General features: G+C 45.9%; 7 protein-coding genes and 1 long non-coding RNA gene across 8 annotated transcripts; 7 read left to right on the top strand and 1 right to left on the bottom strand.

The window, feature by feature from the left end:
• Positions 1-32,535: 32,535 nt before the first annotated feature.
• LOC116577713 (olfactory receptor 4D1) lies at positions 32,536-33,477 on the top strand. Its single transcript, XM_032321331.1, has one exon. It carries the CDS (start codon positions 32,542-32,544, stop codon positions 33,475-33,477), a length of 936 nt encoding a protein of 311 aa, XP_032177222.1. The 5' UTR covers positions 32,536-32,541.
• Positions 33,478-41,564: 8,087 nt separating this feature from the next.
• On the top strand, positions 41,565-42,656 carry LOC116577711 (olfactory receptor 4D1-like). Its single transcript, XM_032321330.1, has one exon. It carries the CDS (start codon positions 41,721-41,723, stop codon positions 42,654-42,656), a length of 936 nt encoding a protein of 311 aa, XP_032177221.1. The 5' UTR covers positions 41,565-41,720.
• Positions 42,657-53,128: 10,472 nt separating this feature from the next.
• Positions 53,129-54,247, top strand: LOC116578191 (olfactory receptor 4D2-like). The gene has a single exon (XM_032322231.1). It carries the CDS (start codon positions 53,303-53,305, stop codon positions 54,245-54,247), a length of 945 nt encoding a protein of 314 aa, XP_032178122.1. The 5' UTR covers positions 53,129-53,302.
• Positions 54,248-67,545: 13,298 nt separating this feature from the next.
• On the top strand, positions 67,546-68,522 carry LOC116578216 (olfactory receptor 4D2). Its single transcript, XM_032322277.1, has one exon. The coding sequence runs from the start codon at positions 67,549-67,551 to the stop codon at positions 68,491-68,493; it is 945 nt and encodes a 314-aa protein (XP_032178168.1). The 5' UTR covers positions 67,546-67,548; the 3' UTR covers positions 68,494-68,522.
• A 13,545-nt stretch (positions 68,523-82,067) lies between these two features.
• Positions 82,068-91,998, top strand: EPX (eosinophil peroxidase). Its single transcript, XM_032321685.1, has 13 exons — positions 82,068-82,288; positions 82,399-82,492; positions 82,692-82,867; positions 83,026-83,143; positions 83,264-83,393; positions 84,160-84,366; positions 85,492-85,810; positions 86,466-86,626; positions 87,011-87,266; positions 87,699-87,869; positions 90,054-90,291; positions 90,822-91,034; positions 91,304-91,998. Exons 1-12 carry the CDS (start codon positions 82,162-82,164, stop codon positions 91,021-91,023), a joined length of 2,199 nt encoding a protein of 732 aa, XP_032177576.1. The 5' UTR covers positions 82,068-82,161; the 3' UTR covers positions 91,024-91,034; positions 91,304-91,998.
• MKS1 (MKS transition zone complex subunit 1) lies at positions 91,940-103,692 on the bottom strand. The gene is made up of 18 exons (XM_032321686.1): positions 103,580-103,692; positions 103,072-103,181; positions 101,706-101,776; positions 100,855-101,010; positions 99,520-99,617; positions 99,213-99,341; positions 98,841-98,945; positions 98,071-98,179; positions 97,478-97,534; positions 96,948-96,990; positions 96,627-96,692; positions 94,932-95,002; positions 94,530-94,599; positions 94,333-94,440; positions 93,506-93,639; positions 92,922-93,004; positions 92,739-92,836; positions 91,940-92,637 (listed from the first exon to the last, which is right to left on the bottom strand). Exons 1-18 carry the CDS (start codon positions 103,657-103,659, stop codon positions 92,546-92,548), a joined length of 1,680 nt encoding a protein of 559 aa, XP_032177577.1. The 5' UTR covers positions 103,660-103,692; the 3' UTR covers positions 91,940-92,545.
• Positions 103,693-103,796: 104 nt separating this feature from the next.
• Positions 103,797-113,635, top strand: LOC116578449. Its single transcript, XR_004280884.1, has 3 exons — positions 103,797-104,450; positions 110,371-110,519; positions 113,264-113,635. It is a non-coding gene; the product is annotated as an uncharacterized LOC116578449 (long non-coding RNA).
• A 2,703-nt stretch (positions 113,636-116,338) lies between these two features.
• On the top strand, positions 116,339-141,006 carry LPO (lactoperoxidase). Its single transcript, XM_032321838.1, has 14 exons — positions 116,339-116,415; positions 117,042-117,380; positions 121,390-121,467; positions 122,630-122,717; positions 127,099-127,259; positions 129,412-129,529; positions 129,917-130,046; positions 130,828-131,034; positions 132,726-133,050; positions 135,292-135,452; positions 137,549-137,801; positions 138,875-139,048; positions 139,949-140,186; positions 140,354-141,006. The coding sequence occupies exons 3-14, from the start codon at positions 121,392-121,394 to the stop codon at positions 140,559-140,561; spliced, it is 2,139 nt and encodes a 712-aa protein (XP_032177729.1). The 5' UTR covers positions 116,339-116,415; positions 117,042-117,380; positions 121,390-121,391; the 3' UTR covers positions 140,562-141,006.
• Positions 141,007-141,795: the final 789 nt, after the last annotated feature.

The following is a 141,795-nucleotide window of genomic DNA, read 5'->3' as shown; positions in this document are numbered from 1 at the left end:
ACCAAAAGGATTTTTTTGAAGTTGATCCCCACTCTACATTTGATCAAAATATAAGCTCAGTTTTAATAAAATTCTCAGAAGAGAAATAAATTGAAATAGATCTGAAGGAAATGCAGTACTTTCAATATTTTTCCCACCACAGGAAATATTAATTACTAAAATATCCCCCCAAGGTTAAGGAAAAGTGATTAGGAAAACCATAAAACCATAAAAAGGTTACGGTCATTGATTTTCCAAACCTCACATTTCAATTCGAGGCAGTATTGATTGATTCTTTGCTATAAAAGGTGCTGTGGTCGGAGCAGTTACACTTCCTCTCTTTATCAATCTCCCAATTTTGTTACTTCTGTGACTTTTCCTTTCATCAAGGTTTATATTATTCAGTCTGTTCTGTAATTTTAATTTACAGATTATATAATTAACTGTACCTAAAGCTGACTGCCTAGTCTTTTTACATTAGCTTCTCCCTTCTTAAATTCTTCTGGCTTTGTAATTACTTCTTTTCAAAGTAATACATGCACATAGTTTAAAAAGTCAAATTTTACCACTTGGCTCTAAACGAAAGATGGCATTTCTCTGCTCCTTGTCCTTACCCACCCAGGTCTCCCTGATCTGAGGGAGTAATCCCCATCTCCTGTAATGATGTCCTTTGCTATCACATTCATAGCCCAAAGTACTGACTTCCTGCTATGGCAGTTGAAGCTCTAGATAATTTCCTAGGCCCTCTCCCTCGCACACATGCATACACTCAACCTCTTCCCATCCTCCAAATATAATTATCACCACTTTCCATTGAATCAATATCCTGTACAGAGACATACACCAGGATTGGTTCATTTTTCTGATACCTCCTCCTCTATATGACAACTTGATTTTCAGGAATAATTATGAAATAAAATAAGTAATAATAAGGGCTAGAAAAAAAGCAAAGAATAAAAATTTTCTCTTACTGAACCTCCTATATATTATGCCAGTAAAAAAAAAATTTGTTTACTGTACAGAAAAGGAAAAAGTAATCGTTTGCTAATGTTGTGTTGTTTCCAGCAAAGTGCTTTGGATGTACCAACTTGCATTTCTTCAGATTTTTTCATTAACTTTACGTAATGTTGAAGGTATCATAGGTTTCAAAATGGATCCATACATGGCATTTTCACATTTTCCTTGTTGAACTTCACTCGATTAATATTGCCTCATATTAGCGTGGATACTGCCCTTCAAGTTTCTTTCTTTTCTTTTCTTTTTAAGATTTTATTTATTTATTTGACAGACAGAGATCACAAGTAGGCAGAGAGGCAGGCAGTGAGAGAGAGGAAGCAGGCTCCCTGCTGAGCAGAGAGCCTGATGTGGGTCTCCATCCCCGGACCCCGGGATCATGACCTGAGCTGAAGGCAGAAGCTTTAACCCACTGAGCCACCCAGGCCCCCCAATGCAATTAAGATTGATAGACAAGCCATTTACTGTATTATAATTATATTTCTACTCTTTATATTTCCTTGGGTTTATAATTGCCTCCTTTTTGTTTGCTTGGGTTTCTATACACTAATTCATTCTGAAAACTCACCAGAACTGAAAATCTTTTTTGAGCTTATGTCCAGGCTTGCTAAATGATAAATTGATGGCAATCCTCCAAGAGCTATATGTTCTCTTACTATCCTTACTACAAACTGGACAAGTTGCTTCTTAGACCTGCTGCACAACTGTCTTCTTAGTACTTCTATTTAACATCGCTCAGGAAGTTTACATTATTTTTTGCTTGCATTGTTTCTCAGGTTGTCTGGATACCATGTCTTCCTCTTGCTTAATCTTTTCATCATGATATCATGAAAGCACATCATTCAGTAGCTTTTGGAGGAAGGGTATATGGGGGGTAAATTTTTAAAACCTGAACATCTGAAAATATCTTTATACTCACATGTGAGAATGCGAGAAAAGGGGAACCCTCTTACACTGTTGGTGGGAATGCAAGTTGGTGCAGCCACTTTGGAAAACAGTGTAGAGATTCCTCAAAAAATTAAAAATAGTACTACCCTGTGACCCTCCAATTGCATTACTGGGTATTTACCCCAAAGATACAGATGTAGTGAAAAGAAGGGGCACATGCACCCCAATGTTTATAGCAGCAATGTCCACTATAGCCAAACTGTGGAAAGAGCCAAGATGCCCTTCAAAAGATGAATGGATAAAGAAGATTTGGTCCATATATACAATGGAATATTATGTAGCCATCAGAAAGGATGAATACCCAACTATTGCATCAACATTGATTGGACTGAAGGAGACTATGATGAGTGAAATAAGTCAAGCAGAGAAAGTCAATTATCATATGGTTTCACTTACTTGTGGAACATAAGGAATAACATGGAGGACATTAGGAGAAGGAAAGGAAGAGTGAATAGGGAGAAATTGGAGGGGGAGATGAACCATAGGAGACTGTGGACTCTGAGAAGCAAACTGAAGGTTTTAGAGGGGAGAGGGGTGGGGGGATGGGTGGGCCTGGTGGTAGGTATTGGAAAGGGTATGTATTGCATGGAGCACTGGGTGTTGTACAGAAACAATGAATCTTGGAACACTGGATCAAAAATTAATGATGTATTTTATGGTGCCTAACATAACACAATAAAAAAAATAGAGTAAACATCAAATTAAAGCAATTAAATTTTAATTTTAAATTACATATAGGGGGCGCCTGGGTGGCTCAGTGGGTTAAGCCGCTGCCTTCGGCTCAGGTCATGATCTCGGGGTCCTGGGATCGAGTCCCGCATCGGGCTCTCTGCTCAGCAGGGAGCCTGCTTCCCTCTCTCACTCTCTGCCTGCCTCTCTGCCTACTTGTGATCTCTGTCTGTCAAATAAATAAATAAAATCTTTAAAAAAAAATTACATATAGGAAAGTTGGCTTTTTTGGTATACAGTTCTATGAATTTTAACATGTTGATATAGAACAAGTTAACACAGGATATAGAACAATTTTATCACCTCCAAAAACTCCCTGATGTTACCCCTTGTAGTTACACTCTCCCCCAACCCCTAAACCCTGACAATCACTGATATAATCTTTATCACTATGTTTTTATCTTTTTCAGAATGTTGTCTAATGAAATCACACAGTATGTAATCTGAGACTGGCTTTTTTCACTCAGCCTAGTGCCTTTGAGATTCAGCCAAGTAGTTGCACATATCGGTAGTTCATACTCACTGAGCAGTATTTTATCATATGGATGTACTGCATATGCTTATCTATTCACCCAACTGAAGCACATTTTAAAGAAGATTTATTCATTCATTTAAGAGAGAGAACATGTGCACAAGCTGGGGGAGGGGCAGTAGGAGAAGGAGAAAAACAGACTCTCTATTGAGCAATGTCAGCAGAGGTACTGAGCAGTATCCCACGACACTGAGACAATGACCTGAGCCAAAATCAAGACTCAGATTCTCCACCAACTGAGCGACTCAGGCTCCCTATTTCTAGCTCTTTTCTATTCCAAATGGAGTTTCTATAAATCTTCATTTATAGATTTTTGTATTAAACTAGGTTCAATCTTAGGAGTTGAATTGCCAAGTTATGTAGTAAGTATATGCTTAACTTTTTAAGACTGCTAAACTGTTATTCAGAGTGGCAATGTCATTTTGTATTCCCATCAGTAATGTTTGAGCAGCACATCCTTGCCAACACTTGGTATTTTCAGGTTGTTGTTGTTGTTGTTATTATTATTATTATTATTAGCTTTTCTAATAGGTGGTAGTAGTATCTCATTGTGATTTATTTTGCATTTCTTTAATGGTTAATAATGTTGAGCATTTTTTCATGAGCTTATTGACCATCTGTAAATCCTCTTTGGTGAAATGTCTTTTGCTTATCTTAAACTTGGATTGTTTTCTTACTATTGCGTTTTGTAAGTTTGTTATATTTACTACAAATCTGTTTTTGGACATGTGATTTACAAGTAGTATCTCCCTGTGTGAGATCTTTTCATTTTCTTACTGGTGTCTTTCACAGGGCAAAATTTTAGTTTTGATAAAGGTCAACTTACAGTTTTTTTTTCTTATGTGTATCATGCTTTTTGTGTCATCTCTAAAAACTCTTTGTTTAATCCCATGTCGTAAAGATTTTCTTCTTTGTTTCCTTCTAAAAGATTTGTAATTTTACATTTAGATTTATAAATCATTTTGAATACATTTCTGTATAAGATGTGAAGTTTAGGGCTAAGTTCATCTACCTGTATACGGATGTCCAATTGTTCCAACACCATTTGTTTAAAGGAATATCCTTCCCCCTGAACTGTCTTTGCATTTTTGTCAAGAATCAATTGGCCAGAGGGAGGAGCAAGATGGCGGAGGAGTTGGAGACCTAAATTTTGTCTGGTCCCAGGAATTCAGCTAGATAGTTATCAAACCATTCTGAACACCTATAAACTCCACAGGAGATTGAAGAAAAGAATAGCAGCAACTCTATGAACAGAAAAGTGACCACTTTCTGGAAGGTAGGATGTGGAGAGAAGTGAATCCAAGGTGACAGACTGTGGATGGGTGCGGGGTTGGGAGAGCCTCTGTCAGCTGGCTCCCGGCAAGTGGTAGAGCCCCGGAGCACAAAATTGGAACTTTTAGAAGTCTGCTCTGTGGAGGGACATCTCCCCAGTGGCTAAGTGGGGGGGGGGAGACCCTCATGGGGACACTGTGGTGTCAGGACCCGTGGGGTCACAGAAGGATTGAAGGTGTCTGAGTGTGCAGAACTCCAAAGTATCAGAGCCAGGAAGCCAGCTACAGAGATGGAGCTGAGGAGGCGGCTCTCAGCTCGGGGTTGCCATAAACTGTGATCCACAGCACAGTCAGGCCTCTGCTCTTGGAGCAGGGATCCCACAAGTGGCAGATCCAGGGAGACTCACCTTTCTCCCCTGGAAAGAGAGGCACGGGAATGGGTGGCAGGAACCTGATGGGTTTGGAGACTTTAAACCTGGCCATACGCTAGAAATAGAAATGCTCAGTCACAGGCCTGGTGAGCACGGAGTGTGCTGGAGACCAGGGAGATGGGAGGGATTGACTGCTTTTCTCTGAGGCTGCACTGAGGAGTGGGGCCCCTGAGCCCTCGGCTCCTCTGGGCCAGAGATTGGGAGGCTGCCATGTTCATTCTCCTCCTCCAAAGCAGTACGGAAAGCATTCAGGGAACAAAAGCTCTGAGAGCGAACCTGAGAAGATTACTTAGCCTGGCTTCTGGCAAGGGTGGTGCAATTCTGCTTCAGGCAAAGACTTTTGAGAATCACTGCAACAAGTGCCTCCCCCAGAAGATCAGCAAGAACATCCAGCCAAGACCAATTTCATTGATCAGTGAGAACTGAGGAACTCCAGAGCTAGGGGAAAGCAATGCATAGAATTCATGGCTCTTTCCCCATGATTCTTTAGTCTTTCAAAGTTAAATTTATTTAATTTTATTTTTTTCTTATTCTATTTTTTTTGGTTTTTTTCTCTTTCCTATTTTAACCTTTTTAACTATTTTATCTTATCAATACCTTTTAAAAAATCTTTTAAAATTTTTATTGTTATTGTTATACTCATATTCTAACCCTTCATTGTATTTAACCTTATTTTTTGTTACATATAGGTTTTTCTTTCTTTAACATTCTGGGATATGGTTTCTTCTAACAGATCAAAATATATCCTAAATCTACCACATGGCTTTGTTCTAGTCTACTGCCTGACTACATTCTCTCTCTCTCTTTTAAAAATTTTTTCTCTCACTTTTTTCAACAAACTTCTTATCAATTCCTTTTTAAAAATATTTTTTGATTTTTCATTTTTATAGTCATATTCCAACCCTTCATTATATTTACCCTTATTTGTGTGTGTGTGTGTGTGTATATATATATATAAGTTTTTTTTTTCTTAAAATTTTGAAGGCGGTTTTTCTAACAGACCAAAATACACCCAAGATCTAGGGTGTAGCTCTCTTCTATTCACCAGCCTGATTATATTCTTTTTTCTTTTTTCTTTTTCCCTCTTCCTGCCCCCCTCCCCACCCCCCAGTTTTGGGTCTCTTCTGATTTGTTTAGTGTATATTTTTTTGGAGTCATTTTTACCCTTTTAGCATTTTTTTCTTTCATTCTTCTATTCTTCTCTGGACAAAATGACAAAGTGGGAAAACTCACCTCAAAAAACAAGCAAACAAACAAACAAAACCAAGAGGCAGTACTGATTGCCAGGGACCTAATCAATATAAACATTAGCAAGATGTCAAAACTAGAGTTCAGAATGATGATTATAAAGATACTAGATGGGCTTGAAAAAGCATGGATGATACTAGAGAATCTCTTTCTGGAGAAATAAAAGAACTAAAATGCAACCAAATTGAAATAAAAAACACTATTAATGAGCTGCAATAAAAAGTGGAGGTTCTAACTGCTGGGATAAATGAGGGTGAAGAGAGAATTAGTGATATAGAAGGACAAATGATGGAGAATAAAGAAGCTCAGAAAAAGAGAGATAAACAGCTACTGGATCATGAGGGGAGAATTTAAGAGATAAAGTGATACCATAAGATTAAACAATATTAGAATAATTGGGATTGAGAAGAAGAAGAAAAAGAGGGCAGCAGAAGGTATATTGGGGCAAACTATAGTGGAGAACTTCCCTGATTTGGGGAAGGAAGCAAGCATCAAAATCCAGGAGGCACAGAGAACCCCCCCCTCAACACCAATAAATATAGGTCAATACCCCGTCATCTAATAGTAAAACTTACAAATCTCAGATACAAGGAGAAAATCCTGAAAGCAGCTCAGGACAAGAAGTCTGTAACCTACAAAGATAAAAACATTAGATTGGCAGCAGACCTATCGACAGGGACCTGGCAGGCCAGAAAGGACTGGCATGATATATTCAGAGCACTAAATGAGAAAAATATGCAGCCAAGAATACTATATCCAGCTAGGCTGTCATTGAAAATATAAGAGATAAAAAGCTTCCAGGACAAACAAAAACTAAAAGAATTTGCAAACACCAAACCAGCCCTACAGGAAATACTGAAAGGGGTCCTCTAAGCAAGGAGAAAGCCTAAAAATAACATAGACCTAAAAGGAACAGAGACAATATAGAGTAATAGTCATCTTATATAATGGCACTAAATTAATATCTTTCAATAGTTACCCTGAATGTAAACAGGCTAAATGGCCCAATCAAAAGACACAGGGTATCAGAATGGATTAAAAAAAAAAAACCCAAAACAATCAGTATGATGTTTTTAAGAGACTCATTTTAGACCCAAAGACACCTCCAGATTTAAAGTGAGGGGGTGGAAAATGATTTACCATGCTAATGGACATCAAAAGAAAGCTGGGTGGCAATCCTTATAACAGACAAATTAGACTTTAAACCAAAAACTATAATAAGAGATGAGGAAGGACACTTTATCATACTTAAAGGGTCTATCCAACAGGAAGAGCTACCAATTTTAAGAATCTATGCTCCTAATGTGGGAGCAGCCAATTATATAAGCCAATTAATAACAAAATCAAAGAAATACATAAACAATAATATAATAATAGTAGGGGGCTTTAACACCCCCCTCACTGAAATGGACAGGTCATCTAAGCAAAAGATCAACAAGGAAATAAAGGCTTTAAATGATACACTGGACTAGATGGACTTCACAGATATATTCAAAACATTCCATTCCAAAGCAACAGAATACACATTCTTCTCTAGTGCACATGGAACATTCTCCAGAAGAGATTACATCCTGGGTCACAAATTAGGTCTCAACTGGTACCAAAAGACTGGGATCATTTCCTGCATATTTTCAGACCACAATGCTTTGAAGCTAGAACTCAATCACAAGAGGAAATTTGGAAAGAACCCAAATTCATGAAGGCTAAAGAGCATCCTACTAAAGAATGAATAGGTCAACCAGGAAATTAAAGAAGAGTTGAAAAAATTCATGAAAACAAAGGAAAATGAAAACACAACTGTTTAAAATCAAAGGTGGTTCTGAGAGGAAATTATATAACAATACAAGCCTTTCTCAAGAACAAGAAATGTCTCAAGTACACAACCCAAACCTACACCCAAAGGAGGTGCAGGAAGAGCAACAAAGAAAGGCTAAACCCAGCAGGAGAAGAGAAATAATAAAGATCAGAGCAAAAATCAATGAAATGTTAACCAATTTCCATTGGTAAATGAATTTGGTATCCAAAGCTTTTTTTTTTTAAAGATTCTATTTATTTATTTGACAGACAGAGATCACAAGTAGGCAGAGAGGCAGGCAGAGAGAGAGAAAGAGGAGGGAGCAGGCTCCCCACTGAGCAGAGAGCCCGACGCGGGGCTCGATCCCAGGACCCTGGGATCATGACCTGAGCTGAAGGCAGAGGCCTCAACCCACTGAGCCACCCATGTGCCCCAGGATCTGGTTCTTTAAAAGAATTAATAAGATTGATAAACCTCTGGCCAGACTTAAAAAAGAAAAGAGGAAGGACCCAAATTAATAAAATCATGAATGAAAGAGGAGAGATCACAACTAACACCAAAGAAATACAAACAATTATAAATACATATTATGAGCAACTATATGTCAGCAAATTTGACAATCTGGGAGAAATGGATGCATTCCTATAGACATATAAACTACCAAAACTGAACCAGGAAGAAATAGAAAACCTGAACAGACCCATAACCAGTAAGGACATTGAAGCAGTGGTCAAAAATCTCCCCAAAAATACCAAGAGCCCAGGTTCAGATGGCTTCCCAGGGGAATTCTACCAAACATTTTTTAAAAAATTTATTTATTTGTTCCAGAATTCATTGTTTATGCACCACACCCAATGCTCCATCCAATACATGCCCTCCATAATACCCACCACCAGGCTCACCCAACCTCACACCTCCCTTCCCTTCAAAACCCTAAGTTTGTTTCTCAGAGTCCACAGTCTCTCATGGTTCATATCCCCCTCCGATTTCCCCAAAACATTTAAAGAATAATTAATATCTATTCTCCTGAAACTGTTCCAAAAAATTGAAATGAAAGGAAAACTTTCAAACTCATTCTATGAGGCAAGCATTACCTTGATACCCAAATCAGAAAAAAACCCCATCAAAAAGGAGAATTACAGACCAATAAATATCTCTGATGAACATGGATGCAAAAATTCTCACCAAAATACTAGCCAATAGGATCCAACAGTACATTAAAAGGATTTTTCACCACGACCAAGTGGGATTTATTCCTGGGATGCAAGGTTGGTCAACATCCACAAATCAATCAATGTGATACAATACATTAGTAAAAGAAAGAACAAGAATTATATGATACTCTCAATAGATGCAGAAAAAGCATTTGACAAAGTACAGCATCCTTTCTTGTTCAAAACTCCACAGTGTAGGGATAGAGGATGCCTACCTTAATATCATCAAAGCCATCTATGAAAAACCCTCAGCGAATATCATCCTCAGTGAAAAACTGAGAGCTTTCCCCCTAAGGTCAGGGACAGGGCAGAGATATCTACTATCACCACTTCTATTCAACATAGTACTAAAAGTCCTAGCCTCAGCAATCAGACAACAAAAAGAAATAAAAGGCATCCAAATTAGCAAAGAAGAAGTCAACACTCACTCTCTGGAGATGATATGATATTTAATGTGGAAAACCCAAAAAACTCTACCCCAAAACTGCTAGAACTCATATAGAAATTCAGTAAAGTGTCAGGATATAAAATCAATGCACAGAAATCATTTGCATTTTTATACACCAAGAACAAGACAGAAGAAAGAGAAATTAAGGAGTTGATCCCATTTACAGTTGCACCCAAAACTGTAAGATACCTAGGAATAAACCTAACCAAAGAGGCAAAGAATCTGTACTCAGAAAACTATAAAGTGCTCCTGAAATAAATTGAGGAAAACACAAAGAAATGGAAAAACATTCCATATTCATGGATTGGAGTAATATTATGAAAATGTCTATGCTATCTAGAGCAATCTACACATTTAATGCAATCCTTATCAAAATACCATCAAGTTTTTTCAAAGAAATGGAACAAATAATCCTAAAATTTGTATGAAACCAGATAAGACCCCGAATAGCCAGAGGAATGTTGAAAAAGAAAACCAAAGCTGGTGGCATCACAATTCCAGACCTCAAGCTATATTACAAAGCTGTAACCATCAAGACAGTATGGTACTGGCACAAAAACAGATACATAAATCAATAGAACAGAATAGAGAGCAGAAATGGACCTTCAACTCTATTGTCAATTAATCTTTGACAAAGTAGGAAAGAATGTCCAATGGGGAAAAGATAGTCTCTTCAACAAGTGATGTTGGGAAAATTGGACAGCAACATGCAGAAGAATGAAACTGGACCATTTCCTTACACCATACACAAAAGTAGACTCTAAATGGATGAAAGACCTAAATGTGAGGGAGGAATCCATCAAAATCCTTGAGGAGAAGAGAGGCAGCAACCTCTTCCACCTCAGCTGCAGCAAATTCTTCCTAGAAACATTGCCAAAGGCAAGGGAAGCAAGAGCAAAAATGAACTATTGGGACTTTATTAAGATCAAAAGCTTTTGCGCAGCAAAGGAAACAGTCAACAAAACCCAAAGACAACTGACAGAATTAGAGAAGATATTTGCAAATGAAGTGTCAGATAAAGGGCTATAAAGAACTTATCAAACTCAAAACCCAAAGAATAAATAATCCAATCAAAAAATAGGCAGAAGACATGAATAGATATTTCTACAAAGAAGACATCCAAATGGCCAACAGGCACATGAAAAAGTGCTCCACATCACTCAGCATCAGGGAAATACAAATCAAAACCACAGTGAGATACTACCTCACACCAGTCAGAATGGCTAAAATTAACAAGACAGGAATTGACACATGTTGGCAAGGATGTGAAGAAAGGGGAACCCTCCTACACTGTTGGTGGGAATGCAAGCTGGTGCAACCACTCTGGAAAACAGTATGGAGGTTCCTTAAAAAGTTGAAAACAGAGCTACCCTGTGACCCAACAATTGCACTACTGGTTATTTACCCAAAGATACAAATGTAGTGATCTGAAGGAGCACGTGCACCTGAATGTTTATAGCAGCAATGTCCACAATAGCCAAACTATGGAAAGTGCCTAGATGTCCATTAGCAGATGAATGGATAAAGAAAAGGTGGTGTGTGAATATTATGCAGCCATCAAAAAACCTGAAATCTTGCTGTTTGCAATGACATGGATGGAACTAGAGGGTATTATGTTAAGTGAAAGAAGTCAATTAGAGAAAGACAATTATCATATGATCTCACTGATATAAGGAATTTGAGAAACAAGACAGAGGATCATAGGGGAAGGGAGGGGAAAATGAAACAAGATGAAACCAGAGAGGGAGACAAACCAGAAGAGACTCTTAATCTCAGGAAACAAAATGAGGGTTGCTGGAGTGGGGGGTGGGAGGGATGAGGTGGCTGGGTGATGGACACTGGGGAGGGTACATGCTATGGTGAGTGCTGTGAATTGTGCAAGACTGATGAATCACAGACCTGTACCCCTAAAACAAATAATGCATTATATGTTTAAAAAAAGAGAATCAATTGGTCATATTTATTTCTAGGCTCTATTCTATTTCATTAAACTCTGTGCCTCTCCTTTTATCAACACACACTATTTTGATTATCTTGACTTTATAGTAAGTCTTAAAATCAGGTAGTGTGATTCCTCCAACCATATTCTTTTCAAAATTGTTTTGGCTATTCTGGATATTTCGGCTTTCTGTGTATGTTTTAAAGTCACCTTGTCAATATCTACTAAAAAACCTGCTGGGATTTTGATTCTGTTTACACTGAATGTATACATCAGTTGGGGGATGATAAATGTAACAATACTGAATCTTTTGGTCTATGAACACTATATGTTTCTCCATTCTTTTTTAGGTCTTTGGTTTTTTTTTTTTTTATCAATGTTTTGTAGTTTTCAGCATACAAATTCTGTACATATTTTGTTAGATTTATACCTGAGTCCTTCATTTTCAGAGATGTTTTAAATGTTTTTCTTTATATTTTGGTTTTCAATTGTTCATTGGCGATATACTGCCATCTTGCTAAACTCATTTATTAATTTTAGGATGACTTTCATTGATTCCTTGGACCTTCTATTGTGTACCTTGCACAATCATGTTTTCTGAGAATAGGGATGATCTGGGTGATTTTTCAGTTTCTTTCTATTGCTTTAATTTTCTGGCAGTGACTTCCAGTGTGATGTTGAATAGGAGTAGTGGAAATGAGCATTCTTACTCTTTTCAATTTCCACAGCATCTTACACACAAATGCCTAGGCAGGGAGTGTTAAACATTTGAGGAAAGGGGCAACAAGAGTCTTCCTTAGTCAGTTTGGGCTGTTATAACAGAATACCATAGACCTGATGGTTTCTAAACAACAGAATTTTATTTCTCACATTTCTGGAGGCTGGGCAGGCTAAGATCAAGATGCTAGCAGATTTTGTGTTTGGTGAGGTCCACTTCTTTGTGTGTAGATGGCTATCTTCTCACTGTGCCCTTACATGATGGAAAGAGGGTGAGAGAGCTCTCTGGGGTCCCTTTTGTCAGGGTATTAATCCCATTCATGAGGGCTCCATCCTCATAACCTAATTACCTCCCAAAGGCCCTACCTCCTAATACCATGATGTTGGTACAAATGAATTTTGGGGTAGCTCAAACTTTCAGTTCATTGCAGAATCCTTCAATGAATCCTTCACACTTAATTGCTGTTTTGGCTGAGATGGAATTGTAGATTGAAAATAATCTCCCCCATCCCTGAATGTTGAAGATATTCTTTGATTTTCCTCCAGCATCCAGCTTGCTCTGAGGAATCTGAAACTGTTCTGTTTTTTGTTTTTTGTGGTAGCCCATTCCTTACCTCCTATTCTTACCCTTTTAAAACGTCTCTTTTTTGTCTTCAGTGTTCTGAAATTTTACAAGGAAGTGTTTAGTGTGGGTTTTATTTCTTCTACTGGTAGTGCTGCGCCTTTGCAATTTGGAAAATTTCTTGTATTATTTCTTCCATAGTTTTTTCCACTTCTGTAATTGCCATTGTTTGGGGGGAATTCCTACTAAATAAATTTCTAAGCCTCTTATATAGTCTCTCCAGTTCTTTACTATTTTAGTAAAAAACTAAATGACCATGTGGTTTTTTATTCTACATTCAGAGGTAATTTCAATTTTATCTTCTATGTCTTCTGTTGAAGTTTCTACATCTGTAATGATACTTGAATTTTTAAGAGCTATTTCTTGTTTTCCACCTTTTCCTATTCTTATTTTTAAAAGACTTTATTTTATTTATTTATTTAAGAAAGAAAGAGAGAGGGGAGAGAGAGAATGAGAGCATGGGAAGGACAGAAGCAGAGGGAGAGGGACGAGCAGACTTTCTGCGCTGAGCATGGACCCCAATGTGGGGCTCGATCCCATGACCCAGAGATCATGACCCGAGCTAAAATCAAGAGTCAGACACTCAATTGACTGAGCCACCCAGGTGCCCTTTTCCTATTTTTATTTTATAGGTGTTATATCCTGTTGCTCCTGTTTAAGGATTCTAATTATATGAACCAGAGACTTTTTCAAAAAAGGTTTCTTGTGTTCCCTGCATCATTTTGTTTACCTCTCATTTGTTTTTCTATTTATTTTGTCTTGGGGACTTCTATTTATTTTGTCTATCTATTTTGTCTTGGAACAGGTTAAATGTCTGTTGATCCTTGATTGTCTATATCCACTTACAAGTAAGACACTGAAATGTTGGTTGAGACCTCTCTATATAGGTGGAGATTTTATACTGATAGACTTCACTTTAGGGGATCTAGTGGGAAATCACTAATTCACTAGAGGACCTCCAAGTACCAGTATGTTGAGGCTTTCATTTCTAGGGTTGTTGCTTCTCCAAAAAAAAAATTTTTTCTTTACCTTTTAGTTAGATGTAAGAGCTTTGCACTGGGCTAAGGAGTAAGACAAAAGTAAGTTTTCTTTTATTCAGGGAAGTTCCCACTCACATTCTCTCATTTACGTTACCTACATTTGGGTTTGTGACCATGGTACTGTCAGAATTTTTCGGTACAGGGTTGACTTTGTGCCACTCTCAAAATTCCCTTACTTTTGGCCCAACCATGCTCATTTTCATTCCCAGGTACTTCACAACAACAAGGCAGATGCTGCAAGTTGCCTACTCAGAAGCCATTCCAAATGCCTTTTCCCTTGCCTGACTCCTACCAAAGTAACTGAAAAAGCTAGATATTTATGTTCCCAGACCACTTTGCAGCCTGGAGTAGTCATGTGATTAATGTAGTAATGACCAATAAGACATAGGGCTATGCCTGGGGGAGTTTTGGGGAAAGATTTTTTCCTCCATGATCAAAGGCAAGAAATATAGGAGGAGAAAGAACTGCCCCATACCCTTTTGCTCACCTCCAGCCTTTGAAGGGAGTGTATGAGGACTGGAGCCATGGAGGCCCTCTGGTCTCATGATGGAAAGGCCAAGAGTATCACAGAGTCAGTGAAGGAATGTCTGGATATCACTGGGCCATGGGTCCAGCCAGCTCATTGGCTTTGACTCCTTGGTTTTTCTGAATTACCTTTTTATCCTCCTCTTTCTTTTCTTATGTGCCTTTTCCTTGCCATTCTCCTCTCTTCTCTCCACACTCCCACATCTTTAAGGGTTTGTGAAGCTGGGATGGGATGGGTCAAGGACGGGCAAAGTTACAGGCCCTCAACTGCCCTCATTAAGTCTCTTTTTCTGAAACAAGATGGGGTGTGAAGAAACAAAGGAGCAGCTGGCTCCCCCTCTGTCTTTTCTCTCTAACCTTCTATCTCCCCTCCTCCTGTGGCCAGGAAAGCCTTCCTCTGTAGGTCACTCTCCTGCTCATCTCCTCCACTGGCTTCTCATGTCCTGTAAGATAAAATAAAAATTCGTTAACCTGGTTTCTCAAAGCTCTCCAGAGTCTGATCTCTGCCTCATCCCCCACTGCCTTCCCTGTGCCCTGACCTTGCTGAGGCACTTGGGGTTCCCGGAGTGTATGCTGTGCCATTTCACCTCTGGGCCTCTATTCTTTCTGCCAGAAACACACCTCTGCCCACAGACATGAACTGCCCCATTGTTCAAATATCACCTCCTCTGGGAAGCTTTCCCCTCTCTCCCAGGTATGGCTAGGGGCTCAGCCCTTTAACCTTTGAGCTTTCCCCTGATAGAGCTGTTCGCTGTTTGAAGTGAGTGCATTTATGTGTTTCTGGGTCTGTTTTCCCTGCTAGACTGTGAGTTGGTTGAAAGCAAAATGTGTGTCTTATTTTGGTATCCCCAGCACTAAGCATAGAGGTGGACCCAGACATATTCTCTTGCTGTTTTTAACTCTTCAAGACATTTCATTTCAAATTATGTTATCCATACTTAACAAAAGTTTGCTGAATGCTCACAACAGACCAGGTATAATATACAAAATAATCACATTGTAATCAATTTGTAAAATAGAGAAAGGAAGAGGATTAACCATCCACAGCCCCACATGCCCTTAACACATTTGTTGTTGGGATTTGGGTATTTAATGCAGCTATTTTTGAACAAACCAACTTTTAAAGTGGTTCCAGTGAGCCTTATTAGCTGCAGTGGCCGTGGATCTCTGCCCGGTGCTTCCATTAAAAGTTTACAGGCCCCAGGAGAGGTGGACGAGCCGGCTTAGCCCTCCCTTGGGTTATGACCTTCCACTGGGGCCCAGCGGTGAGTCATTTTCCAGTGGGGATTGTCAATAAGGTTGATAAACGATCATTTGAATACACTTTCTATTTTCCATATTCGCACAGCAGCGGTAGTTCATTTATTCTCATCCATAAGCCTCACTGTGCTCATGAGGAAATGGAGGCACTCAGGGAGGGGTGATGGAAAGAGCGTCGGTATAATAGTACTGTTTGTAAGAACTACTGTGCTATTAACCAATCACCTGACTTTGAGTAGGTTATATCCTGTCTCTGGGCCTCTGTTTCTGCATTTGTGAAGGGCGAATGTTAGATTAGATGACCTCTCAAGGCTTCATGGAGCTTCAGAATTGAAGCTGAATTTATACATAACCTTGAATAACACTTGGGGTGCTATTCAAGGTTATGTGGGGGCCAAGGGCAGGCTTCCCCAAAATACGCCACTGTGGCATATTGATTATTTTAAATAAAAGTTAGTCAAGAGATTGCTTGTGCAAGAAGGACACGCAGATCCTCCTCTGTCCCTCTGAGAGCAGAAAATCAGTCTCCTATGTGATAGGGACCTTCCCTGCACCAGGAGGTAGAGACATCCTTACGACCAGAGGTAAGAAATTTAAAGCCAAAGAGGCAGCATAAGGAAGGCTTGTTACCTTTACTAATTTCCTACCCCTGCCCAAATTCTGTTTAGAATTCCTTACTAATTGAAGCTCACAAAATTATTTTCTTTGTCCTGTTAATGCCTCACAGACTTATTGTCTTTTTGTCTAACAATTATAAAAACTGTCTGCCTTGGTTATTTCTTTAGGTCTCAATTTCATAGTTGGGCTTCCGTGTGCACATAATAAAACCTCGTTTTTTCCCCCTCCTGTTAATTGTCTCGTGTTAATTTAATTCTTAGTCCTGCTGGAAGACCTTGAAAGGTAGAGAAAAACTTTTTCCTTCCCTACTCTTAGGTATATGGCTTGTTGGTGGCAGAACCATGGCAATAATGCAGGTTTTTTGGCTTCTGGTCCAGTGCTTACCCAATCACTCCACAAAATCATTTAAGTTTCTCCATGAGAATTTCTTCCAGAATGAGTGGATGCTGTGGCTTCTAGTCGGGGACCACCTCCAGCCGGGAAAGTCCCCGCCATTACAAGATGGCGCTTGGCTCACTGCCAGCAAAATACGCTGCAAGTAAACAACAAACGTTCTGGTGAAGCCCGCCTAAAGGAGGACATAATCATTGGCTGTTTCAAATTTAATCAGCATAGTAACAGGACTCTCATTGGCTCTCCCTATTGCTTGGCCCCTTATTGGTCACCCTGCCGCATATAAGCTAAGGAAGTTGACGAAATAAACGGGATGAAGCATTAACACCATACCAGGCTGATTGTCGTTCTTGCGGGCCGAGGGCGACAGCTTCTATCCTCCTTCTTCTCCATCCACTGTTAGAAAAGAAGGATTTGGCTGGAGGAAAGGAACAGGGCTGGGTGAGCTGGGAGGATAAATGAAGTAAAGAAAGAACGAAGAGCTTAAATCTGGGCTATAAGGAAGAACAATTCAAGGTATAAGTAGTGGAAATCTTAGGGAAAGTGCTCAAGCCACTTTTTGGGAACCTTTTGAAGAGGAAAGGAGGGAAACTTAGTCACATATCCTCACCCTTGAGTAAGGCTGCTTTAAAAATAGTGAGGTAAAAATAAATCTGATTCCAGGGGACCTGGCTGGCTCAGTCCGTGGAGCATGCAACTCTTGATCTCAGGGTCATGATTTCGAATCCTACCTCGGGGTAGAGTTTACTTAAAAAAAAAAAAAAGTCTTGGGTATTTACCCTAAAGATACAAACGTAGTGATCCAAAGGGGCACGTGCACCCGAATGTTTATAGCAGCAATGTCCACAATAGCCAAACTATGGAAAGAACCTAGATTTCCATCAACAGATGAATGGATAAAGAAGATGTGGTATATATACACAATGGAATACTATGCAGCCATCAAAAGAAATGAAATCTTGCCATTTGCGACAACATGGATGGAACTAGAGCGTATCATGCTTAGCGAAATAAGTCAAGCAGAGAAAGACAACTATCATATGATCTCCCTGATATGAGGAAGTGGTGATGCAACATGGGGGCTAAAGTGGGTAGGAGAAGAATAAATGAAACAAGATGGGATTGGGAGGGAGACAAACCATAAGTGACTCTTAATCTCACAAAACAAACTGAGGGTTGCTCAGAGAGCAAGGGGAGAAGGGGGGTGGGATTATTGATATTAGAGAGGGTATGTGCTTTGGTGAATGCTGTGAAGTGTGTAAACCTGGCGATTCACAGACCTGTACCCCTGGGGATAAAAATATATGTTTATAAAAAATAAAAAAATTTAAAAAAAAGCCTGATTCCATAAGCAGAGATACCTCTGAAAGGTAACTTATGGCAGGAGACAGGAGAGGCACCTAACCAAGGGCAGATGTGGAGGTTTTGAGAATCTGTAAAATAGCCTCAAGGTCAAAGCAGGGGTGAACTGAGCCTTTGGATAAGGAAAACTCATCCAGGGCAATTGTCCAGGAAAACAAAGAGCCCTTGAGCTGCTGTTAACTCCCTTTCACTTGAGCACAGGGTGACTTTTTTTTTTTTTTAAAGATTTTATTTATTTATTTGAGAGAGAAACAGTGAGAGAGAGCATGAGCAAGGAGAAGGTCAGAGAGCGAAGCAGACTCCCCATGGAGCTGGGAGCCTGATGCGGGACTCGATCCCAGGACTCCGGGATCATGACCTGAGCCGAAGGCAGTCGTCCAACCAACTGAGCCACCCAGGCGTCCCACAGGGTGACTTTTAAAGCAGAAAGGGCCCAGGAACATAAAAGCATGCACATGGAAGTGAGACCCTGGAAACTTAGGAAGACGTTAAGTCCAGATCATCAGGACCAGACAAGCCCGCCTCTCAGGCAAACTCCAACTGCATGTGAACTTAGCCATGCTTGTGATCTTTTTTCAGACACAATAATGTCCATTGCACTATCTTCAAGTTCATATCCCATTGTAATCTCCATTGAGGCCCTTCAGTGAATATTTTATTTCTGTTGTATTTTTTAGTTCTAAAATTTCCATTTGGTTCTTTTTCTACAGCTGTCATTTCTTAGTAGGAAACTGCTATCTTTCCATGTGTTTCAAGGGTGTTCACTTTTTCTTCACGGAACATGGTGATAACAGCTACTTTAAAGTTGGCGTTTGATAATTTCACACTGGCATCATGGTAGGGTTGGTGTCTATGGTCTTTTCCTTGCAAGTTGTAGAGAGTTGCCTTGTTTTCTTTTTCTTTCTTTTAATGTTGAGTAATTTTGGATTGTATCTTGGAAATATTACATTGTGAGACCCTAACTCTGTCAACATCTTTTGGAGAATGTTGAATTTGTTTTTTTTGTGTGTTTAGCTGTCAGTGAACCCTTTTGTCCTGACCTGTCTTGTGTGAGGTGTGCTTCCAATGTCAGCAGACTTCCAAACCTTTATAGTGCTATTATGGGTGGCACAATGTCTATGCCACCTAGGAGCCAGTCTGGGACCATTTCGGTGGTGGACATTATATCTCAGTTCCTAAAGCTTTTGTTACACTAACTCACATCAGTGCTGCCTATGCACAGATTAGAGGATACTTTTCTCTCCATCATTTATGCCATCGGGTTCCCAGGGACCCTTTTTCCTGGTGCTCTGGCTACAAAGCCAGGATTTTCACATCCTTGTGTTGTTGTGAAATTCCTATGACTAAATCTGCCTTGGAACAAAGTGGTGAAAATTGAGACAGAGAGAGAAAAAATCATGGAATGCCCCGCTCTCCATTATTTGGACGCTATGAGTCTGTTTATCCAGGCTTTCTGGCAAGAGAGGGGTTTGGTCAGAGTTTTAAGTGTCTGTGCAGTTGCTGTTGGATTGTAGTTTTATGACAGTGCTTTACTTGGGGTAGGGCCAGGAGAAGAAAAAGAGAAAGGGGGGATAAAGGAGATTTCCCCATATATTCTTAGTTCTGCAGTGGTCCCTTTCCCAGTCCTCTGACTATAAAGAGAGGGCTTTTCTTAGATTTTTTTTTTTTTTCTTGGTATACATCCACTGAACACTTCTGGGATTCTAGAATCTAAGACAATTGCTACGGAAGGAAAAAAACAAATCAGGGAACCAGCTACCCTATTAATCGATATTCAAGTTTTTACTCCCCTTCCCAAATTGCCTGCTATGCTTTCTGTTTGGTGTCCTCAGATTTTAGTTTTTATCTCTAATAAGTGGGAGAAGTTGGACTGTGTCTTAGAACCTCTACATTGTACTTTTGGTTTGTTTGGTGGACATGTCCTTCTGGTGTAATCACATTGTCCCTGGGCTATTATGCTCTTCCTTTAGTCTTTGGGTTTTTTTTTTTTTTTCTCTTATTTTTAAAAAATTTCTTACAAGAAATTAAAGTACGGGATTTTCCCTTGATTTTTTTCTATGGCTCATTTTTATGTGAAAGTAGTTTTGCTGAACTTTTGGAAGAGGGCCTGATTCATTCATCCTCTCTTCTGTCGTTTTCATGTAGTCTTCAACAATGTGGTTTCTTGCTTTCTGAGATCTACTAGCTCTGTCCTCCCCACCATTTTTGTCTGTACCTTCTATTTCCTTTGTCTCATCTGCAGTCAAATACTCTACCACTCCTTTGTCTCATCTGGATCCGTTTTGATCTCGCTTCCAGCAGCTTCTCTTCCATGTGGGGTGTGTGCTGGAAAGAAGCTCTGGTTTCTCAGTTCTCAGAGATTTGACTCAAGGTTTCTTACATTCACCCTCTACTGGATTTGGAAAAACCGCTCTCTTTTAACTGCTATTATTGAACTGGCCTGCCGTACTTTCCAGAGAATACCTGTTGGCTATTTTTATTTTCTTCTTTGCAGGTCTGTTAAGCATCCTGTTGCCTCCCTCTGCTTCCTCCTTCACAGATGATGCTGAGACCACGCAGCCCTTGTACAGGGATTTTTCTCACTTGCTTGTTGGGGTCTGTAAACCTTGTTATCTGGTTTTATTATAAATGTTGTCCATGGATATTGACTTTGCAATCTATTGCTCTGCTGGGTTTTTTTTTTTCTGATTCTTTTATTTTTGGAGATTTGGAATAGAAGTTGAGAGTTTAAGTGACACTCCAAAGGACATATTGTTAATTTGTAATAGAGCTGATACTGTAGCATATGTCTTCTGAATTCTGGTTCAGTGTTTTGTTGTTGTTAACTAAAATCATTGTAGATTGACTTGCAGCTGTAAGAAATAATAGAGATTTCTTGTACATTTTCTACAATTTCTTCCAGTGGTAAAGCTCTATACAGTGCAGGATCTCATCCAGGATATTGCTGGATATTTTAAAAGATTGAAATCATACAAAGTATCTTCTCTGACAATAATGGGAAGAGGCTAGAAATTAATAAAAGGAAAACTGGAAAATTTTCAAATACGTGGAAATTAAACTAGATTCTTAACAAATGGGTAGAAGAAGAAATCAGTAGGGAAATTAGAACATACTTTGAGAGGAATGAAAACAAAAACACAACATACCAAAACTTATGGGATGCAGTAAAAGCAGTACTCGGAAGGAAGTTTATAGCATGCATGCCTACATTAAAAAAGAAGAGGGGTACTGGACTGGTTCAGTCAGCAGAGTGTGTGATCTCAAGATTGTGGGTTCAAGCCCCACATTGGGTGTAGAGACTACTTTAAAAAAATCTAAAATAAGAAGAAAAATCTAAAATCAACAATCTAACTTTATACTTTAGGGAACTAGAGAAAAAAAAAAAAAGCAAACTAAACCCCAAGCCAGCAGAAGGAAGGAAGTAATAAATATTAGAGTAAGATAAATGAAACAAAGAATATGAAAAGAATAGAAAGAATCAACAAAACCAAAAGTTGATTCTTTGAAAAGATGAACAAGATTTTGAAATCTTTAGCTAAACTAAGGAAAAAAAGAAAGAAGATGGGTGCCTGGGTGGCTCAGTCAGTTAAGTGTCTGCCTTTGGCTCAGGTCATGATCTCAGGGTCCTGGGATCAAGACCCACATTGGGCTCTCTGCTCAGTGGGGAGCCTGCTCCTCCCTCTCCCTCGACCTGCTGCTCTGCCAACTTGTGTTCTTTCTTACTCTCTCTGTCAAATAAATAAATAAATAAAATATTTAAATAAAAGAGAGAGGGAGAGAAGATGCAAATTAATAAAAGAATAAAGAAACCAACCTTATGGAAGGAAATTGCTAGAACAGAACATATTACCAACCTTATAGAAATGAAAAGGATTAAATAGAATACTATGAGCAGTTATACACAAACAAACTAGATAATCCATATTAAATGGACAAATTTTTGGAAACATACAAATTAAAAAGGTATTACTCAAGAAGAAATAGAAAATCTCAACAGACCTCTACAAGAATGAATTAGTATTAAAAAACCTCCTAACAAAGAAAATTCCAGGAGAAGATGGCTTCACTGAAGTTTACCAAACGTTTAAAGGAGAATTAATGACAATACTACTCAAATGTTTCAAAAAAATTAAAGAAAAAGAAACACTTTCAAGGGCATTATATAAAGTCATGATTACCCTGATAACAAAGTGAAAAGTAACACAAGAAACTAAAACTATAGACCAATATTCTTTATAGATATGGAAGCAAAAATCCTCAGTGTAATTCTAGCAAACCAAATCCAGCAGTACGTTAAAAAGATTATACACCATGACCATGTGGGATTTATGCCAGGAATGCAAAGATAGTTCACTACAAGAAAATCAATCAGTGTAATATGCCACATTAATAAAATGAAGAACCCCCCCATAATAATATCAATAGATGCATTAAATAACTTTTTTATGATAAAAATTTTACAAAATTAGCAATAAAATAAGATTTTATTTATTTATTTATTTGAGAGAGAGAGAGAGAGAGGAGAAGCAGGGGGAGAGGGACAAGCAGACTCCTCAAGGGTGCAGGGCTCAGTGTGGAGCTCAATCCCATGACCATGAGATCATGTCCTGAGCCAAAACCAAAGTCAGACATCTAACCAAGTGAGCCACCTAGGAGCCCCAAGAAGCTGGGCATTTATGAAAGTCACAGCTAACATCATAGTCAATGGTGAAAACCTGAAAGCCTTCAAGAAAAAGATGCCCGCTTTCACCACTGCTCTTTTCAATACTGTATTGGAAATTTTACCCAGAGCAAATAGGCAAGAAAGAGAAATAAAAGGCAGGACAAAAAGAAGGAAGAACTAAAACTAACTCTGTTTGCAGAAGACATGGCTCTCTATATAGAAAATCCCATAGAATCCACAAAAACTATTAGAACTAATAAAAAAAATTCAACAAAGTTGCATTGTGCAAGATCAAAATATACATTTTATTTGTGTTTCTCTAAAACCAATTAGAAAAGGAAAAGAAAATTCCATTAACAATAGCATCTGAAAGAATAAAATACTTAAGAAAAATTGAACTTAGGATGTGAAAGACTTGCACACTGAAAAATGAAAAATATTTCTGACAAAAATTAATAAGAATTTAAATAAATAAAAAGTCATCCCATGTTCATAGATTGGAAGGCTCAATGTTGTTAAGATGGTAATATCCTCCAAGGTTATCTACAGAATCAATGCAATTCCCATCAAGATTCTGATGGGCTTTTTTTTGCAGGAATTGAATGCACAATCTTCAAATTCATACGCAACCTACAAGGAGCCTCAAATAGCTAAAACAACATTGAAAAAGAAAAGCAAAGGACTCAAAATTCTTAATTTCAAAACTCACTACAAAGCTACAGTAATCAAAACGTCTGGCATAAGGATAAGGTCTGGCATAAGGTACTGGCATAAGGATAGACATCTAGGCCAACTGAAGAGAATTGAGTGTCCACATGAAAAAGTGCTAAACATCATTTGGCATCAGGGAAATACAAATCAGAATCACAATGAGACACCACCTCACATGAATCAGAATGGCTAAAATTAACAAGTCGGGAAACAACACATGTTGGTGAGGATGCAGAGGAAGCAGAGCCTTCCTACACTGTTGGTGGGAATGCAAGCCAGTGTAGCCACTCTGCAAAATAGTATGGAAGTTCCTCAAAAAGTTGAAAATAGATCTACTCTATGACCCAGCAAGTGCTACTGGGTATTTACCCCATAGATACAAATGTAGTGATCCAAAGGGACACCTGCACCCCAATGTTTATAGCAGTAATGACCACAATAGCCAAACTATGGAAAGAGCCTAGATGTCCATTGACAGATGAATGGGTAAAGAAGATGTGGTATCTATATACAATGGAATATTATGTGGTTATCAAAATTTGAAATTTTGCCATTTGCAACTATATGGATGGAGCTAGAGGGTATTATGCTAAGTGAAATAAGCGAATCAGAGAAAGACAATTATCATGTAATCTCAGTGATATGTGGAATTTGAGAAACAAGACAGAGGATCATAGGGGAAATGAGGGAAAAATGAAACAAGATGAAACCAGAGAGAGAGACAAACCATAAGAAACTTAATCTCAGGAAACAAAACTGAGGGTTGCTGGAGTGGAAGGAGGTGGGTAGAATGGGATGGCTGGGTAATGGACATTGGGGAGGGTGTGTGTTGTGGTGAGTGCTGTGTATTGTGAAAGACTAATGAATCACAGACCTATACCCCTGAAATAAATAATACATTATATGTTAATAATTTTAAAAAAGAAGAGAATTGAGTGTCCAGAAATAAACCATCATATCTATGGTCAATAGATATTCAATGGAAAAAGAGTCTTTTCAAAAGATGGAGTTGGGACAACTGGGTAACTATATGCAAAACAATAAAGTTTGACTCCTACTTCACTCCACACATAAAAATGAACTCAACATGAATCAACTAGAAAAGAAGCTAAATAGAAAAGAGCTAAAAGTATAAAACTATTAAACAAAAACACAAGATAAAGTTTATGACCTCAAATTTGGCAATGGATTTTAAAATTTGACACTAAACACAACTTAAGAAATAATAGATGTATTAGACTTCACAAAAATTAAAATCTTTTGTGCATCAAACATTATAAAAATATGACAAAATAACCTACAGAAAAGGAGATGCTACTTGCATATCACACATCTTATAAGGGTTTAATATCTAGAACACACTAAGCATCTTTATAACTCAAAAAAAGAAGATAACTCAATTAAAAAAAGACAAAGAGTTTGAATAGACATTTCTCCAAAGAAGATATACAAATGGCCAATTAGCACATGAAAAGATATTCAACATCACCGATCATTAGGAAATGCAAATCAAAACCACAGTGAGAGGAATAAGACAAGGATATCCACTCTCACCACTTTTATTCAACATAGTACTGGAAGTCCTAACCACAGCAATTAGACAATGAAAAGAAGTAAAAGACATCCAGACTGGTAAGGGGGAAGTAAATTTTCGTTATTTGCAGATGACATGATACTATACTATCCTTTAGAAGACCCTAAGTACTCCACCAAAAAAACTACCAAAACTGATAAATGAACTCAGTAAGGTCACAAAATACAAAATCAATGTGCAGAAATCTTTTGCATTTCTATACACTAATGATGAGGCAGCAGAAAGAGAAATTAATAAAACAGTTCTATTTATGATTGTGCCAAAAGTAAAGAACACCTAGGGATAGTACTAACCAAAGGGGTGAAAGACCTGTACTCTAAAAACTGTAAAAAATTGATGAAAGAAATTGATGATGATACAAAGAAATGGAAAGATACTCCATGTTAATGGACTGGAAGAAAAAATATTGTTAAAATGTCTATACTACCCAAAGCAATCTACTAATCTAATACAATCTCTACCAAAATACCAACAGCATCTTCCACAGAATTAGAACAAAAGATCCTAAAATTTATATGGAACCACAGAAGATTCTGAGTAGCCAAAAGAATTTTGAAAAAGAAAAGCAAAATCGGAGATACCACAATTCTAGACTTCAAGTTATATTACAAAGCTCAAGTAATCAAAACAGTATGGTACTGGCACAAAAATAGACACATACACCAATGGACTCTGAAAGAAAACCCAGGAATAAACCCACAATTATGTGATAATTATATTAATCTTCGACAAAGCAGGAAAGAATACCCAATGGGAAAAAGAAAGTCACTTTAACAAATGATGTTGGGAAAAGTAGACAGCAACAAGAATGAAGCTGGACCACTTTCTTACACTATATACAAAAACAAACTTGAAATGGATTAAAGATCTAAATGTGAGACCTGAAACCATAAAAATCCTAGAAGAGAGTGCAGGGAGTAATGTCTCTGACATTGGCCAAAGCCACATTTTTGTAGATATGTCTCTGGAGGCAAGGGAAATAAAGGCAAAAATAAACTATGGGACTATATTTAAAAAAAAAAAGGGTTTCTGTACAGCGAAGGAAATAATCAATGACACTAAAAAATGACCTACTGAACGGGAGAAGACTTTTGCAAACAACATACCCAACAAAGGGTTAGTATCCAAAAGATACAAAGAACTTCTACAGCTCAACAGCAGAAAAGCAAATAATCCAATTTAAAAATGGGCAGAAGACATGAACACACATTTCTCCAAAGAAGACATCCAGATGGACAACAGACACATGAAAAGAAACTCAACATCACTCATCACCAGGGAAATGTGAATCAAAACCACAATGAGACATCACCTCACAAGTGTCAGTATGGCTGAAAAATAAAATTACAAGAAACAGCAAATGCTGGCGAGGATGTGGAAAAAAGGATCCCTCATGCACTTTGGTGGGAATGCAAACTGGTGCAGCCACTGTGGAAAACAGTACGAGTTTCCTCAAAAATTAAAAATAGAGCTATCCTATAATCCAGTAATCACACTACTGGATTCACCCAAAGAAAAGGAGACACTAATTCAAAGGGATACATGCACCCTTATGTTTAAGCAGCATTATTTGTAATAGCCAAATTGTGGAAACAGCCCAAATGTCCATTGGTAGATGACTGGATAAAGAAGATGTGGTATATATATATATGTGGTGTGTATATATATATATATATATATATATATATATATATATATATAGTCCAGCCATATAAAGGAATGAAATCTTGCCATTTGCAACAACATGAATGGAGCTAGAGAGTATAATGCTAAGTGAAATAAGTCAGTAAGAGAAAGACAAATACTCTTTGATTTCACTCATATGTGGAATTTAAGAAACAAAACAATTGAGCAAAGGGAAAAAAGAGAGAAAGAAGACAAGGAACAGACTCTTAGGGCACCTTATGGCTCAGTCGGCAGGGCAGGTGAGTCTTGATCTTGGGGTTGTAAGTTCAAGCCCCATGTTGGGTGCAGAGATTACTTTAAAATAAATCTTTAAAAAGAGAAAGAAATAGACTCTTGACTATAGAGAACAAAATGGTGGTTACCAGAGGGGAGGTAGGTGGGGGGTGGGTGAGATAGGTGATGGGGATTAAGGAGGGTACCTGTTGTGATAAGCACAGAGTGATGTATGGAATAGTTGAATCACTGTGTTGTACACCTAAAACGAATGCAACATTGTATGTTAACTACACTGCAATAAAAATTAAAACAGAACCACTATGAAATACTTCACTCCCACTAGGATAGTTACAATAAAAAGATAGATAATAAGTGTTGGAGAAATTGCCACTGCTCAGATGCTGCTGGTGGGAATATAAATGGTGCAGCTGCTGGAAAATAGATTGGCAGTTCCTTAAAAGGCTAAACATAGAGTTATCACATGACCCAGTATTTCACCTCCCAGGGATATATTCAAGATAACTGAAAACATATGTCCACACAAAAACACGTGTGCATATATTATAGCAAGATTATTCATAATAGCCAAAAAGTAGAAACAAGCCAATTGCCCAAGAATGGAATAATAGTAAACAAACTGGTATATCCGCACAATGGAATATTACTCAGGCGTGAAGAGGAATGTGGTACTAACTAATGGAAGAACCTTGGAAACATTATGCTTGGAGAAAGAAGAAAGAAGACTATATGTCTTATGACTCCATGTGTATGAAGTGTCCTGAATGGGCAAATCCACGGGAACAAAAAGTAGATTAGTGATTAGTGGTTGCCAGAGCCTGGGGATAGAACAGACTGGAGAGTCAACTGCTAGAGAACAGAAGGTTGCTCTCAGGGAGTAGAGCATGCTCTGGAGTTAGGCAGTGGCTGGTGATGACTACACAGACCTGTGAATGTAGGAAAACTCACCTTAAAACTGTGTACCTTTAAAAATGGTGAATTGGGGGCACCTGGGTGGCTCAGTGGGTTAAAGCCTCTGCCTTCGGCTCAGGTCATGGGCCCAGGGTCCTGGGATCAAGCCCCACATCGGTTCTCTGCTCCGTGGGGAGCTTGCTTTCTCCTCTCTCTCTGCCTGCCTCTCTGCCTAATTGTGATCTCTGTCAAATAAATAAATAAAATGTTTTTTTAAAAATGGTGAATTTTATGGTATGTGAGTTGTATCTTGAGGGTAAACTTAGCCAATTTGTACTGAGAAGGTCATGCCAGCTGTGAGGAGAGCAGATCAGAAGTGGGGGTGAGAGATGCCTTAACAAATGGACATGTGAAAAGGCTTTGGAGTTTATAGAGGTCATGACTTTGACCATGTCATAGGATAGAGCTTACTTTTTCAACTACAGTGATGGAAGCAGAGGGTGGAGGCCTTGCACTGACCATGATGCTAACCTCCAAGGATTTGGTTCTTGTAAACCTCCCCAGGAATTCATTTCCCATAAGCATTCTTCTTCTTCTTCTTTGTCTTGGTCCTATGATCAGTGCCCCCGGAGCACTGGGACCCAAGGTGGTTTCTCAATGATAATGTGCATCTGATGCAACAGCTCACACACTTTTTTAATAACTCCCATTGCTCCTGCCCTCAGCAGCCTCAGCCCAGCTTCATTGCATGAATTAAGCCTAAGTTTTGTTCCCTGAGGAGTGTCCTTTCCCTTCAGGCCAGTCTTCTGTGTTCTTGGTCTGACAGAGGCCAGCAAAAGAATGGAGCTGCCAGAGAAGGGTGGTCTGGAGGGTGGAGGTTCCAAGTCTCCTTGGCCACTTTGGGCCAGAGGTAGGTGATAGCTACTGTGTCCTTCCCATGGACAAGTCAGCATTGAAAAGGCTCCTGCAAAGCCTATTGTAAGACCAGCATGGGGTGGAGAGAGGGTATGGGAAAGTCACTGGGCAAGGATGCTGGGGGACGGGGCTTGGGAGAACAGTTAATTTTATCTGGAACTAAGACTTTTGTCCATACTGGCTTATGTGTTGTGTGGAATTCAGGACAGAGGGTGGGAGGGAGAGCAGAAGAGACACAGCTGGTTTCTCCCCCATCTCCCACACACATACTCCAGCTTCTTCCCACACCTAGAAGAAAACACACCAGGTCTTTCTCTCACACTTCCCGCCCTCTACTGTTTCCCTTTTAATCCTCTGTTCTTCTCCTCCTCCTGCCCGCTGCTCTCCCACTCTGAGTCTCCATTCCTTCTCTACTGCTATGTCTCCATCCTCCCTTCCTCAAGATCTTGTCTTAATAAGACCTGTTAATACTTCCAAGATGACCACAGACTAGATTCAGCCCCCACTTTTTAAATTTTTTTAAAAGATTTTATTTTATTTATTTGACAGACAGATCACAAGTAGGCAGAGAGGCAGGCAGAGAGAGAGGAGGAAGCAGGCTCCCCGCCGAGCAGAGAGCCCGACACGGGGCTCGATCCCAGGACCCTGGAATCATGACCCGAGCCGAAGGCAGAGGCTTTAACCCTCTGAGCCACCCAGGCGCCCCTCACCCCCCATTTTTGGAATCACGTGTCCCCCCCCCCACCCTCCTTAGTCCTGCATGGACGAATTTCACAAGAGTATGGTGGATGGGAAACAAGGTTGAGCAACAAAAGAAAAGGGTCTGGAATCCTTCTCTTTCCCTATTCATATCCATGACCCTCAGTATGTCACTTTATTTTGCCTTCCCATCTAAATCTATTCTTTTTGCACGTAGGCGGAAGAATCATCTCAAAGATTCTTACAAGTTCGTGAAAAGCATGCTGGCCATGCTAAGAGGACGCTTTTAGGTTTGTAACTCTGGTGATAGTGGGAATTATAATTTGGAGTTCCCTTTAACTTCCCTTGAACTGAACTTTCATTCGTTGGCGACTTGCTCTCTTTTCATCTCTCACCGTGGTCTGGCCCATCCCAACACATCAAGCCATCAAGCATCCTTTTAGGAATTATCTATGAGAAAGGCTATGTGTGCCCCCAGGAACTTGGGATACTTGGGATTGGGTGTAGCACTCAACATATCAGACTTGCAGGAACTTGGGGTACTTGGGGTTGAGTGTAGCACTCAACATATCAGACTTGCATTGAAATTACAAACACAAGTGAGGAGACATCCTTATGGAAAAATACTAGTCCGTGGTAATGTTAGAGAATAGTTCATTATTCTCAGGCCTTGAAGGAGGGGTAGGATTCAGATAGATGAGCAGGATGGGAAGGCAATCCAGGTGGGGTACTGGACTGATGAAAGGTCCTGACGCCTAAGGAACTGAGGAGGGGATCAGTTTGGTTGGAGTCAAGGGTTCTCAGCAGGGAGCAAGTAAGAAGAGAATAGTGCTTAGGAGTGCAGAATATGGGACTCATCAGACCTGGGTCAGAGTTCCAGCTCTGCTACTCACTCTCAGTGTGACGTGAGACAAATTATTTAACCTTTTTAAGCCTCCGTTTATTTGTTTGTAAAGTGGGGATAATTAACAGTATTTACTATATTTTATAAGGATGCAAATACTATATGAGAATTAAACAGGTTAATGTTTATAAACTGTTTAGCGTAGTGCCAACACCTAGCGAACACTCAGTAAATGTCTGCTACTACAATGACAGCAATTCCTGTCACCACTACAAGAAATGTTGACTACTTCAGCTACTGCTAAGTGGCAGACGGGTCTGCAAAGAAAGGTAGGAGCCCTTGAAAAGCCATCTAAGTGTGAATTCTTTCTTATAGTCATTGAAGAACCATGGAAAATCTTGAAAGTTTTGATGTAGATGGAAAACGTCTTTTAGGAAGTTAACGTTACAGACTGTGCATCTCTGACTAATGAAGACATAGAGACGTGTGTGACAGTTGTAATTTTTATAGGGATAAAGGTAAAAATAGGGATACTAGAGCTCTGTTGTTGGCATTTTAGGAATCCATAATTAGGTGGGAGGGTTGGGGTTGGGGGGAAAGGGTTAGAGGTCGGGCGCTTTCTCAGAGAGGCCAAACCAGGCCATTTAAGATGCTGCCCACCCAGTCTAATCTTGACAGCATGTGGTAGAGCAAGGGCACAAAGCTGGAGACAGAGATGTATTACCCTCTGTTAGAGTTCTGACAATGCCCCTTGAGTGTCTGCTCCACTGCCGCCTGTCTTGCGGCTTTCCACCCCAGTGTGCCGGGGTAAGCCTTCTTTAACCCTGTCTCATCACATCATTTCCCACCCAAAGGCTTACAGGGGTTCTCAGTTGTCCATGGGATGCTTTTCATACAGTCTTACGCTGACAGTTGGTGGAGTCACAGGATTAAAAAAAAAAAAATGCATCTTCTTGGTACACCATTTTTACACACCTATTGGGGTTGAATGTGAATTCTAGGGATAAAATAAAGATGACAATATTTTGAGTCTTGGAACACCTCACAGATAATTTCAGAGATAATTCTGTTTCATAATTGTAGATAGAAGTCTTTTTATACTTATTCATCCAATTCCCTATAAAAAACATATCATGGCAATTGCTGTTTTCTTCTCATATGTCAGGTAGGAAGCAGGGCGGAGAAATCCTTTTAGGCTCTATTGTCTTCACAGGGTGGAGCCTCAGGACAAGTTTTCCTGAACGATTAGAGAAAATTTTAGAAAGGTGTAACTTGAGGGAATGAATTTTAACATTAAAGAACTAAGTTTATTTTTCAAGGGAATGCCTGCTAGAACTTCCACTTACTGAACTAATGAAATCTGTTTCTTCTTTATTCTGTATTTTCTGTAACTCCTTGATCTTAGCAATCAAAGTTTATAAGCCACAATACTTAAATTAAAAAAAAAACCCTCAAAGATTGTCTAGACATATGCCTATAATAGAAAGTTCCAATAGTTTTTAAAATATAAAGCTTGAGAGTTCAAGGAAATTTTGCATTTGTCCTGGGATGTTCTGAGATATCTCTACAGATGGCCTCATGGCAACAATGCCATTAGAGAAGTATTTATATGGAAAAGGCTGAGAAGTCCTAATCATCCCAGATTTAGCCAAGATCATCTGCTTGTTTGCTTTACATTTGGTTCCAAATTAGGGCATGAAAATTTCTTCTAATCCACACCTCTCTTCCTCGGCAATGAATCATACGCAGCTCAAACTGCCATGACGAAGCATCTATTTGTTTATCTAAAATCATTAGTCTCTGTATCCTTTCAAGATTTTTGCAGCCAGGATGATGATATTTGCCATCACCTGTACTTGCTGACATGTTTGTTCATTTTTTTCATTGATTCAACCATGTTTGTGGAGCCTGTAGTTCACATGGCACTATGTTGGGCACATTAGGTATGAATCAACAAGAAACATGTGGGACACGGACAGAGTGATACAAAGCGGGGAAAGACCCATAAAAGCCTGGGATATGATGTAGGGTGTGGTTAAGGAGATAAGTCTGTGAGGGCCTTGAAAATGTATTTATCTCCATGGAAGGCTCTCCTAAATTCCATCTTAGAATATATTCAACAATGACTTTGATCAACTTATTCTGACTCTCCTAAGGTAAATGATGGAATTTTCATGATTTTTTGCATGGTTTTTCTTTAGGCATGTGGGGAAGATCCCATGGAAGCACAGAATATCACACAGGTGTCAGAGTTTGTCCTCATGGCATTCTCACAGACCCACGAGCTCCAGAAATTTCTGTTCCTGGTGTTCCTGTTTGTCTATATCACCACTGTTGTGGGAAACATCCTTATCATGGTCACAGTGACTTCTGACTCCCGACTCCACAGCCCCATGTATTTTCTGCTCCGAAATCTGGCTGTCATAGACCTTTGCTATTCCACAGTGACTTCTCCAAAGATGCTGGTGGACTTCTTTCATGAGGTCAAGACCATCTCCTACCAGGGCTGCATGGCCCAGATCTTCTTCTTCCACCTCCTGGGAGGTGGGACCGTCTTCTTCCTTTCAGTAATGGCCTATGACCGCTACATAGCCATTTCCCGGCCCCTCCACTATGTCACCATCATGAACACTCGATTGTGTGTGTGCTTGGTGGTGGCTGCTTGGGTAGGGGGATTTGTTCACTCCATTGTCCAGCTGGCTCTGATGCTCCCATTGCCTTTTTGTGGCCCCAACATTCTGGATAACTTCTACTGTGATGTCCCCCAAGTGCTGAGACTTGCCTGCACGGACACCTCCCTCCTGGAGTTCCTCATGATCTCCAACAGTGGAATGCTGGTCCTCATCTGGTTCCTTCTCCTTCTGATATCTTACACGGTCATCCTGGTGATGCTGAGGTCCCACTCAGGGCAGGCGAGGAAGAAGGCAGCTTCCACCTGCACCACCCACATCATTGTAGTGTCTATGATCTTCATTCCCTGTATCTATATCTACTCCCGGCCCTTCACCCCCTTCCCCATGGACAAGGCTGTGTCCATCAGCTACACGGTTATGACCCCCATGCTCAACCCCATGATCTACACACTGAGGAATCAGGAGATGCAGGCAGCCATGAAGAGATTAGGCAAGCGCCTTGTAATATGTAACAAGGAATGAATATAAAAAAATTTTGAGTTTAAATGACAAGTCTTCCCTCCGAACTTTTATTTTCCCACGTGAAAAGTGGAGGGAAATCTTTATAGACTGTGACATTTGAGATGAAATCAGTGCTTCTCTGAATCTACTCCTGTGTCAGGTATTGTGTTAGACATTTTCTCACTTTGATCTCAGCCTTATAAAATGGACAGTTTCATATTAAACTATTAATCCATATTAAACAATATGGATTGTTTCATATTAAACACTTTAACAAATGAGAGAACTCAGAGAGAAGTAACTTGCTCAATGGTGAACCACAAGTAAGTTGCTGGAAGAGCTTGGCCAGGACTTGGTTCTTCTGACTCCAATTTTAGAGGCAAGGCTGTGGGTGGGATGTGAAATTCAAGGTTTCCCACAAACACAAGCGAAAACCTGAAGAGTTCCTCAGCTGTGGATGAATATCTGTGATGACTGGTGAACAGTCTCATCTTAATTCTGGAATAATCACAATCTTTTCTGCTCCCGCTTTTACTCTTCTTTCTTTATCTATGGAGTTCTGTAACTTTACTCAGCTAGGTATTTGCATCCACTGATAGTTGTCAATATTCTTTTACCCATTCAATCTATTGGTTCCATTTGTAAATAACCAGAAGTCACTTACTGGTTCAATTTTTTTTTTTAAGATTTTATTTATTTATTTGACAGACAGAGATCACAAGTAGGCAGAGAGGCAGGCAGAGAGAGAGGAAGGGAAGCAGGCTCCCCTGCTGAGCAGAGAGCCCGATGTGGGACTCAGTCCCAGGATCCTGAGATCATGACCTGAGCTGGAGGCAGAGGCTTTAACCCAACAAGCCACCCAGGCGCCCCCTGGTTCAATTTTTTAAATAGTTATCTTGGGTCTCTTTCTTAATTTATGAAAAATTTGCTTTTCTGTGATCCAGAATTCAATTCTAAGGATGGTAGGAAGCAAAGAAGTGTTAATTATAATCTATAACATTGACCTAAAGGAGAGAAATGGGAGACATTTCCTCAGATGTACTTACACATGATCTCACAACATGAGATACTCACTTTTGAACTGAATTTGTTGAAAAAAACCTCTTTTAGATGAACACAGCTATATCCTTGAGAATTTAAGACATCTCTTACTGAAGCTATACTATGTTTATGATATAAATGTTATTTGGACGTAAATTTATTAGCCCTAAATGGGTTGGTGCAATGTCTTTCAACTATAAACACTGTACAGAAAAAAATTTAAAAGTTGTTCATGGGCTGCATGGGTAACTCAGTTGGTTGCGTGACCTACTTTTGGTTTTGGCTGGGGACACAATCTCATGTGTCCTGTGATTTGCCCCAAGTCAGGCTCCACACTCAGCAGGGAGTCTTCTTGAAGATTCACTCTTTCTGTTCATGTCCCCTACTCATGCGCATGCTTTCTCTCTAAAGTAAATAAATAAATCTTTAAAAAATAAGTTGTTCATAAAATGGCTTAAATTAAAAACATTTCCCATGTTCTGATGCTGTCTTAAATTGTATAGTGAGACACTAACGGGAATTGTAGCCAAGGCACTCTATCTGCGCTCTAACTCCTGCTGGTTGTGTGTCCTTTGGACATCATTGAATCTCTACTTCTTTAGCTATAAAATTTCCATAATTGCTCACAGTGTTGTGTGGGTCAGTGGGTGAACGGAAAAATTCCAACACAGGTCTTGGCATATTGTAGGCATTCAATTAATGTTAGTTCCTCCACCATTCCCATTTCCAATTGTTTTTTGACTTCTCATCAATACTTTTTCTCCAATTTTAATTCCAGAATAGTTAATGTACAGTGTTAAATTAGTTTCGGGTATACAATATAGTGATTCAACAATTCCAACTATTACTCAGTGCTCATCAAAATAGGTGTCCTCCTAATCTCCTTCACCTATTTCACCCATCCCGCCACCCACCTCCCCTCTGTTGGCTCTCTGTAGTTGAAAGTCTATTTTTTGGTTTGTCTCTTTTTTCCCCTTTGTTCATTTGTTTTGTTTCTTAAATTCTACATATGAGTACATATGATATTTGTCTTTCTCTTACTGATTTATATCACTTAGCATTATACTGTCTAGACCCATCTATGTTGTTGAAAATGGCAAGATTTCATTCCTTTATATGGCTGAATAATATTCCATTATACAGACACACACATACACACATATAAACCATATCTTCTTTATCTTGTCATCTGTTGATAGACACTTGGGCTGTTTCCACAATTTGGCTATTGTAAATAATGCCTCAGTAAACATACAGGTGCACATATCCTTTCATATAGGAGTTTTCCTAGGCTTTGGGTAAATATGGAATAGTGCAATACTAGAGTAGTTTTATTATTAATTTTTTGAGGAACCTCCGTATTGTTTTCCACAGTGGCTGTACCAGTGCATGAGGGATCCTTTTTCTCCATATCCTCGCCAGCACTTGTTGTTTCTTGTGTTTTTTATTTCAGCCATTCTGATAGGTAAGAGGTAACGTCTCATTGCGGTTTTGGTTTACATTTCCCTGATGATGAGTGATGTTGAGTGTCTTTTCATGTGTCTGTTGTCCATCTGGATGTCTTCTTTGGAGAAATGTGTGTTCATGTCTTCTGCCCATTTTTAAATTGGATTATTTGTTTTTCTGCTGTTGAATTGTAGAAGTTCTTTACTTTTTTGAACACTAATTCCTTTTATGGATACATCATTTGCACATATCTTTTCCCATTCAATATGTTGTCTTTCAGTGTTGTTGATTGCTTCCTTCATTGTGCAGAAGCTTTTTATTTTATTGTAGGCTCAACAGTTTATTTTTGCTCTTATTTCCCTTGCCTCAGAAGACATCTACAAAAATATTGCTTTGTCTGATGTCATAGACATTACTGACTGTCCTCTCTTCTAGGATTTTATGGTTTTAGGTCTTACATTCAGGTTTTTAATGCATTTCGAGTTTGCTTTTGCATATGGAGTAAGAAAGTGGTCCATCTTCACTCTTTTTCATGCAGCTGTTCAGTTTTCCCAGCACCATTTGTTGAAAAGACTTCTTTTCCCCACTGGGTGCTCTTTCCTGCTTTGTTGAAGATTAATTGACTTCTGGGTTTTCTATTCTGTTCCATTGGTGTATGTGTCTATTTTTGTGCCAGTACCATGTTGTTTTGATTGCTTGAGCTTTGTTGTATAAGTTGCAACCTTCCCACCGATACTCTTAAATTACACCAAGAGAGTCATTTGGTTCTTTAGGGTCTAAACAATCAGGTCTACTGAAGTAATGCTCTATTGTCATTTTGTTTATATAGGATTAGTGAAAACAGCTCTCTTAGAAGTTGTTGATGGAAGGCTGTAAATTATTTCAGTTTTAGCAGATTGAAACAATTTTGTTAATATAACTCTACTCAACTGACACACAATGGTACATTACTTTCAGGTGTACCTCTGGGTGATTCAGCTTCTCTATCTGGTATGCTCAATCATAGTTTGATCCTGGCTCAGAGAATACTTCATGTCTCAGCCTTATGAATCTGTTGATCTTGCCATTCCAGTTCTATTTTTTAAAAGATTTTATTTACTTATTTGAGAGAGTGAGCAAGAGAGAATACATGAGCAGGGGCAGAGGAAGAAGGAGAAGCAGAATCCCCTGCTGAGCCAGGAGCTTGATGTGGGATCTTGGGATCATAACCTAACTGACTGAGCTACCCAGGCGCCCCTCCAGTTGGATTTTTTTTCTTTAAAGATTTTATTTATTTATTTGACAGACAGATCACAAGTAGGCAGAGAGGCAGGCAGGGGGAGAGGAAGGGAAGCAGGCTCCCCGCTGAGCAGAGATCCTGATTCAGGGCTTGATCCCAGGACCCTGAGATCATGACCTGAGCCGAAGGCAGTGGCTTTAACCCATTAAGACACCCAGGCGCCCCACCTCCAGTTGGATTTTTAATCAAGTTCAGGGATGATTGAGGTATGAGGAGGAAAAGACCTCATTCAACCTTGCCTAAATGTTCACTTTACATTGGATGCATGAAAGGTGGTGTATCTGTCCGAGTTCCACCAGAGCAATAAGACCAGTTGGATATAGATGACATGTCTAATAAGAGATTTGTTGCAAGGAGTTGGCTTGTATGACTGTGAGACTGACCCGCAGCCCAGTAGAAATGCACAGGATGGGCAGGTGGGGACTTTGCATGAGCTGAAGCCACAGTCCAGAATGTCACCTTCTTCAAGGAAACCTCAGGCCTGCCCTCAAGGCTTTTTAACTCATTGAATCAGGCACATCCAGTTTATCTAGGAAATTCTCTTCCGCTTAAAATCAACTGATTGTAGACAGCAATCACATCTGTGAAGTACTTTCACAGCAACACCTAGATTAGTGTTGGATCGAATAACTGGGAACTATAGACCAGTCAAGGTGACATAGAAAACCGACCATCGTAACGGGAGAATTATTGATTATCAGTGATGCTGGGCACCCTCAATGGGAATCTAAATGAAGTTGCTTCTGGATGTATCCATTTAAGTTTGAAGTGGTAACAATAGTTAAGTGTGACAAATATTTCTTTTCTTAGATAATGCTACATGGGGAAATCATTTTCTCAGTTCATTTTCCATGACTGGGTCTTTAGTATGATTCCTCTCTCCCTGCCATTCTGGTCTTTGGAATTCATTATATTGCCAGTGGATGCAGTGAACAGAAGAGGTCTGGTGGACATTCTACAAACCCATATGTGCCTTGACAGGGGAAATACATGAACTGAAACATATTCGTTTTCTCTTAGTGAAAGCTAAGTCAGAATCAGAACTCAAAGTCACCCATGTGATAGTCAATGAAATATACAAGTCCTGTTCCCTTCCCCAGAATCAATCCAGGCTAATTGGCTCCAAGTGATTAAATTTTGAAATGGACTGAAGCTCTAAATAAGAGTCAGTGGTCAGTTTGCTTTTTAATCTACGTCTCTTGTATGTGGGAGATCTTCACATTACATTCTTATCTGCCAGAGGCAGAAACTATTTGGCCAAGTGTAAACATGTACAACGAGAGAATTTAGACTAACCTGGAAATACTGTGTAGATCAGAGAGATCTAAGAAATCGGGTTTTACAACACATCAAGCTTACAATGGCAGTCCATTTTTGGTTTTGATCACTTTCTCATAGTGAGAAATTATAGGAGTTTCTTGCAGCAGCTCTTGTGTTAAAAACAGTAGTAATTCACATGTAAAAAATTTTTTAGCATTTTATAGATAATGTTAGTAGACCTGGATATGGATGGTAAATCAACACTGGCGGGTCTGGTTGGTAAAATAAAGGAAAAGATTTTTTAAAGTATTGATTATATTGTAGAAATGTTTTCCCATGGATGACTTTCTCTAAAAAAAAGATAAAGTTTAAAGAAGAAAAGGAGAAAGAGAAGAAGGAAGAGAAGGCATAGAAAGAAAGTAATCAAACCAGCAAGCTTGATGATTCTGCACACTCTCAGAAAGAGAAAGAAAGAGAAAAAGAGAGAGTAAGAGAGAGAACAGATGGTGGTGTGGCCCAGAACCGGGAGCGTCAGCATTATCTGAGAACTTGTTGCAGATGCAGATTCTTGGCACTATTACTAACCAGGTGGATGAGAAAGTCAGGGACTTGGTACACACTACTCGGTCTTCACAAGCTCTCCAGGTGATTCTATTAAGGGTAAGAATCCCTGGCCCATAAATGGATTTGTCTAAAACTCCCAGAAACTGTTTCTTTGGAAGAGACTCTTACCCTTTTAGATCATGGCTTGACAATCCCACATCCTCCAAATCTCTAAAGTTTTCAGTGTCCTTGGTACTTTGGTTCCTATGGAAGACCTCTCAGAAAGCTAAATGTTTTTGAGAACTTTTAGAAACTTTTTAACAACTCCCATTGTTCCCTTTTCTCCAGTGGGAATCAGGGGCAGTGTGTGTGTTTGGTGGGGGGGTGGGGAGAATCAGCCCAGCTCTGTTTCTAGAGCTGAGCCCAGTCCAATAGTGTGTCCCTGAGGATATGCCCTCTCTCCCTAGGGTCACCCCCGCTGTCATAGGTGATGTGTGGGCAGTGGCCAAGGAACTGATGTTGCAGGAAGGAGCTCTCCAAGGTGAACAGTCAGTGGAGCTGAGTGTGTGGCTCAGAACCGGGAGCGTCAGCATTATCTGAGAACTTGTTGCAGATGCAGATTCTTGGCACTATTACTAACCAGAAAGTCAGGGACTTGGTACACACTACTCGGTCTTCACAAGCTCTCCAGGTGATTCTATTAAGGGTAAGAATCCCTGGCCCATAAATGGATTTGTCTAAAACTCCCAGAAACTGTTTCTTTGGAAGAGACTCTTACCCTTTTAGATCATGGCTTGACAATCCCACATCCTCCAAATCTCTAAAGTTTTCAGTGTCCTTGGTACTTTGGTTCCCATGGAAGACCTCTCAGAAAGCTAAATGTTTTTGAGAACTTTTAGAAACTTTTTAACAACTCCCATTGTTCCCTTGTCTCCAGTGGGAATCAGGGGCAGTGTGTGCGTTTGGTGGGGGGTGGGGAGAATCAGCCCAGCTGTTTCTAGAGCTGAGCCCAGTCCAATAGTGTGTCCCTGAGGATATGCCCTCTCTCCCTAGGGTCACCCCCGCTGTCATAGGTGATGTGTGGGCAGTGGCCAGGGAACTGATGTTGCAGGAAGGAGCTCTCCAAGATGAACAGTCAGTGGAGCTGAGTGTGTGGCTCAGAACCGGGAGCGTCAGCATTATCTGAGAACTCGTTCCAGATGCAGATTCTTGGCCCTATTACTGACCAGCTGAATGAGGAAGTCTGGAGCTGGGGACACACTACTCGGTCTTCAAAAGCTCCCCAGGTGGTTCTTTTTTTTCTTTTTAAGAAAAGAAAATTTATTTATTAGAAAAACAGAGAGAGAAAAGGAATGATGGAGATGGTGAGAGAGAGAGTGTGAGACTCCCCCCTGAACAGGAGAAATGTGATCAGACATGAGCTTAGAAAGGTCTCACTGACGTTCTTTTAGAACTGGCTTGTGGCAGAAGCAAATGGAAGAGAAAGAATGAGATGAACTTGACCATTGATCTCTGATGGACTGCTGTAGGCACATGGGAGAGGATGGGACTGAGAATGGGCAGGAGGAGTGGGGAGGCCCCCACCCTAACACGTCTCCCTCTATATCTCCCCCTCACCCCCTTCTCCAGCTTTGCCCTGGTCCCTCCTCCCCCCCACCTTCCCTTTCCCTTTCCTTCACCTGCTCTCTTCCTCCATCTCCCTTCCCCTTCCTCCCCAGCTTGATTCCTTTGTCTGCTTCCATGCTCTTGTTTCAACATCTTCCTCCATCTTCTCCCCTTGTATCAGTAACATCTTCTAAACTTCTTGTTCCTTTCAGCAGAGTTCTGAGAGTCTCCGTCATGCAATATTCATCACCTATTCCTTAAACCAGAGACTCTCTCTCATCTTGGCCTCTCTCGTCTCAGCACACACTCCATTTCTTTCCAGGTAAGGAGATGCACCCCACAGCTCTTCACGAACCCGGCATCAACCCCACGTAACTTGGGAGCATTGACTGTCACCAAGATGGGCATGGTGGGGCACAAATAAAGATCCGTGTCTCTGCCTCTGGGAACTTCAGTTAAACTGTGGAAGAAAACGATAGTCACAGGAAAAGCCCATTAACATGACGATCTGGCAAATGTTGCATGAAAAGTCATTCCTAGAAAAGTGTATTTGAGACCCGAGGAAGGGAGGATGTCTTAGTGGAGGAGAATACCCAGAAGAAGTGATTGCCAGAGTGATTCGTTTCCAGACACTTTCTAAGGAACTTGATGGGTTATTCTATTTCATACCCTAGACAATTCTCTAAAGAAGAGGTCTTTATTCCTGTCTTACAGATGTGGAAACTGAGACTCAGAGAGATTAAGTAACATAATCAAGGTCAAATCTCAAGTGACTAGAAGCCCTGAATTTGATGGCGGGTGTGTTGGACTCCAACTGTGTCCCCAGACTGGATCCCATGGAATCTTTGAAAGGCAGGTTGCATATGTCTCTGGATGGCTTTAAGATATCTCACCAATTTATATGACAGCACTAGCTTGTCAGCTGTCCACTGACAAGCCCATTAATAATAGCACATGGCGATATGGTCTGCACGTGAGGCTCCATCCTCTGGACCCACACAACTCAGCTGGAGCCCCGAATGAGCACTTAAAGTGACTCCATGCATCTGTATCTATGATTCCTTTTCTTTAGGAGGATGGAGAGGGTGCCATGGAGCCAGGGAACCTCACGTGGGTATCAGAGTTTGTCTTTCTGGGGTTCTCAGAGACTCGAGAGCTCCAGCTCTTCCTGTTCCTGGTTTTCCTGTTTGTCTACACCACCACTGTTGTGGGAAACCTCCTCATCATGGTCATGGTGACCTCGGACATCCGGCTCCACACTCCCATGTATTTTCTGCTCCGAAATCTGGCTGTCTTAGACCTCTGTTTCTCCTCTGTCACTGCCCCAAAGATGCTGGTAGACTTCCTCTCTGACAAGAAGACCATCTCCTACCAGGGCTGCATGGCCCAGATTTTTTTTGTTCACCTTTTTGGTGGCGGGACTGTCTTCTTCCTCTCAGTGATGGCCTTTGACCGCTACATAGCCATCTCCCGACCCCTCCACTATGTCACCATCATGAACACTCAGCTCTGTGTGGGCTTGGTGTTGGCTACTTGGGTAGGGGGATTTGTTCACTCCATTGTCCAGCTGGCTCTGATGCTCCCATTGCCTTTTTGTGGTCCCAACGTCCTGGATAACTTCTACTGTGATGTCCCCCAAGTGCTGAGACTTGCCTGCACGGACACCTCCCTCCTGGAGTTCCTCATGATCTCCAACAGTGGAATGCTGGTCCTCATCTGGTTCCTTCTCCTTCTGATATCTTACACGGTCATCCTGGTGATGCTGAGGTCCCACTCAGGGCAGGCGAGGAAGAAGGCAGCTTCCACCTGCACCACCCACATCATTGTAGTGTCTATGATCTTCATTCCCTGTATCTCTGTCTACTCCCGGCCTTTCAGTACCTTTTCCTTGGATAAGACTTTATCCATCAGCTACACGGTTATGACCCCCATGCTCAACCCCATGATATACACTCTGAGGAATCAGGAGATGCAGGCAGCCATGAAGAGATTACGCAAGCACCTCATGATATGTAATAGGAAGTGAGCTTAGAGTGTCTTGACTACGGGCACATGGGCAGTTCAGTCGTTTAGGTGTCCAACTTTTGATAACAGCTCTGGTCTTGATCTCAGGAAGTGAGTTCAAGCCCTATGTGCAGCCTAATTAAAGAAATAATCTTGGCTTTAAAAGACAACTTTTCCATATGAACATTTGTTCTACCATGTGAAAAATAGAGGAAAGTCTTTATGGAGTGTGACATTTGACATTAAATCAATATTTCTGTGTACGTACTCTTATGTTTGGTATTATTTTAGGCACTTTCTCACTTTTTAAAAAAAAATTATTTATTTATTTGAGAGAGAGAGAGAGACTGTGTCCAGAGAAGGGACAGAGGGAGATGGAGAGGGAGAATCTCAAGCCAGACTCCCTGCTGAGGAGGACCCCAAGATCATAACCAGACCTGAAATCAAAGGACCAGATCCTCGAATGACTGAACCACCCAGGTGCTCTGGCACGTTCTCACTTTAATCTCTTCCTCATAAGATGGACAGTGGATATATTATTATTATATTAAACATTTTAACAATGAGAGAACTCAGGGAGAGGTGACTCAGTGGTGAATAGCAAGTGAGTGGCAGAGCTTGGCCAGGACTAGGTTCTTCTGACTCCAAGTTTAGAGACAAGGCTGTAGGTGGGACGTGAAATTCAAGGTTTCCCACAGACACAAGCGAAAACCTGGAGAGTTCCTCAGCTGTGGATGAATATCTGTGATGACTGGTGAACAGTCTCATCTTAATTCTGGAATAATCACAATCTTTTCTGCTCCCTGCTTTTACTCTTCTTTCTTTATCTATGGAGTTCTGTAACTTTACTCAGCTAGGTATTTGCATTCACTGATGGTTGTCAGTTTTTCTGTGTCCTTTCAATCTATTGATTCAATTTAAAATGATCAGAAGTAATTTACTGCTTCAATTTTTTAAAAGGTATCTTAAGTTTGAGAGGTTCTTTATAGATCTTGGCTATCATCCCTTTGTCTATAGTGTCATTAGCGAATGTCTTCTCCCATTCCTTGGGTTGCCTCTTTGTTTTGTTGACTGTTTCCTTTGTGTGCACAAGCTTTTTATCATGATGAAGTCCCAAAAGTTCATTTTCACTTTTGTTTCCCTTGCCTTTGGAGACGTGTCTTGAAAGAAGTTGCTATGGCTGATGTTGAAGATGTTAATGCCTAAGTTCTCCTCTAGGATTTTGATGGATTCCTGTCTCACGTTGAGGTCTTTCATCCATTTTGAGTTTATCTTTGTGTATGGTATAAGAAAATGGTCAAGTTTCATTCTTCTATACATAGCTGTCCAGTTTTCCTGGCACCATTTATTGAAGAATGCCTTTTTTTCCACTGGATATTTTTTCCTGCTTTGTTGAAGATTATTTGACCATAGTGTTGAGGGTCCATATCTGGGCTCTCTACTCTGTTCCGTTGGTCTATGTGTCTGTTTTTGTGCCAGTACCATGCTATCTTGGTGATCACAGCTTTGTAATAATGCTTGAAATTGGGCAATGTGATGCCTCCAGCTTTGTTTTTCTTTTTCAACATTTCCTTGGCAATCCGGGGTCTTTTCTGGTTCCATATTAATTTTGGGATTGTTTGTTCCAACACTTTGAAAAATGCCATTGGTGTTTTGATCAGGATGGCACTGAAAGATTGCTCTGGGCAGCATAGACATGTGTGAGCCTGATGGTGAGTATTAAGGAGGGCACGTATTGCATGGAGCACTGGGTGTTATATATAAACAATGAATCTTGAAACACTACATCAAAAACCAATGATGTATCATATGGTGACTAACATAACACAATTTAAAAAGTTATCTTGGGGGCGCCTGGGTGGCTCAGTGGGTTAAAGCCTCTGCCTTCGGCTCAGGTCATGGTCCCAGGGTCCTGGAATTGAGCCCCGCGTCGGGCTCTCTGCTCAGCAGGGAGCCTGCTTCCTCCTCTCTCTCTGCCTGCCTCTCTGCCTGCTTGTGATCTCTGTCTATCAAATAAATAAATAAAATCTTAAAAAAAAAAGTTATCTTGGGGCGCCTGGGTGGCTCAGTGGATTAAAGCCTTTGCCTTCGGCTCAGGTCATGATCCCAGCATCCTGGGATCAAGTCCTGCATCAGGTTCTCTACTCAGCAGGTAGCCTGCTTCCTCCTCTCTCTCTCTGCCTGCCTCTCTGCCTAATTGTGATCTCTGTTTGTCAAAGAAATAAATACAATCTTTTAAAAAATAAAATAAAAGAAATAAAAAGTTATCTGAGTTCCTTTCTTAATTTATGAAAATTTTACTTTTACATGATCCAGAATTCAATTCTAAGGATAGTAGGAAGCATAGAAATTCTTCCTATTATAATTTATATTTTATAATTATAAATCATATTTTTAATTAAACTATTTTAATTAAATTATAAATTAAATTTGTAATTATAAATTATAATTTATAACATTGACCTAAAGGAGAGAAATGGGATATATTTCCTCAGATGTATCTTACATGTGATCATTCCCCAAGATGAGATACTCAGTTTTGAACTGAATTTGTTGAGCGATACCCCCTTTTGATGAACACAGCTATATGCATGAGAGTTTTTTAAATTTAAATATCCATGAGAATTTAAGACAACTCTTATTGAAGCTTGTTATGTTTATGATGTAAATGTGACTCATACCTGAATATATTAACCCTATGGGGCGTCTGAGTTTCTGTGGATTGAGTGTCTGCCTCTGATTTCCACTCAGGTCATGATTCTCAGTGTGGTAAGATCAAGCCCACAACTGAGCTCTGTACTGGGAGTGGAGCCTGCTTAAGATCGTCTCGCCTCCTCTCTCCCTCCCTACCAGCTCAAGCTCTCTCTCTATCACAATAAATAAAAAAATAAAAAATAAAAAAGATTATGAAACCTTAGTGGATTGGTGCAATGTCTTTCATAAAGATGGTAGAGAAAAAATTTAAAAGAAATTGTTCATAAAATGGTCTAAATTAAAAATATTTCTCAAGTTCTGATGCTGCCTTAAATAATATAGTGAGACATTGACAGGATTTGCAGCCAAGGTGTTTTATCTGGGCTCTAACTCTTGCTGGTTGTGTTCCTTTTGGACATCATTGAATCTCTACTTCTTTAGCTATAAAATTTCCATAACAGCTCACAGTGTTGTGTGGGTCAGTGGGGCAAATGGAAAAATTCCAGCACAGGTCTTAACATATTGTAGGCATTCAGTTAATGTTAGTTCCTCCCATTTACAATAGTTTTTTGACTTCTCATTAATATTTTTTCTTCAATTTAATTCCTGTATAGTCAATGTACAGTGTTAAATTAGCTTATAGTGATTTATAGTTTATAGTGATTCAACAATATACAGTATATAATTTAGAGTGATTCAACAATTCCATCTATTACTCAGTGCTCATCAAGCTGTCCTCCTAATCTCCTTCACCTGTTTCACCCATCCCGCCACGCACCTCCCCTCTGTTGGCCTTCTATAGTTAAAAGTCTATTTTTTGGTTTGTCTCTTTTTCCCCTTTGTTCATTTGTTTTGTTTCTTAAATTCTACATATGAGTGAAATAATATTTTGTCTTTCTCTTACTGATTTATATCATTTAGCATTATATTGTCTAGACCCACCCAAGTTGTTGGAAATGGCAAGATTTCATTCCTTTATATGGCTGAATAATATTCCTTTGTTTATATATATATGTGTATGAATATATTCACATATGTGTATGTGTATGAAAATATATATATATATATATACACACACACATACCCAGACACCACATCTTCTTTATCCATTCATCTGTCGATGGACACATGGGCTGTTTCCATAATTTGGCTATTGTAAATAATGTTGCAGGAAACATATAGGCACATATCCTTTTAAATTACTGTTTTCATGTTCTTTGGGTAAATAACCAGTAGTGTGATTACTAGTTGGTAGGATAGTTCTTTTTTTTTTATTCTTTGAGGAAATTCCATACTGTTTTCCACAGTGGCTGCACCAGTTTGCATTCCCACCAAAGTGCATGAGGGATCCTTTTTCTCCACAGCCCCACCAGCATTTGTTTCTTGCGTTTTTGATTTCTGAAAGGTATGAGGTGATGTCTCATTGTGGTTTTGATTTGCATTTCCCTGGTGATGAGTGATGTTGAGTGTCTTTTCATGTATCTGTTGTCCATCTGGGTGTCTTCTTTGGAGAAATGTGTGTTCATGTCTTCTGCCCATTTTTAACTTGGATTGTTTTTCTGCTGTTGAGTTGTAGAAGTTCCTTATATCTTTCGGATACTAACACTTTGTTGGACATGTCGTTTGGAAAAATCTTCTCCTTGGGGCGCCTGGGTGGGTCAGTGGGTTAGGCCTCTGCCTTCGGCTCCAGTCTTGATCTCAGGGTCCTGGGATCGAGCCCCACATGGGGCCCTCTGCTCAGTGGGGAGCCTGCTTCCCACTCTCTCTGCCTGCCTCTCTGCCTACTTGTAATCTCTGTCAAATAAATAAATAAAATCTTCAAATAAATCAATAAATAAGCAGTATTATTTAAAAAAAAAAAAAGAAAAATCTTCTCCCATTCAGTAGGTCATCTTTTGGTGTTTTTGATTGTTTTCTTCACTGTACAGAAACTTTTTTTTTTGTACAGAAACCTTTTATTTTGATATAGTCCCATAGCTTATTTTTGCTTTTATTTCCCTTGCCTCCAGAGACATATCTACAGAAATGTTGCTTTGGCTGATGTTAGAGACATCACTGCCTATACTCTCTTCTAGGAATTTTGTAGTTTCAAGTATCACATTTAGGTCTTTAATCCATTTTATTTTATTTTTGTATATGAAGTGAGACCTTGGTTCCGTTCATTTTTTTTTTTTATGGGCTGTCCAATTTTCCCAGCAGCATTTGTTGAAAAGACTGTCTTTTTATTGGCTATTTTTTCCTGCTTTGTCAAAGATTAATTGACTATATAATTGTGGATTTACTTCTGGGATTTTTATTCTGTTCTATCGGTGTATGTGTCTATTTATGTGTCAGTACCATACTGTTTTGATTACTTGAGCTTTGTAGTATAATTTGATATCTTCACCTTAATATCTTTATTTCTCATTATTTTAAGACTTTGTTTTTAAATAATCTTTCTACCCAATGTGGGCCTCAAACTTACAACCCCAAAATCAAGAGTCTATACTTTACCGACTGAGCCAGCCAGGCACTTCTCCATCAGTACTTTCAAATTAAACCAAGGTAATTAGTGAACTGGTTCGTTAGGGTCTAAACAATCAGGTCTACTGAAGTAATGCTCTATTGTCATTTTGTTTATATAGTATTAGTGAAAACAGCTCTCTTAGAAGTTGTTGATGGAAGGCTGTAAATTATTTCAGTTTTAGCAGATTGAAACAATTTTGTTAATTTAACTCTACTCAACTGACACACGATGGTACATTACTTTCAGGTGTACCTCTGGGTGATTCAGCTTCTCTATCTGGTATGCTCAATCATAGTTTGATCCTGGCTCAGAGAATACTTCACGTCAGCCTTATGAATCTGTTGATCTTGCCATTCCAGTTCTATTTTTTTCAAGATTTTATTTATTTATTTCACAGACAGAGATCACAAGTAGGCAGAGAGAGAGAGAGAGAGAGAGAGAGAGAGAAGCAGACTCCCTGCTGAGCAGAGAACCTGATGTGGGACTCGATCTCAGGACCCTAAGATCACGACCTGAGCCAAAGGCAGCAGCTTAACCTACTGAGCCATCCAGGCACCCTCCAGTTCGATTTTTTAAAAGATTTTATTTACGTATTTGAAAGAGTGAGCAAGAGAGAGTACATGAGCAGGGACAGAGGGAGAAGGAGAAGCAGATTCCCCTGCTGAGCGAGGAGCCTGATGTGGGGCTTTATCCCAGGACCCTGGGATCATGACCCAAGCTGAAGGCAGATGCCCAACTGACTGAGCCACCCAGGTACCCCTCCAGTTGGATTTTTAATCAAGTTCAGGGATGATTGAGGTGTGAGGAGGAAAAGACCTCATTCAACCTTGCCTAAATGTTCACTTTACATTGGATCCATGAAAGGTGGTGTATCTGTCCGAGTTCCACCAGAGCAACAAGACCAGTTGGATATAGATGACATGTCTAATAAGAGATTTGTTGCAAGGAGTTGGCTTATATGATTGTGAGACTGACCTGCAGCCCAGTAGAAATGCACAGGATGGGCAGGTGGGGACTTTGCATGAGCTGAAGCCACAGTCCAGAATGTCACCTTCTTCAAGGAAACCTCAGGCCTGCCCTCAAGGCTTTTTAACTCATTGAATCAGGCACATCCAGTTTATCTAGGAAATTCTCTTCCGCTTAAAATCAACTGATTGTAGACAGCAATCACATCTGTGAAGTACCTTCACAGCAATACCTAGATTAGTGTTGGATCGAATAACTGGGAACTATAGACCAGTCAAGGTGACATAGAAAACCGACCATCGTAACGGGAGAATTATTGATTATCAGTGATGCTGGGCACCCTCAATGGGAATCTAAATGAAGTTGCTTCTGGATGTATCCATTTAAGTTTGAAGTGGTAACAATAGTTAAGTGTGACAAATATTTCTTTTCTTAGATAATGCTACATGGGGAAATCATTTTCTCAGTTCATTTTCCATGACTGGGTCTTTAGTGTGATTCCTCTCTCCCTGCCATTCTGGTCTTTGGAATTCATTATATTGCCTAGTGGATGCAGTGAACAGAAGAGGTCTGGTGAACATTCTACAAGCCCATATGTGCCTTGACAGGGGAAATACATGAACTGAAACATATTCGTTTTCTCTTAGTGAAAGCTAAGTCAGAATCAGAACTCAAAGTCACCCACGTGATAGTCAATGAAATATACAAGTCCTGTTCCCTTCCCCAGAATCAATCCAGGCTAACTGGTTTCAAGTGATTAAATTTTGAAATAGACTGAAGTTCTAAATAAGAATCAGTAGTGGTTTGGTTGGTTGGTTTTTTAAGATTTTACTTATTTACTTGAGAGAGAGAGAGACAGTGACTGAGCCTGAGCAGGGAGGCTGGAGGGTCAGAGGGAGAGGGAGAATCCAATTCCCCACCGAGCAGGGAAGCCTGATGTGGCCTCCATCCCAGGACCCTGAGATTATGACTCAGCACTTAAAAAGACTGAGCCACTCTGGCACCCAGGTTGGTTTGTTTTTTCATCTACATCTCTTGTATGTGGAAGATCTTCACATTGTATTCTTATTTGCCAGAGACAGAACTTTATTTGGCCAACTGTCAACATTTGCTGTGGCTCAGCCTGGAAATGCTGTGTAGATCAGAGAAGTCTAAGAAATCAGGTTTTACATCACATCAAGCTTACAAGGACAGTCAATTCCTGTTTTGATCAGGTTCTTATCATGAGAAATTATAGGAATTTCTTGTAGGAATCCATGTGTTAGAAGCAGTAATAATTCATGTGTAAAAACTCTAGCACTTTATATACAATGGAATATTACTCAGACATGAAAAAATTGAAATCTTACCATTTACAAGGTCATGGACAGAACTAGAGAGTATTATCCTAAGTGAAATAAGTCAGTCAGAGAAAGATAGTTAACGTATGATCTCATTCATATGTGGAGTTTAAGAAACAAAAAAGATGATCATAGGAGCGGGAGGCAAAAATAAAATAAAATGAAATCACAGAGTGAGACGAACCATAAGAGACTCTTGACTACAGGAAACAAAATGAGGGTTGCCGAAGGGGACGTGGGTGGGGGATGGGGAAACTGGATGATGGGCATTAAGGAGGGCATATGATGTGATGAGCACTGGCTGTTATATGCAACTGATAAATCACTAAACTCTATTTTTGAAACTCATAATACATTGTATTATAATGAATGGAATTTCAAGAAAAAATTTAAAAATTCTAGAATTTTATAGATAATGTGAGTAAACCTGGAATATGGATAGTAAATCAATCAGAGGGTCTAGTAGGTAAAATAAGGGACAAGATTTTTCATAAGTTTCCACTGTAGTATAGAAACATTTTCCATTTTCCCACCTATGAATTTCTCTAAATAAAGATCGATTAAGTTTATATGGAAAAGGAAAAAAAAGAAAAAGAAAAAGTAGGGGGAGAAGAAGAAAGAATGAAACCAAACCTATTAGCTTGATAATTCTGAGTGCACCTACCCGAGAAAGAACAGTCAGTCGAGCTGAGCATGTGGCTCAGAACCGGGAGCGTCAGCATTATCGGAGAACTCGTTCCAGATGCAACTTTGGCCCTATTATTGCTGAATGAGAAAGTCTGGAGCTGGGGACACTACTCGTTCTTCAAAAGCTCTCCAGGTGGTTCTTTTTTTCTTTTTAAGATTTTATTTATTTGTTTATTAGAAAAAGAGAGAGAGAAAAGGAGTGATGAAGAGGGGGAGAGAGTGAGAGAGTGAGAGGCAGACTCCACCCCCCCAACGCCCCGCCCCATGAGCAGGAAGCCTGATGCGGGGCTCGATCTCAGGGCCCAGAGATAGCGGCCTGAGTGGAAAGCAGACCCTCAACCTACGGAGCCACGCAGGAGCCCCCAGGTGCTTCTTTTAAGGGTAAGAATCCCTGATCTAACAAGTGGGTTTGTCGAAGAAAACTCCGAGAGTCTCTTTTAGATCATGGGCTGAGAATCCCATATCCTGCAAATCTCTAAAGTTTTCATTGTCCTTGGTACTTGGGTCCCTAAGGAAGATCTCTCAGAGAGTAAGTGGTTTTGAGACCTTTAGAAATTTTTTAACAACCCCCTCTGTTCCCTTGCCTCCAGAGAAAATGGTGGTGGTGAGGCGGGAATCAGCTCAGCTCTGCTCCTAGAGCCGAGCCCAGTTCAATACTGTGTCCCTGAGGATATGTCCTCTCTCCCTAGGGTCACCCTTCCTGTCATAGGTGATGTGTGGGCAGTGGCCAGGGAACTGACGTTGCAGGAAGGAAATCTCCAAGATGATGTGAGACCTGAAGCCATTCTCCCATCCTGGGCTGGAGGAAGGTGAGACACCCAGGTTTTCTCCTTTGTAGATAAGTCAGCTGCGAGAAGGAACCAGAAACACTTACTGGAACATGGGGAGATTAAACAAGTGACATAGACTAGATGCTAGTATGTTTAAAGTGTGAGGAGAGTCTTGGGAAGGAATTCAGGGGAAATATGTTGAAAACAGATGCCTCAGGTCACATGTGAAAACCAAGGCTTTTAACTACCAAGCAGGGATAGAGGGTGCTGGGAGCAGAGCATGAGGAAACGCACCACAAAATCCCTGGAAGTCCACCAAGCATGTTAGGCAGCTTTGAAGAGTTTGAGTTATAAACCAGAGGCACTAGAGATTCATTGGAAGATTATAATGAGAGAGAAGTGTGAATCAGACATGAGCTTAGAAAGGTCTCACTGACGGTCTTTTAGAACTGGCTTACGGTGGAAGCAAATGGAAGACAAAGAATGAGATGAACTTGACCATTGATCTCTGATGGACTGCTGTAGGCACATGGGAGAGGATGGGACTGAGAATGGGCAGGAGGAGTGGGGAGGCCCCCACCCTAACACGTCTCCCTCTATATCTCCCCCTCACCCCCTTCTCCAGCTTTGCCCTGGTCCCTCCTCCCCCCCACCTTCCCTTTCCCTTTCCTTCACCTGCTCTCTTCCTCCATCTCCCTTCCTCTTCCTCCCCAGCTTGATTCCTTTGTCTGCTTCCATGCTCTTGTTTCAACATCTTCCTCCATCTTCTCCCCTTGTATCAGTAACATCTTCTAAACTTCTTGTTCCTTTCAGCAGAGTTCTCGGAGACCCCGTCATGCAATATCCATCACCTATTTCTTAAACCAAAGAATCTCTCTCACCTTGGCCTCTCTCGTCTCAGCACACACTCCATTTCTTTCCAGGCCTCACCAGGTAAGGGAATGCACCCCATGGCTCTTCACGAACCCAGCATCAACCCCACCTGACCTGGGAGCATTGACTGTCTACTGAGATGGGCACTGTGGGGCACAAAGAAAGATTCGTGTCTTTCTGCTTCTGGGAGCTTTCAATTGAACTGTGGAAGAAAACCATAGTCACAGGAAAAGTCCATTAACATGACGATCTGGTAAATGTTGCATGAAAAGTCATTCCTAGAAAAGTGTATTTGAGACCCAAAGAAGGAAGGATGTCTTAGTGGAGGAGAATACCCAGAAGAAGTGATTGCCAGAGTGATTTGTTTCCAGACACTTTCTAAGGAACTTGATGGGTTATTCTATTTCATGCCCTAGACAATTCTCTAAAGAAGATGTCTTTATTCCTGTCTTACAGATGTGGAAACTGAGACTCAGAGAGATTAAGTAACATAATCAAGGTCAAATCTCAAGTGACTAGAAGTCTTGAATTTGACAGCGGGTGTGTTGGACTCCAACTGTGTCCCCAGACTGGATCCCATGGAATCTTTGAAAGGCAGGTTGCATATGTCTCTGGATGGCTTTAAGATATCTCACCAATTTATATGACAGCACTAGCTTGTCAGCTGTCCACTGACAAGCCCATTAATAATAGCACGTGGCGATATGGTCTGCACGTGAGGCTCCATCCTCTGGACCCACACAACTCAGCTGGAGCCCCGAATGAGCACTTAAAGTGACTCCATGCATCTGTATCTATGATTCCTTTTCTTTAGGAGGATGGAGAGGGTGCCATGGAGCCAGGGAACCTCACGTGGGTATCAGAGTTTGTCTTTCTGGGGTTCTCAGAGACTCGAGAGCTCCAGCTCTTCCTGTTCCTGGTTTTCCTGTTTGTCTACACCACCACTGTTGTGGGAAACCTCCTCATCATGGTCACGGTGACCTCGGACACCCGGCTCCACACTCCCATGTATTTTCTGCTCCGAAATCTGGCTGTCATAGACCTTTGTTTCTCCTCTGTCACTGCCCCAAAGATGCTGGTGGACTTCCTCTCTGACAAGAAGACCATCTCCTACCAGGGCTGCATGGCCCAGATCTTCTTCTTCCACTTTCTGGGAGGTGCCATGGTCTTCTTCCTCTCAGTCATGGCCTATGACCGCCTTGTTGCCATCTCCCGGCCCCTCCACTACATCACCATCATGAACACTCAGCTCTGTGTGGGCTTGGTGGTGTCAGCCTGGATGGTAGGATTTGTCCATTCCATTTACCAACTGGCTCTGATGCTCCCATTGCCTTTCTGTGGCCCCAATGTCCTGGATAACTTCTACTGTGATGTCCCCCAAGTGCTGAAACTTGCCTGCACAGACACCTCTCTCCTGGAGTCCCTCATGATATTCAACAGCGGAATGCTGGATGTCATTTGGTTCCTTCTCCTTCTGGTATCTTACACGGTCATCCTGGTGATGTTGAGGTCTCACTCAGGGCAGGCGAGGAGGAAGGCAGCTTCCACCTGCACCACCCACATCGTCGTCGTGTCTATGGTTTTCATTCCCAGCATTTACCTCTATGCCCGGCCCTTCACTGCCTTCTCCATGGACAAGGCTGTGTCCATCGGCCACACGGTCATGACCCCCATGCTCAACCCCATGATCTACACCCTGAGGAACCAGGAGGTGCAGGCAGCAGTGAGGAGATTAGGGAGGCGCCAGCTGGTTTGTAAGAGGAGCAACAATGAGTAGGTCCCTTCTCCTTGGCTTTGTTTTCCATTTGTTACACGGAGAGAAATCTACTGTGTCTTCTGTCTTCAGAGCTTGTGGATATGGTGTGGAGGTCCTCCTAGGAGGGTGAGTTTTAAAACTAAGCAACTGACTCAGCTTTTTAGGAAGAAGGAAAAAGTCATCTTTGGTGGCTAAGGTTTATGCTGGAGTTATGAGAAGTGTTCTCATGGTTCTGGAAAGCCACACCCTTCTTTTCCTCTTCTTGGTGGATGGCTTCCTCTAATGAGGGGCTATTTCCCCAGTGAGAGCGGTTCTCGTTCACATGTTTTCCTAGCCCTTTTGGGTTGGTGTCCAGAGTGTTAGAGAAAACACAGGCCTTGAAGCTTTATGTTGGGAGCCCCTGACCCATTTCTTCCCAGACTGGTGACCTTGGAGCAGCATTCTGGCTTCTCTTGAGCTCACTGATACTTCCTCACCGCACGGGCATAGAGCAGTATCTGTCCCAGTAAGCTCCTAGATTTTTTGTAAGAGTCCAAAACGTGTAGAAGATTTTATAAACCTTACCTAGAACCTAGCAAGGACTATTGTCATTGTTATCCTTCTCCCTGACATTTCTTTCATCAGATGGGTAGAGTTTTGGAAGTGTTTGGTGGCCATTCCTCTCTGCAGGAAGGGAGGCCTGGAGAGGGTTGGGGCTGAGCTCCAGAGGGCCCCACAACATGCCCAAGAGTGAAACTGAGAGTAGAAAGTGCACCTCAGTTTGGGGACATGTCTGCAAGAAAATATTCTTATTTTCATTTGTGGTGGATGGCTTGAACTGTTATGATTCTATTACAAGTGTAGTCTCGTGAAAACATTCTGGAAAGCCACACTTTCGTTTCTGCCTTCTTGGTGGACAGTTTCCACCAAATGTTGGTACCATTTCTCCATAAGAGGTATCTACTGTCTGTATTTTGACTTCTTTTTCCAATACTCTGTTTTTGTGTGAGCCTGGCTGTTGGAAACAGCACAAGATTTCAAGGTTAATCTTTAAATGAGACACCCCTAACCTACCACTTACCAAACAGGTGATTGACCTGGGATGGTTCACGTGACTCTCTTGGCCTCATGACATCTTGTTCAATAAACTTGCTTAAAGTAATATCTGATCTCCAAACTCCACATTTATCGTAAGAATCAAATAAAAAAATTGTGTGAGATAACATTGGGTAAACCATGTAACTATTTTTTTCCAGTCTTTTTCCAATGCTTTTATTTTATTTTCAAATTGGAAAATATCATTGATGTTCAGAGTATTTCCTCTTTACATTTTCAGTGTAGGGTAATAATTGTTACAAACAAAAGATTGTGTAAAATACATAAAAGAATATGTAAAATACATGTAAGTTATAAAATATTATAGCATTATGAAAGCTCCCGTAAAGACTACTTGATTCAAGAAATAGAAGTTACCAGTAACTAATACTCAGAGGGTATTCACTCACTCCTCCCCAAAATAAACCATCTTAAATTTTGCATTTGCCATCATATTGCTTATAAAAACATTTTTATCACAGTTTTACATATTCAGTATATTGCTTTGTTTTGCTTATTTTGGGCATTATGAAAATATCCTACTATACATAATATTCTGGAATTTGGGTTCTTTTTTACTCAACATTATATTTTTAAGCTTATTTGGGGTTTTTTCAGGTTTATTGGGGTTTTTTTGTTTGTTTTTTGGTTTTTTTGCTATTGCCGACATTGCTATTTTCAATATTCCTCTGTCTCCAAGTGCCTTTGTGGAGGAGCTATGGGTTATATATCTTGTAATGGGATTGCTAAATTTTGAGATCTCCAAACATACAACTTTAAAAAATAGTGCCAAATTGTTTCCAAAAATTGTTGTGCCCATTACATGTTCATAAGTAGTGTCTAAGTGTTCCCATCAGTTCACATTCTTCTAACAGTTGATATTGTCAGACCTCTTAATTTCTGCAAGTTTGGTGGGTAAAAAGTATTTCTCTGTAGTCTGTAGAAATTGGTACTTCTCTCCTCCCTAATGTTTCTTTCTATGTTTTTATTGCATTCACTTTTCCCATGAAAGCCCTTTGTTAATCTTTCTCTTGACTTTTTCTAGTCAATGTAGGAATTCTCCTATCACTGGGTTACTGCTCTATTTTCAGTTACAGCATTGCAATATCTTCTTGCATCTTGTGGTCTGTCTTTTCTATATGGGGTGTTGATTTTAATGTAGTCCAGTGTATCAGTCCTTTTGTTTTAGTATTAACTCTTAATGATACCTATTTTGATATTAACTCTTACTGATATCTTATATTAACACTTACTGATATCTCATATAGAGGACAGAAAGATATTTTACATATTTCTTTTACTTTAACTTAAACATTTTCTTAACTTTAAAAATTAGGGGTGGCCTGGTTGGCTCAGTTGGCTAAGCAATTGATTATTGATATTAAAAAAATTTTTTTAACTTCTTGAAAAATCTCAAACTTAGAGAAAAGTTGCCAGTGTAGTATATAGGACTTTATTTTTGGAGGCTTGAGAGTAAGTAGCCAACCTGATGCCCACCATTCCATAATACTTAAACATGCATTTTCTGCAGACATTTTCTTACAGAACTGCCATACCATCATTAACATTAATGCCGTAATAATACATTGCTAGAATCCAATCTTCAGCTTCTATTCAAGTTTTGCCAAATGTCAAAGTTGTACGGAAAGCTGTATGGAAAGAGAATCTGGTTCAAAACTGCAATTTGTATTTCGTTGTCATGTCTTTTTAGGCTCCTTGAATCTGGAAGAGCTTCTCCTTGAATTTAGTTATCTTGCCACTTTCAAAGATTACAGGCTAGTGATTTTGTAGAATGTCCCTTGATTTAGATTTTTCTGATGTTTCACGGTGATTAGACTCGGGTGATGCATTTCAGTGACTTTTTCAGGGACATCCCATAAATCATGCTGTGTTCTTATTACATCTTAAGTAGTGCAAGTGATTTCGCTTTGTCCCATTACTGCTGTCCCATCACTTTGATTACCTGTTAGGCTTCTCACCTATTTTTTTTTAAATTAAATTTTTTTTCAGTGTTCCAAAATTCACAGTTTATCCACCATACCCAGTGCTCCATGCAAACGTGCCCTCCTTAATCACCACCACCAGGCTCACCCAACCCCCCAACCCCCTCCCATCCAAAACCCTCAGTTTGTTTCTCAGAGTCCACAGTCTCTCATGGTTTGTCTCCCCCTCCGATTTCCCCCAACTCACTTCTCCTCCCCATCTCCCAGGGTCCTCCGTGTTATTCCTTATGCTCCACAAGTAAGTGAAGCCATATGATAATTGACTCTGCTTGACTTATTTCACTCAGCATAATCTCCTCCAGTCCCGTCCATGTTGATACAAAAGTTGGGTATTCATCCTTTCTGATGGAGGCATAATACTCCATTACATATGGACCATATCTTTTTTATCCATTCGTCCATTGAAGGGCATCTTGGTTCTTTCCACAGCTTGGCGACTGTGGCCATTGTTGCTCTGAATATTGGGGTACAGGTGGCCCTTCTTTTCACTACATGTGTATCTTTGGGGTAAATACCTATTCTCCTGAAGCTTTTTCAAAAGGTAGAAACAGAATGAAAACTTCTAGACTCTTTATGAAGCCAGCATTACCCTGATCCCCAAACCAGGAAAAGACCCCACCAAAAAGGAGAATTTCAGACCAATATCCATGATGAATACAGATGCTGAGATTCTCAACAAGATCCTAGTTAATGGGACCCAACAGTACCTTAAAAAGATTATCCACCATGACCAGGTGGTAGTTATCCATGGGATGCAAGGGTGGTCCAACATTTGCAAATCAACCAATGTGAAAGAACAAATCAATAAGAGAAGAGAGAAGAACCACATGGTCCTCTCAATTGATGCAGAAAAAGAATTTGATAAGATACAGCATCTGTTCCTGATTAAAATGATTCAAAGTATAGGGATAGAGGGAACATTCCTCAACTTCAAAAAAATCTATCTATGAAAAACCCACAGCAAATATCATCCTCAATGGAGAAAAGCTGACAGCCTTCCCTTTGAGATTAGGAACATGACAAGGATGTCCATTCTTGCCACGGTTGTTCAACATGTACTAGAATTCCTAGCAACAGTAATCAGACAACAAAAAGAAAGAAAAGGTATTCAAACTGGCAAAGAAGAAGTCAAACTCTCTCTCTTTGCAGATGATATGATACTTTATGTGGAAAACCCAAAAGACTCCACCTTCAGACCACTAGACCTCATACGGCAATTCAGTAATGTGGCAGGATACAAAATCAATGTACAGAAATCAGTTGCTTTCTTTCATACACTAACAGCAAAAAAATAGAAAGAGAAATTAGAGAATCAATTCCATTTACTATAGCTCCAAGAACCATAAGATACCTGGGAATAAACCTAACCCAAGAGGTAAAGGATCTGTACTCAAAGAACATGCATAAAAAAAATTGAAGAAGACACAAAAAGATGGAAGAGCATTCCATGCTCTTGCATCAGAAGAATAAACATTGTTAAAATGTCTGTACTGCCCAGAGAAATCTATACTTTCAATGCCATCCCGATCAAAATTCCAATGGCATTTTTCAAAGAGCTGGAACGAACAATCCCAAAATTTGTATGGAACCAGAAGAGACCCTGAATGGCTTCTCATCTTTGTTATCATTTTCTCTTGAAAAATAGTAAATAGGGGCACCTGGGCGGCTGAGTGGGTTAAAGCCTCTGCCTCTGGGTCGGGTCGTGGTCTCAGGGTCCTGGGATCGAGCCCCACATCGGGCTCTCTGTTCAGCAGGGAGCCTGCTTCCTCCTCTCTCTCTGCCTGCCTCTCCGCCTACTTGTAATCTCTGCCTGTCAAATAAATAAATAAAGTCTTAAAAAAAAAAAAAGAAAAATAGTAAATATTTTGTGGGCAGGTACTTTGATACTGTCGACATATGGTTCCTTAACAAACTTCCAATTTATTCTTTTATTTATATCTATGTGGACTTGTGTTTTCCTTTTTAAAATCAATTGAGTTCTGATCTATTACTAATTTCCCCCCTATTTGGGTGGTTAGAGTCTTTCCTAGCTGGCTTCTGTGTTCTTTTTCTTCTTTGAACACATCCTTACTTTCTGGCCCAGTGATATGCCCACGCTTACCTTGTACTTCCCTGTTCCAACTCTGGAATCAAGCATTGCCTTAAAGAGTAGGGAAATACCTCCTACTCTGCTTCCTTTTGCTGAGGAATGGCCCTTAGGAGTCACTCTTTGGCTGCTTGACTTGCTCATTCCTATATCCCCAGTCATGAAGATTTACTCCAGTTTTCTTCTAAGAGTTTTGTAGCTTTAACTCTTACATTTAGGTATTTGATCTGTTGGGTCCATGGTCAAAGGAGTGAGACTGATACAAAGAGAAGGTCAAAAAAAGCTTTATTTCGCGCCAAGCACTGAGAATCAAACTGATCGGCCAGAAACATCTCTTGCAAAGAGGCGACCCCTCCCTGCCTTACAGACTAACTTTTATAGAGCAAAGGCCATGTGGTTGGGCCTGGCCACACACAAGTGGCCAATGAGATTGTAACACACAGTAGAAAGCTGCACAGTCATGCTAGGTTCCACACGGGTGGCCAATTGAATTATAATTCACCCCATAGTAACTACTTGAACTAGCCTATCACCTTGGTCAGAATTGGCACCCAAAAGGCACCCAAAGGGCGGGGTCCATACTCCTTGGTAGCTAGGGAGACAGTATGCACCCCCACCGATTGAACACCTTCACCTGGCCTAACCCACACTTGTATTTGGGCTTTGTTACCTGGAACTAGTTTTAAGTTAAGTCCCCTGGGGGAAGGGACAGGGTCAATTTAAGTTTTACTGCATAAACAACAAAATGGCTGTTCAACCGAGGTGGGGCCACTCTGGCTGAATAGGCCCTTAGAGATCCATTTCGAGTTAATTTTTGTATATGGTCTGAGGTGGTCGTCCAGCTTTTTTCTTTCATGCGGATATCTACTTGTCCCAACACCATTAGTTGAAGAGATTATTTTGCCCCCACTGAAAAGTCTTTTAAAAATCAATTGACTGTAAATGTATGGATTTATTCCTGGAGTCTTTAATTCTATTCTTTGGCATATATATCTTTTCAGTGTTTCTGTGGAGGGACAGGCCCTTGGAGTTCTCCACTCGCCATTTCCTCTGACATCACTGTATCCTTAATTTGCTAACTTATTTAATTCATCTCCCTCTATACAACCAATCTCCCATACTAGTTCCATTTCCTCACTCCACTGCAGGCCAACCCAATTTTCTTAGCCTACTCGTGCTCTCCAAAACCTCACATCCCAACATCCTGTGTGGACACCCTCCTCGCCCTGCTTGGTCTCCAACACCTGCTGTTGGACTGCACTGCTGCATGAACACGCTTCCCATCCCTTTGAAGACATGACCTTCCACATTGAGTGGTTTCCCTCTGGGGACGCTCTTGCTTGAATGCCCACAAAGGGCAGCTGCCAGGAAGACTCTGACAGCCCACACTGGGCCCATCTGCGGACACCCTATTCAGACTGCGTTTCTAGTCTACATTCAGAAGCAATTCTCTCAACTCTATTTTCCAGTTCCTCCATTATAGTTTTCATGTCTGTCAACATATTTTAATTTCTGAGAATTCTTTTTTGTTCTGTGATTTTTCATCTATCCCATCCTGTTCTTATTTTATGGCTATTATATCTTCTTGCTTCTCTCAGAGGATGCTGATTATATAAAAAGGAGATTTTTTAAAAGCTTTCTTCTGGGACATCCGGGTGGCTCAGTTGTTAAGCGCCTGCCTTTGGCTCAGGTCATGATCCCGGGGTCCTCGGATTGAGTCCCACATTGGGCTCCTTGCTTAGCAGGGAGCCTGCTTCTCCCTTCGCCTGCTGCTCCTCCTGCTTGTGCTTTCTCTCTCTTTCCCTGATAAATAAATAAATAAATAAATAAAGTCTTAAAAAAAAAAAAAAAAAGAAAGAAAAGAAAAAAGAAGTTACCCTTTAAAAAAAAGTTTCCTTCTCTTTCCCAGGCCATTTCTGTTTTCCTGTCTTTCATTTTTCTATTTATTTTATATTTGCTCTTTGCATTGGTGGTCTTCCTTAAATCCTGGTGATCTTTTTTTATCTGCATTTAAGAGTAAGACAATATAATGCTAGTTGCTACTTCCATGTATAAGTAAAGCTTTTAAATTTTGCTCAGGGATTCAGGTGGGAAGCAGCTATTTGCTGAAGGACCTTTAAGTGTTAACACATAAAGGATTACTTTTCTGAATTCTTTTCTCTAAAGAAAAATAATCTTGATTTCCTGTCTTTGGCTCATATGCTGGAATTTTGTACTGGATGGAGATGGGTGATGCATCTCAGGACTTCTTTGGAGAGAGAGATTCCTACCTGACCTCCCTCTCTCATTTACATTACTTGCATTTGAGCTGGTGACTTCTCCTATTATGAATTTTCTTTTTTAAGAGAAACTTTGCATCATTGTCATGAGTCTCTTGCTTCTGGCCCATTATGTTCATTCCTGCTCCCAGGTGCTTTATAAGACCATAACAGTCATTCCCAACTCCTTTCTCCTTGCTTGTTCCCTAATATAGGTGTTCACTTTGCCAGAACACTTAAAAGCTAAGAGTGCTCATATGTTCAAGTGATCCAGAAATGACAAATACAACAAAGGATGTGTTTGTTTGCTGGGGAGATTTTCAGAAAGATTTTTCCTCTGTGATTCAAGGCAAGTGATGCAGGAGGAGAAGGAAACTGTCCCCACCATTTTCCTCACCTCCAGCCTTTGAATGGCGTGTATGAGGATTGGAGCCATAGAGACCATCTTGGCTCATTATGGAAAGGCCAAGAGTATCACAGAGTCACTGAGGAAGTGTCTTAATATCATTTGGCCATGGGTCCCAGCTGGCTCATTGGCTTTGACTCCTTGGTTTTTCTGAATTACCTTTTTATTCTCCTCTTTCTTGTCTTATCTCTCCCCTCCCCTCCCCTCCCCTCCTCTTCTTTTCTCTTCACCTTCCTCACATCTTCAAGAGTTTTTGAACCTGGAATGGGATGGGTCAAGGCCACAGGCAAAGTTACAGCCCCTTAATGGCCCTCAGGCTTCGTTAAGTTTTTTCTGAAACAAGATGGGGTGTGAAGGAACAAAGGAGCAGGTCCCCCTCTGTCTAGTCTCCCCAACCTTCTATCTCCCCCATTCCTGTGGCCAGGAAGGCCTTCCTCTGTAGGTCACTCTCCTGCTCATCTTCTCCACTGGCTTCTCATGTCCTGTAGGATAAAATCTAAATTCATTAACCTGATTTCTCAAAGCTCTCCAGAGTCTGACCCCTGCCTCCTCTCCACCCTCATCCCCCACCCCTTCCCTGTGCACTGGCCTTGCTGAGGCACTTGGGGTTCCCGGAGTGTATGCTGTGCCATTTCACCTCTGGGCCTCTGTTCTTCCTGCCAGAAACAAACTTCTGCCCACAGACATGAACTGCCCCGTTGTTCAAATATCACCTCCTCTGGGAAGCTTTCCCCTCTCTCCCAGGCATGGCTGGTGGCTTAGCCCTTTAACCTTTGAGTGTTCCCCTGATAGAGCTGTTTCATCTTTGAAGTGAGTGCATTTATATGTTTCTGGGTCTGTTTTCCCCACTAGACTGGGCGTTGGTTGAGAGCAAAATGTGTGTCTTATTTTGGTATCCCCAGCACTGAGCATAGAGGTGGACTCAGACATGCTCTCTGGGCTTTCCTGCTCTTTAAGGAAGATAACTTCCACTCACACTAACAAACATTTGCTGAATTTTCACAGTGGGCCAGCTACAATACCTCAAAACAATAAGCCACAGTGGAATCAATTTTTAAAACAGATAAATCACCCACCATCTCACACTGAGGAATCAACTTTGGGGTTGAGAGGTGGTATAGCAGACATTCTACGGACACTTGTGTGCCTTGAGAGGAGACATATATCAACTAGAACACACATGGGTTTTCTAATTGAGAACTAAATCAGAATCATAAGGAATTAGCTAGATAATTAAATTACAGTTAATAATGTTATAATTAGTGACATCTGATAGTCAATGAGATTGGTAAAAGCCTATTGCCTTCCCCAGCATTAACACAGGCTATTTTTACAAGTGGCTGGATTTTTTTTTTTTAAGATTAATTATTTATTTGACAGAGAGAGATCGCAAGTAGGCAGAGGGGCAAGCAGAGAGAGAGAGAGAGAGGAGGAAGCAGGCTCCCCGCCCAGCAGAGAGCCTGATGCGGGACTTGATCCCAGGACCCTGAGATCATGACCTGAGCTGAAGGCAGAGGCTTAACCCACTGAGCCACCCAGGCAGCCCCAAGCGGCTGGATTTTATCATTTCATTTTTTAAAAAAGATTTTATTTATGCATTTGTCAAAGAGAGAGAGTACACACAAGCAGAGGGAATGACAGGCAGAAGAAGCAGGCTCCCTGCTAGCGCAAGGAACCCGATGCAGGACTCGATCCCAGGACCCTAGGATCAAGACCTGAGCTGAGGGCAGTCGCTTAAAAGACTGAGCCACCCAGGGGTCCCACAAGTGGGTGGATTTTAAAATGGATTCAAATGCTAAATATTGGGAAGTATTAGCTTTTTAAATCTATAGCTCTTGCATGTGGGAGAAACCAAAGTTCGAATAGAGTTTTTATATGCCAGAGGGACCTCATGTTGCTAAGTATAAATATTTGCACTGAAAGAACTCAAACCAACCTAGAAATCTCATGTAGACAGAGCAGTCTAAGAAATCATAGTTTTGATAGTACACCAAAGTTATAAAGCCAGGTAATTCCAATTATCACCAGTTCAGCATAATAAGAAAATATATGTACTTCCTATACTAGTCCTTGTACGAAAGGAAAGATCTTACTGAGTTATGCTCATATATATGGAGTATTAGGATTTTATAGATGGTCCAGTAGAATTGGATTATGGATGAGGAATCAACTCTGTGGTCTGGTTGGCAGAAAAGAGACAAAGTTTACACAATTTTGGTTTCCAAGGTCATATACAAATTTTTCCCCACCTATGACTTGCCCAAGTCAAGATCAGTTAAAACTATTTTTTGAGATAGCCAACCAGTGGTGTTGGGGATGTCGGGAGAGAACTGTTCACATGCTGGGCTGACGACCTTGAAGTGGTTCTCAAACTGTGGCCCCAGGGAAGCAGCAGCAGCAGCATCTTCTGAAAACTTGTTAGAAATTCAAGTTCTCAGGTGCCACTGGAGTCTTACTCAACGAAAATTCCACGTGGGGCTTTCTGAGTGTCAACACACCCTGCTTGCTTCTCAGGCATTCTCACGTGCGCGAACCACTGCTCTATGAAATGAGTCTTTCTGAAAATCTCAGAAAGTTGACTTCTTTTGAAGAGACTCTGTTTTTCTCATCTTGGTCTCCTAATCCTCTATTTCAGGAATCTCTACAATTTCCAACATCCTCAGTAGGGTTTCTGTTTGTTTTTTGCCCTCAAGGCAGACCTCGCAAATAGTGTTTTGAGAGACTTAGCAACTTTTTAACAACTCCCATTGTTCCCTTGCCCCTAGTGGGAATCATTCCCGCTCAGGTTCCTGAGCTCAACTGATGGTTTCTCCCTGAGAACATGCCCTCTTCCCCAGGGTCATGCCCTCTTCCCCAGGGTCATGCCCATGAGGATGCGTGTGAGGCGGCTGAGGGTTTCCTCACCTGCCGATAGGTCAGCAATAATTGGGTTCCTGAAAACACTTGTTGGAGGGTGGGCAGAATAAATAGGTGATAGACTTGACTGTGAGGTCAGCCTTGGGAAGTAATTCAGGGGGAATGTGCTGTTAAAACGGCCGCTTTCTGTTACATGTAAAACCCAGTAATGTTAGCAACTGGACATAGAACCAGCCTTTTGAGTTAGGGGCAGGGGACAAGCAACATTATTCAGAAACTCTCCACAAAATCAATTACCTAATTCTTAAAAGATTTTATTTACTTATTTGACAGAGAGGGAGGGAGAGAGCACAAGCAGAGGGAGCAGCAGGCAGACGGAGAAGCAGGCTCCCCATTGAGCAGGGAGGCCGACAGGGGGCTCGACCCCAAGACCCAGGGATCACCTGAGTTGAAGGCAGACGCTGAACCTCCTGAGCTACCCAGGCATCCCTCAGTTACCTAATTGCCACATTAATTTGACAATATTTATTGAGCATGTACACGTCAGAGCTGCTGTTCCAAGTTCTGAGGCTACTAAGATATGGAAATTACAGTGTAGTTGGTTGATGGGAGAAGATGGAACAAATAAATGATGACAGACCCACAACCGAGGGGGATTCTTAAAATATTACAAGAAGCCCAAGACATGGGAATTAATTCCGCAGGGGAGAATGGGTGAAACGGGTGCCAGAGAGGGAGAGGTCCGAGTGAGTATTGTCTAAGGCAGAGAAGCTAACGAACAGAATTCTAGGACACAAACGAGGAAAGACAAAGGAGGAAAGGAACAAAGAGGTGGCAGGTTTAAGAAGCCACAATCCATTAAAGAGCCCGTGGTCCTCGGAGGAGGAGATCCTGATTAGAAAGGCAGGCAGAGGCTTTGTTTTGACAGCCCAGAGCCCACTGGACCCGCTGCGTGGATGCTGTTTGCACAGATGCAGGTAGGTGTTTCCCCAGTGATGGGATCTACGAGGTGCTGGGCTCCGGACCAGCGCTAGTGAGCGCGGCGCCGCCAGAACATGAGCTCGGCTTGGAGTCGCGCTGAGAAGGGTCTCCAGGACGGCTGCGCAGAAGGTGGACCGGAGGGAAGGGGCATGGGTGTGGGAGGTAAGAACAGAAAGATCTCGGGGCACCTGGGTGGCTCAGTGGGTTAAGCCTCCGCCTTCGGCTCAGGTCCTGATCTCAGGATCCTGGGGTGGAGCCCCGCATTGGGCTCTCTGCTCAGCAGGGAGTCTGCTTCTCCCCCCGCTCTGCTGCTCCCCCCACTTGTGCTCTCTCTCCTTCTCTCCCTCTCTGTCAAAGAAATAAATTCTTAAAAAAAAAAAAAAGAACAGAAAGATCTCTAGTAGATAGTGGGCTGCACAGGCAGGTGGGAGAGGATGGGTACTGCGGCCAGCACACCCCCCCCCCCCGGGGCCCCTCTATCTCTCCTCCTCCGTCACCTCCTTCTCCAGCTTTGGCCCATTTCCTCCCCCCACCCTCTACCCACCATCTTCCCATTTCCCCTTCCTTCACCTGCTCTGTTCCTTCTTCTCCCTCCCTCTTTATCTTCCTTCTTTAGTCCTTCATTAATCTCCACTTCTATCCCTTTCTCCTCTGCCCTGGGATTCAGTACCGTCTTCTGAAATGGTGGTTCCTTGGAAAGAGCAAAGTGTTCTTCGAACATTATATTCATTCTGTTACTTCATGTAATGTAAGTCCCCGATGCCTCTGCTTCTCGTGTCAGGTACATTCTGGGGAATCTCACCAAGTAAAGGAACATTAGGAACACTAAGGCATGGGGAAGGAACACTAGGGCATGGGGAAGAATTCATATCCCAGGCATCCAACCATGTCCAGGGGCTCCTCTGCGCCCACCTGCATGCCCTGTAGCCATTCACCCATCTGGCACTCAACACCAGGTGCTTAACCAAGTACCATCTGTAAGCGAGGATGGGCACGAGGGACACAAATGCGTTGTGAAATTGAGACCATGTGTCTGTAGGATTCTGTTGGGTTGTGTTGCGGAGGGAAAACAGAACATAAAAAGTTCATTCACATTACGATGTGTTAAACATTGTGTGAAAAGTGACTCGGAGAAAAATTTATTTGAGACTAGAAGAAGGAAGGATGTCTTTAGAGGAGGAGATGACCCAGAGAGGGATTATCACTTATTTCCAGGCACTTTCTAGAAACTTTGCAAGTGTCATTCTACTTAAATCCTCAGAAAATGCCATAAAGTATTTTTATTCCTAACTTTTGGATAATGAGACAAACCAAGGAGATTAAGTAAACTTAATCAAGGTCAAATCTTAAGGAAATGGGACACCTGAAGTTTGACTGATGTTCTGTTGGACTCCATGTGTCTCCCCACAACTATATCACACAGAGTCTCTAAAAAGCGGGTTGCTTTAAGATATCTCATGAATGTATGTTACAGCACCAACTTGTAAACTCTCCACAAAGTCATTTAATCAGCATCTCATGTTATGGTCTACACCTAGAACGCCCACCATATAGACCTGGACAACTCAGTTCTGAGCTCCAGACACTAAAAAGGCATGTAGTCACTCCAGGCATCTATGCCTGTGGTTCGGTTTCTTTAGGTGTTTGGAGAAGGTGCTATGGAGCCAGGGAACCTCACGTGGACGTCAGAGTTTGTCTTCCTGGGACTCTCCCAGACTCCAGAGCTCCAGCTCCTCCTGTTCCTGGTGTTCCTATTTGTCTACACCACCACTGTTGTGGGAAATCTCCTCATCATGGTCACGGTGACCTCGGACACCCGGCTCCACACTCCCATGTACTTTCTGCTCCGAAATCTGGCTGTCATAGACCTTTGTTTCTCCTCTGTCACTGCCCCAAAGATGCTGGTGGACTTCCTCTCTGACAAGAAGACCATCTCCTACCAGGGCTGCATGACCCAGATCTTCTTCTTCCACTTTCTGGGAGGTGCCATGGTCTTCTTCCTCTCAGTCATGGCCTATGATCGCCTTGTTGCCATCTCCCGGCCCCTCCACTACATCACCATCATGAACACTCAACTCTGTGTGGGCTTGGTGGTGGCTAGCTGGGTAGGAGGCTTTGTCCATTCCATTTCCCAACTGGCTCTAATGCTCCCATTGCCTTTCTGTGGCCCCAACGTCCTGGATAACTTCTACTGTGATGTCCCCCAAGTGCTGAGACTTGCCTGCACGGATACCTCCTTCCTGGAGTTCCTCATTATCTCCAACAGTGGAATGCTGGATGTCATCTGGTTCCTTCTCCTCCTGACCTCCTACTCCATCATCCTAGTGATGCTAAGGTCCCATTCTGGGCAGGCAAGGAGGAAGGCAGCTTCCACCTGCACCACCCACATCGTCGTCGTGTCTATGGTTTTCATTCCCAGCATTTACCTCTATGCCCGGCCCTTCACTGCCTTCTCCATGGACAAGGCTGTGTCCATCGGCCACACGGTCATGACCCCCATGCTCAACCCCATGATCTACACCCTGAGGAACCAGGAGGTGCAGGCAGCAGTGAGGAGACTAGGGAGGCGCCGGCTGATTTGTAAGGGGAGCAACAATGAGTAGGTTCCTTCTCCTTGGCTTTGTTTTCCATTTGTTACACGGAGGGAAATCTACTGTGTCTTCTGTCTTCAGTGCTTGTGGATATGGTATGGAGGTCCTCCTAGGAGGGTGAGTTTTAAAACTAAGCAACTGGCTCAGCTTTTTAGGAAGAAGGGAAAAGTCATCTTTGGTGTCTAAGGTTTATGCTGGAGTTATGAGAAGTGTTCTCATGGTTCTGGAAAGCCACACCCTTCTTTTCTTCTTCTTGGTGGATGGCTTCCTCTAATGAGGGGCTATTTCCCCAGTGAGAGCGGTTCTCGTTCACATGTTTTCCCAGCCCTTTTGGGTTGGTGTCCAGAGTGTTAGAGAAAGCACAGGCCTTGAAGCTTTATGTTGGGAGCCCCTGACCCATTTCTTCCCAGACTGGTGACCTTGGAGCAGCATTCTGGCTTCTCTTGAGCTCACGGATTCTTCCTCACTGCACTGGCATAGAGCAGTATCTGTCCCAATAAGCTCCCAGGTTTCTTGTAAGAGTCCAAAATGTGTAGAAGATTTTATAAGCCTTACCCCTTACCCAGAACCTAGGCAAGGATTATTGTCGTTGTTATCCTTCTCCTGACATTTCTTCTCTCATCGGATGGGTAGTGTTTTGGAAATGTTTGGTGGCCATTCCTCCATGTAGGGAGGGAGACCTGGAGAGGGTGGTGGCTGAGCTCCGGAGGGCCCTGTGACATGCCTGAGAGTGAAACTAAGAGCAGAGGGTGAGCCTCAGTTCAGGGGCATGTCTGCAGGGCTCTGACAGCTTACTGCTCTCCCCTCCGCCCTCACCCCCATTTTTAGACTCCACACTTCTTGCAAATAGGATTGGGAAGATCTTTCCATGCGTTCATGCATTCATTTTTGGGAACACGCATTCAGGGCCTGTTGCAGTACTTGTGTGTAGACAACTCCTCAGCTCTGTGCTGACTCTCATTTCCCTTACCCACACCCCTTCCCCGCCTCTCCCCTGCATTGGTTTCTGCAAGTTCAGTCTTCATGTCCAAAAGCGCCCTCCCCCCACCTCCAGTTCTCCGGTGTCCCTCTCTTCCTGGACCTCATTGCTACACAACCATTGCATGTTTCCTTCACTCTCACCCTGGGCCTTTGGGGTCAGGTTGTTCTGCAGAGTTGAAGAGAAGTAGGTTTTGGTTACAGTTACAAGGGGCTACAACCCCAGCCACTTTTAATAAAAAGAGGAGGTTTAAAATTCTCCCTGAAGTTGTATATTGTGGGGCTATGAAGCTGTCAGGAGAGACACAGCTGGTGTCTCCTCCTTCCTGCCCTCTCTCTGTCCTTACCCAGTCACCATGTGTATGGCTCAGATGGGAGCCTCAACCCAAAAACCGGACCTTCCCATTCTGCTTTCTGCTTTCAGCTCAGGGTCTCTGGTTCCAATTCCAAAGCCCTATGAGAATAATGTGATGGGCTGAGATCGGGTCACATGTCCCATGTGGCTGAGGGGATGTGCAGGTCAGGTGACTTAAGCATGGCCGTCAAAGTCCATCCCTCCAGCCGGAATTGTGGGTGAGGGTTGTTCCCAGAGAATGAGCATGTGGGTGGACAGACTCCCTCCCAGGTGTGTCTGCCATGAAAGGCACAAGCAGGGTACTCCTTAAATGACACCATCCAAGGAACTTATAATTATTTATGTCTAGGCATTCCTGTTTTTATTCATCCACTAAACACCATTGAACAGCTACTTCCAATTTTGTTTTTCTGTCCTACTTGTCCTCTTTACCCCTAGGTTCTTAGGGAAACTGACTTTGTTTTGGCTGACCCAAGGGAAGAAAGGGCAGGACCCTGTGGAAGAAGGGAATCCTGTGAAGACCCATGTTCCCACAGCAGTGGCTAATCCAGTAGGAACCATTAGCAGTTGCTGAGGGAGCTGGGATGGGGAGGGAGCCGAAAGAAGGAGAAGCAGCAGCTGGGGCACCAAGGGCAATGATGCCTCCCAGAGAACCCCCCCACAGCCATGTCTCCTACACCTCATGGATGCAGGGGCGTGCAAGAAAAGGGCAGAGCCTGCCTATAAGGCCATTAGAGGTTCTCTCCGTGGAGAATTTAAAACCATAAGACTGACTGAAGGTGCTTCAATAACTGCCATGCCTGGGCAACTCTGAACAGTATCAGAGCTAAAATTCTCCCTGCCAAGTGGGTTTTCTCCACCACCCTGCCCTTCATGAACTGGAGTGTGTGTGTGTGTGTGTGTGTGTGTGTGTAGTGTGGTGTACATGAGATCTAGGGGGGACCCTGAGAAAGTGGGGGAAAGAATTAGAACTAGAGAGGGGAGAAGACCAGAGGCTTAAGATGGAGAAGAGTGTGAGCAGTGGAAAGAGAGGACCTCATGCTCTCTCTGATTCTGTGCAAATGTCAATAAAACAGCAAGGCTATGGGGTGACCGCTGAGGTGAAAGGCCGAGGGGGGAGAGAGGAGGCTCTGTCACCTATGACAGGGAATGTGCACAGGAGGCCCCTTGAGACTCTCCCAAGAATGTGGAAATGGGGCCCCCAGGCTCCTGGGCTTGCCCTACAGTGTGAATTGACAGAAAAGCAACAAAGACCAGGAGACCCATTGCCTTGCAGTGAGAACTCTCATAAGGAAAAGACACATCATTTCGTCCTCCCCACAGGTGGTGATGGAAAGAGGAAGGAAGAAGTGTGAGGAGACAGATAAGTCATAGATGGACACATAAATGATTTCATGAATAAAAGCTATGAAGGGAATGCATGGGGCAATGTGACTAGTAAGATGGGCTGTGTTACAAGATGAGATTGGGGAAGGAATTTCTGAGGAGGGGATATTTGGGCAAAGATCTGGATGGCGAGGAGTCAGGCAGACCAAGATCTGGGTGATGGGCAAGCATTCCGGATAGAAGAAAGAGCAAGTGCAAAGGTCCTGGGCTAAGAATGAACTTGGTGGTCAAAGGGAAAAGAAAAGAGAGTGTAACCAGAGTGTGGTGAACGAAGAGGATCTTGGTAGAAGGTGAGCTTTAAGATGTTGTATGAGTTACCTTCCACTGCATAACCAATCAACCCTAAACCTAGCAGCTTGAAACAAGTTGTCCTATATAATCTCTCACAAGGTCCACGGATCAGGAGTTCTGGCAGGCCATGGCAGAGACAACCTATCTCTGCTTCTTGGGCCTCCACTGGAAGACTTGAAAGTCAGTCAAGAGCACATGAGTTTCACTAGCTTATGTGTCTGGCTGTTGATGTTGGTGTCAGCTAGGAACCTAGGTGGGGCAGTTGACTGGTCTACCACAACCTGGTAGCCTGGTTCTGAGGACACGTGTCCTGGGACAGAGAGCCAGGTGGAAGCTGTGGCCTTTCTACTACTCAGTTTCGGAAGTCACAGAGCATCCCTTCTACCACATTCTCTAAGAAAGAAGTGATCCACCGAGTGTAGCCCACATTCAAAGGAGGGAATTAAACTCCATCTTTTGGATGAGGAATGTCAAAGAATTTGTGGATATATTTTTAAGTTACTATGGGTATGTAGATAAGAGCCATTTGAGGAGAGAGTTTGGATTTTATTCTAAATGCAATGAATCTTTGGAAGACTTGACTGGAGGTTGGGGTGATAGCATGATCTAATTTGTACTTCAGAAAGGACATGGTGGCTACTGGGCAGAGAATGAGTTAAAGAGGTCAGACCCAGTAGAGGGAGCTAAAAATCTGACATGGAGAAAAGAGACTTGGATTCAAGTTCAAGTTCTTGCCTTAACTGGCTGTTACCTTGGCCAAGTCTCCTAACACGAGGCTATAGGAATACCCTTTCCCATTTATATGGGATGTACCTAGGGCTTTTCCTCCCTCAGACCTGCAGGGGACAATGTTTGTTTCATGTCTCTCCTCCGTAAGATGCCCGCTCTTACTCACCTCCATAAATCCAGTGCCTCCCACAGGACCTAGAATTTGAAGGCTCTCCAGAAGTATTTGTTGAAAGAATAAAGGAACCAATACTATTGTAAATACTGGTCCTTGACACCACTTGGTGCTTTAGGGCACCAAGGGCAATGATGCCTCCCAGAGAGCCCCCCACAGCCATGTCTCCTACATCTCATGGAAGCACCCATCTCTCTGACCTTCCAGTTCTGGAGTGTATCCACCAGCCCAGCAAGCCTTCAGTGATAGGGCTGTGTCAGGAGGAGCACTGAGGGAGCATCTGTCTCCATCTCTTCTGGAATGTTCCCATGCGCATTGTGTATTGGAGTCTACAAGGCCTGACTGTAGTCAGAACTGTCATCGCTGCCTAGATGGGACATAACAAAGGCTAAGACCTGTCCTTGCCCAGAGTCCAACACCAGCGGCCAACTCAGAACAGCCCACTCTGGGGCTCCGAGGGCTGAAGGAGGCAGCAAATAGTAGCACCTTCGTGCTTGGCTACTGCTCCTTGAGGGAATGAGTGTCACTCTTTCCATGATGATATCAGAAGATTGTACCGTGGGTAGGACAGGAAGAGTGAAGAGAGAGAGCGACCCTCACCTACCACAAAGGGCCCGGCTAGTAGGCTTTCTGCCCAGGACACTGGGCGCTGGTTCCAGCCACTTGCCGTGCTGCCGAGGGGCTGGGGCCACCCCCAAACTCATCCTCCCCACCAGAGATGCTGGGGAGGCTGTGACTGGGAAGGTAGGGGGAAGATCTGCACAATCTTTCAAATCGTTGTTTGCCTTTTTAAAACCCATTTTTTTAATAGTCTCTACATCCAATGTGGGGCTTGAACTCATGACCCCAAGATCAAGAGTCGGATGCTCTACCACTGAGTCAGCCTGGAACCACTCAAGTCATTGTTCACATTTTTTTTTAAGATTTTATTTATTTATTTATTTGACAGACAGAGATCACAAGTAGGCAGAGAGGCAGGCAGAGAGAGAGGGGGGAGCAGGCTCCCTGCTGAGCAGAGAGCCCGATGCAGGACTCAATCCCAGGACCCTGGAATCATGACCTGAGCCGAAGGCAGAGGCTTAACTCACTGAGCCACCCAGGCGCCCCAATTGTTCACATTTTTAAAACTCCTAAATTGTATGTGTCCCAGGCAAGAGACTATTGTGTTCAACAGAATGTGTAAATTTCTACAGCATTCAGGCATTTATTCTTTCTAGATGTATTGAGATGCCAGGAGGCAAAAATGGATCTGTGTGGGCCCTCTCTTGTGGAGACTGTTGGAGGTTTTGATTGAGCGTGTGAAGACAAGGGGGATGAGGGAGGGTGCAGCTCTCCCTCTCAGGCTCTGGGACCCAGCCTCTACCCCTTCGTGCTCCTCTCTATCTCCCCTTGCCCGTAGTGGCTTCCATCCCCCTCCCCCACAGCTGGACAGCCTCACCCAGCAGGGAGCCTGGAGTACAGTGGCCTCCAGGGTGGTTTGGCAGACTGCCCTTAAGTCCAACTAAGGGGCCACCAGGCCTGTGGGCTCAGGCCCAGGTCACCTTCCCAATCTGTCACACCTGCTTGGTGTGGGTGCTTGGGAGAGAAGTGCTTGGAGGAGAAGGAAACAGCTTGTTGAGTAAGTAAGGGTTGACATCCCCCTCCCTGGCTCCAAGACCATGACAAGTTTGCACTCTACCTTGACCATAAAACTGAGGTCTCAGGTGGCAGCACCTGCCTCATAGGGTTGCAGTGAGGACTCAGGTGAGCAGAGTAAAGCACAGAGCCCAGGCTGGCAAATGACAAGGACAGCTGAGTCCTTGACTGACTGAGCCACTGCCTGGCCACAGTTTCCCCACAAGCATCAGGGTCCTGTGGGTCATATGTCCCACTGAGCCCCTCTCACTCACTATGTTGCTGCTTCGTCTGCAAGTCCACAACCCTCCTTCCCCTGCCCCCAGTCCCTGCCCCTGGGAGTTTCCAGTCCAATGGAAGAGGCGAGGTACAGCTCTCACAGAATGCCAAGGCAGGAAGGAGGAGAAGGGAAGGGCGCTTGCCCTCAGCGGACCCCCCAGTTTGGACCTTTGCATCTCTCAGGTGCTCACCAGAGAGTGCTCCTGCCTTCTGAACATCCCCCCTCATTGCTAACTAGCAGATCAGAGAGGTTAAGCCCTTACCCGAGGTCACAGAGCCAGCATGGTACAGGGCTTCCAGACCAGCTCTCCAAGGACCCACAGTAGGTTTCTTCCAGCCTGCTCAGGAGAGTCTTCAGCTCTAGAGCACACCCGTGCACACCCGTGCACACACTCCTGGCCCACTCTGGCCTCTGGCACAGTGCCCAGTCCCCGCATTTTGAGCCAAGCACCTACTTCCTGCAGACCTCAGTGTTCCTATCATGCGAATAGGGCCAAAGACCCCATTCCCAGACAGCCCGGGAACAGGAGCAGGCTCAGCAGGCCCTAAGCCCTGCCCCACTGCAGCTGTCTCCATGGGGGCCGTTGGAGCCAAGCAGATAAAGAGATCCAATCAGGCCAGCAGCTCCACCGTGGCTGGGGGACGGTTCTTATGTAAGTGGTTGCAGAATCTTGAGGTTTTGAGATAGCCAGGGGAGGGTGGGCGGGAAGGTTCTAGGGTACTGCAGTGAAAAGAAGCCAGGAGCCAGGGAGGGAAGGCTCCCTTATGGTCCAGGGTCTGGGCCTCAACCTGGCAGGGCCAGGCCTACAATAGCATTCCCTAACCCAGAGCCGGCCCAGCCCAGGGAGATAATGTCGCCGACCAGGGACACCGGGTCCTAAATGAGGAAAAGGCACAAACGCCCTCCCGGACCCAAGAGCTGGGATGGGCAAGGTCACAGCAGATGCCACCATTCCACAAACCCTTGTTAAGGCTTTACCAGGCCTCGGGTGAGCAATAGAACAGACACATACAGACCTACTGGGGGATGGAGCTTCATCGGATCCAACCACAGAAATACGTGTACAGTTACAAGCATGTTAGGTTCTATGAAAGGAGCTGTAAGCAGCAAACAAGAAAACCCGGCCATTTGAGTTCTGGCTGGTGGGGCTGGGGCAGGCGAGACTCAGGTGGGGCCTGGAGGGAGGGTAGGAGTCACCAGGCACAAAAGGAGAAGGGCCGTCATGGTTGAAACCCACAGTAGGTGGACATAGGCCTGTTGCAGGAGCTGAAAGCCAGCGGGTTTAGAGGACAAGGAATAGAGAGAGGAGATAGGGTTCTGGGGCAGGGGGGAGGGGGCTGGAACCTGACTGTGTGAGCCCCCGGGGCTCCTTCCTTAGGAGACACTGTATGGAGAGCCAAGATGAGTCAGCAGAGGGGACAGAATGCTTGTGGGACCAGTGGTGCCACGTCCTCCAGGGCCTCATACTCGATGACCACCAGCGAGCGAGGGAGAGCAGTTGAGGGGCTGACCCTCAGGGCACCCCTACCTTGCTCTGGCCCCCTTATTCTCAGTCTCCACCAGCCCTGTCTCCTCCTGTCATCCAGGCTGTCTTTTCGGTGGGGTTAGACAAATCCTTCTCTCCTGTATGGCTCAGGCTTGGACTCTCATTTTGCCCATTTCCCTTTCAGAGGAGGGGCTCTCCTGCTCAATCCCCAGCCTCTGAGGTCCAGGCGGGCCATAGCCTGTAAAGAGCCTGGCCCATCCCCAGCCGCAAGTTCTGGACTCCACATATGGAGGGAAGAACTCACCTGCTCCTGGCAAGGAGCCAAGCTTTCCAAACACCCAACCCTGGGGGGGCATCCCACTCTGATGTCCTCAGCAAGGGACCTCCGTGCTCAATTGACTGTCCCGTCCTCATGTCCTTCAGGCAGTACCCACTCCAGCTGCCCCCAGCACAGCCTCCTGGCCTCTCAGCCTTACACTGAGGATAGTCATGGGGCTCACCTAGTGCCCACCTCAAGGCTCCATGTGGTCACCATGGTGTCTCCCCAACCCTGCCGCACCCTGCCTACCTGGCCTCTCAGGATCAAGATCCTGGGAGTCCCAGACTGCCACCTGGGGAAGGGAGAAGAGATCCCAGCTGGGTAGGGGAAGGGACATGTCCTCCTTCCCAGGGTGGAAGAGGGTATGCTGACTCCCTGAGTTAAGTCGGGACACAGCACAGTTCACTCATGTTCCACAAACATTTCTGAGCACTGTCCATGGGCCCAGCCAGTACAAGGTGCTAGGTACATGGCTGTAAACAAGATCAGGCCTGGGGTCCCCAAAGGACTCAGAGGCCAGTCCGGGAGATGGACATAGTGACAGTGTGCCTTTGATACAGCCTGATATGTGCTGAGAAAAGCATCAGAGCTCTGCTGATGTAACCCAGACTGTGTTGGGGGGTGAAAAAGAAAGGGATGAAGGAAAGCTTCCTGGAGGAGGTGATTTCTCAGCTGGGTTGTGCAGTTGAGCAGAAGTTCATCGGGAACATTACAGGGACCTGGAGGTGAGGGAGAACATAGTGCTTCCAGAAAGCATCAGGGAATTCAAGGCTGGAGTGTGGTGAGCAGGTGGGGAGGAATGAGTGGAGGCTGGAGAGATCCTGCGGGGCCTAGAAACATGCAAGGATTCGGGGTTCCCTGGGCTGCTGTGCAGGCTCTCAGAGACCATGATGCTGCCCATTAGAATCCTGGTAGGGGCTAGGCTCACTCCCAGCATAACTCCTAAGCAGCCCTCTCCTCAGCCCCAGGCGTTCAGAGCCCCGTGCTCCCCCTCTGTCCTCTCCCAGGCACCCAAAGTTGGAGTGTGTGAGGAGGGACTTGAAAACCTCCTGACTTGTCTTTTATCAAGGGCAAGTGGAAGGGGCAAAGCACCAGTACCAACGGCAGGGCAGAGGAGGCGGTCACCTCTGTGCAGAAAAGAAGGGGCGCACTGTCTGAAGGAAATGTAAGCGTCCTCATACCCCAGACGAAAGGTGGGGCCGCTCCTGATGATCATGTAGGCAATGCCAGGCAGTGTCAGTGATAAACACTCCTTCCCAAAGATGTCTTCTGTCGATCTCCGCTCTGCAATGACTGTTGCCTTAATAATAATACGCGTAAGCTTCAAATGAACGCGTCCTTCTTACTCATCCTTTAACAGCACCATATTCTCCCCGGAAGTCATGTAGGAGAATTCTGGCTCAGCGTGGCTCCCTGGGCTGCGTGCATGCATTCATCTGGAAGGTTTGGTCTTGGGGCTGGCTTTGGCTGCCCTTGGTGCCTTCCATCCCCCCTTGCGCTGCACAGTCTTGCTTTTAAATAGTGGGATTGTGGGGGCACCTGGGTGTCTCAGTGGGTTAAGCCTCTGCCTTCGGCTCAGGTCATGATCTCGGGGTCCTGGGATTGAGCCCTGCATCGGGTTCTCTGCTCAGTGGGGAACCTGCTTCCCCCCCGCCCCCGCCTCCCTGCCTACTTGTGGTCTCTGTCTGTCAAATGGATAAATAAAATCTTTTAAAAAAATAAAAATAGGGCGCCTGGGTGGCTCAGTGGGTTAAGCCGCTGCCTTCGGCTCAGGTCATGATCTCAGGGTCCTGGGATCGAGTCCCGCATTGGGCTCTCTGCTTATTTTTATAAAAATAAAAATAAAAATAAATAAATAAATAAATAGTGGGTTTGTGGGGGCACCTGAGTGGCTCAGTCGTTAAGCGTCTGCCTTCGGCGCAAGTCATGATCCCAGGGTCCTGGGTCGAGCCCCACATCGGGCTCCCTGCTCTGCGTGAAGCCTGCTTCTCCCTCTTCTACTCCCCCTGCTTGTGCTCCCTCTCTCGCTGTGTCTCTCTCTGTCAAATAAATAATAAATGAAATCTTAAAAAAAGGGGGGGGGGCACCTGGGTGGCTCAGTGGGTTAAGCCTCTGCCTTCAGCTCTTGTCATGATCTCGGGTCCTGCATCAGGCTCTCTGCTCAGCGGGGAGCCTGCTTCCCCCTCTCCCTCTCTGCCTGCCTCTCTCTGCCTACTTGTGATCTCTGTCTGTCAAATAAATAAATAAAATCTTTTAAAAAAATAGTGGGTTTGGGGCACCTGGGTGGCTTAGTGGGTTAAGCCTTTGCCTTCGGCTCAGGTCATGATCCCAGGGTCCTGGGATCGAGCCCCGCATCAGGCTCTCTGCTGTCGAGGAGCCTGCTTCCCACCCCCCCTGCCTGCCTCTCTGCCTACTTGTGATCTCTCTCTCTGTCAAATAAATAAAATCTTTTTAAAAAAATGTGGTTTGATACAACAGTGAGAACATAGTGATTGCAAAGATAGAGAAGCAGAACTTGATTTCCTTCAAGTCTGTCACTTTCTGTGACCATTTGGAGTTATAATTTGTGTTTAAAATTTGCAACAGTGAAATAGTGTAAACTGCTAGTTTACTGAGCTCTCTGCTCAGCGGGCAGCCTGCTTCCCCTTCTCTCTCTGCCTGCCTCTCTGCCTACTTGTGATCTCTCTCTGTGACAAATAAATAAATAAAATCTTTAAAAAAATTTTTTTCAAGTTGTTTATTTTAAAACTGAAAAATGAATCAAGAAAACAGAAACTGCAATAACATGTTAACTATTATATTAAAACCATCAATATGTGGGTAGCTTTCCCCCTTTATTTAAAACACAGTCACATAATTTAAAAGTATTAATCCAATACTCTTTACCTTTTTATCTTTTACTATTTTATTTTTATTTCTTTACTGGTATGATTCCACGTACAAAATTGAATATGAGAACACGCACACATTTCTTTTCTAACCATTATCATTACTTGTTTCATGTCATGAGTATTACTGGAAATAATTTTGTTATGTAAAGGAGAGGCTATCAAAAAAACAGTCTGCTCCCAGTATCAGATACTCTAGATACCACTGGGCAACACTTAGCCCCAAAGAAAATCTGAAATCCCTCCTGGGAAGCCCCAGTGGGCACTGGCTTGTGGCCCCAGCCCATATCCCTCTTCTGGCCTCCGGGTGTATTCCACCTTGACCACAGAAAACAGCACACATCAAAGCAAACCATTGTGTGACCTGGCAAGGACCCCACGGGGACCGGCCGGCCTCCCAGTGAAGGTCCCCAAACTGGGGAGCCTCTGGATGGCTTCTCCCTCCATCCCTGTCAGTCCGCTGGGTTTCCCGTGGCCCCGGTGTGACAGCTGGAATGCCCACTCTGATGGAGCAGGAGGGCGGGCACAGAGAGCCCAAGTCTGAACAAACCTAACTTAAAGGGGCCTGCCTTACTCCTTCCCTCACTCTCTTCCTTTCAGGTGCCCCGGCCTGGACGGGCCCCAAAGCCCTTATATTCATCGACCCCTGCCTTCACCCTGAGGGTGGTCGCTCTCCTCCCAGCACAGCCCGGAGTGAGCTCGATAAAGGAAGCAACCCGAGGCCGGACAGCAAGACCTACTCAGCATTACTGAGCGCCTGCTGTGTGCCAGGCACGGCAGTGGCATTTTACATGGGTTCCCATAGGGTGGACACAGCAATGACCTCCATCTGACAGTGGAGAAGCCAGCTCAGGGGCTGAGCAGCTGACCCGAGTGGGTGCTGGTCAGTGAGCTCCGGAGTGCGCAGGCTGTGGTCCTCAGAGGGAGCCTTCCTACCGAACCAGAGAGGCCTGGAAGCAGGGGACAGGGGTGCGGGGGACGTTGTCCATGTAGGGTCAGGCGTCTGGAGCTTAGAGGCAGGGTCCTGCCGGAGGGCAGCAGAAAGCAGGCCGAAGGGACAGGAGAAGCCCAGGGTAGACCTATCTTAGGTCTCCTTGCCAGAAGTTCTGCCCATCAGCCCAGCCCTGGCTGTAACCCCTGGGAAACTGCCCCCCATGAGCTGCTTGTACAGGGCCCCTAGGTGGTCACTTACTTTCTTTCTTTCTTTCTTTCTTTCTTTCTTTCTTCCTTTCTTTCTTTAAGATTTTATTTATTTATTAGACAGAGATCACAAGTAGGCAGAGAGGCAGGCAGAGAGAGAGGAAGGGAAGCAGGTTCCCCGCTGAGCAGAGAGCCCGATGTGGGGCTCCATCCCAGGACCCTGGGATCACGACCTGAGCTGAAGACAGAGGCTTTAAGCCACTGAGCCACCCAGGTGCCCCAAGGCAGTCCCTTTCTATCTGCTTGCCTCTCGTCACCATCTCCAGCAGTCAATGGGTCAACTGCCCCAGAGACCAGCCAACAGGGCTGGGTCTAGAGTCCAGGTTCTGTTCCAAGCTTCTCCAGGGAACCCACGGCAGCCCATGGCTATGGCAGACCCCACAATTCATGACTGCTGGAGAGCTAAAGACCTCTCTGGTGGGAGAGCGGAACTCACTCCTAGTCCTCTTTAGGGGGATCCTGGAGAGAGGGCAACCTGGGTGACCTCCAGCCTACCCTGGCTGCCAGTCTCCTATGGCTGCTGACTTCAGTCTCCTGTGGCCGCTGGCTCCCTGCATGCAGGGAGGTGAGGCGCGTTTGAGGAGCACTCTGTGACTTTGCGATTTACCCCAGGCCATGCAGGGGCTCAGCACCAGCAATGCCATGTGCTTTTAGCCACTATACTGTGACTTTCCTTCTAGGCTGCCTTGTCACAGGAGAGGAGCACCTGCTGAAGAAAGGGAGATAAGATCAGTAGAGCCCAGACCTTCAACGGGAGCTTGTGAAAGACATTGCTGAAGGGGTGTCTCAAGGGCAACGGCCGCTGCGGCCGGGGGCTCTGAGGTGGGACGGGGGCCGTGGAGGGCGGGTGACATGGGGCCTCGGAGCAGGTGAGGAAGGGGCCGCTCTGGAGCAGGAGCAAGGACAGGCAGGCTGTGGGGCGTCGGGGGAGGGCTGGGCTGGGCTGGGGTGAGGATTCTGGAGCTCAGCAGCCTTGGGTGGGCTGGGATGTGTTGGAGCCAAGGCCCAGAGGGGAGGCCGCCCAGGGAACAAAGGCAAGGGTATGAGAAGGCACCGCCCTTGAGGGCCTTCTACCCTTCCCACATGGAAATGGAGGCCCAGCCAGAGTCACACAGGTAGTGCCTGAGCCAGTCCAGACCCAGGCCCACTTCTCGGGTACAAGCCTGTCAGGGAGGCTCACTGAGGAAACCTGGGCAGCAGCGTGAAGCCCTGGACCACCCTCTGCCTGCGTGGAGTCCCGCTAGCATCGCTCTGCTGGCACTTTCCCTGTGACAGTTCACCGCGTCCCACGGGGGGCCCCTGATGCAGTACCTTAGTTTTCACGGCTCAGCCCTGCCTCCACCATTGCCTGGTCCTCTCCTGCATCTTAGAGAGACCTGGCAGGGAAGGGGAGTAAGGGGGAGGGCTAGAATCACTGATCGGACACCATTCGTGCATTCAATAAACATTTATTGAGCATTTACTGAACACCCGGCCTAGTGCTGAGGACTCTCGGGAGATACAAGAGCAAGACAGACCCATTTCTGCCCAGTTAGGGCGATGAGAGAAGCCTTTCCAACCATGAGGTCCAAGTATCATTTAAGGATGTGGGCTGGAGAGGGGAAGTGACTTGCCCAAGGCCATACAACTAGTTCGTAGCAGGTTCAGACCCAGGCTCCTTCTGAGGCATGCTGCTCCTCAATCTTCCAGCAAATTCTCACTGAGCAACACCTGTGTTCCAGGCCCTGCCCTGAGCTTCGGGGAAATACATCTGTGAGCCCAGTTGTAAGGAGGGTGGGGGTGGGGTGCTTCAGTCTCGTGCTTCCCCTGAAAATGAGAGGGAAGTTCCAGGGCCCCACCTCAGGAGGCTGGACTTCCCCTCTCTCACCCTCAGACAGGATATAAAAGTCCCTTCCTAGCTCCTTGCAGAAAAGAGGAGGTGAGAGGTGTCAGCTCGCAGACCTCCAGGTGAGAGGCGTGCAGGGGACCTGCTTGTGGGCAGGATGCAGGTGTCGATCCCTTGCCCCGCTGTCGCCGGGGGTCTCATTGCAGAGAAGAAGCTGTTCCTTGCCCTGGCAGGGGTCCTGGCCACACTCATCTTTGTCCTGCCCTGTGAGAGCACTGGCTCAGGTAATAGCCCTTTGGGCAGCCAAGGAGGAGGGCAAAGGAGGGAGGAGGTGTCCAGGTCTGGGTGGAGCCCATGGGTCCCCTGGACCCTGAGTCCCCTTCCCTCTGAACAGCCTCCCCTGCGACCGTGGAGACCTCGGTCCTTCGGGACTGCATTACAGAGGCCAAGCTGCTGGTGGATTCTGCCTACAATCAGACTCAGAGGAGGTGGGTCTGGGAGGGTCAGTGCAGTGGGTGGGCTCCAGCCATGGTCATGTCAGCCATCACCCTGCCCCTGGGCACTTGGGACAGTGACATGTCGGTAGAGAGTCTCCCTTCCGTCCATCCTGTCGGTTCACACTGCCCAGGCTGGGGCTCTGCTGGGGGCTCTGCTTCCTTTCTCCAGCCCTTGCTCTTCCCCCCGCAGAATCACAGAGCGCCTCCGCAGTGGCCTGGCCAGCCCCATGGACCTCCTGTCCTACTTCAAACAACCGTTAGCAACCACCAGGACAGTGGTCCAAGCTGCTGACTACATGCACGTAGCCTTGGAGCTGCTGGAGGGGAAGTTACAACTCCAGGGATCCAGTTCCCTCAATGTCACTGGTACTGTGCTCCCTACTGAGCCCCAGGGCCTGCCCTGGCCTGGGAAAGGAGGGTACACAGCCTGGACTGTTTGGAGGGAAGAGGCTCCGGGGATGGGAGGTATGAAACAGACCAGCTCAGGAAGGAGCCAAGACCCTGCCCCCTTGTCCCACCCCCAGATGTACTGACAGAACCCCAGCTTCGGCTGCTGTCCCAGGCCAGTGGCTGTGTTCTCCGGGACCAGGAGGAGAAGTGCAGCAACAAGTACCGAACCATCACCGGGAGATGCAACAACAGGTGGGTGCAGGGGCCACACCTGACCGAGGAGGCCTCTCTCCCCTCTGCCGCCCCTCACCCCATGGTGAGTGCTCTCCAGGCCCAGAACTCCTGCCAACTAGAGCCAACTCTCTGCTGCAGGAGAAGACCCTTACTGGGGTCCTCCAACCAGGCCCTGGCCCGCTGGCTGCCAGCTGAGTACGAGGACAGGCTGTCTCTCCCCTTCGGCTGGACACCCAACAGGAAGCGCAATGGTTTCCTCCTCCCTCTTGTGAGTAGGGGCTGCGGGTCCGGGTCCAGAGGGCACTCCGACGCTTTGAAACAATAACAGCACAGCCCCCAGCCAACTGGAATCCTGGCTCTGCCACTGGCCAGCTCCGACTCTGAGCAACTCCTACAGCTGAGTCTCAGTCTCCCCATCTGTAAAATGGCAATATAATCCACTTCGTGTCTCTGGTGTGTGAATTATAAGGTCTCTAGTATGAACATCTACATAGGACGTGATCTAGTAATGCCAGCCAGTATAGGGCCAAAAGAATTTGTATCAAAGTATCTATCCAAGTAAAAGAGTGGCATGTCCTACTCTAAGTCTATTGATTGAAATGATTTCACATTTATCAGTTTATCAATTTTCTATTCATATGTCAATATGACTCCTCCATTAACATCTGTGTATTAATTCTTCCATCTGTCTGTCCAATTCCTTCTGTATTTGTTATCCATCACCTACCAACTGGCCCATGCATCTCTCAGTCACTTCTGTCATCTCATTGGTCTATAAACTGATCTATCCATTCGATCGGTTTACCTCTTTGGAAGAGCTGGTCAGGTCTCAGCCAGCCAACCTGGCCTCTGCCTTTTTCTACTCCTGGAATCCTCAGGAGCCACACCTGAGGCCATGAGCACCCCACAGTGGGTGGGACAAAGTGCAGTTGGGGAGGGAAGGGCAAGAGAGGAGGAGAGACCGTGTTCACGCCAGCAAGGGCAATCTGCAGAGCTGGCCTGGGATGCCTCACACTGACCTCTCTTCCCACCAGGTCCGAGCCGTCTCCAACCAGATCGTGCGCTTTCCCAGTGAGAGGCTGACGTCCGACCGGGGCAGGGCCCTTATGTTCATGCAGTGGGGCCAATTCATTGACCACGACTTGGACTTCACCCCTGAGTCCCCAGCCAGAGTGGCCTTCACTGCGGGTGTGGACTGCGAGAAGAGCTGTGCCCAGCTGCCCCCCTGCTTCCCCATCAAGGTACCTCCGATGGGCTCCGGCCAAGAGCTGGGGGTGGGGGTGTGTAAGGCAAAGCTCCCAATTTAAGGAGCTGTCTGTGGTGCTGAAGTGTTGGACAAAGGTAAGGAGCTAGACCCTGTACATAACCCCAGGTTCTGTGTTTGTTTGGAAGATGAGGATGGGGGCGGGGCACTCTGCCAGCAGGTTTAGTGCAGGTTTCACAGAGGAGGAAGCACTGGAGACTAGCCCTGACCCATGGGTCTGATCCCAACAGGGGAAGCCTCCGGACTGCTGCTTTTGAGAGCCTTTAGGGACTCTTGGCTCTTGCCCTTCTTTCCTTCCTGAAGAGGTCCAAGGGCCCTGCAGCTCTCACCAGTTCCTGGGGTGCTGTTGTGAGCAGGGTGCTATCATTCAGGCTGAGAGGCAAGGACGGTGTAGAGCACTGGGGAAGGAAAGCTGGGCTCCAGGGAGCAGAGCCTCTTTGGGGATATGGGCCCAGGGAGGCGGGGGACACACGTGCATACACTCCCACATTCATTCACCCCAGCAGGTAGGGTGACATTCATGGGGCAACCTTACCCATTCCTCAAGCTCTGGTTCAAGGGCAGCTCCTTGGAGGACTCTTCATATATCTTGCTAGCACACCTTTTGTTTTTGTCTTTTAGATCAAGCATAGCAAATAACGCCTCAATTTAGAGTCACATTCCCTATTTGTGCACCTGTTTTCACTGAACTCCAGCTTCCTGCAACCTGTGCTGGGTTGTACTGACCTTTGTTGGTTTCCAAAGCGCCCAGCATAGAAGGGTGCTTAGGAAATGTCTGTAGAATTAAATGGAATGAGAGCAACACAATCCCAAATGTCAGGAGAACTAGGTCATAATCCTTCCTCTCCTGCTAATGAGTTGTCACTTCCTTTCTCTGAGCCTCAGTTTCTCCATTTGTAAAATGAGGGTCCTTTCGTGACTCTCTGATACAAAGCATTAAGGATGCTCAGATTGACCTGCTGAGCAGCATGAGTCTGGGTGAGTCAAGGAGGGCTTCCTAGAGAAGAGTTTCAAGAAATGTTTTGAAGCAGGTGAGGAATGATCCAGAGGAGTGAGCTTGCTCTTGAGGGCCCCCCTTGTCACGGCTCTTTTTCCACCTCAGATCCCACCCAATGACCCCCGCATCAGGAACCAGCGTGATTGCATCCCCTTCTTCCGCTCGGCACCCGCATGCCCCCAAAACAGGAACAAAGTCCGAAACCAGCTCAACTCGCTCACCTCCTTCTTGGATGCCAGCATGGTGTATGGCAGCGAGGTCTCCCTTGCCCTGCGGCTTCGCAACCACACCAATTTCCTGGGGCTGCTGGCTGTCAACACCCGCTTCACCGACAACGGCCGGGCCCTGCTGCCCTTTGACAACCTTCGTGATGACCCCTGCCTCCTCACCAACCGCGAAGCACGCATCCCCTGCTTCCTAGCAGGTCAGCCCCCAGTGGTCGCCTGAATAAGAGGTTAAATAAGACCTGGTACAAAAGGGTTTTGTTCAAAGCCAGCAAGTGACTGTAAAACCCAGGAGTTTGCTTTCCTTCCGGGCCTCCAGGAGAAGCTTTGGCTATAGGAATAGGCTCTGTGCAACCCTCTTTCTCTTTCCCCTGGGCTCCTGGGGAAAGCAGTCTGCTCCGAAGTCCACAGCTGGGTAAAGTTCTAGCTCTTGGTGGAGAGTGTGCTGATGGCTTAAGTTCACCGGACAGGTGGGCTCGAAGTCCCAAAGTCAAGGTTCCTAGGGTCATCTGTGTCCCTCCACCAGCTGTAGGCCTGGTCACTGGTAGAATAGAATCATGGCCAAGCCCAGCAGTTGCTCTGTGCTTTCCCGCTTGCGTGAACCTGTTTCAATAAATTTGGGACCTGAGACCCCACTGTCTCCCCTGTCCTGACCTGTTGTGTGGGGTGGCAGGTGGCAGTCAGTGAGGAGCCCCATTGCCCAGCTGAGGAGATGGAGGTCCAGTGAGGACCGGGAACTTGGCCCGGGTCATAACATGCTACCACTTCCTTCTGGTCCCCAGAGCTCTGTCTGCCTTAGCAGAAAGACATTTCTCTGGGGAGGGTTGTGTTGACTCTGAACCTGGGGTTTTCAAGGTGACTCCCGATCATCGGAAACCCCAAAACTGGCGGCTATGCACACCCTCTTTATGCGGGAGCACAACCGGCTGGCTACGGAGCTAAAGCGTCTGAATCCTCGGTGGACAGGAGACAAGCTGTACCAGGAGGCCCGGAAGATCGTGGGCGCCATGGTACAGGTAGGGAGTCCTGGGCCCAGCACTCTCAGAAGACAATCTGGCATGAGACACCATTTGGTAGAGTGGCTCCCACTTCCCTTAATACATCCTTTGGGGCTGTGCCTCAAATCAGCTGGGTCTGGATAATGGGGAGTGTACCTGAGATCTGACCTGTGTGGCAAGCTCTGCCACTAACTTGCTGTGTGACACTGTCCTTGTCACCCCGCTCTCTATGCTTTGGGACCTTCATCGACCAATGGGAAATGCATATTTCCACATTTGACATGATGGCAGTAAAGAATTGGTATGTCTGAGGGGCCCTTCAGAAAGCAAAAGTTTTGTCCAAAGGCAAAGGAATGGGGTGGGCGGCTGCTAAGGTGATGTTCCTCCTGCCATCTCTTGTAGATCATCACCTACCGAGACTTTCTGCCCCTGGTTCTGGGCAAGGCCCGGGCTAGGAGAACGCTAGGACCCTACCATGGGTATTGCTCCAAAGTGGACCCTCGTGTGGCCAATGTCTTCACCCTGGCCTTCCGCTTCGGCCACACCATGCTCCAGCCCTTCATGTTCCGCTTGGACAGCCAGTACCGGGCCTCAGCTCCCAATTCGTGTGTCCCGCTTAGCACGAGCTTCTTTGCCAGCTGGCGAATCGTGCATGAAGGTGACCAGGTCTTAAAAGCAGATGGAAATGGGGGTGGGGCCAAGCTTTGTGCCAGGAGGCCGGGCTGCTGCTCAGGCCACTGCTAACCATCTCCTCAGGGCAGTACAAGGCAGTTGCACCAAGACCCTCAGCCTGGGCCTCCCACCCTCTCGGGGATCAGAGGATTTCCAAAGGGAAGGAGACTCATGTCAGATGGGCTTGTGGGCCGGGTAGGAGGTTGTCTTCTGCTCCTTCTTCAAGAAGTAGGGGTAACTTCTTTCCCTGCCAGCCTCAGCTCCCTTCAAGTCTACCCAAGGCCTTTGTTTCCTGATACAAACATTACGGAATGTAAGCCACTGACTTGTCCCCCTCTGAGCTAGTTTGGTCTCCTAATGACCCAGGGTCTCCCCAGAGGCCGGTCTGGTCCTTGCTGCTCACATTTCCCGCCACCAGGTGGCATCGACCCCATCATCCGAGGCCTCATGGCCACCCCTGCCAAGCTGAACCGTCAGGATTCCATATTGGTGGACGAGCTTCGAGACCGGCTGTTTCAGCAGGTGCGAAGGATCGGACTGGACTTGGCGGCTCTCAACATGCAGCGCAGCCGGGACCATGGCCTTCCAGGTGAGGGCCCTGCCTGGGGCTGCCGCTGGGTGCGGGGGCAGGTTTCAGAGGAGACCCTTGGGGCATCCTTTCTGGCAGCAACCATGTACCCCGTGCGCTGTGGTTCAGAAGCACATAAGGCCGAGCTTGGGAAAGGAAAGGAAAGTGTCCCTGGGACCACCTTTTGCCATCCTGCCACATCTTTGCCCCCTGCTGTAGGTCCTCTAGCTGTAGGTGCATAGCACGGCCACGATCTGCTTGTGGACAAAGCAGATTAGGACATCCTGGGTGGAGAAAACAGTAGGTTCAAAGGGCAGGGAAGAAGTGCCCCGTTCCCCACTACCCTGGCGAGTTCCAAGGAGAAAGATTCTAGTTCTGGGGACATAGGAACTGGCTCCTGGCAGAAAGGCAAAGAGCCCAAGAGGCAGGAACCCAGGTAGAGTAAACTTAAGACGGCCTTGGCTATTTCCTGAGGACAAAAAAATCGCAGGAAAGAAGAAAAGTGTATCCCAGGAAAGAAGGCAACTTAAGCACTTTGCCAGGAATTTTCATGGCTACTAATCATTTTGTTCTGCCAATGACCCTGAGAAGCAATTATTACGGCCGTTTTAATGGATGAGGAAATAAGTTCAGAGACAGCTAGTCATCCTCTCGAAGCCACATAACTAGGAAGCAGTAAAATTTGAATCAGGTTCAGAATGTCTCCTTCCTCCCTTCTGTGCAAGTCATAATGTTAGGGGAAGGCTTTGTTCACCATCTTGTCCCCTTTCCCCCTCCCCTATTTTCCTGTCTACTACCTGAATCACCATCCGCCTCGGCTCATCTGTGGCTCTGTGTAATGGGATGGGGACAGTCTCCACTGCATCTACCACAGCACCTGGTAGGCTCACAGCTGGTACTCAAGAACCTGTTCTTGCCTCCTTACACAGGGGGAGGGGGTGGGGGCAGTTTCCCACCACTAAAGAGCCGTGGGCGCCCCCTGCTGGAGAACTGAGATTGCCAGTTACTCAGGTGCCACACCTTGCCCTCCAAGCTGTCCCAGAAATACTGTCCAGACACTAGCTCTCACAGACTCCTCCAATCCCTTCCCAAGTTCAACACCAAATTTAGAATTGGAAGAGCTTGTATGAAATTCACTTACTCATGGGGTGACCTGAAGAAAGTCACAGTTGCTCAAGCTGGGCAAAGACCCATTGATACAATGGAGATTACAAAGTGCCTCACAGAGGTGCTGTGAGGACCCTAAGAGATGATCACCACCGGTGCTTAGTGAGGTAAAGCATTATATCGTCTTCCTTTGCTCACCCTGAGGATGGGGTTTGTGAGGTATAGTTCAATGGACAATATTGGGCAGGTGTTTCTTCAAGGTTAGGGCAAATCTGTCTCCTATCTTCATGGTCCCTGCCCCATCCTCTGGCTTGTTCCTGGGTGGGATCCTAATAGCAGAGAAATCAGAAGACTGGCCTTGGTAGTGAAAAAAAAAATGTTCAAATGGCTTTGTTGGGATATAATTAGCATATTGTAAAATTCTTCCATATAAAGTATACGATTCTATAACTTCAGTATATCTAGAGTTGTGCATCTATCGCTCTTTTTGCGGGGTGGGCATCTGTTAAGGTCTTCGGCCCACTGATCACCACTGCTAACGTCAGAACATTTTCCTCACTCACAAAAGAAACCTTACAATAACGGTCACTGCCTGTCCCCACCCCAGCCCTTGACAATCACTGATCTTTCTATGTCTACGTGGTTGCCTGTTCTGGACCTTTCATGTAGATGGAATCACACAGCATGTGGTCCTTTTCTGAGTAAACTTTAACCACGCTCTTCATTTGTTTGTTTGTTCACCTATGTATTTGTTCATTCTTTCCTTCTCCAGATCTGAGTAAGAGTCTTTTATGTTCTGTGTCTGTCTCATTTGTACCTAAGTGATGCACTTGAGCCCAAGAGCCCTGGGGTATTAGGTGTTGTATTAGGACACACTCCTCAGTTTGGTGCAAACAAAGCATGGTTGTCTACTCACTTTGGAAACTAGAGGGCAGTGGTTTGATCTTTGGAAGGTTCAGTCTCTTCTGTCAGCAGGGATCTTGCTCTGCCTGGCATTTCCTGACCCCAGAGCTCTCTCGCAAGAAACCGTGGAGAAGCAGAAGCTAAGGGGAAGTCAGCAGGGTGAGACTGACCTTCCTCCACCCCCTTTCCCTACAGGGTACAATGCCTGGAGGCGCTTCTGTGGGCTCTCCCAGCCCCGGAACCTGGCACAGCTCAGCCGGGTGCTGCGAAACCAGGGTTTGGCGAGGAAGTTCCTGAATCTGTACGGGACACCTGACAACATTGACATCTGGATTGGGGCCATTGCCGAGCCTCTTTTGCCAGGGGCCCGAGTGGGGCCTCTTCTGGCTTGTCTTTTTGAAAACCAGTTCAGGAGAGCCCGAGATGGGGACAGGTAAGGGGCCCTCCCCTGAAGACACCAGCCCCAGAGACAGGGCAGAAAAGCACTAGCATGTCAAGACTCAGCAAGGGGGAAAGCGCCCTTTTTAGATTCGTTTCTTCTGAGCTCACAGGGTCTGAGACCAGGAGGCTCTTCTGCGGAGAGCCTGGTCAGCGTGAGAGAGACCATGGGCTGGGCAAGGCTGATGGTGCCTGAGCTGTTTGGCCAGTAGGTCCCAGAAAACATAGGCAGAAAGGACTAAATCTGGTTTCCTTCCAATAAAGCTTATCATTTACGACCCGAGCCCAGGTTCAAATCCAGCCCTGGCCGCTTAAATTACTACGCCCTTAATACTGAGCAATTTCCTTGACCACTGTACTTGCTTCTTCATTTATAAATTCATTTGTGAATTTCTTCATTTATAAGTTTTTGCAGGAATTCTGGAGAAATGAGTGAAATAATGTGACGTTCAGGGCATACCGCAGGTGCTGGTTATGTTCATTCCTCCCTGACCTTCACCTCCATCTCTTGACTTGTCTTGGTAGGTTCTGGTGGGAAAAACGGGGTGTTTTCACCAAGAGACAGCGCAAGGCCCTGCGCAAGATTTCCTTGTCTCGAATTGTGTGTGACAATACCGGTATCACCACCGTTTCAAGGGACATCTTCAGGGCCAACACCTACCCGCGGGGCTTTGTGAGCTGCACCTCCATCCCGAAGCTAAACCTGTCAGCCTGGCGGGGCACATGAGGCCTCTACAGGTAAGGGGCGGCCCTCCTCCAACATCCTTCCCTGACCAGATGGCTGAGTCCTTTTAGACTTCCAAGCAGAGACAACCAAACTTGTCACCAGAGGCAGGGTAGTCTTCCCTGCTGGCTTCCGGTATGCTAGCTTCTGGACAGAGTTAATCCAAGGCCTAGGACTTTGGGGGGCAATTGGGAAGCCTTAGCTTAGTCATTAGCATCCTAAAGCAGCCCTGTATCTGCACCTCCAGCAAGTTCCTCACTTGCCCATGTCTGCTGTTCCATAGGAGCCCACCCCAAGCCTCCGGCCACAGGCACAAGGGAACCCGGGGAAGACCACAAGGAGGCCTCCTCCCCTGGAGCAACCGCACCTGCTGACGCTTTTGCTGGCTCTGGCTCATGGCTGGTTCTGTGGCTGGGAGCGGCAGCCAGGGCTCCTGGCAGCAGTGAACCTGCCCACCTTGGGAGCCTCGTAGGTCTTAGGTCTATTGGCTCTGGATGCAAGAAGGTCTTGAGGCCCAGGCAAGAAGAGTCATCTGGTTGGTCTCTGACCTTTTTGCTATTTCCCAGCCTGTCCCCATCCCCCGGCCATGACTGCAGCCCACACCACACCCGGACCCAGCCACCCCACCACCCTCTGCTGAGCCTGCAGGCCGGGCGGTGAGCTCCGCTTGTACCAATAAAAGACTGCTTCGGGCAAGAGCTGGTTTCTGCGTTAGGCTGGGGAGGGCACAGCCTCAGCCTCGTGCTTTGCTCCAAACATTTGAGAGGAGCACTGCCAGGGCCCCACTGGGACTAACCCTTAAGCCTCTCTTGTGGGCTGACTCCAGGCACTCTTGAGTGGGGAAGGGCAGAAAAGGGAAGGTTCAGGAGAATACCCTGGCCACGCCCGCAACCTGAGCAGAAAAACGGCCAACACGTTAGTCAGTACAAAAAGTTTTTATGTACAAAAAACACAATAAAAGATACTACCCGGCTAGCAGAAAGGACTGGGCACTGCCTTCAGCCTTCATTTCCTTGTATCTCAAATCCAACAAGCCCCGGGTGGCAGGAGGAGGCTACCCTGGAAAGAGGAGGCCGAGGCTCCCAGGCCAGGCATTCCAGATCTTCTCCTCTGCCTTTCTTGAGCCTCCGCTTGTAACGCAGGCTGTGAGGCAGGAGGCGCCTGCAGCTCTCTGCTCTCAAGACAGCGAGACAAGCCAGAAAAGAGGCTGTGTGAGGAAGGACTAATGGTGGGGTCACCCCACACTGGGCTAACCCAGCAAGCCTGCCCTGGCATGACAGCCGCTCGCAGGAACTGAAATATGCAGAGAGGGATCGCAGGTCTCCAGCGGTACCGCCCCCCGGGCAGAGGGAGGCCCTGCCGAAGACTAGGCAGAGGCACCAGCCTGGGACTCTCTGCTCTTCTGGGTCTCAGCAGGCTGGTGGGGTCACTGGGGAGAAAGATGAAGAGGCAGGACGACACCAGCCTCAAACATCACCCGTCTTATCCTCTTGCACAGGGGGAAGGGGGACAGGGCCGCTGTGAGCTAGGAAACCATGGTCCCCGAGGGGCTCACGAGGTCCTGGGGAAGGCTTTCTCGGGCCTCCTGCATGCGGCGCCGGGCACGACGAAAGGCCTCTGTGAGGGGAGCAAGTGGAGTGGTCAGCCACCGAGGTGTGGGGAGGGGTGGGGCTTGTGCCAATGCAGGGTGGCCGGCTAAGGGGTGGAGGGAAACCTACCCAGCACATTGTGAACGGAACTCTGCTGGCTGAACCCTTCCAGACGGTCCAGCACGCTCCGCATCCTTTTCCGGAGGGAACTTGACTCCATGAAGGCCCTGCACAGAAGCCCAGCACACGGTCAGGGCTGCTGCCCAGCCCATGGGGTAAGGTTCCCCGAGGCAGAGGGCCGGGGTCACTCACCTGGACTGCTGTAGGCAGTGCAAGCGGAAGGTGACGCTGCCAGTGGTCTCGGTGCGGAAACCAAAGCGGCTCAGACGCTCCCCCTGAGGCATGCAGTTAAGACAGTGTCAGGTTTCTGGGGGTTCTAGACTCCAAGCACTGTGCAGACCCATTCTTACTCCCACTCTTGGAAAAGAGATCCACTGGGGGGGACCTCCTCCCAGCACCCAGACTCCATCACCTCAAGGTTAATGTGGGGCTCCCAACTGTACATCAGGGGATGCCCCAACCTCAGCTGAGAATAAGCAGTCTGAGAAGAGGTCCACCACCTTTGGTGACTGAAGCCTCAGTGAAGGTCTGGAAGGAGTGGCCAGTCACTCTGACAGGACTTTAAATCTACTCATTTCCCAAGATCTCCCAGGATAGCAGTGTAGATGTCTGCACCTGGTTTAAGATGTGGCCATGACCTCCAGCTGAAGCCACGGGAAAGAAGGGACTAAGTAATAATGAGGCAACAAAGGGGCCTTAACCCTGATCCCACCTTCTGCAGAAGAGATAGGAACCTAAGCTCCCAAAGTGAAGTCTGCCCTGAGAAAAAAAGGTACCTTGAAGGTTCCTGGTATCCGCACGTAGGAGAGGTCCTCCAGTTCCAGAGAGCCGCCGATGAAAAACCTCCTCAGCTCAGCCAGCGTGCCGAGCTCCATGGGCCTCCACGTGGTGACTGTCAGGGTGTGCGAGCCTGTGCCAGGAGAGTGGGGCCTCAGCCAGAGAGGGCATGCGGTCCCTCACTGGACTCCCAGCAGTGACACAAGCCTAGCCACCACTGGAACACCTTGTCTGGGGACGACCTGACCTCTGAGGAGGGGATCCTGGTGGTCTGGGGTACCTGTTTGGAAATCAGTCAGCTAGAAATTCACACCTCAGCTCTGCCAGTTATTACCTGTGTACCCAGCAGGAGTTTCTTCACTCCTCCGATCCCCGTGCCCCTCACTAGTAAAAGGGCAATGGTAATGCCTCTACCTCGCAGAGTGGCTGGTGGGATTACCCAGGAAGCCCGTACACAATGCCCAGCACACAGGACACAGCAGCTCTTAATTCAAAATGAATGCCAATCCATTCAATGCACGGATGCCAAGAGCCCACCCTGCCTGAGCGTCTCCCTCTAGGCTGAGAGTCAAAACAGAGGCGCTCAGAGCAGATGCCACAGATGCCCGGGCTGCTCGGCTTCCGAGTCAGCCGCAGGCTCACTCAGCTGTCTCTCAGGGAGCAGGGAGAAGGCCTCAAAGGAGCAAGGAATCCAGCAAATTCAATGCTTCTAATTCTAAATTGTGCCTCCTCCTCCCTGGTAGGGGCCAAATGTTTGAGAAGTGTTAGTGTCAGTCCTCGGAGCTGGGGCATGTGGGCCACGTGGAGGGCAGGGACGAGACGTCACCTGGGGTGGCAGGCAGCACCACAGCGCCATAGCCTTCCACACGATACCTCTGCCAGAAGTCCAGCGAGAGGACCTCACAGTAGAGCACAGGCCACTCTGGGAGGGCATCTGGGAAAAGTGAGAGAAGCAGCCAGGTCACAGGAGGCCTTCCCCCCACCAGAGGACAGCCTGGGCCCAGGATCTACTGAGCTACTCACCAGCAGATTCGTCTTCATGGAGGAAGGAGGCCTCAAATGTGAACGGGTAGGAGAAATAAGCCACCTTATCCTAAACAAGAGAAGTGTTATTTCATACTCAGGGTCATGGGGTAGGCAAGGCCTCACTGAGAATCTCTTCTCTCTGAGGCCAGTGACACCTTCACAAGGGAGAAAGAAAAACTATCCCCCCCAACAGGGGAAATAAGAGGCTCAGACGGGACAGAGAACCCACATATAAGCTGCTACCATCCTCAGAAAGACAGAGAGGGAAGCCCTGCACCAGGCGGCAGCCTGAGAGCCTGCAGAGAAGGGCCGGACGCAACTCTGACTGCTCCCCCGGCTGGCACCCAATAATCTCCAGAGTCCCGCTCCCCTGCCAGAGAGCCCTCCTGTTTTCCATACCATTCCCAGGGATTTGGTGGCACAGGTCTGTGTTATTCCTGAGAGCTGTTGGAATGCTGGGCTTGACCAATCTGAAAGCCAAAGACCATATATGGTAAACTGACCTGGGAGGTAGGTGGGGGGTTGAGAAAAGAACAAAGTTCCTTCACCTCTTCATGCATTCACACACACCAACGTTCACCTAACATTTGCTGAGTGTCTCCTATGTGCCACGACCGGTCACTGGGGATATCGTGGTGGGCAAACAGAAGTGATCCCTGTCTCTCAAGGAGCTAGCATGCCAGCTTGTGGGGGACACCGGCAACAAACCAACAAGAGGCTATCAGGTAGTGACAGAGGCCATACTAAATACAGAGCAGGCTCTTAGATCGGGTGGTGAGGGAATACCTCTCAGAGGGGACACTTGGGCTGAGACCTGAACTCAGTCGTGCAAAGATAGGACAGAAAGGGTTTCAGACAAAGGAAATGACCTCCAAAAGGCCCTAAGGAGGAAACGAACTTGGCATGTTCAAAAAACAGAAAGTATGGCTGGAATATTGTAAGGGAGAGATCGACAGGGGCCAGCTTGCTCCAGCTTTGGAGCTGGGATTTTACTCTAAGTGGGAGGGAAAGCTGTTGGGGTTTAAAGTTCAAGAAAGATCCAACTAATTCACATTTTCAAAGGTTCCATTTGGCTGTGGTGTCTGTGGCAAAGGAACTGTAAAGGAGGCAAAGGGGTAAGTTAGAAAGTTAATTCATGGGCCTGGGCGGGAGATGGAAGAGGTTTGGTGCAAGGTGCTTGATAGAGGGGCCGGGGACATCTTCGGGAGATGGAGCCAACAGAAACTGTTGATGGAATGACTAGCTGTGGGAAGCTAGAGAAAGTGAGGAATTGAGGATGTCTCCCAGGATTTTGGCAGCAGCAACTAAGTAAACGGCATCATCATGTCCCTTAGGGAAGACCAAGAAGGCCGGTTTGACCAGGAGGGAGAATCAAGAGTTCTTGGATCATGTTAGGCAGGAATGACAAGCGGATATGAGCCTGAAGTTCGGGGGAAAGGCCAAGGCTAGAGAGAATACTAGGGGCCTGAGACATACACAGTAGACAAGCCATGAGATGGACGGAACCACCTAGAAAGACTACAGAGAGGGAGAAAGAGAAGGCCCAGGCCCAGCCCTGGACACTCTACAGCTCTGAGACCAACAGATGAGCCAAGAGCCAAGGGGACTCATGAGCCACCAATGAGAGCAAAGAGAGGAGCGTGGAGTCAGAAGCCAAGAGGAGAGTTCGAGTGAGGAAACGTGAGCTGTGCCACGTGCTTCTCAGAGGTCATGTAGCAGGAATGCAAAGATGTCACCACAGGATTTGACAACTTGAAAGTGATCTATGATCTTGAAAAGAACAGTCACAGTTTCATTGAAAAAAGTGGGGAAGCCTGGGGCGCCTGGGTGGCTCAGTGGGTTAAAGCGTCTGCCTTTGGCTCAGGTCATGATCCCAGGGTCCTGGGATCGAGCCCCACATCGGGCTCTCTGCTCAGCAGGGAGCCTGCTTCCCCCGCTCTCTCTGCCTGCCTCTCTGCCTACTTGTGATCTCTCTCTGTCAAATAAATAAATAAAATCTTTAAAAAAAAACAAAAACAAAGTGGGAAAGCATGACTTAATGCCTCTACAAAACTATCAGAATGGATATAAAAGAAACTTAGGAATATTACTTACTAGTAGATGGCAATTCCACAAAGAAGTGAATGTAGAGATTGTCATACTCATAGCCTTGTGCTGAAACTAAGAAAACAAGAAACAATTTTAGCTTATTCTCCTGTCACCCTTAGCACCCAACCCTGTACTGAACGGCCTATGCACTTCGGGAAGCAAGGCCCTTGAGGGCCAGGAACTCCCTGCGCTTCCAGGAAAGGCTCATGACTGAGTTTCCCAAGTAGGGCAGACAAGCCAGCACCTCCACCAGCGGGGACAGATTACCTCACAGCTGTTGGGGCCTTGCCCAAGCATCAGGGGATCCCTGTCTGGCAAGGCACTTACCCACCTCTCCGTTTACAAAGAGTCGGAGGGCACCTGGTACAGTCTAAAGAAGAGAGAAGTGGGACAGAGTCAGGAGCCAGGGGAGTCAGCACTCGTCCTCCAGCCGTTCACCAGTCCCTGGAAGACTGACATTGGCAGCCGCCTTATGTGCTGCCGTGTGCTTCCTCCCCGCTCTCCCCTCACACGAGCGAGGCTGGGGGGTGGGCGGGAGGTGCAGAGGGAGAGGATCTCAAGCAGACTCTGTGCTGAGCATGGAGCCCAACGCGGGGCTTATCTCAAGACCCTTACCTCATGAGATCACAGCCTGAGCTGAAATCAAGAGTCGGAGGCTTAACCGACTGAGCCACCTATGCACCTCTGCTATATTTTAAAACACCTAAGAAGAACTGTGCTCTATATGCTAGTCTCTGATTTCCTTCTGGCATGAAGCCAGAAGCCATGTCCTTTAAGAGACAAGATATTACTCAGCCACAGTCCAAATGCTCTGGCTAAAGCCAGCTTGTGGTGGGGCAGGAAGCCAAGCCACTCACCATCTCAAAGTCTGTGCCCACGAGGCTGCTGAGATACTCCTTGTGCCGGCCATAAAGCTGAGGAAACAAACCATAAGCAAACTCAAGATGCAAACCCAGCCAGACCGGGGTCAGTTCTGAATGGGAGGGAGAAAAGATGCTGTAACAGGAAATGCCACAGAGAGCCCAGGCTGAAGTATCCATACCGCCAACTTTTTCAAGTAAAGCACAGAGGCTCCAGAGTCTGCTGCTCTGGGGCCCAGTCCTGTTCCTGGCACTTATAAGCCCCATGACCTTGGGCAGACTTCTTAGCTTTTCAATCTCAGCTTCCTCATTTATAAAATGGTAAAAATAAAAGCACTCACCTTAAAGGGAGGAAATAAAGTATATGACAGGCCTCACAGAGCATGGTACATGCTCAAATAAATGGCCATTGTTATTATTATGATGTTACGGTAGGATCAAAAGCTCGGGTCTGATATGTCAGCAGTGCTTCCTATGTCAGGAAAGGGCCAGTAAGAAAGACCCTGCAAATGTGGGCATGAACCTCAGACACGGTCTCAGCTCCCCGGCACCCAGGCTCATCCCTGCACTTGGAAGGAGGTCACTCTTACATCCTTGAACACACGCTGTTCCCGCTCCTCCTCCTCTGGCTGCGCGAGGGAGGACACATTGTCCACTGTATACTTCCACAGCTCCTGCTTCTCCCCCTCGGTCTCAATTCTGTAAGGTCAAAGCCACAGAAAGACCAGCTCTGATGAGATCTCTCCAGACCTAGCCCAGGAATGAGTCATCATTGGCCATACACCTTGCTCAAAGCAAACGAGGACGAAAGTGGCCAGAACGATGAGCAGGTGAGGGAAACAAAATGGAAAAGCAGAAAGAGCATTAGAGTGGATATGGAGCGTGGGTTGGGGGCCCATTTCTGCCTCAAAGTCATGCGGAAACCCTAAAGCATGACATTCCTGGCAACCAGTTCGCTCGCCTGAAAAACCAACAGGTAGGCTTAGGTCATTTCTAATTTATAGCTCTTTTACTGTAAGACAGGGAGGTAGCAAGAGTCAGGCCAGAGGAAGAGACCTGGCTGAGCTCATCCTGCCCTGCTCTGGCTGGTCCCTGCAGGCAGCAGCACAGAGAATTATTTTCACTTAACGATGCCACTGAAGTTACTTAGCTCTTTCAAACTGGTACAGCTGCCCACTTTCCAAGAACAGGGTCCCCGGGATGCTAATGGTCTCTTATAAAAGAGAATATGAACCATTAGCTGGGAATTTAGAAACCAGGACAGATGAAGGACTTTCTCAGAATCTCCTCAACTTGGGGCAAGAAGTGAAGCCAAGAAAAGGAATGCCAGTCCCCACGCCCCCTCTCTTCCTCTCCTCACCTGTAGGGTCCTTTGAGGCCAGTGAAGTCAGGTTTTACTGTGATCACACCATTGCTGTCCACTTTCAGAGTACAGAGGACATGTTCATACTTCTTATAGCCAAGCCTAGAAACCAGGAAATCAACACCCAGGTTCAACACTGCTGGTCCCGCTAAGCGGAGAGAGGAAGAGGTAGTCAGCCCACGTCAGGGGAGAGGACAAAGGCTGGAGTGAGAACTGTCATAGTCAAATGCCTTCTTCTGAGTACGACTAAGAGGAAAAAGAAGAAACAGTCCCTCCCTTCTGCATTCCCCAGGGGGACTATAACAGGGTACGTGATGGGTGACGAGAAGAGGAGGAGGATCTGAGCTGGGCAGTGAGGGCTTCACTCACTTCCCATAGGGTCCCAGGTCTGCCATGATGTACATTGTCTGAAGAGGGGTGTTGATGACATGGTTGTTCCTGACAAACTCTTCTGAGGGTTCCCAGGTGACAATCCGTGACTTGAGGATGCCGCCCTCCCTGGAAGACACCACAGGAAGGCGGCACCCCCTGAAGAGCCCAAAGGAAGCACCTGGGGGAGCACACCCGGAGGAGGCCTCCTGCAGAATGGGAAGCTCGAGGTGGCAGACATACCCAGACACTGGCCTGGAAGGACTACGAAGCCCCCCGCCCCAACCCCCTACTTATTTGTACTCACATCCCTCGCCTGTCCTGCCGTCGCCGCCTGACATTGGCCATCCGTTCCACCAAGAATGATGGCGCCTCCCGGGTTGCGGTGGTCATTTTCTGACAGTGCTAGGGAAAGGGAACAGCCCTGTGTGACCCTTCTGGTCAGGGCCATGTGGGATGAAGTGCTGAAGGCAAGCCCTCCTTTTGAAACCTCATCTGGAACCTATATCTAAGGGGTACACCCACTTCACAGTTACAAACGTTAGGGGAGGGGAGCAGTCGCACAAAGAAGCCAAAGAAGATTCCTACCATGCCTTGGTTTGTTCCAAGATTTTAGCAGCATATCATCCTTCAGAAATGAGTTTATTTATGCTAACATTAAAATGAGTCTGTCTGCAGGGGCACCTGGGTGGTGCAGTCAGTTGAATGTTTGATTCTTGGTTTTGCCTCAGGTCATGATCTTTGGGATCCTGGGATCAAGCTCCTCATCGGGCTCCATGCTCAGCACCGGAATCTGCTGGAGATTCTCTCTTTCTCTCCCTCTGCCTTTACCCCAACATGCACGCGCTCTCTCTCTCTCTCAAATAAATAAATCAATCTTTTAAAAAAAATAAATGAGTCTGCAATCTCTGAGTACATACCAACAGAAAGTTGAGTGAGTGTGCCTGGTAGATGCTGATGTTACCAGGTACTTGAAAGATGCCAAAGGGGATACAAAGTATCCTGTGAAAAGTCCTCCCATGGGTAATTCAGCACTAACTAATTTCATTTACTTTTCTAAAACAGAAAACCCAACTTTTATATGCTACCTAACATAAGCATCAGTCTTTCAAAAACATTCATTTAATACCTGCTCCTTGCAGAGCTACAAAGGTCATAGGCAAAAATCAGAAAATACAGGCTTTTCTCTCAAGGAATTTTAAAAATCTCCTGAGAAGAAAGAACATGTCATACAGGGACTGAGGCAAACGTAAGGGTATGTGAGCAGTGGGGAACAGAGCACTAACCCACTCCCCACAGCTGTACTGAATCCTTCTTGAAGCCTATAGATTCAGAGTTGTGGCTACATTATCTAGATGGTTCAAGGCTCCACCCACCTGCCTTATCTCATGAGGCATGGAAGAAGTCTTCCCTGGGTCTCTAGCCTGCCTATCATGAGAGACACTGCCTACTCCTCCAGGCCCAGCAGCTACACCACCTGAAGACTGAGCCCAGACTCCAGCTTGGCTACCAGCAGCACCAGGCAGTTTCTGGAGAGGCTGCCTGTCTGAACAGGCTTCTGGTTTAACACACAGAACCCAATGAGGCCAGAAAGCTAGGGGAGGGAAAGAAGGAAGCTATGGGAGCCCAGGAAAAACAATACCTCCTCCACATTGGTGTATCTATCAGAGTCTGTGTAGGTAAAAATTCGTCGGTTCTTCCTGCCGCCCGAATCCTCCAGTTTCAGGATCTCTTGTCGGTACTGATGATCCAAAGGGCTCTGACAAGCTGCTTCATTTCGGTACAGATCTACTTCAAACTGAGGTCACAAGGACACAGAGATCTACTGAGAATATGTCAAACTTTTGTTCCTGTAACTGTTTCGTCAAATCAGTTCTACAGAGCCAGTATAATTTGATATGTTCCCATAGCCCACTTCCACTTATCTGAACTAACAGAGGGCAGGGGATCCAAAGAATGTTAGAGCTAAATGGAACCAGAGTGAGGGTCTAGAACAATTAGACCCTGGTCTAGGTCTGGGTCCAGACCCTGTTACAGACAGCAGATTTCACCCAGAACTGAAAAGTGTTTTACCCAGGATCATAGAACTGGGTAGTGTCATTCACTATGTCATATTGCCCTTTAAACACAATAGGGGGTGAGGGGGGCGGCACCTGTATGGCTCAGTCAGTTAAGCAGGTCTGCCTTTGGCTCAGTTCATGATCTCCAGATCCTGGGATCGAGCCCCATGTCAGGCTCCATGCTCCATGGAGAGTCTGTTTCTCCCTCTCCCTCTGCCACTCCCCCAACTCATGCTCTCTCTCTCTCTCCCCCTCCCCCCCAAATAAAAGGACAAGATCTTAAAAAAAAAAAAAAAAACAGGGAAAAGTATAAACTGCTGTAATTTTCTGGAAATCAGTTAGGCAGTATGTATCAGGAAGGCTTCCCTGCTACCAGCCAGGTGGAGGCGGAACAGGTGGATGTAAACTGAGTGGAGAGGTGGCATGGGCTCACCTGGCTGAAGAGCTTCTCCTGCCACCCAATCACGACCTCTTCCTCTTCCTCTTCCTCTGAGCGGTGTCCACCTCCAAAGACCAAAGAGTGAGTCAAATGTTTAAGTCAAATCAGCCCCACCTTTCACTCTGTGACTGGTTATAACCCAAGTCCCTGCTCTAATATTTACCACAAAACCAGCTGGAGTTTGGGGATTTATTAAGTGCTCACTCTAAACAAAGTTTAGAGAGGCTGTAGATGTATGTAGAAGCCAGGATTAGGCCCAAGCAGTCTTAATTATCACTCTAATTTGAATAAAAGGAAGGCATGGCTCCCAGGAATTATTTAATCTAATTCAGTGTCAAGAGTTAAATTCAGGATATAGGCTGGATAGCTCTTCCTCAATCCCACTGTCCACATTTGCTAGAAAGGAGCCCTGGAGTCCTTGTCTTTACTGTTCCTGAAGCCATACGTCTAGAACCACAAGCACTGTAACCTTAGGAGACAAAGCGCCAGAAGAGAAGAGGAAAAGCAAATAAATTATTACTTAAAGAACCAAACCGAAAACACTCTTGGCTGAGTATGCCTTTTTGAGGCATGTGCTTCATAACACACCAGTGCACACTCATGCCTGGGAATATATCTGAACAGATACAACAAATACAGAGATACTAGTGATTTAACACAAACACACTGTCCTCTCTTTCTCATTCTTCTGGCTTCTGAGATAAGGAAACTGCAGAAGCACAGTTGATGTTAATATGTACCTTTTTCAAGCCTACCCCAATTTTAAAATTGTTTTAGGTAGTGGGCATAAATATACATTTATGTATACATTTATAAATGTATTTAAGGTATACATTTATACACTATAATATACATTTATACATTTAATTTATAAAGTATGTATTTATAAAGTATACATTTATACACTATATACATGTATGTAGTACACACACACCATGTATATATGTATGCATAGTACAGACATTTATGTATAGTATCCACATACATTAGGAGTTTGAAGCATATTTTCTCTTAGCAAAAAATGCCACAATCAGTATCTAGTTTGCCAGGCAGATGTTTAACCTATCAAAAGTATAGTCTTCTGTTATTTTACAACATCTGGCCATAGTTCAGTTCAGCTCTTGATGGCAAGAATCATGTCTTACTCAATTCTCTTAACACAACATAACGGAATAGTTAAATTGCTTGAGATCAAATCCTTGCTTCAACATTTAGCAACCATGTGACCCTGGGCAAGGAACACAACCTCTCTATGCCTTTTCTCAGACTACAGATATGGGCCTACTCTGTCTTAAAAAGCAACTACGCTCCAGGCCCTTCCCCAAGTCCCCAAGGGGTCACATCACCACCATACACCCACTGGCAGTTGGGTGAGGCCTAAAAGTGGCCAAGTCTATGAGGTCCTTCCCAGGCTGGGCAGCAGGCTGGTAACGGAGGAAGTTGCTGGATGTGATTCTTTGCAGGTGGACTCTGTCAGGAAAAGAAAAGCCCAGAGCACTCATTACAAGACACACAACCTGAAGATGAACACAGAGCAAAGATGGGAGGAACAAAAGAAAGAAGAGGGTGGGGCTTCAAGGAGTGTTGTGTGCGCGTGAGCACGGCCGGGGGTCTTAAGGGGAAGGGTGCGGATAAGTGCATTGGGTACAGAGTTCTGAGGAATTTGAGAAGGGCAGAGGCTTGAAAGGGTTTAGGTAGGTCTGGAAGCCGTAAGTGGAGCAGGTTGAGGGTAGTGAGGGAGATGCCGGGAGACCAGGAGGCAGAGTCGGGATTGAAAGCGCAGGTGGGCACTCAGCAAACAAGAAGTGAGGTTCAGGCTCGAATTATCTGAGACCATAAAAGCACAGGCTCTGGGACGATGCGACTACCGGAGGCGCAAGTTGCGCACGGGGTCCCGGGAGCGATACACAGCCTCCCCGGTGTCAGTGCTCCAGACCGCCTCCGCCATGACAGCTGTGACTCGCCGCGACAGCGCCGGAAAGCGCACCGCCCCCAGTTCCCCTGGCAACAGGGACGCGGGACTCGGGAGGCGGAGGAGATGCTGCGCGCGCAACCTAAGGTTTCTTGCAGTGCGCCGCGGGCGCGAGCCCGAAGCGAGTCGGACCACGGTGGAGGGTGTGAGCGCGGTCCGTTTGGGGTACTGCGGGGTCACCGCTTACCACGTGTGCGACAAAGCTCGCTCACACCTAAGACTGCACATGATGCACTTAATAAATGAGGAAACCAAGGCAGTGCCATCGGCCCTTTTCACGTAGATTCAGAAATGATGATGGGGACTAGACCCAGGTGACCTGAGTCCCGGATTCGACTTTTCTCACCACGCCGCACTGCCTTCCACAGAATGCTCGGAAACTGTCCTGAAAATCGGTGGACATGACTCACAGAATGCACCCATTCTTCCCAAAGGAGTCAGGGAAGGCGTTGGCACTTACTCAGACAAGAAAATATATTCTTGGAAGAAAACCAAAAAAAAGTGTCAGAAGAGTTAGTAGTCCTTGTGTTGGTATTCACTGAGCCGGAGAAAGAAGAAACAAGGAAGCTAACAGTAAGGAAGGAAATTTTCTTATTATTGAACTGGTTTTTCCCCTGTATATGTTATTTCCGGATTTTTAAGCCACCTTAAGATACTCTACTGGCCTCCTGAAAAGTCAGCAAAGTGCTATCCAGAAGTCATGCTTCATTGGACGATCAAAGCAGGGACACATCGTAACCGCCAGTCTGGCTCCCTGGCACCTTGGGGTAGGTCACCAGTTATCAACCTTTGACATTTGCCACTCCCCCAAGAAAGTAAGCAGTTGTCCCCTAAACTCAGTAATCTCATGCCAGTTTGATTATATGGCACTGGGAGTCCTGGACAGCATAGCTGCTGTTGTGTAACACACAACACCATAATAATAGTGCCATTTATTTAGAATTTAATACAGCCTGGGCACTCTGTTTGCACTGTCCCTAATCCTCATAGAAAACCCTTAAGTAGGCATTGCTACTTCCATGTAATGGATGAAGTTAGGGAAGGCCAGGGCTTAATGGGCTTACTAAGTTTGAACTCTCGTTAAGTGGTGAAGGAGCTGGGATCCAGGTCCTTCTTTCGAAGCCTAAACACCTTCCACTCTGCCTTGCAACCTCTCACCTACCACTGAGCTCATTAGTCCATAAAGGCACACAATCTCCAACGTGGGAAACAATTATTTCAACAGATAGAACTATGGAGGCTTCAGAATACTTGCTCTTACAATATAGTCTCATTTTTCCTTTTAAAATTGTAAATAGACAACAGTATGCCACACGAACAACAAATGACAAAGGCGGAGCATGCAGCAAGAGTTTAGTATAGGGGCGCCTGGGTGGCTCAGTGGGTTAAGCCTCTGCCTTCATCTCAGATCATGATCTCAGGGTCCTGGCATCCAGCCCCGAATCTGGATCCCTGCTCAGTGGGGAGCCTGCTTCTCCCTCTGCCTACTGCTCCCCCTACTTGTGTTTTCTCTCTCTCTCTCTCTGACAAATAAATAAGCTTTTAAAAAAAATGCAGAAATTTATCTGGAAAATTTCGAATAGTTGGTATTTAACATCTAAATAATCAATTTTTCAAGAAAGAAGTCATAATGGAAATTAGGAAATATCTTGAACTGAATGAAAAGCAAAATACAATGTATCAAAATGTTGGGTATGCTTAGAGAGAAATTTATAGTATAAAATGCTTCTATAAGAAAAGAACTCTTGGGGTGCCTGGGTGGCTCAGCCAGTTAAAGCCTCTGCCTTCGGCTCAGGTCATGATCCCAGGGTCCTGGAATCGAGCCCCACATCGGGCTCTCTGCTCAGCAGGGAGCCTGATTCCCTTCCTCTCTCTGCCTGCCTCTCTGCCTGCTTGTGATCTATCTGTCAAATAAATAAATTTAAAAAAAGAAAAGAACTCTCAAACCAATAGTCTAAATTTCAATTTTAATAATCTAGGAAGAAAATAAAACCAGAATAAGAAGCAGGGAAAGAACAATAAACCTAAGAGCAGTAATCAATTAAATAGGAAACATAAAGACAATTTTTTTTTTAAAGCCACATCTAGAATGGTGGAGGAAGAATCTCAAAAACTGACTTGTTCATAAACGCAGTGAGAACGCTGGCAACACTTATCATCAACTTTCAGAAATTTAGAAGTTAACCAAAGGCATGCGATAATCCAAGGAGCATTTATTCAAGCAAAACAGCCATATTTCAGTAGGAACTGAGAGATATGTGGCATTTTAATTGTCCTCTTTCCTCTCCTCAGCTCAAGCTTACTGCGAATAGCCTTTTCGCCTTGGGGGAATATCAAAAGCAATGACATTGCTTTTGTTTATTATTGCAGTTTCTTAATACTGCAGCTGCTTGAGATGATGATAATAACTGAAACAACCAAGAAACTAACCAAAGCCTTGAAAGGAAAAACTGGGAACTGATATGCCCATTGGAGTTTTCCAAAGCTCCGATATTATCCTGGAAATCTAGAAGACCACATACATGTGCAGGGTGGTGTGTATATCCAGGGAAGACATGAGATGCTTGACTCTATCAGATCTATATCCACATATGAGAAATAGAGAGCTTAAAAATGTATAATGTTTATATGAAAAGAATTTTTATACAAATATGTTCAAAGAACTAAAGGAAACTATGTCTGGAGAATGAAAGGCGTGTAAGAGAGTGATGTCTCACCAAACAGAGAATATCTGTAAAGAAATATAACTTATTTTTGAAAAGAAACAATAGAAATTCTGGAATTGGAGAGAACAATAAATGAAATGAAAATTCACTAGAGAACCTCCATAGCACATTAGCACTGGCAGAAAAATGAATGAGCAAACTTGAGTACAGGCCAGTTAGTTAATCCCATACCCAGACCTTGGTTTCTTCCTACCATACCATTCCCCATTACAAAGCCATCAGGGCTCATTGGAGAAATGATTGATTCCTTGAAAGAAGCAGAATGGAACCTCTTAGGCACCTCTGGGCTAGGGAGCACCCATTAGATCAATCCTGAGGTAGGTCGTTGTATGAGCTGTTGACAGTCAGCGTGCTTAGCAGCTGGTCAGGGGGACCTGCGCAGGGCACCAGCAGCATCTGTTACAAGTACATTTGAGGGAGGTGATCCTAGGAAACACCGGCATGCGAGTGGGGCTAAACCCAGGCCAGCTCACTCAGGGCATTCCTCTCCCTCGCTTCTTCCAGGCAGTGTACCAGCAGGTGGAATAGGTGGGACGTCATGGGTGTTTGCACACTGACATCACCAGAGCTGGTAGGAGAATACAATAGGTACGCGGTACCCAGAAGCTCAGCTTCTGAAGACGTTCCTTCATATGCCCTAGTCAGCTCTCAAGTGCCTTTGCCCAAGAAATATACTCTGTTTCTGATAATTAACTGCTTTTATCTTGGGCAGCCCCATTTTCCCTACAATGTGTCCCAACAGGTTAGCCCAGGTCTTCAATGACATGTCAAGACTTGGAGCAATAAGAGTGTTCTAAATAGTAGGACTCTGATGACATTGGCTTCTACGGCCCCTCCCCCCCCAAGAAGTTTCAATTTTTAGAAATACAAGGACTTTAAAATTCACGTTCTGTGCTCCTCTCTCCCTTGGTATCCTCATAGTTTTTTTTTTAATTTCCTCTGGGGTGCCTGGGTGGCTCATTTGGTTAAGCATCTGCTTTTGGCTCAGGTCATAAGCCCAGGGTCCTAGAATCAAGGCCCACATCGGGAGTCCCAGCTCAGTGGGGAGCCTGCTTCTCCCTATCCCTCTGCTGTTCCCCCTACTTGTGCTCTCTCACTCTCTCTGTCAAATAAATAAAAAATGTTAGGAGTGCCTGGGTGGCTCAGTGGGTTAAGCCTCTGCCTTCAGCTCAGGTCATGATCTCAGGGTTCTGGGATCAAGCTCTCTGCTCAGAAGGGAGCCTGCTTCCCGCTCTCTCTGCCTCTCTGTCTGTCAAGTAAATAAATACAATCTTTTAATAAATAAATAAAAATTTTTAAAAAGAAGAGGGAAAAAAAAGTACTGAGCAAAGAAGTAGGTTGCTACTGAAAGCAATGAGCTCCCCAGCCTGGAGGTTGTAAGCAGTGACTTGGTGACCATCTGTCAAGGATGAGGACGAGCCATGCCTCTTCAGCTTTGATGTAAATGATCTTGTGAAAGACGCAGATTCTGAATGGGCAGTCCGGGATAAGGCTTGGGATTCTGTACTTTTTTTTAAAGATTTTATTTATTTATTTGACAGACAGAGATCACAAGTAGGCAGAGAGGCAGACAGAGAGAGAGGAAGAAGCAGGCTCCCTGCTGAGCAGAGAGCCCGACGCGGGGCTTGATCCTAGGTCTCTGGGATCGTGACCCGACCCGAAGGCAGAGGCTCAACCCACTGAGCCACCCAGGTGCCCCCAGATTCTATATTTCTAAACAGCTCCCAGGAGGTTACAACGCTGCTGTCCTTAAACCTCACTTTGAGTATACAGGATGCAGTGGGAAATCCTACGATAGGTAGAAAGTTCAACTAGATTAATACTTTCCAAACTTGCCTGCATGTCAGACTCACTCAGAAGATTTATTAGAAATAAGGCTTCTTTAGTTCAGTGGCAGAGATTTGAATTCCTGGATCAGGAGGAAGGCCTAGACATGTGTATTTTTCACAAGCTTCCCACTAATTCAGACAGTGTTTGGAAACCACTGAACCAGAAGTTTCCTAAATGTATTTCAAATTCTAAGCTTCCTTTTGTCAACAATCTGACAAATATCAATCAGGATGGGACAAAGGGAGGCCGGCAGTGATACATGGTAGCCAGCACAAGGTCAAAACATTTCCCTGTTATAGGAATCTACATTTACACTCACTACCTTTCCTGGGAACTTGGCATTTTCCATCCTTTTGCAGAGTGACTTCCATTGCGCTCCCAAAATAGCTACGTTATTGATTTCTTGAGCGCCATCAACCCATGGTGTTATAACATAAGTATGTTAAAAAAAAAAAAAAAAGGAACTTCCACCATGAGTTTCTTGGAGAATTTTTCCAAAGACAAAAATAGCAAGGAAATCTCGGCCCTGTGTGACACATTGAAAATATCCCATAAACATGAATAACCCAAATGGGGCTTGTTAGAGTCATGATCTCTTAATCCAGAAGCAGCTGTGAGCCAAGAGTTGCAGAGCCTTAATCTAAGGCTATAGATGTTTATTTTGTAGATTTAATAAATTCCAAGAAGACAGAATCACAGACAGTGATTCCTGTTTTTCATACCTGGGCATCATCACTATCATTTCTTGTGACAGAGTCACATACGGAAGGGTTCGTGGAGATGGCAAAGACCTGGTCCTAGACCTTGGGGCTGGAGAGAGAGGCTGGACATTCAGCCACACAGCAGGGGATCAGAGAAGGGCCAGTGAATTGGTAGGATGCAAAATCCATGGGCTACAGGGGAGAGCCTGGAAAGACGCAAGCATTAGGGAAGGCCCGTAAGGTTGGCCCTGACAAGTGCCTTGGCAAACGGGTACAGGCCCAAAGGAAGAAAACGGGCATATAGGGGCCTGTTTCTGGGTGATCTTCCCACAGTCCCATCAGTCAGGATCCTGTGTCCATCCAGTGTCCCCACAACACACAAGGGTGTTCTCACTGTGGGCCCCCTGTCTGACGTTTCCTTCTACTCCTCTACTTCCCTACGTGAGCCCACTTCCCTCTACCTTCCTCCAATGTCGTCTTGCTCAGGGTAGCCTCCATTACTCTCCTCTGTGTTAGACACCTGCCACATGCTTTCAGAGCACATGTTCCCTTATTTTCTGCCATTCTCTCAGTTGTAGTTACATAGTTAGAATTGTAATTAAAAAAAAAAAAAATTACTCCCAACTCTAAGTTCCATGAAGGCAGAAATCACATTGATTTTGAGTCCCAAGGCATCCCCAGAACTTAAGAGCCCAGCACAGGGTAGGCACTTGTTCAATGAATGAACAATTATCTTTTTATAACTCTTTCTGCTTCACTAACCAATGAGCTTCCTAAGAGGAAGAACCCAGACTTAATTTATCTTTGTATCCTCAAGTAACCCAAACAATTGCGCAATGCATGCTTACTTGGATTGTACTGAACAGAGTTAAAAGATCAGCAGTCGCAGTGCCCCAGGGAATGAGCTAGAGTTCGGGGGTAGGGGGGTGGGGTGGGCGGGTTGAATTCCAGGGTTTGGACAGGAGAGGGCAACAGTGAGGCCATCAACTCAGAAGCCCTGGTATTTAGATGAAGGGTGGCCTCCTGAGGTCTGCAGGCAGAAGAGAAAAGAGAAAACACAGATTACTGTTAACACTGAAGGCTGGTTTTAAGACGTAATGCTAGGAAAGCCTGCAAGACTGCTTTCTGGTGGACAGACATCCCCACCTGTGTAGTAGCCAGACCCACAGGGACATCTGAGAGCGGGGAGCAGCTAGCTCAAAACCAAGAGCTGATACCTCAGGAGACAGGGTGGTCCTCATGGTTCCCATTACCTCTCTCTCATCAGACAGCAAGCAGGCCATGGGGGTGCGGGGTGGGGTTCCCCACAGTCACCGAGACAGACAGGAAGTCCAACAGCAGATGCCAAACAATTTTTATTTCCCTCTCTCCCACTGGTGACACACCACCCGGCAATGAGGACATGGGATTTAAGCAGGTTCCTTTCTTAGTTTCAGCTTTGGACCCTGCTTGGGACTATAGCTGGAGGTTCCAGAGACTCCAAGGGAGCGCGAAATGTGAAGTCTTAAGAACAAGCTCACGCTGCTGCGGCTGCTGGCCCCCGTGGCTCAGAACGCCTCCTGCTAACCATCTGGCACATGTGAGTCATGCCTCATATGTCTGCACGCGGGATTGCGGGTGGCCCCGGCAGCACCCCAGGAGACAGGCAGGTGTTGTCACCCCCTTTGCCAGCGGAGGAAGCCAAGGCTTAGAGACCGATTGACCAAGTGAGACCCAGTGAGACCTTCTAAGCTCACTGTCTGTGACCCCTACCGCCCAGGCTAGCCAGACGCTTCTCCAGGGTAGCTGGAGTGGCCCAGAGAACACAGAGCACAGGTGAACGTGGCTCCTATCGTGGTGTCTGTTTTAGCTGGATGTGAAGAAAATTTAAAATTTTTGTGTAAAAACAAACCCAGGCAACTTCTGGAGCAGGACATGAAAGCATAATTCTTGAAAGTGAAAATGCAAGATACCAAACTTCGAGTTAATAATAATGTAACAGTGTTGCTTGATTGTGACAAACGTACCACAGTGACATGTTCATCATACTGGAAGCTGGGTGTGGGTATGTGGAGTTTTGATCCAGAAGTGTTCCAAAGTAAAAGTTCTGTCTAAAAAGGTGAGGCATTAAAGGAATTGTAAGATCTCAGATTCTTCCAGGAGTACCTGCTCACAGTCCCATTTTGTTAGAAGTGCACAGAGTCGATAATTGAAAAGCATCGCCCATGCCCTATTGTTTGCAGAATAGAAGGACATTCTACAGCTTCCTAAAAAGTCTGGATTTCTTCTTTTATTTTATTTTTTTAAATATTTTATTTATTTATTTGACAGACAGAGATCACAAGTAGGCAGAGAGGCAGGCAGAGAGAGAGGAGGAAGCAGGCTCTCCGCGGAGAGCCCGATTCGGGGCTCGATTCCAGGACGCTGGGATCATGACCTGATCCAAAGGCAGAGGCCTTAACCCACTGAGCCACCCAGGTGCCCCAAGTCTGGATTTCTTAAGAAAAGAACAAAAAGGCAGAACTGTAAAGATTCTTTCCTCCCTGGGCCTCTGCCTTCTCTTTGCACGGCGAGAAGAACGACAGGCAAAGAAGCACCGAGCACACCCCAGGTTCCCACCAGAGTGGAAGGGATTCTATTATAGAGTTGCTTTAGGCACCTCACCCTATTCTAGCCTCTCCAACACTTTTCCAGAGCATGTGATCCTTGCACACCCCCAGATCACCTGGGTGGAGCCCCAGCAAGAGGTAGTGAGAACTCGTCCACACTCGTCCAGTAGTGTGGAAAGTGCACCCAGTGGCACCCAGCAGGCACCACCCCCGAGGGGTGGGCTAGTCATCAGGGAAGCAGGCTGCCTTCTCAGGGAGGTCCATTCAGGACTCCGGCCTCCACCCAGCACAGGGACCTCCGGAGGCAACTTAACAAGACTAGGGGCACATGGGTCCTGCTGCTCCTGCAAGAGTCTTCAACCACGTGAGAAATAGGCATTGGAGTTTCACCTTCAGGATGAGAAAGAGCTTCAAGCTGATGTTTTCTCCCAACTATGAAAGGACCAAGACTCAGATGTTCCTCATGATCACTCCGCTCTATCTCTGTGCATCTTAGGATGGGCGGTGCGGCTCTAACTGGGGGATAATGAAGGAGAGAAGAGAAAAATCCAGAAATTATCTCCTCCAGCTACACCTGAAAGAGTCAGAGTATTTTAATCAGGCCAGGAAATGGTTTCCAGAAACAGCTTTAGAACTGATAGTCATGAACTTGAACTTGAATGACTAACTTAAGTCAAGGGTTACACCACTGTCATCATCTTTATATTCAAAACAACTATCATTGATTATTCAATATAATTTAGAGATCTTAAGATATTGATAATCTAATTTTGACAACAGAAAAATGTATAAAGAGATAATAAATAGGAAAAGCAAAGGGGAGAGAAAGAACCAATGGGCAGTGCCCTCTGGAGCTTGGCAGATAGGGAAGGCTTCTTGGAGAAGATAGGGCTTGAGCTAAACATTGGGCTTGGACAAAAAGGGAAAGAACAAGCTAGGCATGGAGGATGGCAAAAGGAAAGGCACAGGAGCAGGAACGTGCACAGCATGTTAGAGCAAAGGAGTAGGTGAGTTTCGCTGGAATGGAGCGCTTGGGTTGGGGGGTGATGTGTGATGGGCTAGGAGAGGTGGGCTGGGAGGCAGGATAGAAACTTGGCTTAAACTCAAGACTTTGTCCTTTGGGTAGTAGGAGTTCTGTGGTGAAAAGTACGGGAAGGCTGGGGTGGAGAGAAGTGGTGCCAGGGAGACCAGGGAGAAGGCGTGACACTGCAGCAAAGCTGAGGTAATCCAGAGCAGAACCAGAATGTGAGGAAGGCAAGGAAGTGAGAGATGCAAGAGATTTATGAAGGACCAATGGATAGGAGCTGGTGACTGGGATGTGAGACAGAAGGAAGAAAAAGAGAAAGGGAGCAGGAGGAGAAGGTGGAGGAGGAAGGGGAGGAGAAGGAAGAGGAGAAAAAGGCATCCAGGAGGACTTTGTGGTTTCCAGCTTGGGTGACTGAGCGAATGATCATATCCCCAGCAGAATTTTACTTCCCCTTTGTCAGCGAGAATCTTCTCATTCTTTTGTTTTGATTGTCCCCCAGAACTAAAGAGAACCCCGTCCCAGCTGGTAACATGGGATTCTGGTCCCCTGTTTGTGCAAAGAGAACCGGAGGAGATGGGACTGGTACAGAATTGTTCCAGGGGACAAAGCAGACAGGTACTAGGACCTCTGGATCTGATGACAGGATCCTAAATGGCGGAGGCTCAGGGAAGCACCTTGGTTATTTAGTGGATCCATTTCTCTTTTCAGACAAGGAAACTGAGGCCTGCAGATGAAGAGTGACTTCCCCAAGGTCACACAGTCAGTGAGAAGCGAGCTAAGACTGGAAGCTGCTTGCTGCGTCTTACTCCAGCACTCCTTGCTTTTCTGCATGTTGCTTAGTGTTTCATGTGTGTGCACGTGTGTGTGTGCATGTGCATGTGTGCATGTGTGCAATATGTGCCTGCAACACGCGCTTGCTTGAGCCCAAGGGGCATTTATTGGAGTGGTGTTTTGTCTGTGGATTTACCATAAAGCATACTTCACCAGACTCCTCATATAATAATGGTAATAATTCAAGGTTGCTTTTGTTGAAAATCCAGAGTTTGGGTTTTGGGTGGCTCAGTGGGTTAAAGCCTCTGCCTTCGGCTCAAGTCATGATCCTAGGGTCCTGGGATCGAGGCCCGCATCAGGCTCTCTGATCGGCAGGGAGCCTGCTTCTCTTCCTCTCTCTCTCTGCCTACCTCTCTGTGTACTTGTAATCTCTGTCAAATAAATAAGTAAAATCTTAAAAAAAAAAAAAAGAAAATCCAGAGTTCATGTGTGATTATACGATAATTAGCTTGTCTCCCCATCTCTACACTCAGCATGTCTGGATTTACTTGGGGTCACATTGTCTTGGCGGAACTCAGATCTGTTGCTTCTCGCAGCCCTATCCTGACATTACCCTGCCAAGGCAGGGAACAGATCTGATGCCTTTTTCATTTTAAAACAAACTTACCAGTTCATCATTTGTAAGCTTAGAAGAGAGAGGGTTGAGAGTAAGAAAAGAAAAAAAAAATGGGACAGACATTAAGGCCAGGTGCTCAGCAAATACCCAAGAGGAGAGAGAATGAGAGGAAGAAGTCTGGTGGGAAATGGGAGAACGGCCTTGACCGAAAAAAAGGATTTTCATTTATTTTATTTATTTTTATTTATTTATTTTTTTATTTATCTGACAGAGATCACAAGTAGGCAGAGAGGCAAGCAGAGAGAGAGGAGGAAGCAGGCTCCCTGCAGAGCAGAGAGCCCGATGTGGGGCTCGATCCCAGGACCCTGGAATCATGACCTGAGCCGAAGGCAGAGGCTTAACCCACTGAGCCACCCAGGCGCCCCAGGATTTTCATTTAATGAAGGGAAAGGAGGGACAGCATTCTTCCCACTCCAACAAGGTTCCTGGGGTCCTTAAGCCAGAGCACTTGGGTTCCTCCTTCTCGAAGTAGAACAAATGGACAAGGCATAGACAGGGTAACATTGGCCTATGGGGGCGCGCCTGGGTGATTCAGTTGGTTAGGAGTCCAACTCTTGATGTTGACTCAGGGCATAATCTTGGGATGGTGAAATAGGGCCCTGTGTGCCAGGCTCCATGCTCACTGGGGAGTCGGCTTGAGATTCTCTCTCTGCCTCTCCCTCTGCCCCTCCCTACGGCGTACACTATCTCTCCCTCTCTCTAAAATGAATAAATAAATCTTTTTAAAAAACAAAAAAAAAATTGGCATATGGAGCCATGCTGGGGACAAGAAGTCTATTTGTTTGGTGTTCTGGGAAACAAAAAAAGGAAATGCATTTTAGCCAGGAAAGAAAAAAATAACCCATCCAGCTCTGACTGATAGCCAAGCCACTGGGAGATGGGTGCAAACAGACAGCCGAGGAAGGGACTAGCTAAGCTTCCAAGGAAGATGGCACCTGAAATGGTGGGTCTATGGGGGGGAGGGCATGATCCATGGGGAGTTTGAGAGCCACAATCACCTCATAGAAAGAGAGGGGCCACTCTATCACTAACCATGAGTGTTGCTTTGATCAGCCAAAGGTTGTTTTTTTTTTTTTTTAAGATTTTATTTATTTATTTGATAGAGATCACAAGTAGGCAGAGAGGCAGGCAGAGAGAGAGAGGAGGAAGCAGGCTCCCTGCCAAGCAGAGAGCCCAATGTGGGGCTCCATCCCAGGACCCTGGGATCATGACCTGAGCCGAAGGCAAAGGCTTTAACCCACTGAGCCACCCAGGTGCCCCAGCCAAAGGTTTTGTATGCAGCATTCAGAATTCTAATTCTGGAAGGTGGTAAAGGAGACCCAACCATGGCTGAGGTCAGTTGGACTCTATCTCCATTGGTACTCCCAGCTGCTGCTGCTCTATTACTAAAATATCTTGGAATCTCTGTGCTTATAAATGAAAATGTGTTGGGTTTTATAGCTTTCTACTGGACTTTTTTTTTTTTCAAGATTTTATTTATTTATTTGACAGAGAGAGACACAGCAATAGAGAGAGCGCAAGTAGGGGGAGTGGGAGAGGGAGAAGCAGGCTCCCTTGCCCAACAGGGAGCCCAACACAGGGCTTGATCCCAAGACCCTGGGATTATGACCTGAGCTGAAGGCAGCCACTTAATGACTGAACACCCAGGTGCCCCTCTACTTGACATTCTGTCCTCCAGTCTCCATTTCTCAGGCCACTTTGCCATTCCCTAGTAGGGAGACATCTAGCTGTGCTGAACAGATTTAACTAGATTGAGATAACTCCGTGAAAACATGTCATCACATGACAGCAAAGTTCTGAAGACACAAATTAACCACAGGACAGTTACACGTCCCTGTGACTGGCTCCAGGTATGCTTCATACGGAGAACAAAGGAAGGATCATAGAGGTCTGGAGTTGACACTGCCCCATCCTTGCCCATTACAAAAATGGTCAGGTCTAGAAAATATCACATCTTGTTATAAGATGATCAAGAGCCAGGGACAGTCAGACCTGCCTTTTGCTGTTACCTTGACTCCAGCAGTTCACTATATTATCGCACCTAGGAAAGTGGTGTTATCCCATAGGTCTTCTAGAACAAAGTTCCATCTCGAAATCAATCAAAACCAACGAGGTCAAGATTCATATAAAGACACAGCTTTGTTAACCCATAAAGCATGAAACTCAGAAGCAAGAGCCTTGAGAAACAAGCCCCAAAGTTCAGGGAATGGTCAGACCAAGGGAAACAATGCTTGGCTGAGGAACAGAAATGTCTTTCAAAGAAAACAAGAAGAGCCTGACGTCCCTCACTCATGTTTCCTGGACAGCTGCCTTTTTCCGAGATGCCCAGCTCATTTGCCTGGGCAAATCACAAGAGAAGCAGGTTTTAACTACATTCCATCAGCCGGAGAAAAGGGATATCACTTTTTGGAAGGTAAACCCAGGAGTTTCACGTTTGGTTGTTGAATTTCTGACAATCTTCCAGAGTATTTTCGACCCAAGATATAATTTCATAAAGAGCTTATGCTTTAAATCGTCTGTCTGTAAAATACATCTGGATGAAATTTCATTTTCTCTGAACCTTTCTTTTTCCTTCCTGTGTGGATCTAATGAACTTGAAGTTTCAAACTTGTAGAAGTAGGGATGGTATATAATATTATATTTAGGCTTTAAATCAATATGTTTCCAGATACTGGTATTTTTTCATGGGCCACCTTAATAATTATCTGACCTAACTATCAATTTTGTAACTAGAGAATGTGACATACCAGAGGGTAAAACGACTCCCAGGGGCCATATAATGACAGAAGCAAGGACTTATAATCTACCACGCTGAGAACAAGTCCAGAGTTCTGAACCCCTCTGGTGGCCCAAACAGGGGCAGTATTTTGAAATTTAGACCAGAAAAAAAAGTCATCATTTTTTAATTGTTTTAAATCCAAAAGACAAATCTACCTGCTTCTACAAAGAATAGGGAAAAGTAAAGAAGGGATCCAAAGGACAGTGAATAAGTGAATGGGAAAGAGAGATTCAGTTGTTCTTGAATTCTGTTCTCTTAAGAGCTGTTCGGATCCCACGGAGAGCTCAGAGTTTAGAGTTTTACCTTCCACGACTGCAGGAGGATGATGTATTTAACCTCAAAAATGGGAAGAAGAAGTTCTGCTTTACTGGGCCAGTGATACTGCATCGACCAATCACCGCAGTTTCCTCGTGCATCCGCCTGGAGCCGCAGGGTGTTTCCTGCTGAACCTGAGTGTCTCCTCCTAGTCACATCAGCCCCTCAAAACCTTTCCTTCTGGGCCTTTCCCAGTAAGAAGTTCTTGGTGGAAGCTATAAAACATCAGCTCCTCCAAGCAGAACAACTCCGTGGCTGCCACCAGAGGCCAAGGCGTTTGGCAGGTAAGACTCATTAACTTTAATCTTTCCTGATTTCTACAAAGTTGATGATGAAATTTCCTAAAGCCTTCTCAGAAAGCTTGGTACTGCACTGGGACTTGTCCTCCTTGGGTAATATCTGGCACCAGATTTGGCTGCCACCATGGTGGTTCATGTCTATTTGGTGTAAGGGAGAATGTGACTAAATCCATGGTAGAGCAAGGCAGCTTTTCTGAGTCTGAAAACAGTCACAGAATCGTAAAGTTTTAGGTCTGGAAGATACCAGAGACCTCTCATCCATCCTCTTTAGAAACTGAAGCCTAGGGACGCCTGAGTGGCTCAGTTGGTTGGACGACTGTCTTCCGCTCAGGTCATGATCCTGGAGTCCCGGGATCGAATCCCACATCGGTCTCCCAGCTCCACGGGGAGTCTGCTTCTCTCTCTGACCTTCTCCTCGCTCATGCTCTCTCTCACTGTCTCTCTCTAATACATAAATTTAAAAATCTTAAAAAAAAAGAAAGAAAGAAAGAAAGAAAGAAACGGAAGCCTAAGAGATAACACAGAGAGTTGAGGATGAAGAGTAACAGAATGGTGCTCTGTATGGTGTTCTTGAGACTAAGGTGATATCCTGTGACATTCTAGAGGGAAAATTGTGCAGTGTTTTAAGGGTTCCCTAAGTTGGGGCTCTTAGCTCTTTATCTTGTTTCCAGCATCGCAGACCTGCTATTTCTAACATATCTAAACACCTAGTTATCCCTGAATGTCTAGTCCCACGTGTCTTCAATGCTCTTGTGTACACCTGAATCTCAATCAGACATATGAGTTGCAGTCATATTAAATGGGGTTCACTTTGGGAGAATGGAGTGGTTGGATTTTACTGTGTTTTATGTCATCAAATGTCCAAAACCCTGTGGCTGAGGTGTGGGATTTTTTCTCCTAAAGAGATCTTGAGAAGAACTTTCTCCTCACTGTTTCCCTCTTGACCCTGGAGCTGCTCAAGGAGTGATTGTGTTTGTTGGTTTTCCTATTGGCTCAACCCACCACCCTCAACAGAGCTCTTGTCACTCATGGAAAAGAATCCCACTAATTCCTTCCCTTCTCATGCCTTTCTACATTCCAGTGTAATGTAGTGACTTCTCAGCAAATCCAAAAGCCTGTCTCTGGAAGGCTTTGGTACTCAGTGTGTGGTCTGCAGACCAACAACATCAGCATCACCTGGGATCCTGTTGGAAGTAAAGGCTCTCAGGCCCCTTCTGTGACCTTCTGAGTTATAATATGCATTTAACAAGGTCCCCAGGTGATTAGTAGGCACATTAAGGTGTAGGCTAAGGGACCATCACCACCCTCACCCTCTGCACCCTCCAGGTGCTGAACTCCTTCTCTGTCCTAGGAGTTTCATTCATTCAGCATATGTACCTACACCTATTATGTACCAACAGTATGCTTGGGTGTGGAAAAAAATAAAAATAAATAATACATAGCCCTTGAGGAGCTCATGGTCTGATGGGGAAACAGACATGAAAACAGAGGTACATGATATGAGTAGAGTACAGGAGGACGGGAAGGTGAATGACCTAACTTTGCCTGGAGAAGTCTGCTCACTTCACAGAGAAAGTGGCATTTGGCCTGACTGCTGAAGAATGAATAATTCATCGGTCAGCCTGCCATAAGAGAAGCAGAGGCTATGACTCTGTCTCCAGATAATGCTTCATGTAACAGGGAAGGCTCCAGGCTTCCAAAGGACTAGGAAATGAGCATGCTTCTTCACTGAGCATGATGATAAGAATGTGGACAAATATCCAAACATCACAGAAGCCTCTGGTTGGCCTCTTACACTCTGAAGCTCCAAGTCCTCCTGCCTCTGCCCTGCTTGGCTCTGGCTGTAGACAGTGTCCCTCCAGGTGTTCAAAGATCCTTGAGGACCTTCTAGCACAGCTTTTTTCCCATGCAGTGGCATGAATTTGCGTTTGCTTGGGTCTGCTTTCTGCCCTACGTCCTTCCTTTACACGTACCAGGGAAGTTGGCCAAGACATGGAAAACAATTTGACTTTGGCCTCGAGGTCCCTTCCCTGCTTCCCAGTGAGGGGAGCATAAAGGGGTCCCAAGGAAAGGAAAAGAGAAACGAGCCCCGAGGTTGTTTTTCCCTGTTAAGATTTCTCAACTGTCATGTCTTCAGCTATGATATTTTTCTTCCTCAGTCTATCTCAGATGATGCCCTTTTTCATAGACGGACCTTCTCCTTTTTGTTTTTAATTTATTACGAGTCACTGAAAGAGTCGTGTAATGAATACTTGTGTGGCCAACAGCCCTTTTAAAATATCAACGATATGGCTGTTGCCAGGGGCAAGGGGAAGAGGGAAAAGCAGTTGGTTTCTAGTAGGTATAGAGTTTCAGTTTTGCAAGATGACATAGTTCTAGAGATTGTTGTACAACATCGTGAATATACTAGTTACCACTGTACAGGATGGTTGAAAATTTTATACTATGTGTTTTTACCAGAATTAAAAAATATATATAGTTCAGTCTCATAAAAAATATATATAGTACTGGTTTTGTTGTTGTTGTTGTTGTTGTTTTTTACTCCCAAACCATCATCTTTGTGTGCCTTAAAGGACAGATTTCTGCTGGCTCAGTGGTCCCCTCGAGTCACAAAGGGAAGGACTGTGGTTCTACTTGGGGTCGTAGAAGTATAAGGCAGGATCCCAAGCCATTTGGGAACTCCTTTTGGAAAAAAATAAAAGTGCCAAGGAGAATCTTGACCAGAAAGGTGTTTACTCATACCTTTTTTTTTTTTTCTAGAGTTAGCTTACAAAAAATATACTCAACAAGATAAAAGTTGGTAGGGAAATCATAGAAGGACAGAGGGAAATATTGGGGGAGTGTTAGACCAAAATTACCTTGTCTAGATACACAGTTCTCTTCTGGGCTGGTCTAATCCAAGGGGAGTGTATCAGTGGGTGTCCAGGAGACCAGCGGGGTGGCCCCTCAGGCAAGTTTCCCTTAGGGAAGCCACAGTTTCCCTTAGGGAGTTTCAAGCAACTATGGAGGGGGTAGCCAATCTGAGATGCTCTCCCTGGTATGTTTCTGGAGTCCAACCAGGGAATGCACATGGAGGGGAGAACCCATGCCCACCTGTGAAACCGAAGAGGTCTGCCAGTATGGTCTAAACACGCCATCATTCCATTTCCATGCCGTGGGCTCTTCTCTGGGCTAGAGCTAGAATCTCCTCGAAAGATATTTTGGTTCTATTCCACCAAACCTCATGAACACTCTACGTAAGCCCCAGAGCCCCTCATCAGCAAACAAGGCTGCGTGAATTTTAGTCTGACTCAGGTTCAGGGTTAAAGCTTACAATGGAGGGGTTCATCTAAGAGCTGGAGTCTCTCCAGGCAGCCTGGGACAAGCTATGAGCTTGGGTAAGCCCTGAGCTTTGTCACGACTTCCATTCCTGTGCTCCCATTAAATTGGCTCTTTAAGGAGAGGGGCAGCCCCTGCTGGTTTCAGAAGGGAGGAGTTGAGTGCCTGCTTCTCAGTCACACTTCCCTGATGCAATACATCCTCGAGGGAGGGAGGGAGGGGAACTCCAAAGCCCTGCTCCAGGTTTGGTAACAGCATGTCTCACACCTGTCACCACAGGTGCAGGATCTCGGGTCACAGGCTGTCAGGGCAGAGTCAGACATCCTGGGTCACTTGGTCTCGCTCCCTCACTTGGCAGACCAGGGGCCCAAAGATGTTAGGTAGCCTGCCCGATGTCACAGAGCTAGTTATAGCAAATGCAGAAGTACGCAACTCAGGATGTCCTGACCCCGAAGCCCGAGTTCTTTCCCTTCCAGGACTGCTTCTTCCCACGTGTGCCAGTACCCGGCATGGATCTCACAGATGGTAGATGCTGAGTTAGTCTCCCCTTCTCTGCTCCAGTGTGAGGGCATCTGCTGGTCCCTGGGCCTTCTCTGCTTTACCATCCCCTTTTTGTGACTCACTCCCTCCTGTGAGAACACAGCAAGCTCACATATGATCCTGGGTCTCGTTTCAGCAATGCTTGTCCTTCTCCATCTCCCAGCCCTTCTGGCCTCCCTGACCTTGCCCCAGACTGCAGCACTGGCTGCAAATGGTAAGTGTCTCCCTGTATGGGGTTCCTGGGGGCTGCTGAAACTCAGGACCACAAACTGGGTGGCATAAGGCAACAGAAATTTAGGGACACCTGGGTGGCTCAGTTGGTTAAGTGGCTGACTCTTGATTTTGGCTCAGGTCACGATCTCGGGGTACTGGGATTGAGCCCTCCATCAGGATCCACGCTCAATGGGGAGTCTGCTTCAGGATTTTCTCTCTGTCTTTCTTTGCCCGTCCCACCACCTCTGGAATAAATAAATCAATCTTAAAAAAAAAAAAGGAAAACAGAAATTTATTTTCCTATAGTCCAGGAGGTTAGAAATCCAAAAATCAAGGTGCCAGCAGAGTCCCGTTCCTCTGAAGGCTCTAGAGGAGAATCCTTCCTTCCTTGTTCTTAGCTTCTGGTGGCTCCAGCAAGTTTTGTACTCCTTGGCCTAGAGCTGCAGCAGTCCAGTCTCTGTCCCTGTCTTCCCACACCTATGTGAATCCCATGTGCCCTCTCCTCTTGCCGTAATACCACCAGTCATTGGATTTAGAGCCTACCCTAATCCTGTACCTTTATGATTTCATCTGAATTCATTACATCTGGAAAGACCTTATTTCCAAATAGGGTCATATTCTGAGGTTCTGGCTGAACATGTATTTTGGGAGGGACACCATTTAACTCACCAGACTTCCCTGTTCAGAGAATGCATCCTGCCTCCCATGCACTAGAGGACAATACAAGTGAAAACAAGAAGAAATCCTTCCTCTACCTTGTGCCATCCCCTTCTGTACCTCAGGGCCCTGATCAGCCAAGCCCTTTGATTAGACGCTTAAGCATCTGTCTTACCAAGAACCAGAAAAATCCCCACAGCCCAGTAGCCCGAGCCAACCTGAATGGTCACCCACCTTAGTCCCATCTCTGGGTCACCCACCTTAGTCCCATCTCTGGGTATTCTAGTGGACTCCTGAAGAGCGACTTTGACATCTTAGCAAGGCCCAGAGAATATCCGTCCCATTCTGTGCTTTTTCTCTTTCTTGTGAATGTTTCCTAATCTCGGTCTTCTGCCTGCTCAGATTTGAGGGGTGGGGGTAATGGCTGAGAAAGAGGGAGACAGAAGCAGAGGGTATCTCAAAGGAATGGTGTCAGATACTTGGCTCTTTGCCCCTCCCTCTCCAAGCACAGACCACCACAACTGCTGCCATCTCTGATGCCGTGAGTCAGGTCAAGGTCCAAGTCAACAAGGCCTTTCTGGAATCCCGGACCAGGTACGTGAGATGCACACACAGCCTACCTCCCCTTCCTGGCTTTACAAGCGCCTCCGGGCCAGCCCTGACAAACCCAAGCAAAGCCTTTTACAAGCTGTGCTACCCTCACCCCACCTCCTTGGCCTGTAGTGTGTGCCAAGTGGGAGTAATAGCCCACTAGAGTCTTAAAAATCCTCAGCCCGTAAACCACCTTGAAGAGGATGTCTAATCTCACCCTGTAAGGACTTTCTTCCGCTTGGCCCAGTGTTTCCTTGGGTCATGCATTCCAGAGTCTCAGCAAGCTTTTAGGTGGACTTTCTCTGTTCGTTCAACTAACATTGACTAACTTAAGTCCAGTTCCCTGGGAGCAGAATCTGACACGTGGGTTCCTACGCAGGCGGTCTTACTAAGGCATGCTCTCAGGAAAGCTGTGAATGGAGTGAGGGGACGAGCTGGGGAGCTCAAAGGAGGAAGTTAAGCAAGGATTGGCTCAGTAATCACACCAGACGGGTTCAGATGTGAGCCTTTAGCAGCTGCACCCCGGGGTGGCTAGGGTCACATCACCCCAACCCCATAAGAAGACCCGAGGGTACCTGGGGACCCCACAGGGTACCAGCAGAGTGAGCCACCCTCCAACCACAGGTGAGGTTGGGATCTCCGACCCCAGCTGTGCGGGCTGGGTCCCTGCCCTCACCAAGCCCAGCCAGCTAAAGGCAGACCAACAATAACCATTGTGTTGAGCAGAAGGCAACTTTATTCCTTCCTCTTGCTGTCCCTTTGTGCTGGAATTGGGGCTTCCTTCCTTCTTGGCCTTTGAATGAACTCTTAAGCAGTCCCATAAGTGTTCTGACTTTTATTTGACCCAGAGAGAGAGAGAGAGAGAGAGATCACAAGTAGGCAGAGAAGCAGGCAGAGAGAGAGAGAGAGCCTGATGTGGGGCTCGATCCCAGGACCCCGAGATCATGACCTGAGCTGAAGGCAGAGGCTTAACCCACTGAGCTACCCAGGCACCCCCTGTTCTGCTGACTTTTAGATGACAATACGTGCTGTCGTCACTTCTAGTCCCAAGAACAGTGTCCCTTCAGGAGTTCCTACGTCAGCATAAGGAGAACAAATCCAGAGCATCTCACCTCCCTCAGCTCGGGGCCGCATTACTTAGAGTGAGAAAGGGAGCTCAGTCTGCGGATCCCTCTCTTTCCTGGGCTCCTCTCTCTCCCCCAGCACAGGTGTCTGACTCCTTAGGGTTACGTTGGGGAAAGGGGGAGAGACACCAGAGGTCAAGGTCTAAGTCACCTCACAGCGTAGTGCCTTGAGGAAGACAGAGGGTCTTCCCCACCTGGGGCACTTGTCAGCTCTCTGGGAGATTCTGCTGCCAGCTCCCTAACCCAGAGAAGTCTCTGGCCAGTAGCCTACAGCTCCAACCCTCAACCCAGAACCATCTGGCTCAGCTCTTACCTCCCATCCCCCTCGTGAGACAGGTCCCTTTTAAGCAGGCTCTAGAAGACAAAAGGCTTTGCCCCATGGCCAGAGGCTGTGTGGACTTTGCCCAGGGCTGCCCTGTCTGGCTCACACTTTCTCTCAGGTGCATTAGTGACAGCCACCACCCCTTGGGGCTCTTTGAGCAGGTGCCAACCACTGGCCATGACTCTAGGACACACAGTCAGGCCCTCCTCCTGAGGTCCTTGTCACCAGAATTAAAGCACAGGGGGAAGCCCCAGGTTGGCAGCAGGGAAGTACCTGGGACTTCAGCAGCCGCCTCCAAAGGAACATTCTCTCCCTGCTTAGCTTCAACCCTTCTATCGCCCCAAGGTGGGGCTAGAGTAAAACCCACAACATCAGAGTTCCTCACTTCCTTTGCAAGTTGTGCACAGGACGACTGGCCCGGCTTTGGGACTCATCCCCACTGGTTAGTTCTTGGACTCAGGAGCCTCAGACATAAAGGATCATACAGAAACCTCTCCTGACACGAACACAAACAATCCAAGTCATGATTTGTGAAAAGGACCAGGGAAATACACAGAGCAAAGGTTGCTGCTGGAGGTCAGGGACCAGGGAAGCCTGACAAGGATGAGAAGCAGCTAGCCATGTAGAGAGCCGGGCGGGGGAGAGCATCCCAGGTCTGGGAGGGACAAAGGCAAAGGTGCTAAGGCAGGAAAGAGGTTTCGGGGGCTAAGAGGGCCAGTGCTGGTGGAGGTGGTAATCTACCGGTGAGAGAGAGAGGCGGGTCCTGAGGGCCAGGGAGTCAGAAAGCAGATCAGTGGTTGCTGGGGGAGGGGGCGGTGAGGAAGGGGGAGCAGGGGAGGAACGGGAAGTGACTGCTTAAGGAGTACAGCGTCTCTTTTAGGGGTGATGAAGATGTTCTGCAACGTTAGGAGCACGTGTGCAGTGCTCCATGAATCCTCATGGATTCATCCATGTCTCCAGGATAAGCCGATGAAGGGCTTTGCCACGCAGAGTGACGTGGTCTATTTGTGGTCTATTTTTCCTTCTAAAGAGTTCCCTGCTGCGGCTGTGTGGGGCATGGACAGGAGAGGGATGGGAGCAGGGGCAGCGGGGCCGTCAGGAGGCTGCTACAGCCGTCCGGGTGGGAGGGCATGGTGGCTAGGGTGAGGGTGCAGGCCTGGAGATGGGTAGAATTCTCCCCACACCCTGACTGCTCCCGCAGAGCCCAGGCCCTAGCCAAGTAGGGGGTAAGTGCCCCGGGGTTCAGCCTTCAGGCAGGAGAGCCACACACAACTCAAGGCAGAGGAAGCGTGAAGGAGCACAGACAACCTTGCGTGAGACCTTCCAGGCAGAGCCCTACAAGGCTGAGCAGCCCACCTTGTTTCTGGGGTGGGGGGGGTCCCTTTGGGTCCTGGCTCATGAGGATGGTAGCACTGATGCTAACATGCATGAGGGTTTGTTTATTCTATGCCAGCTTTACGCTCCCTCCTCCCCACAACCCTATGTAGTGCTAACTCCACCGGTGTCAAGTAGCTTGTTGTTGAGGGCAAAATGATCAAATAGCACGGTTCGACCTTAGGTTACTGTCATTATCCTCATTTAGGGATAAGGAAGCTGCGTACAGAGAGGTTGAGTAACTTGCCCGGAGGCATACAGCTAGAAAGTGGCAGGCATCAAAACAGAGTCAAAACAGCCAAACATTCAAATCTTGTTTCCTAAGCTCAAACTCTAGGCCAGGGCTGGTCGCTAGAACTTTCTAGGATAATGCAATGTTCTATATCTGGGACATCCAGTACAGGAGCCACTAACCACACATGGCTACTGAGCACTTAAAATGTGGCTAGTGCCAGGGAGGAGCTGAATTCAACTTGATTTTGATGAAGTTCCATTTAAATAGCCACACATGGCTGGCAGTTACCATGTTGGACAGGGCAGCACTCTGGGCTACTGGGCCATGCTGTCCCTGCAACAGCAGCCACAAGACAGCCTCGTTTCTTTTCCCGGGTCCTATTTTATTGAGGTTGGGGGAAGTTGGTCAGGGGTAGGCCTGCTGATGAGAGCCCAGTTATCACAGCTGTCCTTGTGCCTCTCCCGCTAGCCCAGGAAGTCCCTCAGCGGAGACACCATGCCCCTCACTCTTGAAATAGCTAAGAACCTGATGAGTGGCAGCCCAGGTATTGGAGCTAGTGAGCCGTCCCCCCAAAAGCAGAGCTGTCTTTTGGAGAATGTGAGCCACTTCCAAGATTTCAGTCTCAGAGCCACGGACATCCTCTCATAGAACCCTTCCTCTCCCCCCTGAGGAGACTGAGGCACAGGGAAGGGGTGGTGGATTCTCACGGAGCGACTTTTCTGACACCACCCTGCGCTCCGTCATCTCTGTGTTGTCATGTGTTTCTTAGGAGCAGGGATTTGGGCTTCTCGTTTTACACACGGGAAATTAAGAATAAAAGACTGAACATCTTGCCCCCAAAATGGTCCATAAAAGGCGGGGTGCTACAGCCCACATCTAAACAAACTCCACTTGGACTCTAGGGCCACATGGAACTGGGGGTGTTTCCACGGGAAGAACTACAGGCGCACAGGTTTGCTCGTTCTAGAATTCTCGGTCTGCACAGCCACATGGCAGGAGTTCCTCGGTCTGAACCCGTACATCGTGGGTCTGGGTGTTTTTAAGCTTCCCCCAGTTGATTCTGACCCGGCCAGCACAGCTACAACCCTCTGATTCTCATTCAGGAAGCGCTCAGCTCCAGCTCTCTGCCCTTTCTCAGAACCAGACACACTGTAGCTTCCTCCTCCCAGAAGAGATTTTCCAGAGGCATCCAAAGGAAAATGAGAAAAGAACTCAGGCAGCGCTTGTCTCCTGCGTGCTGCCCACATCCCCACACGTCCCCTCACGCCCCTTCTACAGGGTCTGACTCGAGGGGTCCGGTCGTGACTCTCCCATTGCTCTCTGCTGTAGGCTGAAGACGGCCATGAGCTCCGAGGCACCCACCACTCGACAGCTCTCCGAGTACCTCAAGCATGCCAAAGGCCGGGCACGCACTGCCATCCGCATTGGGCAGGTGTGGGAGGAGTCCTTAAAGAGACTGAGGCAGAACGCGGCCTTGACCAATGCCACAGGTACAGAAAACCCACTAACCCTCTGATGGCAGCAAGGGGCCATCCCTCTGTAGGAGAGAACAGAAGCCACCAAAACCTGCATTCTCTCTTAGGAGCACCTCCAAGGAGGGGCCCTCCCGGCTCTCCCTTCTCAGAGTCATGGACCTGCAGGGCGAGGAGGGACAGAGAAGAAGCTATGTCAATGTGGGGTGTGTTTTGCAGAGAAAGGAGCCCAGGCCCAGCACGATCACGTTGCCAACTCCAAATGAGGGGACATTCATGCTCTTTGTATAATGCCATCTGTAAGCCTCCGTCCAGAGGAAGTTCTAAAGTCAATAAACATGGGCTCCCTGTCCCAAACCACAGTGCCACCACTACGGCCTGTAAAGGAGACATTTAAACCACCTAATCAGGGGGATTTACTGGGATTATGTCATAGGAGATGAGATTTCCCTCTTGTTTGGGGTAAGGACCTGAAACAATGAGGTAGTGGATTGATCGTGACCTCCTCCAACCCCTCGCCTGCCTCCCCCCACCCCGCCCCACCAAATGTCCCAGTTCCTGGAGGGTCATGGAGGAAGGGGTTTGGTCCCAACCGGAGGAAGAGGCTGTAGGTTCTCCCTGAGAAAATATCAAGTGCGGGAAGATAACTGGCCCAGGACTTGGGCAAATTCCAAAGTTCCAAAAGAAGGAAACTGGGACAAGGTGGGGAGAAGTAGCAATCACTTTGAAACTATGAGACTCCAAAGGAGGGGCAGGTTGAACCCCAGCCCCCGCCACCCTTCACAGATGGTCCCCTGACGAAGCCCCCACAGAACCAGGTTCCCCTGCCTCCCTTCCACCCAGGCACCCAGGTGCCTCTCAGGCTGCATTAGGTTAGCAGTTCCCTCCGATCTGCGCCTGGGATGCCTGAAGCCCCCACACCATGTTACTCCTTCCAAGACACCGTGCTTCACACTTGAAAATTCCCTGTCCCTTCCCAACATCTTCCTCATCTAGATTCCTGCTTGCTTGGTACTTCAGATGTCAGTGAAGCTCTAGAAGAAAAGCAGTCTTTTTTTGTTTTTGTTTTTTAGGTATTGTAGTCATTTATTTATTTATTTATTAACATATAATGTATTATTAGCCCCAGGAGTACAGGTCTGTGAATCGCCAGGTTTACACAATTCACAGCACTCACCATAGCACATACCCTCCCCAATGTCCATAACCCAACCCCCCTCTCCCTAGCCCCCTACCCCTGGCAATCCTCAGTTTGTTTTGTGAGATTGAGAGTCTTATGGTTTGTCTCCCTCCTGATCCCATCTTGTTTCATTTATTCCTTTCCTACCCCCCAAACCCCCCACATTGCCTCTCAACTTCCTCAAATCAGGGAGATCATATGATAATTGTCTTTCTGTGATTGACTTATTTTGCTCAGCATGATACCCTGTAGTTCCATCCACTGTCTTCGCAAATGGCAAGTTTTCATTTCTTTTGATGGCTGCATAATATTCCATTGTGTATAAATACCACATCTTCTTTATCCATTCATCTGTTGATGGACATCTAGGTTCTTTCCATAGTTTGGCTGTTGTGGACATTGCTGCTATAAACATTCCAGTGCACTTGCCCTTTCGGATCACCGCATTTGGTATCTTTAGGGTAAATACCCAGTAGTGGGATTGCTAGGTCATAGGGTAGCTCTATTTTCAACTTTTTGAGGAACACCCATGCTGTTTTCCAGAGTGGCTGCACCAGCTTGCATTCCCACCAACAGTGCAGGAGGGTTCCCCTTTAGAAGAAAAGCAGTCTTACCAAACTAATTCAGACTAATGGTGCTCTACCTCTCAGGGGTATTTTCATTCTAAAAGAAAGGTCTGTTTTTTCAAAGGACCTGATAAAAACAAAGAATCATTAACAATTCTGGGAACTTTCACAATTAACTGTTTGGCCTCGGGGGAAAGTCTCTTCAGCACTGTGATCTCAGTTTCTTATCTGCAAAATGGGAATTAAAATTCTACTTTAGCGAGTAGTCAGGATTGAACCAGAAACCACCCAAGAATTACTTCCCTAGAACACAGACCTGTATTCCAAGAAATGTAAGTTGACCTCTGGTTTCAGTGTCCTGCCTTCCCCCAGTGCCCCAGAATGGAGAAAGAACTCAGCAGCTTTGGCGCCCCTTCTGTTTCAGACCCCAGTCTGGACTTGACTGCACTGTCTTGGGAGGTGGGCTGTGACGCCCTTGTTCCGGTGGTGCAATGTGACGAGGACAGTCCTTACCGAACCATTACAGGAGACTGTAACAACAGGTGAGCGGGCATAGGCCGGGGTGGGGGGCGGCCCGGCCCAAAGGCCATGCCCAGAGGACCCGCTCCAGCCCCGCCCGCCTGCCCTGCCCAACCCAGCCGGGGCCAGTGGCGGCTGGGGCGTTCCCGGCAGAGCCCCCTTTACCTTACCCTCCTGGGCTTGCGGCCCACCGGAAACCGTTCTGTTGGAACCCTCCCGACCTTCCCGTCTTCTCAAAGGAGACCGCTGCATCCCACCCGCAGCGCAGCCCCGCGCCCTCAGGGTGGGCGAGCTTCCCAGACCCCACATGTCAGAGGCGTCTCCTCCGCGCCCCCTTTCCCGCGGGCGGAGGCTCCCGCCGCTCCCACACAGGTCCCCACGGGCTGAGCGCGGGTCTTGCTCGGTTTCAGGAGGAACCCCGCGCTGGGCGCCGCCAACAGGGCGCTGGCGCGCTGGCTGCCGGCCGAGTACGAGGACGGGCTCTCCCTGCCCTTCGGGTGGACGCCGGGCAGGACGCGGAACGGCTTCCCCGTCCCGCTGGTGAGGGCGGGCCCGGGGTGGGCGCGAGCCCCGAGCGGGAGGGGGCGGGAGGGCAGTCAGAGGGGAGGGGATGCGCCCCCAAACACACGCGGGATGCCAGAAAAAAGAGGTGAGAGGGTAGAGGGTGCGAGGCGGGGCCGCGGCGGCGGAGATGGAGGTTTGGACGGGCTCCCCGGCGGTGTTCCCCCAAAGTGCCACGAGAGGGCAGCAGAGCCCGGGGCCCAGCCACGCGGTGGTCTCGGCCCGGAGGCCCCACAGGCCAGATGCCCTGGGGTGTCCCAGGCAGATGGCCTCCCTGCCCCATCCTGCCTGCGCTTACCCCGCCCCCGCCCCTGGGGTGCATCAGCTGTTGTTTGCCTGGAAGTCCTATCTGTTGGCCTCATCTGAGTTGGCAGCCCCTCCCCAGAGCCCCTCTCCTATTGCCAGACACCTGGCACCTCAGTGACACTGACGGCAGGAGACTTTGTTTTCCCCTTCCGTCATGGAAAGGGCATTGGCCTTGCAAGCCATCAAGTCACACAGACCCGTGCACAGTCCTGTCCCCACCCCTTGGTAGCTGCAGGACTGCTGGGGATTGGCCTGGCCTTTCCAGGACTGGGTGCCGTCCCCTATAGGACAAGTGTAATGCCACCCACTTTGCAAATTTGCCATGGGGATGGAAGGTACACAGTACACAGGTACACACTGTTGCGCCCGAGGTACACAGTAAACCGCAGCTGAGCTGGACCCCTCAAAGCTCTTCCTCCTCCAATCCTTCCTGCCCTTCTCTCTCCGTCCGCAGGCCCGAGACGTATCCAACCAGATTGTAGACTACCTGAACGAGGAGGGTGTTCTGGACCAAAACAGATCCTTGCTCTTCATGCAGTGGGGTCAAATCGTGGACCATGACCTGGACTTTGCCCCCGACACCGAGCTGGGGAGCAGCGAGTACTCCAAAGCCCAGTGTGACAAATACTGTATCCAGGGAGACAACTGCTTCCCCATCATGGTAGGCCCCTACGGCTGTCAGTGACAAGCCTCTCACCTCCCTGACCACAGGGAAGACATTCCCAGCTGGTCAGCCAGGGGCTCAGGATGGATCCCAAATGCTGATCTGACGGCTTCCCAAACCTCACATGTCTGTTCATTCACCTTCCATTTATTCCATGAATAGACATTATTACCGACTCCATGCCAGGCAGTGAGCTAAGCGCTGGGGAATCAAACACTGCTCCTTTCCTCAAAGACTGAGACCTGTTTGGGAAATGGGCAAGTAATCGCTAATGGCAGAATTGGGGAAGCTCTGGGTAGGGTCATCTCCGTGCCTGCCCTGGAAGCAGTGGCATCACTTAGGGACTTACTAGGGATATTAAAGCTCAAGCTTCCTCCCATTACTAGGGATATTAAAGCTCAAGCTTCCTCCCAGACGGAGAGAAACAAAGTCTACATTATACCAGGATCCCCGGGAGATGCTTTTTTTTTTTTTTTTAAGATTTTATTTATTTATTTGACAGAGAGAGAGAGGTCACAAGTAGGGAGAGAGGGGGAAGCAGGCTCCCCGCTGAGCAGAGAGCCAGACGCGGGGCTCCATCCCAGGATACTGGGATCATGACCTGAGCCAAAGGCAGAGGCTTAACCCACTGAGCCACCCAGGTGCCCCCGGGAGATGCTTTTGATACACAGTTCATTTGGTAGAACACTGCTGTAAGTCACCGTGGGGTCTGGGAGGGCTGCTCCCAGAAAGAGATGCGATTGGATGGGTGAATCCGAGCCAGGGCCGGGATTCGTGGGGCTTTCCAGCAGGAAGAGAGAGGAACTTGCCATGGTGCCCCATTTTCTTCTTATTTGTGATTTTACAGTTGAAGAGTGATTTATTCACTCAAACAAATCAAGGTTATGTGCTGTGATATAAAGAACATGAGCTGCGGACTGAGGTCAATCTAGATCTGAATCCCATATATCCCTTCCGGTTTCTAAGTTCCTAGGCAAATTACTTAACATTTCTGAGCCTCCATTTTCTCACCTGTAAGATGGGACTGAATTATCTACCTTACCTTTTTTGAGGACCGAAGTGAGAAAAGGTATGCATTATGCATAGCACATGTTAGATCCAAAATAAATAAATGGTAGCTGTTGTTGGTAATAATTAGTAAGAGAGCCTTTCCTGGGTCATGTCTTGCTTCCCTGTCCAGGGATCTCAGGACTCCCTCCCCACCAAAAATGTGGAAGCTTTGCTATGAAAGATTGAATGAGGGCGCCTGGGTGGCTCAGTGGGTTAAGCCGCTGCCTTCGGCTCAGGTCATGATCTCAGGGTCCTGGGATCGAGTCCCGCATCGGGCTCTCTGCTCAGCAGGGAGCCTGCTTCCTTCTCTCTCTCTCTCTGTCTGCCTCTCAGTGTACTTGTAATTTCTCTCTGTCAAATAAATAAATAAAATCTTTTTAAAAAAAAAAAAAAGAAAGAAAGATTGAATGATCCCCCTCAGCCTATTTTACATGGTGGCAATGTAAAGAACTTCAGGGCATTGTGGCCCAGGAGGTACAATGTCAGCAGGAGGTTTCTGGAGCCAGTGTCTGGTCTCAGGGTTCCAGGAGGGCTCCGTCAGCATCTTTGCCAGCCGCATCCAGACCTGCCCTGGGGAGAGGTTGTCAGTTCCCAGCTGTGCCAGCTCTGCCCAGTCACCTACCCCAATCTCTCCACAGTTCCCTCCCAATGACCCCAAGCTGAAGACTCAAGGAAAATGCATGCCTTTCTTCCGAGCTGGGTTCGTCTGCCCCACTCCACCTTACCAGTCCCTGGCTCGAGATCAGATCAACGCTCTGACCTCCTTCCTGGATGCCAGCTTGGTATACGGCCCCGAACCCAGCCTGGCCAGCCGCCTTCGCAACCTCAGCAGCCCACTGGGCCTCATGGCTGTGAACCAAGAGTTCTGTGACCACGGGCTAGCTTACCTGCCCTTCGACATCAAGAAGCCAAGCCCCTGTGAGTTCATCAACGCCACCGCCCGAGTGCCCTGCTTCCTGGCAGGTGAGTCTAGGCTGGAAACAGAGGGACCCAAGGACTGGGAGCAGAGAGAAACCAAAAAAGCTTCAGGAGGCTACTAGGCACTTCCAAAGAGGCTTTGCCACTGCCTCTTCTCCTGTGCCTTCTGGGAAAAAAACGCACACCAAGTCGCCACCGCCTCTGGCTCTGGTTCAGGTGTGGCAGAAGGGCCCAGATGAAAACAAATCTAAGAACGTGTATTCACTATGAAAAAAAAAAAAAAATCAGTTCAGAGAAGCACAAATAATAAAATCCACAAAACCCCGCCACCCACCAATAATGATTGTTAACATTTTTAGTGCCCATCTTTCCAGAGTTTTTTGAAAAAATCATAGGTAGAGTTCTACACTGTTTTTATATAATTGGGGTTATACAATCAGTTATGTTCTATAACCTGATATCTTCATGTAATATATCACATCATTAATCATTCTTCTACAACTTGATTTTTACTGGCTGCCTGGTATTCCATGACATATAATTTATTTTATCAACCCTACTTGGAAGCATTTAAATAATTCTAGATTTTCTGTGATTTATTGCTGTTTTTTAGGTCATGAACATCCTTGTTGATGAATCTTTGTACTCATTTTAAAAATTTTTTTATTTTTACTTTTTTGAAGATTTTATTTATTTATTAGAGAGAGACAGAGCACAAGTGGAGGAAAGGGACAAAGGGAGAAGCAGACTCCCTGCTGAGCAGGAAGCCCCATGTGGGGCTCGATCTCAGGACCCTGGGATCATGATCTGAACTGAAGGCAGACATTTAACTGACTGAGCCACCCAGGTGCCCCTCGTTTTTAATAATTTTATTAAGATAACTTGCTAGAGGAGGAGGTTCTAGATTAAGAGGAATGCCTATTTTTTAAAAAAATATTTTATTTATTTGACAGAGAGACACAGTGAGAGAGGGTGCACAAGCAGGGGGAGTGGGAGAGGGAGAAGCAGGCTTCCTGTTGAGCAGAGAGCCTGATGCGGGGCTCAATCCCAGGACCCTGGGATCAGGACCTGAACCGAAGGCAGACACTTAACGACTGAGCCACCCAGGCACCCTAGGAATGCCTATTTTTAAGGCTTTTTATAAACTCAACACAAAGTCCCCACTCTATACAACCTGCGCACAAGCAAAGCCCCCCAATTCTGTTCATTCTGGGGGCTCATGTCCTCCTGATATGCCCTCAGGCCCTCTGCCTTGGGCTTCTGGAGACCTTTCCTCTTCCAAAAATCCACTCTGCAGGACAAACCCCCTGCCCACCCAGACAGACATGGCAGAAAGCCAGTCCATAGGCCCAGATCTCTTGGGTAGACCTCTTGGATTCCATGTTCACACATATCTCACATCAATCCAGATACAAAACCAAACCCTTTGCTGTTTTCCATAAAAATACCTGTGCAGGGGCACCTGGGTGGCTCAGTGGGTTAAAGCCTCTGCCTTCGGCTCAGGTCATGATCCCGGGGTCCGGGGATCGAGCCCCGCATCGGGCTCTCTGCTCAGCAGGGAGCCTGCTTCCTTTCCTCTCTCTCTGCCTCTCTGCCTCCCTGTGATTTCTGTCTGTCAAAATAAATAAAATCTTAAAAAAAAAAAATACCCGTGCATACCAAGCGTTTGTGAGTTTAGTTGACTTTTCCTAAAGATTAGAGGACACAAAATGTCCCCTCGTGAAACACCCGCTCTTCTGCCAGTTAACTAAGTCCCTACTCCCATTCCTCCCTTCTTTCCTTTCTCCCAAAGGCCCCCATCTCTAGATTCTTCTCCCGTTATTGCACGGAGAAATTCGACCCTACCCATGCTCCTGGCCTCAAACTGGCATTCCTAAAACTTCCGAAGTTGCTCCACCAAAAAGCCTCTGTTAATTTGTACTGCCCCGTTTTAGTGAGCAGTTGGGATTGTAATCAGCAAGATTTTCCTTTTTAGTGTCATCTGTAGTTTTTAGCACACACTTGTGCAGTCAGCGTTATTATCCCCATTCTCCCACAGACTGAGCCTTGGAAGTGCCCAGTAACTTGTCCAAAGTGACTCAGCTAAAAATTGTGAGTGTGAAGCTGAGATTCAAACCTGTGACTCCCCGTCCTGATCCCTTTTGCACTTGACTTCCCTTAGGTTAACTATAAGGAGGGGCTTAGGAGAAGGGCCCTTGGGGGCACTATCATCTATTTCTTTGCGCAGATTATTGGGTTCTGGGGCTGCTCTGGGGAAACGAACCTTCCTCCCTTCTGGGCTTTCAGGAGATTCCCGAGCCTCCGAGCAGATCTTGCTGGCCACTTCCCACACCCTCTTTCTCCGAGAGCACAACCGGCTGGCCACTGAGCTAAAGAGACTCAACCCTCACTGGGATGGAGAGAAGGTCTACCAGGAAGCCCGGAAGATACTGGGAGCCTTCGTGCAGGTACAGAAGCCCAGGAGCCCTGCCTCCCATGCCCACCTGGCTTCCACCCCTGGCTCTACCACCTTCTCTGTTTCCCCCACCTCCGCTTCCCCTTCTCCCCCTCTGTTTCTTCTTTCCTACTGTCTCATGCTTCTCACCCTCCCTTTCATTTCTTTAGTATCTTTGCCCCAAAACAAATATCTGGATTCAGAGTGTCCGAGAGTCATTTGTATGTTGGTCACTCCAGTGTCATCCCTGGGACCAAAGTCTCTGTCACGCCCGGGACCGTTGAACAGCAGCTAGGCGAGCTGTTTCAGCTGGATGCTCTTCTTGTAAATTCTCCACATCCAAGCCACAGGTCACAGGCATCGTCCAGTGCTAGGAGATAGGCTGATTGACTAGCTAGAATTAACGGGGCACATATTTAAGCATTTTTTTAAAAATAAGTACAGATTCTTAGGAAGTTGTAAACAAGCAGCACATGCACGCAGCCTCCCCCAGTGCTAATGTTTTGCATGACCATGGTACAACATCAAAAGCAGGACATTGGGGCACCTGGGTGGCTCAGTGGATTAAGCCTCTGCCTTCGGCTCAGGTCATGATTTCGGGGTCCTGGGATCGAGCCCCGCATCAGGCTCTCTGCTCAGCGAGGAGCCTGCTCACCCCTCTCTCTCCACCTGCCTCTCTGCCTACTTGGGATCTCTCTGTCAAATTAAAAAAAAAAAAAAAAACCAGGACATTAACATTGACAAAAACCAAAGGTCTTATTCAGATTTCACCAGTTAGAAATGCAGTCGTGTGTGTATGTGTGTGTGTGTGTGTGTCTGTGCAACTTTATCACATGAGTGGTCTCAGGGAATCACTCCCACAATAAAGAAACTTTACTCTGCCATCACCACAAGTCTCCCGCCTGCTACCCTCTGAGAGCTGCACCCACCCACCCCCTTCCAGGTCCCTATCCACAGGTGATCACCAGTCTGCCCTCTGTCTGTACGGTTACGTTGTTTCGAGAACAGTCTGTATCCTTTTGAGATCAGCTCTTTCCATTCAGGGTAATGCCCCTGAGGTCCACTGGGATTGTTGCAGGTGTAAAGTCCCTCCCTTTCTGCTGCTGAGTAGTGTTCCATGGTTGACTTAACCATCTACCCACTGAAGGACATTAGAATGGTTTCCAGTTTGGGGCTATTCTGAATGATGCCACTGTGAACTGTCCAGGACTGCGGGATCCAAAACTATAAATTTCTGAGAGTGAGAATCTGACTAACCAGCTTGGTCTGATGCCACAGCTACCTTGCAGAGTCTGAGAAGCAGCTGCCTGCTCCAAGGATGAAATCCCTACAGCCTTTGCTGCTGAACAAATTGGAAGCAACCTAAAAGTAAAACAATAAGAAAGGGATCCGTGAATGCAAGAGAATTTTATGCAGGTTGAAATAAATAGTAATGGTGAGCTAGGCAGAAACATGAGAAGCTTGAAATGAAAAAGCAGAAAGTAAAAGTATGTATTCTCTAGGAGCACAAGTGTGTAAAAATATGCATCGTATAGACAAAGATTAGAAAAAAGAAAAAATAAAATTATTGCATTATGTGGTGTCACGATTTTCTCTTTTTTTCTCTATTTGTGTTAGCTCATTGCTTTGAGTAAAACAAGCCCCCCAACTTGCTTCTCCATGGCGCACCATTTGTCTCAGAATTGGAGATGAGGTGAACTCACACTGTGAACCATTCCTGTGGTTCATCGTTCCTTTTGCTCTGGCCCTATGGGGAAAAGTTGGATGATGTGGCATCGTTATGTTCAAGTGACACACGAGGACTGTCACTTTAGCTTCAAGGCCGTAGACCTGGAGCAGAGGTGACCAAGAGAGTCCATGTCTAGTGCCAATTCAAAGGACTGATCAGTAGGGCCCGTGTTTCGAGGCCGACGATGAGCAGCCAGCAGAAAGAATGTCATGATCAGTTAGCAACTGTCTACCACGGTCACAGCAAGGGAAATGGGCCTTTCCATTTGCCCTCCTAGATTTTTGGCCACTTGTCCCTCTTGATGCAGCTTCCTCCAGCCTCACTCTGCAGACGTCTCCGCATTCTCCCACCCTCGGCTCATGATGTTTCTCCCCCTGCAGATTATCACCTTTAGGGACTACCTACCCATTGTGCTCGGTGAGGAGATGCAGAAGTGGATCCCCCCATACCAAGGCTATAACAAATCTGCCGACCCCCGAATTTCCAACGTCTTCACCTTTGCCTTCCGCTTTGGCCACTTGGAGGTCCCCTCGACTGTGTCCCGCCTGGATGAGAACTATCAGCCGTGGGGTCCAGAAGCAGAGCTTCCCCTTCACACCCTCTTCTTCAACACCTGGAGGATAGTCAAAGATGGTACGTCTGGGGCGCCTGGGTGGGTCAGTGGGTTAAAGCCTCTGCCTTCGGCTCGGGTCATGATCTCAGGGTCCTGGGATCAAGCCCCGAGTCGGGCACTCTGCTCAGCAGGGAGCCTGCTTCCTCCTCTCTCTCTGCCTGCCTCTCTGCCTACTTGTGATCTCTCTCTCTCTCTGTTAAATAAGTAAATAAAGTCCTAAAAAAAAAAAAAAAGTATGTCCTTTCAGGGAGGCACTGTGACCTGGCGGTCCCGCACTGCGCCCTCCTTCTAGAGAAGCCTGGCTTAGAAGTCAGATTCCAGGAACTTCCTTCCTATGTGACCTTGGGCAAGTGAATTCACCTCATTGAGCCTCAGTTTCCTTATCTGTAAAACAGGGACCACAGTGGTACCCACAGCAGAAGGATATACAAAAAATCATGTGGCACAGATGTGGAGAGCACTACAATGGTTTCTGAGACCCAGGAGGTGGTCAATAAATGAGTTACACTTCTTTCTCTCCTCCTCTGGCCTCCAAGGTGTCTGACCTTTCCCTGCCACAGGCTTCCCTACAGAAAGAATTCATGGGTCCGGTAAATAAATTACTCTTTTCTGCTGTCCTCTAGGACTCTCCACCTCCATCAAGTGCCAAAGATTGGGCCAGTTCCTCTTTAGGCTGGGCGGGGCTGCACGGAACCTGGCTTTGCTTAAGTCCTGACAACTCAGGGCCTTTCTCTGTAGCCTCCTGCTACCTCTCCCCATGCTTCAGAGTTCCCCGGGGGGAACACATGGAAGGAAAACGCACCGACTCTCTGAGCCCAAGCTCAGAAAACTCCTGAAGTTTATATTCCTACCATCATCCCAGGAAGGTCCGTTCCCCACCCCCTCCTCACCCCAGCAGGCAGTCTAGACGCCCTCGGCCCAGCACACCCTGAAGGCTGCGCCTTGCTCTTCTCTCCCGGCTGCCAGCCTGAGATGTTCAGTTGGCCTCACTTTTTACCTGATAGGAAACGTCTGGTGGAGGGAGGGGCTAGCAGTGGAAGACAGCCTCACCCTACCCCCCGCCCCCAGGATGGCCTCAATTCCTCCCTTGCAGGTGGAATTGACCCTCTGGTCAGGGGCCTGCTGGCCAAGAAGTCCAAGCTCCTGGATCAGAACAAAATGATGACAAGAGAGCTGCGCAACAAGCTTTTCCAGCCCACCCATAAGATCCACGGCTTTGACCTGGCCGCCATCAACATACAGCGGGGCCGAGACCATGGGATGCCTGGTGAGTGGGCCTGGGGTCCCCCCTGGCCCAGAGAACTTCTCGTTACTTTCTGAGGGTCTTAGGGACTCTCTTCTATAACCCAGGGGATCTGGCCAATTCTAAAACTTTAGCAGAGATGCCAGTTTTTATTTTATTTTATTTTATTTTATTTTTTTAAAGATTTTATTTATACATCTGACAGATCACAAGTAGGCAGAAAGGCAGGCAAAGAGAGAGAAGCAGGCTTCCTGCTGAGCAGGGAGCCTGATGCAGGGCTCAATCCCAGGACCCTGAGACCATGACCTGAGCCGAAGGCAGAGGCTTAACCCACTGAGTCACCCAGGCACCCCCCCAGATGCCAGTTTTTAAAAAATTTATTTTGTTCATCTGTGAAATGGAGCCTTCCATTCTCCCTAATGCAGAGATAAGAGAACATACCTAGTACCGTCCCAGAGCTCCTCAGATGAACAAGAGGCCAACAACTGACTTGTCAAGCTGGTTTAAAAAATCCCAGAAAAACATTAAGAAAGGAGAATAGAGACAAACCAATGACTTTTGGACCTTTCTTTAGTGCCCACAAAAGGCAATTTAATGTAGTAATTAAGAGCAGACAGCCCGGGTTTCAAATCCCAGCTGTGCCATTTCTAGGGACATGTTGGGCAAGTTACTTAGCATCTCTCTTCTTCAGCTGACATATTTGTACAGAGCTTGGCATAGTGCCTGGGCCCACAGCGAGCCCGTGTAACCTGCTACCCTTCTCAAGCCTCAAGGACCACAAGTGTAAAACAATGGAGCCCTGCCCACCCCGCCCCCGAGGCTATGAGGCCAGGCTTTCTGGGGCTGGTGGAGCTGGAGCGTCCCCAAGGAGAGTTGTGGGGGAGAAGCCCCTGGGATGAGACAGCCTCAGCCCCTCTGCCCTAGGGTACAACTCCTGGAGAGGCTTCTGTGACCTCCCCCGGCCCCAGACCCTGAAGGAGCTGAACGCTGTGCTGAAGAACCGGAGGCTGGCTAAGAAGTTACTGGATCTCTACGGAACCCCTGACAACATTGACATCTGGGTTGGGGGCGTTGCTGAGCCCCTGGTAGAGAGGGGCCGAGTGGGGTCTCTCCTGGCCTGCCTCCTGGGGAAGCAGTTCCAGCAAATCCGTGACGGAGACAGGCAAGTGAGATCTTGTGAGGAGGACAGGGGAGAGCAGACCCTTTTCTGTGGGGGGGCCCAGACCTCCACGTGTTCCCAGCCACCTCCTTCCTTCCCCTTCACCACAGTGGGCGCGGGAGGGGCCGCCAGCGGGGCTGTGTGGACAGACCCTGCTTCTGTCTCTGCAGATTCTGGTGGGAGAACCCTGGGGTCTTCACTGAGAAGCAACGGGACTCTCTCCAGAAAATGTCCTTCTCACGCCTGGTCTGTGACAACACCCACATCACCAAGGTCCCACGTGACCCATTCCAGGCCAACAGCTACCCCCAGGGCTTTGTGGATTGCTCGGCCATTGACAAGCTGGACCTGTCACCCTGGGCCTCAGTGGAGAATTAGGGACCCAGGCTTCCCGGCCTCCGTGGCACTGTGCAGTAGCGCTCCCTTTGGTCCTTGATCCCATTTCAAGCAAGTTTGGTGACCCCGTTCCTTAGAGCTCCACACCCCATCCCGGCCCTTCTTTCCAGCTGGGTTTCTGTCTACTCGCCAGATGCACACCGCACTCAAGCCCAAGACCAGCACCTCAGCCTTCCCAGCTCTTCCACCTGAATCCTACTGCTCCCACGTCATCCCCTCGGTCCACGGGATGTCTCCCATCCTCTCCCTGCAACATGTCTCATCTGAGGCCGCGGCCATTGGGCTCTTATCTTTCCACCTCTCCTTTCAAACTAGATTGTAAGCTCCTTGAGCCAGAGACCAGTCTGCTTCCGTGTGTCCCCTGTGGCACCCAGCATGACGCTCAGCACACAGCACAGGCTCAATAAACATCTGATGGGTGACTGAAGGTAGTGGCAGTGACGCTATTCCCTTCCGGAAGGCCGACCTTGGAACCACGGCCACATAAGTAACTGGAGGTTTACAGCGCAGACATGTCTTACCACTAAGATGCTGTGTGCATGGGTCTAGGGGGTGAGAAGTTACGGTGTGGGGAGATTTCAGTTCTCAGAGAAAAGAAGGAAGCAAGGGGCTCCTGGGGAAAGAAACAATGACCACAGATAGAGCCAAGGGAGAGGGTTTGGGGTGCTGTCCAGGGATCCAACAGGGAGGACTTCCAAGCCTGGATTCTCCTACAGCTAAAGTTGATTTCCCTTCCAGAAACCCTTCTGGGAACTACCTTCTTCTTTGAGGGCAGTCTTTGGAGCCTATAAGACCTTTGAAGGGGCATCTCCAGAATATTCCTTGTACTGCTACCCAATATATACTCATGTCTTCTTTTAAAATGACCCTCCTTGGGGTGCCTGGGTGGCTCAGTGGCTTGAGCCCCTGCCTTCGGCTCGGGTCATGATCTCAGGGTCCTGGGATCGAGCCCCGTGTCGGGCTCTCTGCTCAGGGGGGAGCCTGCTTCCCCCCTCTCTCCACCTGCCGCTGCCTACTTGTGATCTCTCTCTGTCAAATAAATAAATAAAATCTTTAAAAAAAATTTTTTTTTAATAAATAAATAAAATGACCCTCCAGGTACGGTCAGCCTAGCTGGCACCTCCAGGTTCCCTGAGCGGTGGAGTAGGGGTGGGAGGTTCTTAGCCATCCTCTGGGAAGAGTCCAGGAGCCCAAAGACCTGGGCTGTTGTCCTAGC

Source organism: Mustela erminea, chromosome 18, assembly GCF_009829155.1.
Source record: "Mustela erminea isolate mMusErm1 chromosome 18, mMusErm1.Pri, whole genome shotgun sequence".
NCBI lineage: Eukaryota > Metazoa > Chordata > Mammalia > Carnivora > Mustelidae > Mustela > Mustela erminea.
The sequence above is the reverse complement of the archived record's forward strand: the minus strand, read 5'-3'. Positions and strand labels throughout refer to the sequence as shown.

Coding starts and splice junctions, on each gene's coding strand:
- LOC116577713 (XM_032321331.1), top strand. CDS start 32,542: ATGGAAGCACAGAATATCACACAGGTGTCAGAGTTTGTCCTCATGGCA.
- LOC116577711 (XM_032321330.1), top strand. CDS start 41,721: ATGGAGCCAGGGAACCTCACGTGGGTATCAGAGTTTGTCTTTCTGGGG.
- LOC116578191 (XM_032322231.1), top strand. CDS start 53,303: ATGGAGCCAGGGAACCTCACGTGGGTATCAGAGTTTGTCTTTCTGGGG.
- LOC116578216 (XM_032322277.1), top strand. CDS start 67,549: ATGGAGCCAGGGAACCTCACGTGGACGTCAGAGTTTGTCTTCCTGGGA.
- EPX (XM_032321685.1), top strand. CDS start 82,162: ATGCAGGTGTCGATCCCTTGCCCCGCTGTCGCCGGGGGTCTCATTGCA. Junction 82,493..82,691: donor TACAATCAGACTCAGAGGAG/GTGGGTCTGGGA, acceptor TTCCCCCCGCAG/AATCACAGAGCGCCTCCGCA. Junction 87,267..87,698: donor CTGGCGAATCGTGCATGAAG/GTGACCAGGTCT, acceptor TCCCGCCACCAG/GTGGCATCGACCCCATCATC.
- MKS1 (XM_032321686.1), bottom strand. CDS start 103,659: ATGGCGGAGGCGGTCTGGAGCACTGACACCGGGGAGGCTGTGTATCGC. Junction 93,005..93,505: donor GGATACCAGGAACCTTCAAG/GTACCTTTTTTT, acceptor TGCATGCCTCAG/GGGGAGCGTCTGAGCCGCTT. Junction 92,638..92,738: donor TTCCGTTCACAATGTGCTGG/GTAGGTTTCCCT, acceptor CTCCCCTCACAG/AGGCCTTTCGTCGTGCCCGG.
- LPO (XM_032321838.1), top strand. CDS start 121,392: ATGCTTGTCCTTCTCCATCTCCCAGCCCTTCTGGCCTCCCTGACCTTG. Junction 121,468..122,629: donor TGCAGCACTGGCTGCAAATG/GTAAGTGTCTCC, acceptor TCCCTCTCCAAG/CACAGACCACCACAACTGCT. Junction 130,047..130,827: donor ACGGCTTCCCCGTCCCGCTG/GTGAGGGCGGGC, acceptor CTCCGTCCGCAG/GCCCGAGACGTATCCAACCA.